This window comes from Ruditapes philippinarum, unplaced genomic scaffold, assembly GCF_026571515.1.
Source record: "Ruditapes philippinarum isolate M1 unplaced genomic scaffold, ASM2657151v2 ctg828_1_1_1_1, whole genome shotgun sequence".
NCBI lineage: Eukaryota > Metazoa > Mollusca > Bivalvia > Venerida > Veneridae > Ruditapes > Ruditapes philippinarum.
Genome location: NW_026852744.1, coordinates 23,965 through 168,143, shown reverse-complemented (window position 1 = coordinate 168,143; position 144,179 = coordinate 23,965). Strand labels below are relative to the sequence as shown.

Genomic DNA, 144,179 nt, shown 5'->3' with positions numbered 1-144,179 from the left:
GAACAGCATAAATCCTGATCAGACTGCGCGGATGCGCAGACTCATCTGGATTCATGCTGGTCGCAAACCCATTATGTTGGTTTTGTTATGGCGCGGCTCATATGGATGTTGTTGACAAGTGTGAGATAACACGTATGTTTTAGCAGATAATGAATTGTTCTAAACAAAATATTACTTTTCATCATATCACTTGAAGCTTAATCTACATTTATCTTTAAGTAATATTTTCTAAGGATATCCGAATGATACATTTCATTTCTATGACTTTTATTGGTATACTTATTCGAACTGTACTAATTATTGAAACCAATTCACTTCATGTGTTTTACATTGACTTTATTTTGAATCAACAGAAAGGCGGATTTATGATTTCCTTTTTTCATTTTAAAATTAACATTATTTTTATCAACACATTGTCAACTTTGTTCTACAGAAATAGCTTCTTAAACATTTAAAAATACAATGTTATCAAAACAGATGACAAAAAAGATATATAATTTGGTTTCAAATAGATTTTGCATTGACGGTGAATAAATATGGTATGGTGGGATGGTATTTGATATGTTCATGTTACATTTGCCTAGAATGAGTTATTCCAAAACATGTGCATAATCAAAACAAGTTAATTACTATTTCTTGATATTTTGAGCGAGGTGTTTATAGTTTATGACATTTTCATCATCTTTTTTAAAAGCATAAACAAATTACTTTGATAAACTGACTTTGATAGACTTCGTTGAAATTACGATATTTTATTTATGCAAATGTAAGCGTGAGATATACATGTGCCATACATGACTATAAAGATCCTACAAATCTAAAATATTACATTTACATACAGTTATACAAACAAGTAGAGGTTAAAGATGTTTTCAAATGTATAAACAAATGTTGGATGTTGTAAGGAACCCCTTCTTTAGAAATTTGGCTGTATTGTTCAATACTATTGTTTGGCTCTCTCTTACAAACTGTCAATCTTACTGTTAAAGAAGGCCATAATTGAACAATAAACCTTTTCCTATTTCATATATACTTTGTCCTATTCAATATAAATATTTATGTCAATTTTGCTCTGATCAATATAAATTAATATCAACTTTGAAAACATTCTTGCAATGCAGTTCAATATTAAACCGATTTTTTAAAGTTGTGTCTTAAGACAATAACTTTAAAACAAAATAAACGGCTACAATGCAATGACCAAAAAAACATCAATAATCAAATGCACTTTGAATAAATTTGGATCATGTGAATCTTTTTCTCACTATAAAACGCATTCACACTATACGAGGGTTGTCCCAAAAGTCCGTGACAAATTTTATAGCCGGTTCATTTTTTACGCCAATAGAAAATAATTCACACATATAACCGTTAAGTTTATTATTTAACATTACAACAAATCATTTACAAAAAAATTACCCAAGTTACTTAGAAATTTTCAGTATTAGCGACATTGGTTTGAGTTGCCGGCGCACGTCAAATAATTTACATTTTGTTATGAATAGACTGAAATTAATTACGTATATTTCAAATATCTGATGATGTGTCTGCACAATATCACGTTGACTTCCTCTGCTGCTAAGTTTAAATCATCTCTGAAAATTTTAGTTAAATAACTTAAAAAACGAAAAAGATACGAATAAATGAAAATATCTCATATAAAATAGGTAAGTTAAAATGGCGACGTTCGAAGAATTTGCGGCGCAGTGAACATGTCACTCAGGTTTCATGACTATTTCGAGATGACACATGTAACGATTTTCAACAAATATACCAAATATAACAGTTTAGCAACATATTCTGACCTTTGTGTACAAAAGGCATGAACGGAACCAGAGTTTTGCGCTACAAAAAGCGAAAATAAGGAAAACACGGATAGGAAGACCGATCTTCGTCGCCTATTTCCTACAGCTAAAAACAGGAGTAACAAGACCGGAAGTTCGCGTATAGCAAAAATTAATGTATGCCATCCAAACATTCAACAGACATTAACAACCACATGATTTAAGTCAGAAATTGACGATTTATGGGTACCATTATTGCGTTGAAAGCCATTGAGAGTATTTAAGAAAGGCGCCCTATATAGAAATAACGCCGTTTTTGACGTTGGATGTGAGCCGCGATTCAGTTAGTTGCCATGGTGTTTATGGCATATTTTTGTTGTTTGTTAATATTTATCTTTAAAAATTTGTGAAAATGTTTAAATTATATGGGTTTATAACATATTAAAATATCAAATTCGTACCTGTTTTATTTAGCTTTTAATCAATCTTGTCACAGAATATTGGGACAACCCTCATATACTAAACATTCATTATAACTTATTAACTTTCCTTATGAAAATGCCAATGTTACATTTTCAAAGGACCATAACTCAAAAGTTCACAACAAGTATGGTGGCATAAGTATTTGTTGACATAAGTCGCAATCATGATGGACGGCCGAACGGAAGAACTCCATTTTAATACAACCTTCCGATTTCCGTGACCGAAATTTACAAATCCTTGATACAAATATTTCTTAAATTATTTTGTACTACGATATTCAAATTTCTTTATTACATTTCATATGAAACTGTTATGTAAGATCAATCCGATGTCTAATTAAGCCATAGTCTAAGTAATTATTTTTTACCCCCTAGGTACCACCAACAAATATCTGTATATATTTATAATCAAAACTATGCCTTTAAGAGGTGCTCATTAGTTTGGGGTTCGAATTTAGTAAACCAATCTAGAAATTAGATAATATGATGACGTCAAATTAAATGGTAGGAGAAATCTCTGGTAAAATATGAGAACGCAAATCAACCGCAGAAAGGAGCCCCCGACACAGGGCCGCCATAAAGGTACTAAGTAGGTCACCGAACTAAAAGTAGGAATGACCACAAAGGGTGTGGTATGAAGAGAGGGTGTAATGATAAACAATACTAATTAACAAAGTTATAAAGGAAAACAGACGAAATTAAAAACAAACTAAATAAAGAAACCCTAAGGATCTTGAAAAGAGATAACGATTGGTAAATTTCAACAATAATTACTGAAATTTTAAACTTTCTAAATCTGAAAATTATTTATATCAAATCTAATCAACTATTTGATTTCTAAGTTACAAACGATGTGACCTGATTAGCAACTGACGCTTAGATATTTTCACGTTATTGTAAAGTATGCATTTACGTTTACATGTTTCATAAACGAACGGCACTAATTAAATATTTAGTAGAACTATTGAATACTACGGACAATATTACATAAGCTTTCAGCATAATGCGCTCATGTTAAGAAATAAATTATTTAATAAAAACGTAAACAATTATTTGGTTTATTGAATTTCTTTGCAAAATTTAAATCAATATCGTTTCATGAATAAAAATGTTACAATGTGTACCTTAATATATTGTCCTTTTTTATTACAGTAGAAAAATGATAATAATTTTTTATGATAATAAGCTTAACTAATAAGAATCATATTTATATTGGTAAACTAAAACTATGGAACATTATTCAAAACACGGCAGTTTTGATTCTTGATAATTATATAAACACATCTGCGGATGTTTCTAAATTAAATATTTTACTATTTTCGTGTTTAAATGTTGAATTCTGCCTAAGCCGATGGTGGGGACTGTAATATGCACTTTACGGTCAATCAACATGTTCAATCAAATTACAAGTGCAATATTTGCAATTTTGTTGTTCTGTGTGTACTTAGAGATTCCTCTTTTCCCTATTTTGATCTAGTTGTCATCTATTCAGATTTTGATTTTGAAGACCCGCTCTTTGATTGTGTAAGAGCTATGTTTTAGACGAAAATCTATTTTTGGGAATAAAATTAATGTGGGTAGGTCTATAATGGGTACATTTTTAATGTATTTCAAATATTGTTAACAATATAGAAATGTATCATTTGGATATTCTTAAAAAATGCTGATAAAGTCCAAACCAAACTGACTTAGAATGAACATTCATATGATGAATTATAACATACAATTTGTTTTTGAGCACTTTCTTACCTGCCAATTAAGTATATGTAATATCGGATGATGAATCTCACACAAACCGACAACTTCAATGTGTTATTCTTCCGCGGTTTGCTGTTATGTCTAAAACTAGATATTATCGACGTAACTGCTTATTGTATTACATACCTTCCATGATAATAGGCCAATTCATTATAAAGATAATTAAAAACAGAAACAGTCAAATTAGCCTCATTATTCCTATAGAGATATAAGGCTTTAAAACATAAATCGCGGTGCAGGAGTGTAATGAAGCCATTTAATACAAACGGTTTTACGTTATTGTAATGGCAATATAACGTGACGTCATTTTCGTTATATACAAACATAGCGTTAAAGCGTGCTAATGTTAGAGTTTCACTAAATGCACGTCAATGAAAAAGGCTGGTCACTTGCAAATAACTTGGTATAACTGGTAAGTTCTTTAGGAAAATTAGTGGATCGGCCGCCGGCATATCAACACAATTTGTTTATATCGGAGAAAAAACAAATACACAAAAAATATTTAAAAAATTAACACCGGATGACTGTGTTCAAGACGGGCGTCAATATCTTTAAGGCCCATTATACCTCGGAATTACTATCTATTTTTATTTCTTAAAAACGTTTTTTTTTTGTTTTTGCATCTTGTTATAGTTTTCAAGGAATACTAATTTTCTATATACACAAACTATACTTCGCTGCTTTTGTTGTTTTCGCAATTGGTATAGTTATAGTGAATTAGTACTTTGTATGGAAGTTAAAATACTACTTTGTTTACATTGTGCTACTTTTACAACACATAACTACATGCTCAGTGCTACCTCATCAGCTGTTTAACATCTAACATGCCCTTAATCAAATATTAAAACATTATCTAACACATGCTTGAAAAAAATATATAAAAATAATATGGATTTCTGAGGCACTGTAAAACCTTTAACCGGCTGAAGTTTTGACAGATACTGATTTTAACCTCGATTCTGCAGATATCTCCGATACATACTTACACGTTTGCTTGCAAGTGTTAATCAATTCTAGAAACAAAAATAATTACGAATAACAAAACATAAAAAACATTGTTTTACGATGAGTGTAAAAAGCTGTTCGCAAACAGCAAACCTTACTTGAAAATGTAATTCAGTTGATAATTAAACAAATTAAAGTTGTAAACATAACACGGGTTCGGCAACACATCCTTAAAGTATACCGACAGATAACAATATAAAACGGTAATGAAGATCAAATTGTGACAGTACTGCCATTGCTTAATTTTCCTTTTCACTAATTAACATGTTTAACACATCAATTTAAATTAGGACTGCATCCGTTCTTCTTTTTTCCTAACGAGAATTTAATTACATTTAAAACATGTTTTAACTCATAAAAAGAAACAAAACAAAAAAAAAACAGATTTACATACAATGTAAATGCATCCCTAAACAACTTTTTAATAAAATGTGAAGATAAAAGTAAATCCCGGAGATACAAAGGCGACATAATTTTTTACAGAAAAAAAGGATATTACAATAATATACTGGAGATTTATCAGTGTTTTTATTACCCCTCACTTTTTTCGTAATGTTAATTTCCCTTAGGCCTCTGGGAGTTATTCTTATTGTTAATGCAAGTGTACCATGTGACTAATAATTTTATACTGTTACATAGGTAACAGCATTTTTTAACAGTATAAAATCTGGTCACGTGGTTTATTTTCTAAATAAAATGAAATAAAATGGCCGCCAATTTTCTCTCGTATCATTCTTATTTTCGACGATATGGCAACACCAAAGTAACTATGACTCTCATAAAATTTAGTTCTTTGCTCCCCCCCCACCCGAGTTCTTTTCGCGTATAAGACATCTTTTTGCTGAATAGTCAAAAAGTAAACAACCGTTTTCAACGGAAGTAATTGTAATGTGAATAATTTTGTGTCAAACTGGAACATGCAGACACAAAGGATTATTTAAAAATTATTTTAAAAAATTAACCAGTAAAACGTTACAAATAGAGCTGGTGGACAGACATATCATCGTTTTTTGTAAATGCGAAGAATATTCTGGATACAGTATGATCAGATTTCACAGATCATAACCTTATAAATGGGTTTGTGCTTTGTTTTCTAAATAAAACACAGCTTATCGTATGTTTATGATTGAGAGATATCATCACTCGCTTAAAGAATAAAAGAATAACAGCTTCTCAGGTAGGCCTACAGTACACGTAAAACTTGCTAGGTAAGGACAGTTTAGTTATTGCTACTCTTGGTTTATTTCTGTTACAGTTGACAAATTCAGATCATCACTGTATTTGTTCGGGGTAATAAAACAAATAACACATGGGTTTGTGTGTAACAGTAAAAATATCATCCCTCGTAAAAATACTGTCACCCTCGGCTACGCCTCGGGTAACAGTATTTTCCTCGGGATGATACTTTTACTGTTACCCATAAACCAATGTGTTATTTATATAATATCTTTACTCTGCCTACCCCGGTGTCTTTATAAAAGAGAAAAAAAAATGTAACAAATTCATGGACAATTTATTCAGACTAAAATATCATATCCTATCAATTGTGAAGTAACAAACATCATAACAATGTGTAACATCAGCAGCTGTTATTCTTCAGAGGTTTCTAAATTTAAAAAAAATCACCATTTTCGTGTTGAAATGTTGAATTCTGCTTAAGCCGGTGTAGGGGACTAAACGGTAACTTGCATGTTTTCATTAATTCTTTTATTGGAATCTGTTGCACAAGCCTATGAAATTTACAAGTGGGTTATTGAACCTATTGAAAAAGCAGGCATGGTAAAGACAAATATCTTTCTGATATACAATCTTTTTTTTTTTCATTTTTATTTTTTTACAACAAACAAACAAAAACATGTAAAATATTTCATTTCAGAGGAGATAAATAGGTCTGTCTACACACTCAGAAAGGTTGTTTGCTATATTTAAACACGATTTAAAACTTTAAGATAAATGTGTTGTGGGTTTTTTACTTATAAAGCTTTTTTTTGACAAGTCTATAAGAGATAAGTTGCATACACAATTTTAAATAATTATTTAAAAAATCCCAACTGTATTGTCTTTTTTAACTTTCAAGTACAAGAGTCAAATTGAATTCAAAGCACATGACGATTCATATTGTTATCATAATACAGTTACAATAATTGATTTCCTTTCTAGTAGGAATTGAGAATATTACAGGCTCGGTTTGATTGACCCTGTTCATGGAAGGTACTGTCAAGTACAAACTACCGTCCTCGCCCCCTACAACCGGCTTAAGCAGAATAAACATTTAAACATGGAAATGGTGAAATTTTGAATTTGAAACATCAGATGTCGCAAATGTTGCAAAGGGATTTTATGTTCTTTAAAACTAAATCAAATGAAAGTTTTACTGACAAATATTTCTTTTTGGAATACCATGATCTTGTCCTTGCTTCTGATAATTTTGTTTGTCTCGTTGACGTCCAAAACAAGACAATGTCGAGTTTATCTGCTATAGTATATAAAGTTACGAAACAAATGTTATGTTCTTCAAAAATGAAAAGTATCAAAGTGTTAATCAGGTTTACCGATATCTAATAATCTTAGGTCATGACATTTTAAAATCTAAATCAGTCAAATTATTTTGGTAGGAATATGAAAAAATAAATGCTTTAGCTACAGAATCCCCACATTCCCAATCAGTAGATATAACCTTACCAAAAATGACTTCTAACCGTAATTAATTTATTTTATAACATTTGAATGCAAATCACATAATTTATGGACAAAATATGATAAACAAGATCAAGAAGGAAAGACGGCGTTCAATGAACGCATCCCCTACACGACCCAGCCACAATAACCAGCGGCAAGGTGCCCAGGCGGACCCCAAACAAAATAGGACAGAGCACAACACAAAGCACGGACAGGTTAATCACTAAAATGATTAATAATTTGTAAATGATAAGGAATTCAAAGAAAACAAATAAATGATTGAATAGTAGGAAATAATTTGTAACTAATAAGGAATTTAAAGAAAACAAATAAATGATTGAATAATAGGCCCATAAAGTAAAAGGGCACAGGGAAAGGTACAGGAGATCCGGGGAAGGGTGGTAAAATAAAAGAAATAAAAACAAGGGGAAAAGGTGAAGATACTTACCGTAGACGAGAAAACAACAGGGGACACAAGTAAAAGTGTCACAAAAAAGTATGAAACAACATAGACATACGTCTGAGAAACACTGAGGGGCGCCGCCTTGGAACGCTGTATTTAACAAACTTTATTATATCATCCCTTGTCGTAATAAATCTCCATGATCATGTTTTTTTTTCTTAAATGTAGAATCGGACACACTTGAGTTACACATTATTTACTTACAACAGAAGACCATGCTCCATTTTGTATAATACATTTAATTTTATTTATTTTTATTTTTTTTGCTTTTAACGGATTTTCAGTAACATGCAGGCTACATAGCATTTGATCTGCATTAAAAATCTATTTTCTTTAGTTTTATCCATTTCCTTTTTCGTTTAGAAAATACGAAAAGATTTTTTGAGAACCATACGCTGCGTGTCACATTGACGATTCAATGATTACTGTATAATGCTACATATATGGATGTTTCTAAATTTTACTTTTTCATGTAAAATCCTGCTAAACCAGTGCTTTGGAGTGTTGACGACGCTCGCACTTCCCAGTACCGTCCATGTACAGGTCCAATTAAATCAAGCCTGCAACAATTTTGCTGTTTTCAACGATCTTTAAGGATTCCTTTTTATTTGTTTTATATAAGCCCAGGGTTTAATAGTCCAAACTGTGTGAAGTCATCCAACATTTTGGCAAAAATCCGCGAATAGCTTGTTTTTCTAGCTACTCATGTGGTCATTTATAGTTTCAAATGACTTTTTTCAAATTTGTGACTCATCGGTGTAATCTTAATTATTGCGACAAGACGCTTATTACCCTTTATGATGTCGGCTCACTCAATTTTTGCCCTATATATTTGAACAGTAAACGAGTTGCATTTGATGATCATTTCCTGATTACAAATTCCCTGTTGGCGAATGTACTGGCTTGAACAACAACAAAAAAACAACACCAAAAACTACAACAAAAACGCCAAAGACATATACACAAACCATGACAAATAAGAAATACCCGAAACATCTCGTTGCTTCAGAAATTATTTAATTCTTTGTGCCAGCGTTGTAAAAATTGTCCAGTTTAAAATATACTGCCTTCTGATGCAGAACAGAAAATTAATTATTTGTACAAACTTTCACGGACGGTTCAAATGATGGTTACAATGTTGATGCAGTCATCGGTTGAAATCAATTTACATCTAAAAATAGATAACCTGATAATGCAGCTTTCTTTACTATTGATTTTACCGCATAAATTTTATACAAATGTGATTTTTCTTATGTTTAGATTCACTTTCCGTTTGTTATCTATTACAAAAGCCTTGATGATTAGTATGTTATGCAATAATAGATGTAAAATGACCAAAATTTAGAAACTACTTTTGCGATTTAATGATGTTTCAAAACCGTAGTCATTACTTTACAAATTTAGCGTACAACATACATTATTCATTTTTATACACTTATAATAAGTATTCATACTAGAGCATAGCACGTGAACATTTATAAGCTTATGTAAATAACAATGTTGTGTTGTTTTCTTTTCAGGAAAAGGACTATTTTATATATAAATAGGGATAAGTGAAAGACAATTTACGAAATCTGTTTGATTTATCGTATAAATAATGGGTCGTAGTATTAAAAAACGAGTTTGTAAAACTAATTTTGATTTTCGCGAAAAAGCAGCGAATCGATTTAAAAGTCTTCTATAAAAAAACTAATATTGACCTTTATGTCTTCTTAAAATAATTATATTTTTCTGGTCGTTTGACATCACAAATTTATGTTATCATAACTTTTTGTAAGTATGACAAATTAACAGACACAATCAAACCGACTCTTTAAGTTTGGTTTTACAAAAATAATTATTTTTTAATTGCTTTCGGCGGATCTTCCCTTTTTTCATTTATTTTACGCAGTGGTCGAAAACATTTTCCTTTTCTCAAAATGACAACTTCCCACTAAAATTGATAATTACCAGAGCATTATTAGTACATGTATTCGTTTTACCCACTTTCAGTCAATCCGTCGACTGATCATGTACGTCCTTTTAGAGCTAATATTCTAATTTCATCAATTATGAATACTAATTGGAAATTTCCTAAATGAAAATAAATGGCACAAGAGTTTATTTAAAACGCTTCAGTTCATGTGATGATAATCATATACCATTTATTGTTGTTGGTGTCTTGAGATTTGCTGACTTACTAAAATTCGTTTAAATGCGACACTGTTTGTTTAGTGTGTTTTTTTTCTTTTAGAAACACCTACATGTATTTGTAGTTTTTCATTAACGAATGTTTCGTAATTGTGTATTGGCATTTACAATTTTCTTATACGTCGAATTCGTTAACACAAATCAACTTAATATATAAATGCAAAAGATAGTAAAGTGACTATAAAAATCATTGTTTGTGAAAAATAATGAGGCGACAATTTTTGAGGCGACAATAAAAGGCGTAGACAAATCAAATGTCAAAGTAAAGAAAGTTAACAAACATAATTTCAATAGTTTTAAAAAATCTCTGGACAAAACGAATACCTTCAAAGCAAGACAACCAAATATAAAAGTAGTTGCTAAATTATTATTACATAATTGATAATGAATTTGAAATATACCAAATATATTATGTATTTAGAAGTATCAAAACTGGCATAAAATACTCAAACAATTTGCTTTTGTTTAAATCGTAAAATCAACTTGAAATATTAAATATACATTTTAAAAGGTCGCGCAATGTTATAATAATCGTTATTTAATGTTGCATTTTAATGTTGGTTTGAAACATGGAAAAAAACCATTAATATTAAAGGCTGCTTTTTATAATTTTTATAATACGATATTAGAGACAAAAAGCGAAACAATGAAACATATCTTATTAATAAAGGAATTACACAGTATCAGTGTCTCAAAGAATAAAGCATATATTACAACGAATACTTTATTTTAGGCATTCAATTGTTGAAAGAAAACAAAAGGAACTGAAACCTTAACCGTTGATAATGATCCCTAGTACCGAAGATTATTGAACAAGTCTATTATTATATTTTTTAGTGTAAAGCAGAATGTACTTCAAAAAGATACAAAAATTTAGTTGAACTGTTGAGGTGTTGATGAGGTATACCATAAATTTTTGGTCATATCTCATTGTCTTGGTATTGATCATGATTGATATATCATTTCCATCTCAATGAAGGATAGTATGTCTGCAAAATAATTTACATTGTTAATTTGCAATGTGGTGAAGTCTAAATTAAATGATACAATGTTCCAATGTTTGGCTTGTTATGACGCAGGTTCTATTGTCGAAATGAAACGGTGTTCTGATCGTTAATGTGTCCTATCAATATGAATGAATTATATAATGGTATGTGTCATAACAAGATATATTCATAAGTTCGTACGAATACTTCTCTATGATTGTTCATTCACGTTTTTACAATATGCTGTACAGGTTAATTTAAACTGGTTTGTGCCGATCCACTTCAAATTATATAATATATATGCATCGAACGTTTAATATAACAAAATAGCAAAAGCCTGGAATGCAGTAATGTAAAGGCATAAACATTGTGTAAAAGGAAACATACATTTATATATTGAAAATTGGTTAAGTGCTTTGTCGTCGAGATATGAAAAAAGAATTATTTATTAATTATATAGCTAAGCAGAATCCTTACATTCCGTTCATAACTCTAACTATTCAAGCAAGTATATACTTTCTTATATAACTCATCGCAATAACTAAAGGAAACATTATTATAAACAGATTGATGATAACCATCTATTGGATTGCGGATTCCCCTTTGAGTACTTGAATGATGAATCAATTATATTTTTGATGCATGCTTTATAGATTTTATTAATAATTTTAGTGCAATTATACTATTGATTAAATAATGATGCTTTCATATGTTTGTTTGTTAAGAAATTTATATTAGGTTTGCCACATTTATCATTGTGACACGTTATTATCAAACTTGCTTTACTTAAAATCAATGTCTAAATGGTAACACACCATAACTTTGATTAGAAAATAGAAGAATTTAACAGGCCATCGGCAGTGGGTGTAAAAGTCTATCGTGGGTTTAACCTCATATCTCCTTTCCAAAATTCCATTTTACATCGTTCTTCACTTTGTTTTCTCGTTTAGAGCACCCACAGTTTTTAATTGAGAGAATCATCAATATTTCACCGATACTGAGTTCAACATTTATGTTAACATTATGTGACTAAAATCATTATTTTCAAAGTGAATTGTTGACCGAAAATAAAAGAAAAAAAATCCAAATGACAAAATTGAAAATGTGGCATCCGTTCATGCATGGAACGGGATAGTGCATGAAACCGTCCTTCGCCAAATAGCACTGGCTCATTTAAACATAAAAAGGTAAAATTTTGAATTAAGAAACATCTGCAGATGTGTTTTTATATCAAGAATCAAAACTGTCGTGTTTTGAATAATGTCCTATAGCTCTGGTTACAAATATAATTATGATTCTTACAAGTTTAGCTTATTGTAATAAGAGTGATTATCATTGTTCTCTCGTTACAATATAAAGAAAAAAGGACAATATATAGAGGTACACATTGTAACATTGTTTTCCATGCCAAAAATAAAAAAAATAAAAAAATTGTTTACATTTGTTTATCAAATTACTTAAATCTTAACATAGTTGCATTTTGTTGAGAACAATAATGTAAAACTGTTTATATTTTTGATATTACGTTAGTGTCGATTGTTTACGAAACATGAAAACGTAAATGCATACTTTACAATAGCGTAAAAAATGTTAAAGCGTCAATTTCTTTGTGATACAGGATAATCAGGTCACATTGTTTGTGACTAAGGAATCACAAATTTTGATTTGATTTGATGTATAATGATTTTCAGGTTAAGAAAGTTTAAAATTTTAGTTATTGTTGGTGAAATTTACCATTTGAAGATCCTTAGGTAGGGATAATTTATTTAGTTTTCTTTTACTTTCGTCTGTTTCCTTTATAACTTTGTCAATTAGTAACGTTTATTGTTACGTCCTCTCCGTGCCACACCCTTTGTGTCTATTCCTTCTTTTAGTTCGATGACCTACTTATTACATTTGCGCGGTGCTGGGTCTAGAGGCTGCTCTCTGCGGTTGATTAGTGTTCTCATATTTTACCAGAGCTTCTCTCCTACTATTTAAATTGACGTCATTATATTATCAAATTTCGAGATTAGTTTACTAAATTCGAACCTAAAACTAATTATAATAAATATACAGATAGTTGTTGGTGGTACCTAGGAGGTAAAAAATGCTCACTAAAAATAGACATCGGATTGATCTTACATAACATTTTCATATGAAATGTTATAAAGAAATTTGAATATCGTAGTACAAAATATTTCAACAAATACAAGTATTAAGGATTTATAATATTCAGAAGGATGTATTTAGATGGACTTGAACGTCTGTTCGTTCGTCCGTCCGTCCGTCAATATTTCAGTAATTCAATTAACATGATTGCATCTTATAGACAAAAATAATTCTCATCAGATACTAAAGCCACAAGAGTAATGACCCTTTAAAAATCTAACTTGGCCAATGTATCTATAGCAAATAACAATATAATGCCACTGTTGTGGAGACAAAAATCTGGACGTAATTTTATAAAAAAAATTCATACAATATGGCAGAGTTGTTCAATATTGTATAATAGTACAAAACTGAATTCTAATAGACCAGTTCACAGCTATCAAACCTATATTGGACGAGGCGCTAGCCGGTACCATGAGAACCACCTGTAATCACATCTATAGACATTTCTAATTTAAATTATTTACTTTTTTATTCTTGAATGTTGAATTCTGCTTTAGTCGGTAATAGGAGGTGAGAAAAAAAATCGGCATTTACTCATACAAACATTTCAATTAAGGAATTTCTATTTGAAATTTGCCTTCTGGGCCTTTATATAAATATCATCTTTTCTAAAAAAAAATCAAAAACATGTGTATATAAAAAGTAGTAAAAGTCAATATTCCTTCCTAAATCATCATTCCTATTGAAGACCCGATTTCTTATAAGTTAGAATGAAATAAAGATGTTAAATTGATTAGATACTTGTTTAGAGTCTGGCTAGTCTGCATATTCGTGCAATCGTCGACAGCTCAATTTTTGAAGTTCGATACTGAAATTCCTTAAACTTTGTATGAATTGTTTCAAAATTCTGAAAACAAATTCGGCGGGTTAATTATTAAATAATGTCCAAAGGTCAATATAATATAAGTTTATTCCCAAGCCAACCACTTTTAAGCGATTTTAATTTCCTAGCTGCTTGGTTTTCATAACGATGATTTCCGATAAAAGGAATGACGTTAATATTAACTGAGAGACATAATGTGAAATTTTAAGCGCATTTCCATGACCAAAATAACGTTGTTTTATGATAAATAACTAAGAAAATGTCAAGATTCTTATTACAAAAACTGGAAAGAAACCGTGACATACGTTTAATGTAAAGTTGATTCATAAGTGTATCAAAACTATACTAATAATGGTTATACACAAGCAATTTATTAAAGTGGATTGGACTACAATGGGTACATTTTCTTACGATTTCAAATACTGATACAAACAAGTGAAATGTATCATCTGATTATTCTTATAAAATACTGCTTGGAAAATCATGTTGATAAAGTCCTAAGTGATTCAGTACACATTGATCATTTATATGACGAAAATTCACAAGTCAAAATTAATATATATATTCATAAAACAATAATATAATGGTCTATTGTATAAATAATATTTTGCTCTAGAATATTTCATTATCTGCTTTTAAATATATATAAATATCGATTTGTTTTTTGGTGTACCATTTACCAGTTTAAACTCCCCAGCAGTACTTATGCTGCTGACCGTTCCAAGGCAGCGCCCCTCTGTGTTCCTCAGATGTCTTTGTTGTTTCATACTGTTTTCGTGACACTTTTGTTTGTGTCCCATGATGTTTCTCGTCTACGGTAAGTATCTTCCTTTTTTCCTCTGGTTTTATTTCCTTTCAAATTTGCCCCTCCCGTTCCGCGTACTTCAAGTCCCCTTCCACTGTGCCCTATTATTAATCCATCAATTGTATTTGATTTCCCTATCGGTTACTATTATTTCCTTTCGTGTATTATTAAGTGATTATTCTGTCCGTGCTATGCCTTGAGCCCTGTCATGTTTATGTTTGTATCTTTCTGGGCTCCTTGCCACTGGTTCTTGTTGTTGGGTCGTGTGTGGGTTGCATTCATTTGACTCCATCTCTCCTTGTTGATCTTGTTTTCCATATTTTTGTATTTCGCACTTGCCAAACGTATCCATATACACAATGTTCGTGGTTTGATTTTATGTCTGATACTAAATATTATCAAAATAATTATAAATTGTACTCAAGACCTTCCATTACAGATCAATTCAATTGAACATTGTCTTTTGATTTTTTCTTATATTCATGTTTTCAATCATTTGTTTTCTTTGAATTCCTTATCAGTTACAAATTATTTATCATTTTAGTGATTAACCTGTTCGTGCTCTGTCTCGTGCTCTGTCCTGTTTTTTTTGGGGGGCCGCCTTTCCTTGTTGATCATGTTTATCATGTTTCAAAAGAATGATATCTAATATATATATATACCGATTATTATGGAAGCCTTGGAGGGTCAATTTTGAGTTTCGACTTATAGATTTATTTTACTATTTTCTTATGACTTTTGATTTGTGACTTTTGATTTATGACTTTTGATTTTTGACTTATGGATTTTGTTATTGTCCCACGTGCTTGCCTCATAATTTCCAAGGAAAATATGGCAGAATATGACAACGATTCAGACGAGGTAAGTTCATGTACCTAAGTTTCCTGGAGACTTATTTAAAAAACAAAATATGTGGGCTCATATGTTATTCTTATATAAGCCTTTTTAATTGATTAGGAAAAGAAAATACTTTGCATTGCATTGGGTATCCATTTTTATTTTTATTTCCGGAACAGGCATATATAATCTCAAATTGACATACAGCGTATGAATCAAATGCTTTATTTATTTATTTATATGGTTTCCAGTTTTAAATCCAAATAAGTCTCGTGTTGTTGTTTGCTGCAGTTTCAATCGGTTTTCACCCGTAGTTCATTCTTCGTCCATCTTATATTGAATATAGACCAAATTATAGGCCTTATTTTGACAAAGAAATTTATAGTTAAGAAGTTTCATGAAAAATGGTATTTCAAAAACAATAAATCATACAGCTTTGAAACTTCACACACTTGTTTAGAACACGCTCTAAGTTAGAAATCTCTGAATTTCATTGTTATCAAATTATGCCTCTTTTTCGACTTTGAATTTATGGTTTAGAATTTTCATGAAAAATGGTTTCTCAAAAACTATTTTAGCGATTCCTTTGAAACTTAAAACACATATTAAGTGTTGACATCTAAGGTCAATGACCAAGTCTCGTATGAGTGGCTCACAATTAAACATACTTATGCCCATTTTTTTTGTATTTCATCTTGTATATATATGTATTTCATACTAATTAAGATAACACATACTTTTAATGTTTTCAATTTTAATTCTAGTAAAGCTACCTGTAGGAATTAAGGACGTGCTGTCGAATGGTTTCATCTACAAAGCAGTTGCAAGAGCATCAGCAATACATATTTGTCAAGTTTTCGGAGCCAGTTTAGAAGACTAAGAGGTTTCATTGCAAAACAGCGTTCGTTCCGAGTGGAAAGTAGTACAGTTTAGCAAATGCAAAATGTCCAAACACTGGTGATTTGGTTAATATTCAGACATTTTACGAGTATTACTTTTTCACACTTGTTTCAGACGCTCGATAATTTTCAAGTTTTAACCCCACCACTTATTGTGGACGCTTTATTGGAAACACGCAATGTCACGTCCCGCCACGTTTATTCCCTGCGGTCTGGAGACCGCGAGTACTGGTACGCGTTTAACTTTTGAGGCATGGAGGAGCACGTGACCTGTTTTCGGTACATGGAGGAGCACGTGATCTGTAAACCTTACATGATTGGTTAATTGATCCTTTCGAAAACCTGGCTAAATACCGTTACATGACGGATTTACCTCTAGGGAATTAGGCAGAATTACATCTTATTAGAACAAAATAATATTACGTGATATTTCTAATTTTCTATAAATATTTTACTGTTTAAGGTTGAAAAACTTGAATGATGTGTTTGAAAATTATCAATGTTTCTTTAATATCTATCTCAAATTTTACAGACAATAAATTGCTATACTGAAAATCTACAAAATTGAAATATTCGATCGAAGTGGCATCTGCCATAATAAATAGAGATATTTTCTGCGTAGACTTGTGTGTTTACTTTATTTTTTTTGCTCGAAATTATTCATAAAATGGTAGGCCTATTTAATCATTTTCTTAGAAAGAAATAATTGTTTTTTGTTCGACCTTCTCCGGTCATCAACGGTCACCAGTTTCCAAAGACCTTCTTCTATATATATTGATCGACTATATGTTGTTCCCCCAAACCATGTTGAAAATAGTAAAATGAAATATCTTATATCATTATAAATGTTCCCCGCAGGAAACCATTTTACTTGTTTTATCCTGTCCATATCTCCAATATGGTATAAGACAGGTCATGGTGAGACAGAGAAAAGTGTGAAAAATCATGAATTCATAATTCTGGCTTTCATAATTTTCAGTATTTGGCCATTGTAAATTTTAAAACTTATATGAAAGGTACCGAAATCAAACTTTGCATGTTCATATAGCTTGGCGAGGCAGAAAGAAACATACTTCTTGCTATCATAGCTGTCATACATTTTAGAACATTTTAGAAACTTCCCTTTTGTTGTGATTTTTTTTTTTCATACTTAGATTTTGTTAAACTCATAATTATCTCAAAAACTGTTGAAGGCATCAACTTGAATTTACTGGCAGATATGTCTCGGCGAGACAGAGTGCACTGTGTTGTTAACAAAACTTTTGATTATAACATTTAACCGAAAAAACTTTTGTTTATAACATTTAACCGTTCTCCTAAGTTAAACATTCCCTTTTTCGACATGCTGTGGGTTATTACGAAAGACTATGAGATTTCCATTACATATAAAGTCGGTCATTCTTCAAAAAAAAAAAAAAAACAACTTGTGGACGTTATTTAATATATACATTATACAATGTATACAGTTTCTTAACGTTAACTAGGAAATTTTTAGCTAGAGGCTGTGTTTGTTTTTTTCTTTTTCTCTCTTTTAAACATTTAGAAATGAAGAAATAACGCTCTGACAATGATTTTAAAAATCTTGATTTCAATAATAATACAGACACTCTAGCGTTGCTAGTTTACCTAATTTATCTTATGTTTTCAAAAGCTTCGTTAGAACACTCTTAGTTTTTCATCAATAACGTATCAACAATGTGTTGTTTTGTAGAAATATTGCATGTATATATGTCTTCAGTGACGTAAATACTTGAAGTTTTTGTTGATGGCAGTGTTTATTTTTAGCTAATCCTTAGTGTTAACTTTTAAGTAAGGCATATGTGCTATTTTAGAAACAAAATGCTTACCTCTGTATTTCTTATCTCTTTTTTAAAATAAATATAATGAAGTTCAAATGCAGTTGTTTTTGCATATCTAATACATTTGTTTTCTTATAAGACAACAATTTTGTTAAACAAAATAAAGCACGTTTGTAGAATAAACAATGTTTGTTGTTATCTGTTTAAACGCATTTATTCCAAAAAAATATTGATAGCTCTGCCAACCTGTCACGGTCTAGACCGTGAGGTAAAAACCTTTGGTAGTGTGGTCTCTCGGTAGAGGTATATTTAGGTAGTCTGTTGAGGGAGTTGGCTGGTTCCACACAGTTTACTTCTATAGTGATTGCTATTCTATTTCTACTTTGCTCATTTCAACCTCTTACTTATAATTTTAATGGAACACTATCTCTACATAGATAAAAAAATTCTCTGTAACATTTATATACTGTTTATTCCGGTGGTAAATTACAAGTTTATTTTGGTTATAACAAAGTTACAATAACACAATAATAAATTGTCAACAAATGAGGATTCTAATGCAAAATTGAGGCTGGTGGCTAAATATACTTGTAAACATTATATGATTTCAACACCACTCTCGGCTGATGTGCTCCCTTGCGTTTGTTGATTGTATCGCAAATTTGCTTATTTTGCATTAATTTAAAATCAAGTTAAACTAATGTTTTTACCAAGGCAAAGAGTAGAAGGAAATGGCAAAAGTTATAAGTCAAAAGTCAAAAGATAAAAGTCATAAGTAAAAAGTGATAAATTATAAGTGAAAAGTCACAGGGCAAAACCTAAAAAAAACACGAAAAAATAAGTCAGCATTTATAACAAAGATCAATTATCATTTTTGAAATAACAATCATATATATTCCTTTTAAATACCATAATACATCCTATTAAGTATGGTTGCTATTTGTTGCGAATGAATAAGACGTTTGAATCTAATTACACATACTTGAAATTACACGTATAACTTATGTCACGGTACGAATCTATTCAATAGATGATGTGCAATCTCGGTCGGGACAGAACTAGCCCTGTAAGGGGGTCCGGGTTCGAATCCCGGTATGGCTGCATATCTTTCTCTCCCTGTGACATTTGACATAGTGGAAAGTGTCCTGCCAGTCACGCGGGAGACCGAGGTTCTATTCCTAGTCGGGCAGCTTTTTTGTAACCAGGGCTTGTTAGAAGAGATACGACCAGAAGTCCGATTCATATAGTGCAGTTAATCTCGTTATACGTATGTCAAAAACAAAAAGAAATACAGCATGCATTTTAAGTAAAAAGTCACAAAATTGCACATACATTGTGATGTAAAAACTTTACAAATTAATATTTACAGGCTGCTGAGTTGGAAATCTTTAAAAGGACCATTAACTTGTACAATAAATGTGTTTAGATTTGATTTTTTAAATAACTTTAGGAAGATTCCCACTACACGTATGCTTTTCGTGAAAAATTACATGCAAAGACTGTTTAAGAAATGACCCGTTAAGGTATGACCATTCTAATGCACTACCTCCATTTCAAGAGTATTTACATTAGTTGCATGAAATCAGATGGTTGTGGGTTCGAATCCCATAGGAGCCAACTTTTTTTCTTCATTTTTTTTCTTCAGTATTTTTGTATTTTTCTAGCTATATTTAGATGGAAAAATATGCTCGTTTTCTATTATTATCTTTTTTTACAGATATTCATTGCCTAATTAATGCTAAATCTAAGAGCAAATACGACATATAACATTTTCAATGCTTTATATATTACAAACTAGCCGGTAAAAGCCTTCCATATTTCACAGAATGAATCAGTATACTTCTAGAAAGATTTTAGCAAACTTTGATACAAGCCCTTTGACTAAATGTAATTTTAGTGATTTTTTAAATTTAGAATGATATGATAGAAAATGTTCAAATGGGTGGGGTAGAGAAACATTTCCATGCATATTTCTATCGTGTCGAGAATAGTCATGCATTTAACATGCATAGTTCATTACTAGAATGTCATTATTTGCATCTAAACAAACAACACTTGCAAAACATGATATTACGTTATATATTGGATATATACTTTTATATTAGACATAATATATAATATAGATATATTATCAAAACATGATAATGATTAGATGTAAATGGATATATTTTTTTTAAGACTTTCAATACATGTATTTCTTTTAAAAAGCCTTTTTAATGTATATGTTCTGACTCATAATAATGCCTACAACTCCAAATCCGTACGGTAAATTTTACTTAAATTTTGCATACAGGTGGCCTTTGGGTATACCACTCAACAATGTTGTCAATTTTACAATGCCTTATGCAAATTAGAGTGGTTATTACTTAAATGACAATTTACAAATATATTGTAATTTGCTCAATATTTACAAACCAATATCTTAAAACAACCATATAATGAAGTGAAATCGTAGACTATCGTCTTTATGATTTTAAAACATCATTTTTTGAAACTTAGCCTATGGTAATCTAGTATATATCAATAATACGAAAAAAAATCAGTATAAGTCGTTTCAAAGCGTATTTATATTAAATCTATTCTCAAAATTAAATCGTTCAACTCGGTACACAGTTGTATTGCTAAATCAGGGTCCAATGGCATCAATAGATCTGGCTAATTCTACGAAGTCTACCACAAATAACAGAAGAATTGGTTTGTTGCCTTATTTCATGTCCAATCCGGTCTAACTCGGTTTGTGTGAGGTCCATGAAGCAAAATTTATTTTAAGTTCTCACATTGTATCGGGTCCAGATCATTAAATACACATGTATCGCGTTAGTCTTTGAAAAAAAAAATCCACCAATGGATTCCATTTTGTCGTAATGTACACCACCACTTCTCAATGCGTTGGTTAGATGTGTTTTTTCCAGCAATTCTTCTAGTACCAGCAATCGGATCTGTAGAATCGTGTCTGAAGTATTGCTGCAATAGTAAAGCTATGCAGTTTTCCGTACCAACATCACAACGTAGTATTGGGTGAGGGGACTTGATAATGTTCAGTAAAGGTGTCTAAAAGTATCTTGCAATAAGGTGTGGGTCGTTATTTGAGTCCGAAACCTCTAACCATATTATTTTTCTACTATACCCATTCACAGCACCATGGATACAAAATCCTTATGGTTTAAGTTAAACCGTCCATATGTAATATAAAACTGGTCCTTTGGCGTAGTATACGCGTCGGCATAAGCGCTGAGCTTTCCGCATCTCACAAGCGATCTCATTATTTCCATGACGTCGTCCCCCTAGACGTACATGTGGTAATCCAGCATAAACCTACGCCATATTGTACGGTATCCTATGCATTGCCCACTCTATTTATAACATCAGACACAGTCTCAAAAGGAGTATATATTCCATTACGCCGTTTTAAATTTAAGCGTTTAAAAAGTCTATTGACTGTACTAAATGACGTCGTAATGCCATGCCGTACCAGAAAGTACTCTATTATCGGCAGAGTTTTGTTTGTTATAGATGTCGAGGGTAGGTATCTTGGCACGGTAGCTTTGGTAATGCCGAGCAGTATAATGCTGAAGACACAAATCAACTTCAAGGTTTTCATCCTCGTTACCTTTTGTCCACTAGTTGTGTCTGAAATAAGAGTTTATCTTTTATCTAAATCTTTATACATTCATAATAAATAAAATGGGTAAATCTCTTAGCCCCGTCTTTTAAAGATTGATAGGTGCGAAAAAATATAACATTTAAAATGCTAGTAGGATATTTTGTTCAAACTGGTGCTATATCTATGTTTGCTTTTAAGTGTTCTTTTCTCAATTGTTAAAATATACAACAAAATAAGACATTGATGCTAAATGCAAATGGTGCTCGATCACAATTATAAGTTAACTTTGTACTTGTGTGTATAAACATAGCACTTGCCGTTTTTTATGAAATTGGTCAACACTATCTAAGTACTTTAGAGAAATACCGAGTCTATGTTAGCTCAATAAAATGCTGAATTGCGATACATGTTTAATACTGTGCACCATGCCATTTTAAGACGTATTCCCTGTCTACTTGTAAAAATGTGTTTGTTACTCATGGACAGATTTTTTGATGAGGACAAACAATGTATAAGCACTAATATAATGAACATATTTAGAACACAGCACATTGCACAAGTCACACAGTCACACTTGTGGAATTAAAGTCTGTGATATATTACCACTATGGGATTATATCAAATAACATTAAATTCCCTCCTTAACACATCCTCTCCTCCATGACAAATCTCAATGAAATTATTTAAAACGTTTAAAAAACATACCTGAAACCAAAGTTGCTGCTTTCAGCTTCTAAAGCACGTGTAAAATGGGTTACCCAAAAGTCATAAGACGTAAGTCACAAATCAAAAGTCGAAAGTCAAAAGTAAAACATCCGTAAGTCCAAACTCAAAAGTGACCCTCCAAGGCTTCCATAGATTATTGACTTATACAGCAATTTCATCAGATTTATTGCTTCACAGATAAAATGTTATTTCAACTGCCCTGTATGTATTATGACTGACAGATATTTCCGTTTACAGCGGAAATGTGGACCTCAACACTTAAAATGTCATGCATATTCAATATTTAGAATACAGGTATTTTCCTGGCATTTTAAATACGGTAGGACGAATACTTTACTGTTTTTCAGTATGTTATGTTGGTGACAGTTATAATACAATGCACTTTATTTACTTTCCATACGATTTCATTTTTCGTAATAAATCATTATTCCTAATGCAGTTTTGTGACATAACACAATGTATCTATTTACTTTAAACTTATTTTTAAACGGTTCAATTTTAGCTTAATTAAAAGATTTACTATAATAATAATAATAATAGTCATGACCACCAGTTGATAATAAATGTGTTCATGATTAACTGTATTAACAAAATTGTGTTAACCTAATTAGTTTTATAGAAATTTCGAAAAAAATATGTACTTTATAATCTTTAAATAAATTATGTCTTTGCGATCAGCTTAGCAGCAAAGTAAGGAATGAGACAGGTAATACAAAGTACATTGTCATGCAGGAATGCCTTTTGTTTATATCAATAAAAGACGTTATGCATTATTATCGCATATTGGATTTTATATTTCTGACTTATTATGTTCTTAACATTAAAATTTGTTGATAAAATAAATTTAAATTTTTTCCATTGTTAATTTGCTCAAAGCAAAGGTCATTTGTTTAAACATGTATACAATTAAAAATTAATCTTTAAAATATTGCCTGTAAAAGAAGTAGTTGGTTGAATAACGAGATCTGCATGATGAAGATGTATATACATTTTATTATTTGAACCAAAACGAGTTCTTTTGTTTTATTGAGAAGTTAACTCAGTTTTTGCCTTATTTGTCCAATAAAAGTGCCTTAATTTGAAACACTTTGGCAGCCTTTGCGTAAAATTTCATCAAAAGCTTTATTCAAATATTGCTTCAATCACGATAACCACACTACGCTTACCTTTGAAAAATAGGTCAATTTTAGTTAGTTAGACACAAAGAGCAAAGAAATTAACGTTTAAAACAGGTACAATCGATGCTACGTCGTTCTTTTTGTGCTGTTTACCTTGTTTAATTATTTTTATTACGACCATGACATTGGCATTGTTGTAAAATATTGATCAGAGAAAAGTTTAATTAGTTGTTTGAGAATAAACGTCTTAAGCAAACACTTTTCTCCAAGTATTTTATCTCAAATTTTGTATTTAAATTATAGAGTAACAAATTCCATGATAAAACAGCTAGTGTTTTGCAGAAACAACCAAACGTTGATCAAATATTACTTTCATGAAGGGATTTCTCTCCTTTAAAACATTTTATGTTTGCATCTCATTACAACTATTACCTTTATTCTCAATTGTTTTGTTTATTCATATAACAAAGCATCCACCAACAAAAGCACATATCAGTGCAATTATACACTTATACATGTATCACTATTGGTTATGTGCCCGTTCGTGTCAGCGGAGCTTATGTCGTTTCCCACTCTATTACAACTGGAATGTCGCCAACTGGCCTTTACAGTGTTGGTTCTGTGTAAAACAAAACAGAGTATGATAAAATGGGACACAGGTGAATATAATTTATGTTTTGATATCATAAAAAGTACGTGTAATGTGTGCAATGCAAAGGAAGGATATCACATAACTAACATTTTAAAATTTAATATGATAATATAATTAAGAAGCAGAGAAATACAGGACAAATATATAAATCTATGAACAATTAGAATAATCAAACATATAACAATAAATGAATTCTAATATTAGTTGCAACAAATGTGTTTTACCGACCAGGCTGCTTTTAAAACAATCGTTCAGTTTATTAGTAAAGGAAAAACAGCCTAAAAGTGCTTTACTCATGTAGGTAGGACCGCGTTTTAATTCCTACAATTAGCTAATTGAGAAAATGACCGACCCTAAACGTGACATTCAATTTCGAGATAAATTACCTACAGACCATGATTATTACTTTCCTAAATTCTTGTTAAAGTAATATGCCTAAGTACCCGCAATAATTATGGTCGAGGTAGCTTACTAGATGATAACAGCTAGTTACTGTCACTTGGTTTAAGGTGACAGTGTCTAATGGACTGCGTATTTTTGCCGAGATTAAAGAAATGCATTTTTAAAACCAGTAGTTAATGACGCTTTATGTTTCCGTAAATGTTTTTGCAGTAGGTACTTTAAAGTCAGTCATTTACGGAACCTTGTTATATTTTTCCATTATGCTTATTATGCTGATTATATTATATATTTGTATAAAACGCCTTTACAGATTTTTGTTTATCAACGTCTAAAAATCATGATTGTTTACGATACAATACAGTGAATGAAAAATACTTTTCCAGTAAAGAAGATAAAAGTGGCAAAATTGAAAGTCGTTTGTGCATGTTCCTATACTGGGGATGTACGTGCAAACCTCCTGCCATCGCGTTTAGCAGACGGAATCTAACATCTGTTTATATTTTGAATAAAGAAAATTCTGCAGATATATTCATAAAGCACTTTACATTAGTCAGTACGCTACCTTTTAGATACGTTCAATTTTGTTTAAACTTCTTAAATGCCTTCATTGACTTTCCAATGTTGAATAAATTGAATTTTCAATTATAACGCCCTTCCTTGCTACGTTCTTGTACCCTTTCCTGTTTAGTTTTGTACTCCATTATAGTACAATTCTAAGAGAGCCAAATGGAAAAGTAAGATAAAATAGATATTGTATATCAAGACAGTAATATGAAAATGTATTTATTGTCTTTATTTTCAAACAAGATATTCAAACATAGCGTAATTGGTAATTGGAATATCACCAGCTTCATCATTGAATGCTGCCTTTGCTTGTTTATCTTTGTTTTCCTATTCAACGTTGAATTACGAGGTGCGTTTCACTTGTGAGCAAAGTAATTTGTTTTGTGTTTTGCTTACAATATATCTCTTGAATTTTGTTAAAGTCTCGTTTAAGACAAAACCTTATCCATAATGACTTTAAATCGTCTCAATTTGCAGATGGGTCCATCTAGGTAATCGTTACAGCCAACAACTCCTATATCGTTAAGTTAATAATGTTATAATGCTCACTTCTCTTCTATGAACCTTTGTTTGTCTAGAGGCAATTTTTCCTCACAAATGAATAGTTTTTCTTTCTGTAGTAAGGGCAAACATGTGCTTTATAAAGTTGTCAAAATGTTCTTGTATTATTTTAATGAAAAAAGCGCTGAAAATGAAATAGTATGTAATACAGGTAGCAAAAGAGTAGTATAAATGTAGCCAAAAATAAGTGGTAAAAATCAGTATTTAATTTGATAGAAATTTTAACAATACCACACTTGTTTTGTTGTTGTATTTCCATTCGCATTCATACACGAAATTTTTATAATTATTATGTCAACAATATCACTATCAAATAGACACTATTCACTCTGTTTTAACTATGATTCAACCTAAATCTAAAGCAAATGTTATTTACAGCATCCTTCAGTAAACCGAAAATAAAATTGATGTAAATGGTAGTACCGGTGTATTGGTCAATTATATCACTTCCTTTCTTAACTCATATTTTAGGTCCGAAGTCTCCAGTTAAGATACGTATTTAATAGGTAATGTAAGTAGCTTTTAACAGAAACTGAAGAGACTTTTGAAATATTTAGCGTGCTAAGTTAATGCTATAAATTAAAAGAAGAAAGACAAACATAGCAAGAAGTAACTTTACAGATCGGAGATATTGCACATAATCGTATAGCAGACTCGTTAAATTAATTCACATAGCACATTTTATTGACAAATATTTTGGAAATTGCAAACAGTGCATATTTACATTTACAGAGAAGACGTATAACTGTAGAAAACGTCAATATCTCTAAAAGTGTAAATGAGTGAATTTCCTTTAACTATGTATTCGTTAAAGTAATAAAGTGCATTTTTATATGTACATTTACATTGATTTTATTATTTATTTAAAATAAATGAAATATTTCATTCCTGAATCATACAAATGATTTTGAGCAACAAACGCAAAATCATCGTACGATATGAAAACAAACATATAAATCTAACACAAAACGTATAATACAGTTCAAAATAGATATACTAATATCGTGATAAGTTTCTATTAGACTATACCTACTTTATGTGCATACAGAAAAACAAAATCATTGATGACACCAGCAGGCTGTAAACAGTTCAGTTCACCTGCAAATTCTGAAATTGTTATTATGCAAAATCTAAATGTTATCTTTCTTTAAGCGTATTTATCAGATTTAACACATTTATTTTACTGCAAATGTAAAAGTACGTATGAACCGCATTTTATTGACTGACGACTTTCGTGGAACATTGCATTAAACACAATTATTTCCATTTTATTTTATTAATCACTTAACATTTGAATTCTTCGCATGTTATATTTTCTAATATAATATATTATGTTATATATTTAGAATAACAAATCCTGAAAGTTTTCTTTTTTCTTCGAAATATATCCAAATAAATTGAATATTCGACATATATCATGTAAAAATATCCTCTGTCATCGAAAGTAGGTTGGTTTAATTATGTGAATGATTTTAACTTTTTTTCGTCTATTATATATATGTTTTTCAAAATATATATAATATATCATTTAGATATATCATTTAGTTAATTAACAACAAGCATGAATTACACCACCGTAAGCTGATTCAATAAACTTTTTCTAATCTACACCGAATATAGCTTGATTACCTTATCCTAGTAAACAACGTACCGAACAAGTGTTACTTCACAACAGCAGGTGTCAAGTGCTTTGTGTCAGCTGTAAAAAATTGCCCCGTACTTCACTTCAGTGTTGTTATATTTTTCTGGTCCTTCGGGATCATTGATGCCAGCACTATTAAGTGTTGAGAATTGAATACCGCTCAAGCCGGTGCTAGGGGGCGTGAGGGATGTTGCACTTATTCATTATTCCTCATGTACAGACTCAATCAAACCGAGTCTGCAATTGTTATGTAGTTTTGTTGTGATTTATGCTTCCGAGGGATCACTTTGTTTCCAGATTTTTTTTCCAAGGAAGCGATTGAATTTTATTTAAAGCAATGGTTTACGGCCAATAAAATCACATATATTACAGTATTGAAATTTTAAACTCTCATATTCAACATATGTGCAATCTCATCAAGGTATGGTTTAATGTCCTGTTCATTTAAAACTATACACTTTATCTATCATCTAATAAAATATAATGCGCATTTGGCAGTCTAATTTATAGACAGAACATCGAAACACAAGGCTATCTGATTTGAACGAGGGTGGGTAGCAAATAAAAAGTATTTTCCATAAACTATGATATTTAACGCTTTTTGTCACTACAAATGCATTTTTTCACATTTACCGCTAATTATGTGATTTCATGTAAGAAATTATAAAACGCGGTTTTGATTCTCATTATGAACAGTTGCTTAAGATACATATCCGGCGGATACTATTAGATCAACACATCGACCAACTTCACCACTTTTTGCGGTAGGCCGCTTTAGTTATAACAACTTCTGGAGAGACTGGTCACATTTTGAGCAAAAACAGCCAAATTACTAAGTCTCATTTGCTGCTACTTATTCGCCTAACTTTAAAGTGATGTTTCAGAATCGTATACGTATGAGTTGACCTTTGTGATATTCCAGCGATATGAGCTGTCTGGATAAGTGAACATTTGGCATCCTTGTCAATGAGAAGCTTGACTTTATGACTGTTTTTTTTTTCAGTTACTATTGAGCGTTGTTTACCAAACCTAAAGGTATCTTTAATTGACTCCATTTTTGAATTTATGTTTTCGCCTCGAAAAGGTTGCATAAGATATTTCATTGTTACCATAAATATTTCAAATATCATTCGAAACATTTAAAGCAGATTTTCCTAGTTTTCATCGTGCTTTTATGAAATCCCGTATCTCAGCACTTTTTACTGAGCGTTTAACAGCTTTATATCATAAGAAGTTACTCGTGTTAGGTATTTTCGAATGTGAATAAAATAATCGGCTGACTACACACATACAATGTATATTGGTATCATTTGAAAACACTTGCAATGCATCACCAATGTGTATTTAATGTATTTAGCAGTGTAATGTTATGGCAATGTTTGCTATTTTATTCCACTTTTCTAGTGCATTTAATTATGAAGCTTTACAATAGTTATACCTTAAGATTTTTAAAAATGTTCTTTTCTTAAAAAACTGTACATTGAACATGTACAACAAAGATGAGACATAAGGACATTTTCGGATACATATGAAATATATTTATATATTATATCAAAGTATATATCATTTACAAATTTACAAACGTTTTAAACTTGTATGACGTATTTCATCAACCTATTCGATTCTATGACTGTATTTAAGATATTTAAAAAGTTAACGTAAATTTATATTATACTATAATTTATAGTGTACATGACGAAGAAGCATTGAATATTAATATCAAGTGATTGGCTATCCCCGCATGTTATTAACAATGTTTGTGCGGTTATAAAAATGATGATATACTAATGAGAAACTATAATTTAACATAAAATACACATGCAAGATAATTATATTGAATTATTTCTTGATTTCCACGCTATTATAAATTAAAATCCTTTTAAAATGGATTCTAACTGTTTGAAATGCTCAATGATTTATCTCAAGTTCGTAAAGCACAGAGATGACTAAACATAAAGTTATTGTTTTCTGAACTCGAGGTTGTGATTTATTATTAATAGTTTGTCTTTTTGATTCGTGCTACTTTCCTGATATCGTTGTACTTACATAAAGTCGGTACTTCCGAGTTATTAACTCCAAATAATTGTTTTGTCCTTAGAAGTTTAAAGTTATGACGTAGAAATTGTCACTATAACACACTTTACATATAAATTCATAGATTATAATGTAATTTGTTTATACAAAGTCGTTATATTAAATAATAGAATTGTAAAAAAACCCAGAAATATCAGCAATAAACCATTAACGGAATGTTAACTTTTTGTCAAATGATACTCCAAATACATAAATAAAGCATGTCCTCAAGACACTGAAATACTTAAATTCAGTGGCGTTTATCTTATGTTTGTCTATAATGAAGGAAACACCAAAATTGTATTCTCCGACCTAAATCTGTCTTTTAGAAACATTCCACGGACATAATGTTATATCATGAATTTATCAACATTCGCAGGTTGTTCATTTACCGATGGTTATGGAACAGTAAACATGACACTTTGACCATTCAATAAAAGCGGCGAATAGTCCCAAAAATGTTTATGTTCCTCAAGCGATAAAAATAATATCATACTTTATAACATTTTTGCTTTGCATAATAACCGGCTTCATTATGCTGCTTTAATTCGCTCTTTATCATTTCTCGTCGCCATGTGCATGTTACATTGTACGTGATACTTAAAAATACATGTTGGTTAATTGTTTTCCTTCTTGGTTTAAGATTTAGTTTTCTTACTTTTATTAAATGTAAGTAACAAAAGCACCACAGCCTCTCGAAAATGTTATTCCATTGAAACTTAAATACATTAAGGGTGTTAACACTCGGAATAAGATATAAAGGTAAACCACAAGCAATACAAAATTAAAAGTAAATTAAAATTTATGAGTTTAATATTACCATTACTTGTATTTACAATTGTTTAATGTGTGTTACATATCATTGTAAAAGTGTACCCTTTTCTTTTTTCTAAAGAAACTTTATTAGACTTAAAACACGTTGAAACTCACTAGGATAGGCGTATCACTTTCCTGTAAGTATAAATGCGTCAAGACCCAACATTCAAACCAATTAAAATACATGTATGTTAAGATCGTATGAAAGTACAAACAAATAAAAAATAATGCTTTTTGCATTCCTTATCTATCTTACGAAAATCAAGAGCAATAACGTAATGCAGATCCAAAATATGTTTTATACTGTTAAAGTATTTTGATAAAATATACAAAATCATACGACAAAAGACAAACACGGTCAATTTATGGTATAAACAATATCATTACGCACTCGATGATATTCTGTAGCTTTTTACCAGTGCAAGGTTATTATATTAACTTATTGTAATTTAAAACTAATCTGAAAGAAAGGGGAACTTATTGACTTGTATAAATTACTGGTTATGTATATTTTGTGTACAAAAAGACCCTTAAAGTATATCTTAAATGTATATATTACTATGAAAAAGTTACAATGATAGGGAGAGCTTTTTGCTGTTTATTATTAAATAATTATAATGATGAAAAACATCTGAATCTTTTAAAGAAAAAACATCAGAAAAAAGGTGCCTTGATCTTTAAATTATGTTTTTCTTGATTATATAGTAGCTTTAGTTACTCCCTTGAAAATAGATGATTGTTTGACGAACACGTACCAGGAGCAAAGACACATACTCGGTAGAAGCACATCAAACCTAACCACCACGTACACAGTGATACCACGTTCGTTAATTATCATAAGTGTTTAACAGTTTATTATATAAATACTTCCCAATATAACTGTCTATCAAAAAAAAGATAAATTAAATGAATAAAAAGAATTTAAATAAACAAACAGATACACTTCTTTTCTAACAAAAGAATTGGTATGTTAAATGGCTGTTGTTATTGTTTCTTTTTCACCTGGGTTTTTGTTGGTTAAAATACAGAAAATGATATCGCAAAATAATTATATCGTAAACCTTTGTTGTATTTTTACATACAAACAAAATGTGAACAGAATCGAGCCTTATATATATTTTAAAGATGGCATACATGTATTACTTTTAAATCAAATCAAATGTGTTTGAAAGTATACCCATGAATGTATTACTTTTTTTGGGTTTAAAGGGAGTTATTTTTAAAAAGACGGGAGGTTTTTAGTTAAATTTGATTCCATTCTTGTTTAACCCAAAAGATTTAAAGTGTTTCACTTAATTTCAATTTAAAGGGATTTAATTTAAATTTTTAAAATTTGCTTTCAAACTTTACATGACCGTTTTTTTATTTTGGGGAAAATGATTTAAAAATGAATTAAAACCATTGTGAGCTGCTTCAATTAAAGGGGACTGGGTTTATAAGACACCGTTTGTTTAAAGTATAACCCCCGCTTTTATTCAAGGGGGTAAAATTATTAAAAATTATTGAAAAAAAAAAATGATTTATTTTTTAAGACAAAAACCCTAAGTGAGCCCCGTATGACAAACAAAATAATTTGGGTTTGCGACCCGCATGGAAACCAGCTGGGCAAAAACCCCTTAGGTTTGGGTTTTGGGCTGACACCCGGCTCAATTAATGAGATTTATAACACTCATATATAGTATTCTAGTATAAGTGCAATGTCCTCGAAATGTGCTTTCCGTGTTAGAATATATAAAACCCCAGCAACAAAGTTTTCTAAGCAATAACCTACAATTTGAATTAGAAATGACGTGTTCTTTGCAATCTATACCGCCGAGTCGGGACCAAAATTGTGTTAAAATCTGCGCAAAAAAAGAATAAAATAACTACGTCTAAAAAGTCATTGAGAGAATTAAAAGTTGAAAGTTCCGAAGCTATGCAACATTTATAAAATACACCAAGAAATTGAACAGATAATTATATACGAATTACATGTTTTCAAATTATTTAAATGACTTTGTTTTGTAATTCCCGTTAGTAATAAAATTTAGAAATAAAACCCTGACATTGGCAGTTAGTTGGTTGCACGCTCTAGAATCTAGAAGAAGAAAAAATAATGTTACTTTAATGTTACCAAACATCTGATTTAGTATACATTGTAGTCTGTATTCCAAACAAATCCCAGCATATACATTACTTATATTTGGATAGGGTTCATCTGCCTGGACGTTTATATCCGTTTTACTATTGTACACACTATGGAGAAGATGAAGAAATATTGAATATAGTTCTCATCGAAAGTATTTGGTTACGTAATAGAGTATTTGATACAAGAATATCACAATTATTTAAATGTATGCCATCAAATACAAGCACACAGACAAGGAATTTTTTTGAGAATAACCCGCTCTGATGAAATCCTGTGGTGATTAACGGACTTTTGAAGTATGTAAGACTGTGTTAAGTGGTCATAGTTCCACCAAGAATGTAAACAGTTTCTTTGTTTTTGTTTTTATTTTACAAATAAGTCATTGTTTCGCAAAATGAGCAACCCGTTTTTTGACTGTTATTTAAAATATACTTGAAATGTTTGTTGTTTTTTTTTTGTTTTTTTTTTTTTTTTTTTTTGAAGTTATCATATATGTCATTTTAATATAAATTAGGTTAAATGTATACAATCTATAGTTTTGAAGAAATTACGACTTGAACCGCTGATCAAGGGACATAATTACCGGGAATTCAACGAGTCGAACTGAGTTTAGAGATCAGCAGCTTTTTCTATAGTAAATTCAAATGGTCTTCTTTGTGAAAATCGGGGAAAATAGTGCATTCGAGAACAATGAAACAGAAGAAAAACTGAGAATTGAAGAATATATCAGATTGAGTCTGTTTTTTAGAAATAATGAATGGTACAACACTTCCGGCAAAGCGGTATTCAATCCACAATACTTATAGAATAGTGAAATCAATGGTCCATAAGAACAAGAACATAATAAGGACACAGATTTTGTGTTAGGATTTGAATAAAATATTAAATACAATCTGAGCCTGTTCGTAAGTTGCGTAATTAAAATAATAGTATTGTTATAGAAGTTAAGTGTTTTAATACTCAACAATAGAGACACAATGTTAGTTTGTTGTAACTTAAACAAAAACTTCATTTATTTATTTATCTAACGTTCAAATACCGAACTATCACCAAAGTACGATCTGTATAGGTTACAGCACACTACGAATTCATACGAAAAATTTAAAAAAGGTAAAATTAAGTGTTAAAATGTCAAGTTTAATTTGTCAAAAACAGTTGAATATATCTTCCTTAATCTGCTTTTGAAGTAATCAACGTTTGAAGTAAAAAAATTGTTAAGAGGCAGACTCGGTGGATGTAATATTTTGCACATATGTTAAGACCTTCTAGAAAATATGTTTTCCAAAATGTTTACAGGCATGGTAATAATGAACTATTATCACTAGACAATAGTTATTGTCAAGACTTGTTACATACATTTATCAAGGGTCCTTGCATTCAGAGATTTTTATTTATGTTCAGAATAAGATCTAGCTAATTGCGATATATAAGGGTTAAAGATCCTGTATGTTTTGTGATTGATATTGTTACTGTGTGTATACCACACTTGCAAAAAATTATATATGTATATAATTATGCAAATAAAACAATTTCCAAACATCGAAGAATATGTAAATTGTATAGTGTAAATATGTGTGCACATTATATTTAATCAATAAATTACATGCATTCATTTCTTATAAGAAAATTTGACTTAGAATTTATAGAAAATAAATTTCTAATTACCTCCCTTTATTTACATGAAATGTTAAATTGTGTAATATCTTTATAAATTATGCTTATTGGAATTTACAATATTGACAAATCTTAATTTAGGCATCATATTTATGAAATAAAACCATGAAAAAAATGTCTTAAAGGATCTTTAATGCTGATTTGATCAATTGTATGAAATTGAATTAAAGTAGATAGGTCTACAATGGAAACATTTTTATGGCACGTTATTATAAAAGCTTTTAATATTACAAATGTTTTTCTTAAAAATTATAGGAAAAAAAGATGTTCTTTTCAGAAATAACTGGGAATCATAAAAGTCAAGACGTTGATGAAAATGTTTTTTATTTCATTTTATTTCATTTATTTACCGTTCTAGTAAAATAAATATATATTTGACATTCAAGAACATAATATCAAATATTCTTTTAAAGTTTTCTGAATAGTTTTCTAAACTTTATTTTTGATGTTATTGTCTTTACATTAATATCGAAATTGACATTAATTTTTTCAGATATTTTTTCTCCCAAGATTTATACTTGACATTAGATGATTGAAAAGAGAGTTATTTGATTTCAGATTTATATTTACTAGACTAAACCAGTCATTATTATTAATATTTAATCACTTTGGGGTGTGTTTTCATGCGATCATAAGTTTCATTTATTCACTCCTGAGTTTATTACTCATTAATAACTATTACTGTCCCTGCAAAATTGCTAAAGAAGATATAGACGCGTTGAACACAATGGAAATAATTTGCAGTATCTTATCGTACTATGGCTTTCGATTTTTATATCTTATTTGCCTTTTTTTTTTTAAAGATATGTTCTAAAAGCCACAACTTGTGTTGAACAATACACCAACGCTTTCAGGCGTTTCTTGTACATACTTTTCGAAGCGCAAAAATATTCCTGTGAAACATATAGGTTTGCAATAGGTCCAGTATAAAATGCGCCAAAAATAATATTGACGAAGCGGAAAGAAAGTTTCAAAAATCGTTTGAATACTTGTAGGGGACTATCATTAATTCCCATAACTCCGATATAACATGATTCTTGTTTTATATATTAACTGAATAATGATTACATTTCTGTTATCTCTTGAACGACGTTTGTTGATTGGTTTGTATCGTTTGAATTTGTATTGTTTCATCATTACATATATACGGAATGATTAAAAAAAGGGCAAAAAAAAACAATTTTTTCCATGAAAAAAGCTTTTTCATGCCCATCATGGGTATTAACAGTGAGTTGAATATCACAAAATATAAGTTTTCATTTTGCCGAAATTCCTTTTAATTAATAATTTACTCACCATAAACAACAAATATATGCCCAGATCCATAAAATTTCTGTACATATCTAGTACAATTTTCCTTGAACGCTCAGTTATTAAAAAAAGTGCCGCGCAGTCTTTGTTATATTTTGGCAGTATTATAATTTTATCCTGACGTTTTCCAATATGAACTGTTGACGTCAAACATCATTTTTAACAAATAGCAATTTTTTGAACATATCAATGTCATTCAGCTCAACTTGAAAGTGAAAATATGAGCATAATGTCACTTTAAAGAGCAACACCATAAATAAACTCGTGAAAAAATAATTTAGATAAAGGATTATGAGGCATGTTCTAAGCAGGAAAAATGACCTGACAGTACATATACAACTTAGCATGTTGCCAATATGATATAAAGGAGCCAAAAATATAAAATGTTAACTGTTTTGTATACGACGTGAAAATTATCATTATTGTCTTGATTCTTGCTTTGGCGACAAAATTTCTTTCACTATAGCTAGTTATGCAAAAACTCTTGATTGTTTCAACAAATTAAAATCATTTTGTTGAGACATATATTCTTCGATGACATAATAATAACATAAATTCACGCTTTGATAAAAACCATTCTCCTACTAATTACATTATAATCAATGTAAAGCAAAAATTTGACCAACATAATTAATAACAAAACTTTCGACTTATTTTATTTTTTACACAAAGAATAAAGGACGGGGTCCATCCGTTTTGTTTCATGCCTTATTTACTTGAAAAATTTCTTTTCCACTGAAATAGACAAATTTAGATTGCAGAAAAGACGACCGATCAAACTATTAACTTCTCATTGAGTGATGCTTATACATGTATTTTGAAATTCATTATTTCTTAATTTCTTTGTATTGTCAGGTCAAACACAATTTATTTGAAGACAATAAAGGTGATCTTGTAGTACATGATGGTATAAGTCCAGAATGTTTCCTTAAGGTACGACCAATATATTACTCATTATTCGAAAAATGAAGAAATTAGACGTGTTATTTATAGAATTGCTTGTTCAATGATTTACTGTGTTACAAGCCAAAAACACTTTTCTATTTAAGTTTAACACCTTTTTATTCTCTTAAACAAGAAATCGTCTCTGCATTTAATTGCGTTGATTTATTTTCAATTTTAAATCTTGTTTGAATTTATTGCCTTTTATACACGTTAAGTTGAAGAGATGTGTTCGTTTTATTTTCAAATTTATTTCGAGAGAACACAGTTTATATACTATTATTTATATCTTTGTTATGAACAGATCATGTATATTTTGTTTGTTTTTTTTGTTGGGATTTACATAGCCCACTAACAACATTAATTTCATAAACATGTGCCTTTTTTAAAAACAATTTATAACCAATTGACGGAAATAGAAGACAATTTTTCATCAAGTCATTAATGAGAGCAATATAACTTCAGTGCATTTCAAGATAAATTTTAGATATTCCGCTCAGACAGTAAGCAAATTTTGAAAACTTAACCTTACCATAAACTTCGTTCATAAATACCGCCTTTCCCTACCTATGTTTTTTTCGATGTCGTTCCACTTATTTTGTCTTTCTTTAAAACATGTGATTTTATCAATTCATATGAAAATGCTTAAAAATTATTTTACTCTTACTGCACTTATATATGTTCTTAATATCGCATCATTTGTATTGTTGAGTGCCTCTATATGCAGACATGCAGATTATATATTATTTGTATAAAATAGGAAAATGGGGAAATGTAATTTGTCTTGATATTTTAGAATTTTTAAAATAGAACAACTAAAACTGTTACATCGTGAATTTTTTTATTCCAAAATATTTCATGGTAAATACGTTTTGGTGGTTTGTCCCGTTTTTGTATTGAGTATGTCGTGTGTGTATTTGTCTCAGTAATTAGTGGCATGTATTGCCTATGTTTGCAAAGTATATTTTCTTGACGAAAAATAAAACAACTTTTTGATAAGTATAAATGAGGCAATAAGCCACATGGTGAAATTAGTCGTTGTTTTTTGTACAACCAACATATATAATTTAAAGGACGATCATTACGTCCTAAAGTTTTTCAGCATAATATTGTTATTTTATTAAGTAGTCATTAGATGCATTTTGTCATAATGTCATTTCGATTACAGTTAAGGTTTCATAAATATTACAATCCACAGAAAGTAGTATGTGTAAATCAAGTTAGGTACAACAAATTGTCCCGTGACTGTTGAAGTTAAAGATAATAATAGAATCAAAAATACATTACAATCCATTCTAATCATTATGAGGGGGAAATTTGGCAAAAATTGCCAATGTTATTCGTTCCCGGGGTTTTATTTGTTTATTTATTTACTGTCTTTACACCGTACATATAATCGCAAAATATATCCGTACGCCCCAAAAGTTAATTGCATACAGAAATGCTTTTATGTTTGTTAACCAACAATAATTAACTCATCTGAGCGATAAATTTCTATCGGCATAATGTTTATCATAAAAATGGGAAGTCTGAGACATTTTATCATGCGTTCTCTAAAGATAAAAAAATGATACCAAATGCGTGTTATATACAAAAGGTGTCTAATAAAAAATTTCGAAACTTTTTTGAAGATTCATGTTCCAGTACAGGTTAATAAATAAGTTCAAAACTGTTATTAATCATTGCACCCTATGGTCAAAATTGCTCCCTGAGAGGTTATTAAGTATCATAATGGTAATTAACAATAGGTTTCATGCAAGTGTCTCTTCCCCTATTTTTGGATGTTTCTAATTTATTGATTTAAAAAATAACAGATTGTAAACGAATGTATTGAGAATGTTAGTTGAAGGTAAAAAGATTATCTATAAAACTCGTCTTCGTAACAGAATGTTAAGCAATATGCTAAATGTCCATTTAATGCACTTTTATCTTATAAAAGAGAACCATGTCGAAGAAATTATCATATTTTTAAAGGCTTTCAAAATTAGAAATGCGTCTCAAATGGATGAACGGATGCTATATGACTTCTTGTAATTTCCAATGAAATTGGCAGGAAAGGAATTGTCTATCTGTGCTTTATAATATATCTTTTAGAGAATGATTTCCCTAAATTTAAAAATACTCTCTGCAGACACATCCATCTTGATAACTGTTATGTTCAATAGAAATAAATGATAATAGATAAATATCAATCAATTTTACATTCAGAATTAAGAATAAATTATTATTTATATCGTGATTGAATTTAAAAAGAAATATACTGAGGCACAATTCAGAAGGAGACAAGCCATGCATGGAGAGCCATCTTCAGTACCTTAATTTCCGATAGTTAGGTTTCTGCACAGACATTCACACAAAAATTTGCCGTCCACTCTGCCCGATCTGACATTGGATCCTTGTGGTAATTACAATTAAAAACAAGCATTTCGTGTGTGTCTTTGTTCGTTTTGCCTATAAGTATAAGCGTGAGTTTTGTTTTCTACTCGAGCTGGTTTTACAATCACGTTTTGGTTCTTTCTCATTTTGTTTAGAAATATTCCATTTTATCTGACGCCTTAAATGCTCATTGTAACATAGACACTGTTTTCATAGCCTCAAAGTACAATTTTAGAACCTTAAAACTTAAACATGTAACAGTTTCGGTCCTGTCATTGTGCTCGATTTTAAAGCGATCCCGCCTAGTTCGCTCTACAAATAACTCACCATTTTAGTCAGAGATGATAATACCTTTCTTGGCGGTAGGCACCGCCTCTATCCATTTTCCAAACATTCTAAATTTTCATTAGTTACTGTATCCAGTCCTGACTTGCTTACTGCCTAAAGTTGTTGCTTGCAACTTGGGCCTATCCACCTTAAAACTTTAACATCACGTTCTATGTTGCCGAATGATTTCCTGAATTGAAAAAATACTCACTGACAGACACATACATCCTGATAACTGTAATGTTACACAAAGCTTAATTAAAATAAATATTCGTAATATGAATCGATTTTACATCCAGGATTAAGAATAAATTATGATTCTGTCCTGATGGATTAAAGGAAATTGAAACATGTAAAGTGCTTAACCCTTTTGAACACGTGGTTACCAGTTAGATTGTAATATTACTCATAACCTGAGAATAGATTGGTATTTTATATGTCTTTTTGAAAAGCGAAAAATTATTTTTAATTAACACATTGAAAATTGGAAGAAACCGTTAAATCAAGCTTATAAGCATAGTGCCACTTAAAAATATACAAAACACTGCATAAGCTATTTATTGTCGCATTTACATTGAAACTCAATTTCTTTTAGGAAGGCTTATTTGTGGATTATATCACATCAATTGAAATATTAAAAACAATTTTAATCTTAACACTCAGCAGTTTTTACGAAAAGATACTATAAATTGCTTAAAATTATATCAGTTTATATAGCATATATATCATTAAATGTACATAAGCTAACATCGTGAAGCTGGCTAAAATTAAAAACAATTGGTGACAATTAGATTTTCATCTTTGCCAGGTCAATTTATTTCAATGAAATTATTTGAATTAAGAGAAAAAGTGTCTGCAGTACGAAATTCTTCTGAAAACATTAATTTCAGAGAGCCAGAACACATAATATCTGACCGAATTTTATTCTGCTTAAAACATTTAAGGGTAAGACACAGTCTTCTGTATTAATTTATGTACCAGTAATTTATATGTCCTCAAAGGATTGGCTTAAATAATGGTGATTGACCCAATAATTGATAATAACCATAAATACGAGTATATATTGACAGCAAAGAAATAATTCAACACAATGTCTCTTTAACACCAATATAATTTAGGCAAAATTTTGCATGAAAAATATCTACCAAAAATTGAATATGGGTTTTGTTATTATAACAGGCGAAAGTGATGTGTGCTTGTAAAATCTATTTCATTTAGTATAAATAGTGCAATATCTCACAAAATTGCAAATTATAATAGCGTACTTTACATCAGGAAAAGGACGTGATAACATTTTTAATGAAGCAGGATACCAAGGCCTGTAACCCCCGATATCAAGTGGGCTTACATGTCCGTTGAACGTTAAGCACAAACCCGTATAAGATAACAGTTGATTGATACATGTGATTTTATTTTCGAGCTTCATTTTTGTTTAGCGATCAGACTGAATTTTCCATTTGATAAAATATATGTCTGGGAATACATGTTTGTGTGCTGTGTTAACGAGAGAACATTTTGCCTTACAAATTGTTAAAATTGGTCTCCGTCTTAGTGAAAAAATTCTTCGTTTAACTTCTTACTTAATTTATCCGTTCACAGCGTGTTCTGAGACTCAGTTAAAATTATACTTAAGCAATTTAGGTTGGAAATAACTCAGACTTTCCTCTAAAATCCTATTTCATGAATTACAATTTATGTCAACTTTAAACAAAACATTGCTAAATAAAATGTCTTGCTGAAAATCCAATTCTACAAAAAACAATGTTATTGTCTTAGAATAGGTTGCCTGGCGCTTATTTTCTAAAATTTAATTTCTAAAGTTTGGTATACTTTAGTACACAGTCATAACACAGTTACTTAATATATATGATTGATCAATTCAATTTCGGTCAACTAGTAGTGGTACATACTTTTATGTATAATAATCTTTGTCTATTTATTCATTTTGCCATATAACTATGTAAAGAAATTTAAAAAAACAAGTTACTCGACTAAAAATAGTTAAAATTTGAAAACAGGAGAAAATGACAACTGTGCACTATATTTTATGAATAGAAGCATATTTTTAAATCACACTTTACTTGCAGAGCATGTTTAATGACCCGGGACGTTAGGTATTTGTTAAATGTGGAAGAGGAAATGAAAAACAAAAAGATTGTTTTTGAAAAAAGATGTAGATTCCAACGATATAATTTGAAATAAAAAAAAATCTTATTTAAAAAAAAGAAAATGGAGTAATTATGTCCCTTATATGTATTATATTACATTTTATATTTCTATACTACTAAGTTAAAATTGCCCTGTGCATGTTTTGCTAATTCGCACTTTGTGTAAGTGAAACATTTATTTTATGCTTTTACGCTTTCTTTTTCATGAATATTTAAATGGAAATATCTTAGTATATCCATACTAGTTTCGAAAGAAAACGTACAAAAATCATTTCTTTCATTAATTGTAAAAGAAAAAGATATAAGCTTTACTACCAAGATCTGCCAGCTTTGCTCATAAGGAAGAGATTCGGATCAGTAATCTAGGGGTTGCTAGTTCGATCCTCGGACGGAGCTTTATATCTCCGTGACAACTGATCTCAGACATCGAGCCTTTCTTTACCTTTTGTTCTGACTTTTGAGGAACACTTTTGTTTGCTTCATTTTTTTCAATGCTATAGCTTGCGATAAAATGTTTTATTAACTTCTTCTGTTTTTTTTTGTCTACCACGTTTGGTCTTTAAAGATGTAATAGATTTGATTAATTTTGGCACTAGGTCAATGTTTGTTTCACATAGCATCTTCATAACACCAACATCAATTTGTCTATGAAACTTACATAATCAGTTTACCATTATTGACGTACGCATATTATTTAATATCCATATACATTATAAATATCCTAAAAAAGAAAAGTTGACGTCTGCTTTATTTTTATAAGTTGTAGTATTTGTGATAGTTTTCAGTATTTTTAAGATATCCTTTGGGATTTAAAGATAAAATTTGATAACGTAAATCCGACACTTCATTGATTCTACGCAAGAACTACATATTATAGGAAACCAAAATAGGCTATGAAGAAGCAGCAGATTATTACAAAGGAATATGAGTTGTTTCAAAGGGAGGTGAACGTATAGTAGCATTATTAATAAGGTTTTCTTTACAAGTAAAGAGTTAAAATATAGCTAAATAAAAAAAGAGCATGGAATTTAGTTTCTTTTAAAACCTCTTAACATTATTCACGTACACAAATGTATTTTCAACATAAGAATACCCCCGCAAACAAATTTTTAGTTTAAACAATATTTTATTTATAATCCATACATTAACATAATAAAGTACATAAAAATAAAATTCATGGATTGAGTCGGAAGCTTGTAAAGTATTTTGAAAAGTCTCTCCGTAAAAAAAAATTAAGGAGGTATACTGACGTCATACATCAGTCAATAAATAAAAAACTCTTCATGTAGAAACAAGCGTAGAGCAAGTACTATTAAGTATATAGGAGATAATTCACTGTGTAAAAATTTAAATCGAATACTTCAGTAATTTTCCAGTTAACATTCATTTTTTAAATTTTGTAGTAGAATATTAAATGATGTAGAGGGAAGGAAAACGTTCACAATTCATACTCCTACAATATTCATTAGTAACGGAAACAAATAATACATAGTGGTCGGTGTGATTAGAACTACAGAAATGGAAGAGTTTACGGCTCATGGACCGCTGTTCATCTGTCATAAAAGGTTTTGTATTTTTCTGGGGACGTTTTAATCATTTACCTTCAATACAGTTCAAGTCATCTTCTGGAAAAGAATGTAAAAGACGAAAACTATTGAGAAAAACCAATATTTTACGGTTTAAGAAACGTTTTTTCTTTGGATTTTTCTTTAACATTTTCCTACATAAAACTATGCAGAAATATTGCTATCTAAACCGTTGGGGATTGTTTGTGGTTTTCTTTTGCAACTTTGATTATGATGGTAATACAGCTCATAAACCATAAAATGGTTGCCCGGACGGACCAAGCAGCGGCAATATCGTTACTTAAGTGCAGAGACGGGTTAACAGTTCAAAAGGAGTTAATTCATTACTGTTCTAAGGTGTCACTTCAGGGAGCCAAAAAATCAAACTTAATAGAAATAAGTACAAATTCATTAAACGCACAGCTAAACCAGATAAAACATAAAAATATCTTAAATGCGAAAAAAATATTTTGAAAACAAAAACATAATCAAACACGTTGTGTCTTCTGATTACTTTACCTTAATTGAATTAAATTGCTTGATAATTTTGATTTTAGATTGATATATAAAATAATGACATCAATAATTAAAATGAATCAGATAAATGCAGATGACATTCAAAGAAAACGTGGTGTTTAAATATGTTATATGGGGGGGTAAAAAAGGACAAGAGGCCGCTTTTAAATTTGGGTTTTTTTCCGATCAGACAGTATTGCTTTCATAAAAAGGGGAAAAAGACACCACAATTTTTCATCTTTTTAGAAAAAAAACTTTGGGGAAAATTTCTAAGGTTTAAAAAACTGGGTTAAGGTTAAGTAATTATGAGAAAATATAAGGGGGTTATTTTCAAGTATAACCAAATAGCATATTTAAAAAACATCAAAAGAAAATATAAATTGGAACAAAAATAAGACACTGAACACAAACAACGTGACTGCTTTACAAGAGACAATTATTCCTTTTCTCTTTTTACAATTCTCATAGGCATCACAACTGGTAAACCTATAAAGAATAATTTAATAGGAATAACATACCAAAATAAGCAATTTAGCAAGGCTATGTTGGTGTATTTGTGAAAAACATGCTCATTTTAAACCGACTTTAAGTATATAAAGTTCATTTGAACATTTGCTGAATATGCGATCACATTATTGCCAAATGTTACGTGTTCATTTAACACATTCAATAATGATGAACTATCTCTCTTTTTTGCAATAAAATAGAAAGACAGAATAACGAAATTCTGTAAGAACACTCAAAACAGCAAAAACGAAATTGTTGTAGGATCGGCTTTGATTGAGCATGTTCATGGACGGAAGTGGTAATTGCAAGCTACTGTCAACAACAGTAAGTGACATAAAACATGTTTCGTTAATATCCGGCTCATTTTGTTATAATGTTAATATGAATTGTCTTTCAATTCTTATTGATTACCTCGTACTTTACCCATTTTTAGGATTGATAATCTCATGTTAACAATTATAAAGTTCGAAGCAGTATCGTTAGTAACGTTTCGATATGCCTTTAAACCTAAACAAACAAAAAACATCTAAAATTTGTTTTTTTTTTGTTTTTCATTCAGCTTCTCTTTTCAATAAAAATAGACACCAATTAAGCTTAAAAAATATTCTTGCTATGGAGAAATATTTATAAACATTTACAAATGTAAATGCACTATGGACAAGTACAAGTAAGGAAAACACAGAAGTTTTTTTATTCATTTTCATAATTTTATACCGTAAGTACCCTGCATATTACATCGACACACAAATTGTTACAAAATATTATAAATAATAGAATTACAGCATATTAACAATTTGATAAATTAGTATACAGTATCATCAACTACTAAGATTTTCGACGTCTCATGTCGCAAATTTAACGTCAATGTTACTGTTGAATTGATGACACGGATCACTTTCATTTTCTCTGTCAGCGGCTCTGTCACTCAACTAGCGCACACTTTATTGTATGTCCGAGAACGACGTTGAAGTTCAAACTATGATATCATATTTTACGTCTGTACAAATTTTGGCGCGTTTTTGAAAACTGTCGAAATAAAGTGTGGCATTATTGAGGTCTATGTTTTTTATGGTATTGATTTTTAAAATACCCATGTCTACAGTACCTTTTAAAACCCCTGCTTTACTAGGGCGTGTATTTGGCATGAAATTCTGTTATTTTTAGGAGTCGCTGGCTCGATCCTCGAGGCGGGTTCCTGATTTCTCCATGGCAATTGGATCTTGGACAGTTAGTGACATAGTCATTTGTATCTCACCTATGATTTAGAAATCATGCATAATTAGTAGACGGCCACACATGGAGAAATTGGTTATAACTGGTTAGTTATTCATTAAAGTCGTTAAGGTTGATTATAATTGGTAACTTGAAAACAAAAACAAATAATAAAAAAACCTCTCTCTCAAAAATATATGATGGAGATTTAAATTGACATATTATTTACCGTTTAAGATAGAGGCTTGCTTTTTATGATACTCATGATGATTTCTTCATGTTCTTAGCAACAATTCTTTGCTTTTTATTAAGTAAGAGACAATTTACACAAAAGGTCAGACTAAAGTTGTAAATGCATTGATTTGTCATCCTAAAATAGTATGTTCGTGAAAGGAGAAAATTAAATCAACTTAATAGTCTGGGTATAAAGTAGCATTAGGACCAAAGAAGCTTTAAATTATCAAGCAGAATTCAAAGTTGTCCAGTAAGATTTCCTTGAAATTTAAATTGCCTGAATTAATTTTCAAGTCAGTTATAAATATAAACATCGAAACAAAAAATAAGCACGATTCCTCCCCCCTTAATACTGACAAAAATATGTTAATTTCAAACTTGAGAGAATTCTATCTGTGACAGACATTCATTTTATTTGGAAACGGCTGACTCAAGACTGAAAATGTGATTAAATATACAAATATCTAAATCGATTTTGAAATAGTTGAAATATCACGAGTTATGTTGAATTATTGATACGAATATCATCCTTGATCAGTTTAATATTAAAGAGTAAAGTATCTTTATCGTTAATAAATAACCAAATTATGCCTAATTGCTTTAAGATCGCATTTGTTCTCAAATATATGTTGTTGTTTCGAGGTATTTATGTTAGTTTGTATTTTTTTTCTTCAAAAATTCTATATCTATATCTTTTACACATTGTATATAAAATCATTTGAAAAACAGATCATTGCTTTCCGTTTTTGGATTTAATGTCTTTAACGATCCGAACATCACTTATTTCACAAGTCATTGGATTTTCTTTATACCGTAACATCCGTCAGGTGCGATATTTCATCGGAACACATGCACTTGCTTTTCAGATGTATTTACATATAACACTTACAATTTTATACATGCCTTATTTCAGCCAGGAATTCTTTACGGCAATCACACTGACAAATGTTTAATTGTTAATGTCAATTTGTTGATAAATTGATGTCTGGGAGACGCAAAAGAGACCAGAGTTCATTTTATTTTAGTGACACGTGCTTTTGACAAACATTAAATAAGAATAAGTCTGAACGCGTTTTGTTGTCGTTACTTCTTCAATTAAAGGCAAACATATTAATTGAATAGAATTTTTACTAAAGCAACACAGCTAGATGATATACGACATACTGCTAGGATTAGTGAATTTTAAATGTGCCTTCTGTGATACATTTTGCGAATATAGATTATAAAACCTATTTGAAAAGACAAGAAGGAAAGGAGCACCTGAAATATTTGAATGGACATAAACTGATGAAATATATTTCAATGAAGTATATACACAATGCTTAAATTGGTGGTTAAAACAAAAAGGTTCACATGAAAAGGGAAGAATAAATCAGCAAACATTGCTGATAAAAATCTGGAAAATGGGTGTTCGTTTTTTTTTCCAAACAAAAATTAACATACTTGATGTGTAATTTTCCCATTAAATCTATATACATTTACATAGTAACAATGTATGTTTCTTGCACTTTCTTCTGAATCGACTAACATATAATTTAGTTGCTGATTTTTCATTGCACGTTAAATATTTTATCACCAATTAAATATGTGCTTTTATACATGACATATATTCATAAAAATGAGATTTCTATATGTCATGTTTACAAAGACTCGATGCTCTGTTTACAAAGGAACGATGCTCTTTTTTTAGTCTGCTAAAAATATTGGAATATTCTTGTAAAGAAGCGTGATGCATTTTTTTTCGAAAAGAATCACTTTCAGAAATTTCGCCTTCAGTTCCATCAAAACCATTTTATCGATTACTTAAGGGAAAATAAAATATTGTATTCTAAGAGTGGACAGACTCATTTAAAAAACTTGTACTGACTATATTAGGCCTAATACTTTTGGTGTTTGGCGCGTTATGATCGGTAAGTCGTGGTGTGGTTTTGATTATATAATTATATGATACTTTAGCACCTCGTTATTCGGGCAATTATGCCTGCAAAATAGTTTATTGGAAATGATGACGCAATCAAATATTCTAAGAGACGGTATGTTACAACGCAAATGCTTTTGATTGAGCTGTGGTTGAAATATGACGCTTGATTTATAAAACATATCATAACAATGGGATTGTACAAATTTATGATATGCCATTGGGAGGAAAACAAGCGACTTCTTTGTAAAAGTCCGATATAAATTTCTTGTTCTTAAATTTGTTGGATGCTATTCACATCCGACAATGTGGTATGCATAAACATATCTGTATCAAAATGACAATTCCGAAAGAAGTTTGCTATTTGCTTACATGGTGTTAAGGGAAAGATATCTTAATAAAATAAAAAAATCGGTAAGTGCTTTGCCGTCAGTAATTTACGTTTTAAACGTTTACTTTAATGTAAGTTTTAACAGAGTACTTTCAATTGCGTACATGACCCAAATAAGAAAAAGAAGAATACCTTATAAAGCAAGCGTTTGTCTCGTAAGTGAACTTGTCGCATTAAAAAGATATAACAACTTCATGTCTAAAATACAACAACTTAGCGAAAATTTTCTTCAAATGCTTCTTTAACTAAAGAAACTTTGAAAATGATTTTTATTTACTGATAAAAGATGTCTTCAATAGATTAAAGCATGCATATAATAAATGAAAATCAATATCTTGAGTTCAAATAATATCATTGACACGGGAAACATGTTTTAAATGTGAATAAATATTTTTTTGTATAAGTACATAAACTGTGCATAAAAGTAATTGTTGCTTTTCTTTCTTTCTTTATCTCATTTTTCTTGATTCAATCCGACTGCTTCAATTTTGTTAAAAGTTCACAGCAAAGATAACTCTTGTTTGCGCAGCGTTGGAATGAAAACAGTCCACATAATTATTCTGTTTTATTTATCCTTATTAGCCGTTACATTTTGTTTTTTTAGGTTTTAGGTTGATCATATAATAAAACAATTATTGACTAATGATCCATTGAATATCATATGATATCCACCGTAAAAATGTCATGCTGAGGTCAATTGACATTTTGCCGGTGAAAATCACATCATATCCAATGGCCTACTAGTCAATAATTTTATGATACAAACCTCTAAATTATAAAATATTTTTTTATCGTTGCCAACGTCTAGAAAGGTAAAGAGGTAAACAATTTGAAATACAGGAAAACAAATTATCAAATAGTATAGGATAACTCCAAATATTATTTCCTTTGCTGAAAGTGTATGTAGCACTTGAATTAATTGAAAGCCTTATTTATATCAATTATTATTTAGAGGGCTCCACTTAGGTCCAAAATTCGGTAAACAAAAATCAGAATTATTTCATAGATCAACTTTGGTGATTATGCAAAAGATACAATGCAGATATTCTCAGAATAAAACTGGAGATCGGTATTTTTATGAATATATGGCAAGTTGAAGCTGATAGCATTTATCAATAAACACCTCTTTGTATACTATTTTTATATACTGATAATTCTTGTAGTAAAATGAGCGAGTAATTTGAGACTTTGCAAAAAAAGTTATTCAAACATCAGGTGGTAAATAGATCAGTCCTGTCATATCAAATAACCTCAGTAAAATAGTTAACTGGGTTTCATTCTTTGCGTTATGAGCTGACGTATGCTGCAGCAAGCTTAACATTTAAAATTAATTTACTTTTGAAGTATTTGGCATAAACCATTGTGGCGTGTAATTAGCAAATTTGTTCTCTAAATATCCATTTCCGAATGCTATAAACACCGCAGCTTTGATATATCGTATAGATTACAAAAATAAAACATTAAACAGGCAATCATGTGATGGTGCAATATTCATTATAGTTTTTAATCATTTAGACAAAAAACACATTCAAATTGAGTTGTCTTGATGCAACCTAAATTTTTCTATGGTGTAGCATCAACATTTGAATGTATGAAAAGATAAGTTACCATAGTGATAAATAACAATTTTCTTATTATTTTACCTATATGAAACTAATTTTATTCTACCTTTTGATTTATACAACTTATATATTACCAATTGTCTGATGACGTTTTTAAAAAATGACAAGGTTTTGCTTTTTTGTTTCTTTCTAGTTGGGTGGTTCCAGTATTCCTACTTGAATATTATGAGCTCATCCTTAGGTTAATTTGCCTCTTCTAAAATTGGTTTGGACAGAATTTCTGTGATATGCAGGTTAGATATCATTTAATGTCCTTTAAAATCCAAAATCCACTTCATTTAGTTTTAATCCTTTTTGCTCTCGTTTAGTACACACTAATTGTTTAAAAAATACGCTGCGTGTCACATTGAAGTTTCAAGGATAACTGTCTTATGATACATATATGGATGTTTCTAAATTTCACTACTTCATGTTAAATTCTGTTAAAACCAGTATATCATATATCTTAATAGTAAACAAGTTGCATTTTACGATTAATTCCTGATTACAATTTAAATTCCCTGTTGACAAAAGAACTGGCTTGAACAACAACAACAAAATCAACAACAAAAACCCAAAGCAACAACAAACTCAACAACAAAAACCCAAAGACTTCTACAGATCTAAGACAAACAAATAATGCCCGAAACATCATCTTAAATCAATAAACATAACCTGATACTGCATCTTTCTTTACCATAGATTTCACGGTATAATTGTAAAAAATTTGATTTTTCTTTTGTTCAGATTCACTTTTCGTTGAGTTATTTATTTAAAAGCCATTAATAAGTTATGCATTAAAAACACATTAATATTTTGATGAATATTTTAATTCAGAAACTTCAGCTGCGATTAAATGATGTTTAAAAACTATGTTTTGGCGTACAACATACATTATTCATCAGTATTAGAGCATAACGCGTGACCATTTTAAAGCTTATCTACCTAACAATTCGTCATTTTGCCAAGATGACAACTTTCCACTATTCAAATTGATTATTAACATAGCATTATTATAATTCGTTTCACCTACTTTCAGTCAATCCGGTGACTGATCATGTGTGTCCTATTAAGAGCTAATATTCTTATTTCATCAATTATGAATATTAATTGGAAATTTCCTGAATGAAAATAAATGTCGCAAGAATTCATTTTAAACGCTTCAGTTGATTGGATTATAATAATAGTACCATAAATTGTTGTTGGTGTCTTGAGATTTGAGATTTAATATAATCCGTTTTAATGCAACACTTTTTGTTTAGCATGCATTCTTTTAGAAATACTTATTTGTGGTTGTTCATGATCGAGTGTTTCGTAATTGAGTATTGGTATTTACAATTTTCTTAGACGTTGACTGTCTTCGTTAACACAAATCAACTTAAGTTCCCAAATTTTTATGAATAATTGGTAATGAATTTGAAATATATTAAATATATGACGTATTCAGAAGTGTCAAATCTTGCATACAATACTCAAACATTTTCCTTTTTTAAATCGTATTATCAACTTGTAATATGAAATATAAATTTTAAAAAAGTCGCGATATGTTATAAACGTATATTTAATGTTACATTTTCGTGTCGTTTTTAAAACAAGAATAACATTAAGAACTGTCTTTTATAATACGGTATTAGAGACAAAAGCAAAACAATGAAAATATTTATTAATCAAAATTTTTAATGAAGAAATTAGACAGTATCAGTGCATATTCAATACAACGAATGCTTTACTTTAGGTATTAAATTGTTGAAGCTGATAACCTTAACCGTTGATAATAATACCCCGATATCCATAGTGACGAAAATTAAGGAACAATACTATGATTCTATTTATTTTAAGTTTAAAGTATTATGGTCTTCAAAAAGTCAATACTGTTCAGGCATTGTTTAGGTTTACCATACATTTTTAATTATATCTCATGGGGTTGATTTTGATCATGATATTTCATTTTCACCTCACTATTTAGAATAGATTGTCTGCAAAATTATTTACATTGTTAATTTGCAATGTGAAGTATAAATTGAATAATACACTGTTCCAATGTTGGGTTTGTTATGACGCAAGTTCTATTGATTGATGCTGGGTTGAAATGAAACGGTGTTCTGTTCACAAATGTGTCTTATCAATATGAATGAATTATATAATGGTATGTGTCATAGCTAGATATATTTATAACTTTGATATAAATACTTCTCTATGATTATTCATTCACGTTTTTACAACATGCTTTGCAGGTTTATTTAAACTGGTTTGTGCTGATTCAGGTCCAATAATAAAATATTTATGCATCGAACGTTTATAACAAAAAAGCAAAAGCCTGTAATTCAGTTATGTAAATGCATAGACATGGTGTTTCAGAAAACATACATTTTTATATTAAACATTAAAAATGTGCTTTGGTGTCGAGATTTGAAAAATCCATTTGTTTATGAATTACAAGCAAATATATACATGAACTTTCTTATATAATTTATCGCAATGACTAAAAGAAACATTATTATAAACACAAGATAATAATAAATTGGATCGCGGATCCCTTTTGATTGTATCAATATTTTTAAATTGCTGATAAGTGCTAGCTTGAATTTTGCATTGAAGTGGATAACAGACAATTGTCACTAGTGTGCAAAAAGTAGGGAGTATACAGGATATCTTTTCAAGATGAAGTACTATTAGACTAGTATAAATACTTGAGATATGTTCTATCCGATCGAAGAATGCATATTTAGTTCTTGAAACAATTATATTTTTGATCCATGCTTTATTGATTTCATTACTAATTTAAGTGCAATTATACTATTGATTAAATTATGATGCTTTCAGATCAGAAGTTGTAATTCGTTAGAAATTTAAATTAGGTTTGCGACATTTATCATTGTGACGCGTAATTATCAAACTTGCTTTGCTAAATATCAATTTGTAAAAGCTTTACGCACCATAACTTTAATACAAAATAGAAGTAGTTAACAGGTTATCGTCAGTGGGTGTAAATTTAATCGTGTTTTTAACCTCAGACCCCCTTTCAAAATTCCATTTTATTTCGTTCCGCCCTTTGTTTTCTCGTTTTTAATTGGGGACCATACGCCGCTTTTATGGAATAGCACTAATATGTCTCATTGAAGGTTCCATAATAACCGCCGTATGGACACATCTGCGTATGTTTCCTTATTCAAAATTGTACCGTTACCATTATAAAATATTGAATTTGGCTAAAGCCGGTTAAAGGGGTGCGTGGACGATATCTTACCATTACCTACATTACCTCCATGGACAGGCTGAATTAAACCGACCTTGCAACATTTCAATTTTGTAGTTTGTAGGCGTTCTTTAAGGATACCGTTTTTCTCTATTTTAAATCAGTCATAAAAAATAATTGGAGATAATCAAAGGTACATCAAAATTTCATATCTCCGGCCATTATATTTTATTTATGGTATAGGAAATCAGCGTCATCATAAAATAACATATACTGTTATAAGAAAAACAAAAACAAAAAATACCAAGGATTGATATACGTTCGAGATATATGACATTTATTGCTTAAAAACAAAAAGTCAGCGAAAGCCTATAAAACGTGGTCATCTTCTGAACTTTTGGATTAGTATTTATCTACCAAGGTTCACTCTGTAGAAACGCTAGCAACTTCTCCCATTCGATAAGACTGTACAATTTTATTAAAACGTATAATATTACATTCCAGTTAAAAGATTATTTTGTGACCTGCTGTATTGAAATATTAAACTGTAAAAAGATATATTGATAGCATATATTTATATAAGTTAGTTTCCTTTAAACTAACCATTAGAATTTTGATTACTGCCTGAGAATTACTCGATTATAACTCAGACTATTGAAAACCTGTGCAACAACATAACATTCAACATCTAAAAAGAACTTCTTGATCTGGTTTTAGAAAATGATGATGGTGATATCACTAGAGACAGTGATAAATATCATAAGTGTGTTCAACCAAAGCATATAGCTTTTCCATTTTCTTTTTTTTTCTTCTTGCCTTTGTTTGATAATAATTTGACGTACCTAGTTTCCAAACATCACTAAATTACAAAAGGAAAAGCAATTTTGCCGATGGACGGATCAAAGTAATCAATAATTTTTCTCCTATTTCTAATGTTTAAGAATTATATAAAAAGTAGTTATTTACATCTGATAACCAATCAATTAAGCATCAGTTCAAAAATTGGCATCACCACAATTGTCAAGGTGTTACTAATTGCACCCATATTCAAAGTTATACAATCATTTTTTATTTCTTCTGTTACAGATCGTGTGGCTGAAATATATTTTGCAATTTGCAGTTCGTAAAAATACAGTGATTAAAAGTTATTTGTATGAAAAACAAATATATTTTATTACATGTTGTTCACATTCAACGCTTACTTGTTCGATGCACATGTAAATTTTGTAATATGTTCTAAATAAGTTTCTTGAATATGATAAAACACACGTTTGCTTTTTCTTTACAGGAAACAATCGTATTAAATTCAAAGGCTTAATATGCTTTCAGGTTTAACGAAATTCAAACTAAAATACATTAAAATTCATTTACAAATAAGTAAATGTAAAATATGTAAAACAATCAAGCCAGCTAAATGGTATAACCATATTTGTTTCCTGTCAGATTAAATCATTATTCTGTTATTGATCTCATTCTAACTTCTCTTTTCCTTTTAAAACGCATTGTTGCTTTTTACTATTGTAATATATATAGTGTTTGTTATATACTTGAACGTTTCAAATGAAAATAAATATCATTTATTTACTGATGGAGTTATTTTGTATCTTATTTGAAATTTAATTTGATAGCTTACAGAAAAAGTTAATCCAAACCTATCAAATAAATGATATTACATTGTTCTTAGAAATTAGAGAAAAATATACAATCATGTATGTTAAACCGTTTTGTCAGTATAATTAATGTACTCGTTATATTTTTGTGTGTACGCTCATGTCTTGCTTTGTTTAGAATAATTTATAACCATCACACACCATACGTTATGCAACTTTATTAATTTTCAAAAGCCTTTTTTTATTATTCATCATTTTTTTGTTTTTCTTCAAAAATTTGCAATTTCATCATTATCGAAATAATATCAAAGCATTTATTCAAATTATACGCTCTTTCCTAGGATATATGTACAATTGTAACAAAAACATAATTTATGTGAGTTGTCAAAAACTAATCTTACGAACAATTCTGAGATATTAATCGTTGTCAAATTTTGCATAATCATCTCAGTCACTTGCAAAAAATCGTCGAAATCAATGATCCAGATGGACAAAAAATATAATGACTTTAGATTAAAGAACAGCAGTGCTGCAAGAAATGATAATTTTAGCTTCAAAAAATAAAACACTATAAAATATATTTGCACGTCTGAGTAAAAACATTTATTTGCCAAATGAAATCAAAAGACATGAACCTATTTGGTGATGAATTTTGCTTGAAATTTATCATTGATGAAGCACAAGAACTTTTTTCTCTTTGTTTACAATTGTGCAACAATAAAGTCATGATAAAAGTGTCCTAATTTATTTCCAACGTTATATAGGCGACGTGAGTATCTTGATATCTTAAAAGTTCGATTTTGCATTGAAATGATGTTAAATTAATTGCCAATTAACTGATAACTAATAAACAGCTGATTACTAATAAAGATTCCTATCAACAACAACAATATTAAAAGTTGGAATTGACTTAAATTACCGAAGAAACACTAAATTTTCTGTGAGAATAAACAATCTGAAATTAATTGTTCAGGAAGATAGAAAAAGTAAACAAACTATTTATTTTATCTTTAACCTTACGTTAACAAAGAACATTAATGTAAGAAACAGCTTCCATATTACTTTAGTTTTATACAAAATAAAGAATATTTTCATCGCGCTGCGGGAAGGGATTCTTATCATACAAGTTTGGTAAAACCCTCAATAGGAAAATGGCTACAATACGCCTACTAAGCAGTGGCTTTTTCACATTTTGGTGTTCTGTTTAAATGAGAGCTGTTTAAATGTGAGCCATCGACACTTCCGTTGTAACGCCACCGACCAAAACAAAACGGAAAAAAAAGTAAACGCAGTTTATAAAAATATCCGATTTTAAAAAATATGCTTTTTTTCAAAAATCGAAGAATGCTATGCGATGTAGAACATTTTCCTCATCAGTTTGGATGCAATTTCGATACGAAATACTCTAAAATGACGTTGCCATATATCAACTCGTGTGTTTTCTTTCGCGAGAAGACACGTCTTGATTGATTTCTCTACCATAAAGTTAATGTTGACCCACATTTTCTTACATGTAACATTTTGCTTACGTCACCTTTGACTCAACACAAAAAATATTTCAAAAAGCTCGGTTAAAATAAAATATTTACATTTATTCAAATGTGATTGAGCCATCGACAAGATGCTCGCGCCATCGGTAATGTTAAAGAGCTCTAGCAAATGTGATGAAGCCAATACCAGCATTCAATTAGTGTTTATATTTTAGAATATTGGCGATTAATATTTACAAATAGACAAAATTGTATGATTGTTGATAAAGACATACATTCATGAAATGTTTCGGTTTGGCGTTTAGCACGAAGAAAATTTAGCCAAAGCATTTAAACGTCTGAGTTCATAATCACTCTTTTATAAAACACATGTCTGTCACACATGTCTGCCCTTACTACAGATAACACTATGTAAAAGTTATTTTCAAAACAATGAACATTCAAGAATGAATTCAAGAATGAATCTACGACGCACCACACTGGCAAAAACCAATGAAAGAATGCGTATCCAAGTGTCAAGTTGCTTTAAACACATCAAATAATTTTGATCAAAGACACTATTTTTGCAAATTGGATATTCTATACACCTAGGTAAAACATTAAAAAGAACATTGCAATTTTTGCACATGAAAGTTATCCAATCAGTGATGAAGAAGTAATTGAAAACGACACCTTTTATACTTTTAAAGATATATACTGGCGAATTGGTTACTGAAGAAACTATGCTATCCTCAATCACGGATCACGGATTTATATTATCGATCCGTGTTATTAAGATATGTGCCTCAATGAAAAAGCAAAACAAATTAAAATGATCAGGGGCCGTTTTCATAAAAAATCTTAAGTTTTGAGGGAAGAAAATTCTTAAGTCCAGTAATTTTCCTAAGGTATAAATTTCCTTAAACAGTTTTCTTAAATATCACCTAAGGTGATTTCTAGGCAAGACAAATCTTAAGGGAAAAATAATTTGCTGAATCTTACTATGTGCTATATTGTATTTTATATTTCACGAGTTTGGGGTTATTCTCATTATTAGTATTATACAAAATTTTAAAAAGATCCGCTTTTTATGGCTAAAATATGCTCGTGCATGTCGACCTCTGTGTCAGTTGCCTAACCTCAGTGAGTCAAGCCTGTTTGAAGGATCTGATTTTTTATTTTGGCAGCAATACCTTTTTTCCATGATGCATATAATGGCCTACCGTGCATCAATATAATATCATCACAAAAATTGAAGTGCGTATAGATATTTAGTATCATTCAGTGAATTTACTGAATTCAGAATTCATTGGTCACCTTTTGGTAGATAATAAGAGGCATGTCAGGGTCCGTACTCTCAGCGCCTGAAAGGAGGGATTAACCCTCCTTAGGCCTAGAATATATACATACATGAAAAATTTATCTCACTCTATTTGGAGATTCTCGAGTCTGTCCATGAATATAAATTGGAATAATTCTACAAATATCGGCACTTAATGAATGACTTATATTGGCTCAGTCGCATTTGCTGGGGCTCTTTCACATTGCCGATGGCGCAAGCACCTTGTTGATGGCTCGATCACATTTGAACACATGCTAATTTTGTCTATTTAATCAAGTCCTTTGAATTATGTTTTGTGTTGAGCCAAAGGGTATGTTATGTTAGTATCAAGTTCCATGCACAATAAATTAGGCAGGCATTTACTCTACGGTATAGAAATCACTTAAGATGTGTCTCAACGTAATAGAAAACACACGAGTTAATACTTGGTAAAAGTTCTAGCAACGTCATTTTGGGGTATTTCGTATCGAAACTGCATGCAAACTGATGAGAAAACTGTTCTAGGTGGCGATTTTTGAAAAGAAGCACATTATACAGATATTAAACAGATATTTTTTATAAACTGTGTTGCTTTGTGTTTGGTCGATGGCTCTATAACGGAAGTGTCGATGACTCTCATTTAAACAGATCACCAAAATGTGAAAGAGCCACTGGTTAGTAGGCGTGTACAATAAATCAATGTTTTTCTCATCTTTTTGTTATATTATCGATAGTTTCTTGATAAATATACAACTGTTATATTTGCTCTATAAGAACGTGTCAAAATATGTGTAGATATTGCCTTACATAATCCTTGAAAATAGGCAATGTGCCGTGGCCGATTTTCTTTTTAATTCAACGTTGGCAACGGTTAATCCTTAGATATCGAAATAATTTTTATAAATGAAATAAGGCAAACTAAACATATTTGTATTGATGCATTTATTGTCCGTGTGGGCGCACTGAAAATGATATTAACTCACAAGTTGAGATGCACTTTTAAATGATATCTTTCAGATGATCATGATAGTATTTGAAACTATGAAATAAAGTTATAATAGTTGGCTTATTCTTAAAGACACGAAGTTAAACAGTACAATATTGCATGCTCATTATTATTATTTCATTCGTTGTACTTCCTAACTATTCAATTTAATAATACATGTCGATTTATGTGTCATGTGAAAGATTGTAAATGTAAGCCGAACGGGAATTAGCTTCAAATTATAGAATTCACACAACTATGATCCATGAATGATTTGACTTTCGTTACGACTTGCTTAAGTTTTCGCAATTCAATATTTCGACACAACCATTTGAATTTTTATCTATGTAAATTCATTAAACAGAAAAATGTAGGGAAAATATTGAAGAAATACTGTTTCAGAGAGTTATAGAAATTATATATTTTTGTTTTGGCATGATTCCTGTTGTTTTTGGTTAGTCACACACTCATCTTGTAACATCGGCCGGCTCCAGTTTTCCTAAAGAGGCGACTAAATGTTTTTGTATAACTGGAGTCTATGCATCTCTTAGCTTCAGCAGGTGAGGTGGTTTTGACCCCCGGTGTTGCTTTGAAGTTCTTAACCCCCGACGCTAGCCAAAATGATCTTTCCTGTTTCTTCGCCAAATGACCTTAACTGTGTTGGTGCCCCGTAAAACCAAACATAAAACAGATTTTCACATTCTTGTTATTATCAACTGCATTATTATATATATTATTTTGCATTTTTAGAAATGTTTGATTTTGAAAAATTGTAATAATATTGAGACTAATTTAAAGATATTATTAAGATATATAAAACGTGTGTGTTGGTTATTAGATAACTTATTTTTCATATATGTATCTGTATCACTAGATAAATGTTCTGTCACTTGATTACGTGAAATTTTTTGAGCATATGACATATCGTTACAAGTTTGTTTTTTTACATTTAAGTGGTAATTGCAAATACTTTAAGCTACAGATGATCAAAGGTGTATGTACGATTTTACCAAACGTTTAACTTATAATATCTGATCCCTTCTAAAAATTCTACGTTATTTAGTTTTGCTCATTTCTTCTTATTTTTAACGCACATGCATTTTTATATTTGGGGACCATATATTACTTTTCATAGAATGGCACTTAAGGGTCACATTGAATGTTCCATGATAACCGCCATATTAACACATCTTCAAATGTTTAAAATGTTGAATTCTGCTTTAGCCCGTTGCTAGTGGTGCTCAGTTAACACTGAGCCTGCAACATTTTCAATTTTGGTGACTGTCTTCAGGGATTTTTTTCCTCATTTTTTAATAAACATAATGTTCTGCTTCTAAGTTACAGAAATTAGAATGCCAACTGATGGTTTTAAATCATTTCTTTTTTTATAATAAGAACGGTTCAGATGTGTAGATATAGCATTTTCTTCAACAGAAAGAGAGAATTTTCGAAAGAATTTTCGCATAGAATGTCTTTTTGATATTTCACACATAACTATTGTACCAAAACAGATTTGTTGTTCGGATACTATTTTAAGTATGGATTTAATCAGAGAGATGTTATATTTCCAATTGTTGAAAATCGTTCAGCACGACCTTAGGTCAGTGTTGTTTTTAGAATTTAAGTTTCTTCTATTTGTTTCTTTTTTGTTGGATGGTTCAAGTATTCCTTCTTGATTATTGCGTAATCACCCTTGAGATATATAGTCTGTTTTGTTTTAATTTGTTTTTTGATTTGCCTTTCGTCAGCTTGTATCTGTCATATCTCTTGCCACATCTCTAAAATGCATTTCTCATTCACGTGCTTGTACGCTTAAAAATAATCCTGTCTTCTATAAAACATAAATATTTTTGTATAAACTTTTTCTAACAAACTGCATAGTCCAATGTTGTCCGAAATGTTGAAGCAAATATTAATATTCTTTTGGTCAATGTATTAGTTAAGGAAGAGTGAATAAAAATGTATAGTTCTATTAAAATTATGCTTTTATCTTACTATACCCATTGCTTAAATGTATATTAAGTGTTTTTATGATTATTTAAGCTAAGTGTTTTACAATTAAATTAAAATTATAATTGTTATGATTATACATAAAGGCAAGAGAGTTTTTTTTCTACATGCTTTGTGATTCATATACATCATTTACCGCATTCGTATATTTGTATCAGCTTATGTAACCAAGAGCTTGGTACTTTAGTTTAATACTTAAAATTGAACACTTGTTTTAATGAACTAAATTTGTAACATGGGCTTCATTGCAAAGATGAGAAGCAAAGCACATGGGTTAATGATTGGATTATCTACTGACTGATGTATATTATGGTTCATGAATTCTATAATTCATTGGATAACTTGAATGGTTTTTAAAAAATGTGTCATAAAGGACGAAACGCAACAATAATTTTCCTCGCAAGTTTCAAGTTTATAAACACATAATCAGAGATACATTTTTAAATGGCATATTCGTTGACGAGACAATATTCTGGATATTTAGGAACAATGTTAATTAACTATAGCAAGACACTGATATTCACTTCAATGACAAAAACTCTGCTTTATACTTCTTCTTTATTTGCGACCATTCTATGACACAGTGTAATGTGCGTGAAATGTAAAAATACAGAATACAATTTAATGAAATACGTGATCTTTCCAAATAAATGACAAGTGAAACTAAGCTTAACGTCTCTTATGTAAAGTAATCAAATAAGTTATATAGTAAATTGAATTTTCTTCAGTTACATTTAAATTACATTTTTTTTATTTTTCACTAATCAAGTTACCTGTTTATGTAAAATTAAAACATTATGTTTTAAATATAAAAGTTAACATTTTTTATGCATCAAATTTTATAATACAGTGTATATTTATACACTGGTTTTAACTTCATAAGATATCCAAACGTATTAATGAGTGAAAAGGACCTAAAACTCTATATAAAAATAAAACACAAGTGGTTCAATTTATTAGGATATTCTAAACCTGAAGTGATTTTTATTTTATATTTATATATTAGTAGACATGCACGAGAGCAAAACATGTACATATATAAAATACATTTATAGAACTTTGTAATACAAATGATAGTAAAATTATAATTCCTCGAGATGATTTTTTATTAAGACATGACAAAAAGCATTCGATATTCGTTTGTTTTAAAGTCTATAATCTGATTAATCATCATGACGATATCGATATTAGTTTTTTTTATATATTCAATAACATATTTATTTTTAAAAAGCAAAGAAAAAAATTTAAAAAAAAATTTCCTTTTCAATCCAACGAAATAATTGTTATACAACATTTTGTAAATAAGTATTAGTCTGCATTCCCTTAACAAATAATTTATGAGGAGCATGGAACAAAAAGCTGATATGTTTTAATATATCGTGTCTTTTGTAAATAATGTCAATATGACAAAGAGAAATTATGACGATTTTAATGAATAGAGTGGAAAAAATACAACATTAGTCACGATCCTTCCATTTCCATTTACGGTTGTTTTTTTATTCCATTTGATGCTATGCATGTTCAGTTGGTTCATAAAAACAAAAGAAATTCCATTATGCCATCAATGTGTAAACCTTCATGATAAGAAAATTTAAGTGCCAATGTCTTTTACACATGTTTTTTATTTATCTTCTAAGTCGTCCTGAAAAAGATAGAAATAAACAAAATGTTAAACAAGAAATAAAATTATGCTCTCTTGAAATAAAGAATTTTTTTTTTTTTGCATACATAAAATATAGACTTCATAGATTATGACAGATTACCAAAGTAAAAGAAATTACCCAGTTGAACCAAATTTGGGAACTATTGGCGAAACTTTTTTTATAATTGACAGTTACAACTCTGATAAAGAAGTTTACTCACAACGCTGAAAAGACATACAACATACTTTAGAAATTTTGAATGGCTACTGGTCGGCAATCGTGAAAACATGTTACCGACACTTGATTTGGGAATCATTTCACCAAAAGTGAACCGCGTTGATAAAACATAGTTATAGTAAAATTAAAAACATGCATATTTGTAGTAACTGACATACACTGAAGAGAGAAGAATAATTCATGCAAAGTGATAAAGTAATACCATTCATTATCTACTCTAAAGGAAACTCTAAAGGAAAGAAAGAAATTTTATCGAAAAAGTTCAGTGCACGAGTTTTTATCTTACATTATGCTTCACGACTATCATCTTCTGATTATACATTAGACAAAAGTTTATTCAGTTAAGTGCAATTTAATTAAACAGAAACGCCTGAGTAAGATTTACAAATTATCCATCGAAATGAAATGAATAGAAAGCTGTTAGGTTTTCAGTATCGTTATACATGCATTATAGCCAAGATTAAGATTGATATAAATCAACTGATCAGATTATCAACATAAAACAAATTTTACTCTTCCAAATGTAACAATTACTTCACAGGTCTTCGAACTTATTAAATGTATTACTATATTCATTCACTTCTTCATCCGACCATCACTTTATTTATTTATTAAATAATTAATTAATAAATTTATTCATATATTTATTTATTTATTTATTTATTTATTTATTCCTTCCTTCATTTATTTCATTCATTTGTTGATTAATTAATTCATCATTCATTTGTATCATTTGTGGACCTTTAAATAGCTATTGAATAAGTATTATCTGAAAATACATTATAAAATAAGTGTTTGGGGGTTAGACACACAAAGCCATTATATATACTGTCAGGACACTATGTCAAAGTAAATGGTTTTCGTTGAAGTGGAATATTTTTAAAGTTTTGATTTCCATGTCAAATTGCTACTTTAAATAATGGTAAATCTTTTCTTAAAACTTGTAGTAAAAAATATGTCAAAGTATATGGGAGTAAACTGTAGATATTCATATATCTCTCATATACATTTGTATATATGAAAGACAATCTATGACCATTTTTGTACTAGAGAATATAAGAAACAAAATGTTTGTCTTTTTTTAAAGATACATAGTTGGCAATATTGTATCATTTATTAATATTTTTGTTCACAGTCTTTATATAAAGATATCTTTAGAACGTATCAAAACAATTTTGCGTTACAATCACATTTGAGATAATAAAACATATATATTAGAAATTACATATAACTCTTCGAAGGGATCCTTGAGAATATTTATTGAAATACATAAGGCGTTCAAATTATACTTAAAACAACTCATTATCCTGTAAACGACTGTAAATTGTAAAGGAAATTCAATATTTTCAAACACTTTTTGTTTTGGTACTAAATTTAATTTTATTTGATAGCTTCAGGTTAATGATTAATTATGTTTCTTTAGTCATTACTTTATCGATTGTGTGCATTAAGATTTACTTATGCCTAAATTTCAACGGAAATTCGACAACAAAAAGAGGACTGAACAATGAAGTTGATATTTTACAAGATATAATTTATGAGAATGTATGAATGCATGATACTATATTGTGTATTTTAGAGTTGTATGCAAAACGATTTAACTATCGCCTTATACTACAGAGCAGACTATACTATAAACCAAAGATTATATCATGATAAGGCAAAAGATATATCGCAGCATACGATGATTGATTATGTATATCTATTCTAAGATTAAGTTTACACTGAGTAGAAAAAGAAAAGTAAGGAAATAGAATATCAGGTATTAGATGTATAAATGAGATATGAACTGTAATGAGATAGCGTTTGCATTCCATATCGGTTTTATAGATAGTGTCGACTCACCAACACTTTTCATTTCCACCATAAATGTGATGATCCTGTCGGTACAAAAACTACAGTTGAAACGATGAATTTGAAGCAATTCAAGAATAATAATTCTTAAATCAAATGAATAAAACGCACTTAAAGTGATAAAATATGTAGAATAAACAGTTACATATCTATTAACCATTGTTTAATTTTATTTGTTCTCGTTATACATAGTTCAGATAGTTTAAAATCATAAAAGGAAGTTGTATGTTAAATCAATAGCAAACTTTACAATGCTGTTCACCATACTTTTAACTCAAGCATAAAGGGAATTTGTAATTTTGTGAAAATAATAACAAAAGTAACCGATAGTTTCAACTTACTTTGAAGTTAAGCATGGAAATTATTTATTAGTTTGCAAAAAGTCACTTCGAGTTTTACCTTTCATTTAACTCAAGCACTCCAACATAATAAAGGAAATTGAATAGCTTGATCAATAAAACAACCAAGGCACTAAAGTGTGTCTCACACTTTACTCATGTACATGTTGAGCAGTAATTGTCTCATTTGTAAAATAAGGAAAAATGTTTGTCTACTAATAAACATTACTATTTTGATGCCGGCAAATAAAATTATTTTGATCACACCTTTTGTTAACTCGTAAGAAATACATTTCTTTAGAGAATTTATTTGTTCTGTTGTTTTTTTTTTTAATTTAAATTGATGTGAACACATTTATTGACGACATCATAAAAATGTTTTCAGCTTTAATTACTGGTTATTAAGGATTACAACATATTTTTATGCCGAAAATATTTCAATTTTTTAGATAAGAATAGGAATTCTATCTGATTTTAAGATAAGCAAAACGTTGTTTGCGGAAAGATTCACATGTGAATGCTCCTTTACAAGTCATTGACAGTACATTGTTAATAAGATAGTGAGTGTCCAAACAAATCAAATAAATGTATTGAAGGTGTTTGAAATACAAATAAAATTACGATGCCATGTCTACGAAACGATAACGTTTCAAAAGAGTGAATATTTATATTCCAAAACAAAATAAAACTATTTGAATAACCAAATCAAATAATACAAACAATAAACCTTTCACAGTAATATTTCATCATACACAGCTAATTCCTTGAATGCAACTGTAAGTAAGTTACGAGCAATTAAAGAAAACAAACATTTACCAGAATGTATTGAAATAATGAAATGTGCTTCGATTGACAAAACATGCGAAATGCACTTAATGAAAATGTAAAACAGTATGAAACATATTCCAACATCTAAAATATTTCAAATAAGTGGGATTTGTTTAAGTGTAGAAAATGTTCTATCTAGGGAACTCTGTCTTACCCTTATGCTGCAAAAAAGTTGAAACATGCAATGTTTTTATAATGTTTCTTATGTATACGATTCATGCTTTACAAAGAATATCTATTATACTAATGCTTTAAATATTCCTAATTTTGTCCCGCATATAATTACATAAAGCAGATTTTATACTCTTAAATCTTAAATGCAGCTAGTACATTACAATACGATTTTTTTTCGTGTCTCCATGAAATGCATGAGTAATGTATAGATAGTTATACACATAGAGATAAATGCATTCAAACATTCCTCAGAAGTTAATGAAACGTTTCAAGTAAAATTCAAACCAATGATTTCCAATCATAATTATTTGCTTTCAAAAACAAGTTTGTTTGTTTGGGGTTTAAGTCACACCGACACTGTCATATGCCGACGTTCCAGCATTACTATTGGAGGTAGACCTCAGGTGACCTTCCTTGCATTATTTCAGGCACGAACGGCCACCTGAGTAGAATCATATACGTTCCGTCAGCTATTTAGATAATTTCCTCACATGAAAGAATCCATAGTCCCTGTCGGAATTTGAGCCCATAGCGGTGATGAAGTCAACGACCTTAACCACTCGGCCACGGACGCCCCAAAAAACAAGCTTTTCATGAAACAGATAAAACCAATCGACACTTCCTTTAATTAGGATAAAATAGTATCCAATGTCAATCTACTGAACAGCAAATCGATTGAACATTGAAATAAGCATATTTAGGAGAGACATTGAGACATATCAAAACCTTCGTTACCTTCTCGTCTCCAGCATGGTCTCGGGATATAAGAACCAGATGGTGAAACGCGTAAACATATTCCAAGATGGCGACCTCTTTTCTCTGTTTTGTTTTCAATCATTGTGTCTTCTGATTCCAAAAGGACATTCGGATTCACTTTTCCCTCAGCAATGAGCTGAAAATAATCCAGAATTTAGTTATCAATACATATCATTGTCGTACTATTTAATCATAAAAGATTGCAGTAATTACTTCTAAACATTTTAATTGGTTCATAATTGTGTTCCTGTAATAACATTAATTTAGGTTACAAATAACGTCATATGTCTGCAATCTTACGAACATTGCCTGGTAACAGTCGCAGTTTGTTTGAAGACATTTGAGAAAATTTTAAGTACATACAAACCATCTTTTGTAACAGTTTTCAAATTTACCGAAGCCACATCTGAAACATGTTTTGAATTTGCAATTAAGGTTTCCTAAAATATATCCTTTCCTTGCGCTTCTTCAGACATCAATCGATTATCCTCAAAACATTTTCTCTATCTAATATTAAGGGTGCTTTAATAACCTAAAATCGTTTAAATCTTCTAAGGAAATCGCTTATTTTGTCCCAAAATGGTTTTTTTAACAAGTTCTTTAGATGTAAAGCTACCTCAAAGCAACAAATCAGTAGTCGGAGCTGGATATAAAGAAATTGTAGTTTTCCAGCGTTGAATATATTACCTAAACATAATAGCAAAAATATTATAAAAATAAATTTTAATTGCTTATGCTCATTACATTAGCCTTACAATAATTTCTTCTTTGGTTTAATAATCTTGCTGACACGAAGCTCCTTTTTGAAAAAAATAGAAATAACTACGTTTTACTGAAGTAAGGATATAATTAAAATTGCGAATGGCATTATCGATGTGTACGAAATATGATAATCATAACAAGCAAGCTATCTAAACGATATTAATACGATATTAATTGATACGATATTAATTAAAACAACAATACTTTGATTAGCACTGAGATGAAAATTGCTCAGTTTCAAGTTAATGTTCAAGATACATGAAATTTTTTAGAATTGTTTCTTTTACAGGAAAGTACAATGTACTACTTTTTGTATAATCTTCATTTGAAGTATTTTTTAAATGTAGCTTAAAAGAGTGGCAAGATCATTAAATTTTTGTAGTTGATTTATGTTAATATAATCAGTCTAAATAGACATGGGCGGCCGTTATCAAACTCCACTTATAAAATTGATAGCAAAAAAATAAAATTGATATCAAAATAATATAGATACAAACAGAATCCCTTAAGAAAGCCCAACACGGCAAAGTTGAAAATGTTGCAGGCTCGGTTTGATTGAGCCTGTCCATGAACGGTACTGGAAAGTGCAAGCTACCGTCAAAGCCCCCTAGCACCGGCTCAATCAGAAGTCAACATTAAAATATGTTAGCATTTAATTATGTTATTCTCTTTCAATATTATGAATGTTTAAATTTCAAAACTTTTCGCTTGAACCTTAATAATGACTCAGTCAACCCGACATGCTGTGAATTTTGTTAGTCTATGTTTACTTTACAATACTACAGACGGATCGATTTTTCAATTGTCATCCAACAGCAACTAGGTGCGTTGCTGTTGTTATTTTTTTCGAAAAGGTCATCAATTCAATGTCTTATAAGCTAACCTTCAGTCACTTTATTCACTTTAAATTAATCTAGTGACTCGTATTATTCTCAATTACTCGACTTAAAAGCTGACAATCTCATTTTATCAATTATAAATATTAATTGGAAATTTCCTTACTGACGCTATATTGCGTAAAAATTTCTTTTAAAGGATCAGGTAAATTTGATATTCCTCATATGCCACTCATTGTTGGTGGTGTCATGGGATTTGCAGATTTAATTGGTTCATCTTCACGCAACTTGTCTTGACCAATTAACCTAATGAATTTATTTATGAGAAGAGCGCGAAAATATTGCAAAAAAATCGTTTAAATATGGTACATGTGCTGCCAGTTCTGTTCATGCAATAAACCGACATTGCTATAACATTCCTCATAAATAGTTTCCATTCTCTCATGCACAGATGATATAAACACAAATCTTAGATTTATGCCAAGTAAAGCTTTAGAGGCGTGGAAGGTTGCTTTCGAATAGCACTACCGTCTATAAACAGCCTAAATAAACAAGAATCGGTTGAACCGGGTGTTGCTCCCCGAGAAGGTTTTAGACACAGGAAAGTATAAAAAATGACGAAAAGGCAAAAACTTCAAAATTAGGCAAGGCAGATTATGTTTTTTTGCACTGCAGTTCTATTCAACGAGATCTATCTATCTTTAAAGATTCGTGATGATATCTCTTACAGTTTCAGAGTTATGTCCCAGGTAAAATTCAAAGTGTAAAAATGAACAAAAGACAATAACTCCAAAATGAGACAAGGCTGTGTTTATGTGCTTTAGCATTGCAGTTCTATCCAACGTGATTTATCTACCTGTTATGCCCCGGACAAAAGTCAAAACTTAAAATAAACAAAGGACAATAACTTCAAAATAAGGCAATGTAGAGTTATGATTCTTTAGCACTGCACTTCTACCTAATGAAACCTATCTACCTACACAGTTTCATGTTGATATCTCTTATAATTTTAGAGTAATGTCCCGGACAAAGTTCAAAATGTCAAAATGAACAAAGGGCAATAACTCCAAAATTAGGGAAGAACGAGTTACGGTTCTTGTGCACTGCAAACTTACTCAATGAGATTTATCTATCTGCAAAGTTTCATGTTGATTACTCTTGTTGTGTCAAAATTATGTCCCGGACAAGAAAACCGGACAGACGGACAAGGCGGCGACTATATGCTCCCCCAAAATTTTTCAGGGAGCATAAGAACCGAGCCTGCAACATTTTCTATTTTACCGTTTTGTGTGCTCCGAAGGGTGTCGTTTTTCTTTTTTGTTACATTTTGCCTGTTAATTTCTTTTACATAATAACCTTTCTTTAAAGATTTAAACTAAAAGATCATTTAGTTAGTAGTCTATGGCCTTTGACATTTTGATTTCTTGTCTTCAAATAATTGTAAAGCAGTGGATTAGTATAGATTTAAAACACAAGAAGAAAATGGATAAAGTAAACAAGGTATGCGAGAAATATGCATTTACTTATAGACTGCTAAATGAGACGGTATAATTGTGGAGGTGTCCCCATGGAAAACATTTGCTTAATTTGGCTGAGCAGAATGATCGTGGAGGGAGGTAATGGTATGGTATGATAAAGAGCAAAATGATACTTCGTTAATTGGTACGCACTACAAAAACGTGAGCGGCATTTACCAATAACAACCTTGATATGAACTTATATAATTTATGTTACCAAGGAAGCACTTGTCTACAGTTTTTGGAATTTGACAGAGTACAAACAAAATATCAATACAATGCCAACAAAAACATTTGGTAATTCATATGACATTTAAACACAATCTCTTTAAAAATGTAACAGTTAAATATAGATATTTAAATTTATTTTGGTATCACAGTACATACAATGGTAACAAACATGCCGTATTTATACAAAAACAGAATACTTCAATAAAATACAAACATGAGAATTGACCAAGTTATGCAACGAAGTACCTAGGATAACACAAGAAAGCAATGGAACCCTTTTTTTAGCATTCTGATCCTTATAACTAGCGGCATGATATATACATGATCACTCATAGATATTTACAGATTCAAACAAGCACTAGAAAAAACTGATAATACTAAATCATACTTATCAAACAAAATCAAAATGAGAGAAGGTTAGTGACACAATGGCATCTAAATGTATTTAATAGAAATAATGCATCAATGTGTACATACCTCCTCCAACGCATACATCAACATATCCTTGAGGTCTCTTGTTTCCATGTATTTCGGTCTTTTATCCGCTGATAATGATGTCTACAATGACGAAAGTAAAATAAATGAAAAGTCCAAAGATCTATTAACAAGTTTCATAAAGCATCATTATGAACAATAACAACTATAAAGGCTTCAACACTAAGCCTCTCATTGATGGTATTTATAAATGCAAGCTACCGTTCACGACAACTCACTATAATTAGATGGTGTTTAATGTAGATTAAAACACGTGCAGACGTGTTCTTATGCGATAATATATCAAAGCGGGCATCATATCATAAGGGGAATGACATAGTATTCAATCAGGAATAAAGAGTAATCAAACCAATGAGAAATGTTAAAATTGATAGATTTTAAGATTCACATACATGAAAAATGAAGTGCCGAATCATCTGCAAGGACAGAAAACAATTCATATGTATTACCATATGTTTACGCGATGAGGCAAATTGTAGAAGATAAAATTAATGTATACGACAAAGTTTACGTGGGAATAAAAATGATTTCCTTTTTCTCTACCTTATGATATTAATTTTAAATATTTTATTGTACTTACCCCGTCATCTGCCGAAGATATCGGTATTGCTAAAGATTGTGTCACCACCATACATGCTACAAACACTGCCACCATTGTTGAAGTTTGAAGTTCCATTATCTAAAATAAAATGCAAATAAAAGATAATTTTTGATTTCGTTTCTCTCTATTTTCACATAAGTGCCAACTTGTAATAGAAAACTGATATCAGACCTTTATGTTTTGTCACATCTCATGATGTTGATTTTGATTGTCAATAACAACTTCTAAGGCACATCATACGCAAGATATTATATCAGCAAAATTATTTACGATCCCAATTTGGGATGTGATTGTGGGTAAATTGAATTATTAAATATGTTGAGGTTGGATTGGTTACGACGAAAACTGTATACTGTATTGATTGATGTTAGGTAGAAACATGACGCTTGATTGTTCGGAAAATGTCATCATAATAGGCAGAATAACTATATGTGTCATTACGCGAGATAATGCACCTTTTTTACTTTTTTGTTGTCGTTTTCTAAATAAAACACATTTGTTAATAAAAAAAAACGAAACAAAAGAAATAAAAGACAGTTTGTGCAGTATGTAGAAAGATTTTTTTTCGGATTATCTGTCACATTTAGAAGCTTTGTGACCACTAATATGAAAGAAATAACTAGAATAGAGAAAAATAAGAATCTTAAGAACATTCAAAAAGTTTTCAAGCTTGGTTTGATTATTTATTGTTAATCCTATTTGCTTCTTATTTGTTTGTTTTAAGGACTTGTCTGATTATGCAACTGTTTTTTCAAAACAAATGTAGTTACTTTTTTTCCAACACCTGCCTAAAAGTAACAATTTGTTACGAAATGTTAAATTATAGGATAAGCGGACATTTCTTTTTAACTGATTTTGCTTGTTTTTAATTTTCATTATTTTTTCTAAAAAGAACATAGAATCAGTTTGCCTTTTGCTTTTTTGAATATGGAAACAATACATTGTTTAAAATGATGTATACACAGTTACGTTGCCGTTTTATTTTGTGATTCATAGATCACATTTGAGTACTTACATCACACAACACAAGGAAATTGATGATATTTTGTTACAACATTTAATAAGGCAATTGTAGTTTACTCAATATCTAATTGCTTGTTCATTAGCAGTAAGAGTTGAGAACAATTATTATAAAAGAAAGTAATAAGTAATTCAGACATGCACATCCATTTATCATAATTTAAATAACAAATGAAAGCTTTAAATGCAAGCGGATACAAAAAAGATGATGAATTGATTCGAGTCAATGAGAAAATTTGCATGCGACCATATTATTAAAAAAATAGCAACGTCAAACATTACGTTTGGACAGATAATATTTGAAAGAAATTAATAAGCTATCACTATTTTAATAAATTGCTGTTAGATTTTTATTAAATGTGCTACATTGCTTTTGGGTTTATGATGTTAAGAGCTATTAAGAAGAACCTGAATTGTATTCATGAACATTTCTTTTACATTAAATATCAGATTTTGGTTTTTTATGGTCATTGGCAAAACTGACATTTTTTTTTTCAAGATTATTTTTGACCAGCGCAAAATTTCATGCTTTGGAAAATAAATTCAAATTGCTTCGCTAAGAATAAACATAGTGTTTATTCCTCGTATAGTAATTGATATTGATATACGTTTTAAAGTGAAATTTGTCAAATATATCTAAAATTATATTCCTTATTTGGTAATTCTCAACTTGTGTGAAGCATCTGGCTTAACGAATAACGACGCCAAAACCACTTTAGTCTATTTGTATAAATAAGCGGCATATTGTTGTTTGTACCTTAATGTTAGAAAATTGAAGGGATGTGTGTTGTCTTCTTTAAAGAGAGAACTTTGCATTTTACCATTTATCAGAATTCCCATGTCTGTCAGCACAGAGAATTGAATTCTTAAATTCTGTCTGAAGGATATTATAGCCAGTTGATGGAAGTTAAGAAAATATATATCAGATGTTGATTTTGAATTTGAATTGAATTGAGTTGCAAGGTTTTCATGTTGTTGTTTTTTGTTGTTTGTTTTTTTGTTGTTTTTTTGTTGTTTTTGTTGTTGTTGTTGTTGTTGTTTTGTGGGGGAGTTTGGGCATGGGCTTTATAAAGCTAGTATATTAAGTAGAATATTATATTCCTTTTAGTTTCACTATAATCATATTGATTGGCAACACATATAGTCGTTTTCAGACAGAAAACGTAAAAATTAAAATGTGTCCTGGGGAATAAAAGAAAACCTAAAAATTTTAAAATTGTATCCTGTGGTAAAAGTTAGAAAATGTGTCATGCGGAACAATAAAAAGGACACATGTTCTTTTCCTTGTCATGTTTTCAAAACACAAAGACATACAACCGTCCATTTAGATACAAAGAATAAGATTTAGGCAAAACAATTTATTGAGGTCATGATAAAGCGTAACATCTTTCTAAAGGATGGAGGGGAGTATGCAATGCTAAAAATTTTAATTCATGTTTTTAGAATATTACCATGTAATAAAAAAATATTTAAAAAAATCAAAGTAAATCAAAAGAATTATATCTGTTGTTTTTTTCTCATTTTACAAATAAAATACCATTAATGACGTTCACAAAGTCAGAAAAAATGATATAGATTGTGATTTTTGCCTCTGTAAAAGTCATATAACAAACATGTTTCTTTTGAAATGAATTTCTTCGTAACACTCACACTCATCATAATAATTACATTGGCCATACAAATCCTATACACAATATGCAGACATACAATATGTTTGCAATAAATTAGCCATTTTACGTCCAAGATAACATATTTGATACATTGTGAACTTATTTATTTATGCTGTTATAGCGTTCTAAAACCTTCAGACTATATGATAAAATTGGTTAAATGTCGACAACCAGACTAACCACAATAATTTAGGAAAAACTTTTACGATGTGGTTTGTGACTGAAATATACATCATATGATAAGCATAAGTTTGCGGTTAACGTTAGCCTTTGCCATCCGTGCATCTTTTGAAACACTTGTAAATAACCAATCGATTGCTCCCCCACCCCCGCCTAAATCTTCCTAAAATCAAACTTTACGATTTATTTGTGGTTAGAAATCGTTTGGCTTATACCAACATTTATCCAATTTCTTTATTTCAAGACATTTGATGGGCATCTTTTACTCGTACAAGTCAGTACGACACAGATAAACATGTGGAAAAAAGATGATCCCTCGGACGCACCTATCACAACAAAATAGAATAAAATTTCAAACTCGGTTTGATTGATTCTGTACATGAAGGACAATAAAAATGTGCAACAGCCCTCATGGATCCTAACAAAAAAAAAATGTTGTTCCTACTAACTTTCATTGTTCTTGTAGAAATTAATGAAGTTTTGCTAATCATACGTTTATAAAAGAACATAGTTCCAACGTATGTATAATGTCTTATTTGTTCAGCGTTCAATCACGGAGGAGGATTATATCTAATCAGTTTTATAGTGAAAGAAAGAAAAAATCTAGTGACATCAAATTAAGCAACATAAATCGCCGGTGTACAGTTAAACATGGACAATAACAAGTTAGTATTGGATACAAGTCAGTGATGTGATCATTGTTGACAATTTTTTTGATACATTAAGCTGTTTGATATGCTAATTAAACATCGTATAGAATGCTTGCTTAAACAAATAATGATGAGAGATTTGAAAGGAATTTTCAATCGGTGACATTTATACTTAACTTTATATTATTTAGTAAATAAGTATTAAGTAAATATTACAATGTAATAAACATTTATAGATATTTTACGGTATGAAGGGTCTGACCACGACTCTCTCATACATATTACGGGGCGAATAACCCAAGTATAATCCCAAAAAACAACAAAAACAAACACACAACAACAACAAGAAAAGTATTTGTATTACTAATGTATACAATCAAGTCGTTAATGGGTAAATAAACGTATGTTATTATTTGTCTTACATCTTAAAAACTAAGTTTAGAAAATGTTTCATTGTTTTCATGTCATTATACGTTTTGATCCGTTCTGCACCATCACACATATTACATATGCAAGAATCTGTCAATCAATTAAACGTGTTGTTAAACTACCCCTCTGCTAAAATATCGTTTGATTCGAAAACTAACTTTAGCTAAAGAAATAGGTGCATGAGGGCACCTGCTAGAAGGCCCGTTGCCTGTGGGCATAAGAGATGCAACTAGCAAGTTTAATCTAATCAACATTATAAGATAACAATGTAAATTGTAAAATAAAATGTAAAATATAATTCCTGAAATAAACCTTTTTGAAATATAGTAATATATAAAAACATTTTTCCTAGCATTTAGTCACTATAATTGGCATTGACTTATCATTCTTTTAAGCAAGGACTTTATTAATCAATTTATCATCCGCAAAAATTTCCCATTGTGTATTAAAATGTTGTCCGTGTAATTTACATCTAATGCTTTCCATGCATATGTATTTCCTGTTAGATAAGACAAACAATACAAAAATGCTTGCACAATAAACAGGTTTATAACAACAACTAAACAAATTGTTAATAGCTCTTAAAATAGGCTTCCTGTATTATATTGAGAATCATCCAATAAATAACTCTATGTATTGACACTTACAAAGCATCTTCCAATTAACAAACGTGGTCTTTTTATACCATTTAAATACAGAACTTTGACATATAGAACTTATTTTAAGGTAATGTCGATATGTGCATTGATAGTCAGACAGCAAAGAAAACATGTTGAATACATATATCAACGGTGTAAGAATTATACAAAGCATTTAGATATTATTGCATTATTTTGACAACGCATTATGCAATATCCTTTTCAGATATATGGCCAAATACATCCTGCGGTTTTTATATAATCTAAAAATGAAAAATGTTGTAAGGATTGGTTGATATTGATTAATTGATTGATTGACTGATTGATCGACTGATTGATAGATCGATAATTGATTTATTAATTGATTATAGCAAGGTATCATGGTATGATGGTACATCATAAAACTTCACAAATCGAAACAAGATGTAGGAATAAATAATTAAATAGCCATCAAACAACATCTTATGTAAAGGATAACATAATTTATGAAACTATATAAATGTATGTTCAATTTATGGCTTACAAATCATTTGAAACAACATTTTCACAGTGACACTTTCAAGCGAAGAATTTTTTTTATTTTATACATGTAGAATGTCAGAAGAATAATAAACAGCCGAGGACAATAGGATGAAAACAAAATCTCCTTCGTACCGACCTTTACATGATTCTTTTTGGTTGAAACACACAAATGCCATTAGAAACTTATATAAAGAAAGAAACCCTTTACAAGGACATGAATCAATGCATAAAATTCTGTTATATCAAGATGTCCCGGTTAGCATAATTGGAGAGTTTGGAAGCGATGATATTGAAATGTACGATTTCAATAGATAACTTTAGTAATGATGTCTTGTCTTACTAATAGCCTGATTCATGACAATAAGATCAAAGTCAATATAATGACGACTTGATCAATATTCTCTTTATGTAATGAAAAGACAAAAAACAACAATGCTGGATTAATGTATAATGTATTCCTCGTAAGTTTCGTGGAAATCATCTAGTAAGAAATATAAAAAATATATAATTTTTTTTTAAGAAATCAAACAAGATAAACATAATGCTAACCTCTGAATAAAACCAAGTGTTTGATCTTTAACTTTTTTTCTTTGGCTTCGTTATTTGTGCGATGTACAAGCGAATAATTTGTCTGTTACTACAAATTCTGATAGCAAGTTCTCATCATTTGGGGATCTTTGTGAGCAGAATATCTAAAGTTGTAAATGAATAGATACATTCTTGAAACGCACAGTCAGATCTTGTTCATTTTGAGAAAAGACCTCTCCTTTTATCTTGTTATTTACAAGTATTCTCATGTCAGTCGGCACGATAATTCTCAATAAGTTTATTTCAGAAATACATAATAGATGGTTGATGACAGTTTAGATGGATCAAACTTTGAATTGGCGAATTATATGAGCATGACGTCTAGCCATGTTCTTATTTTACTGTGTAAAATTCGTTTCCTGTAGAAGCGAAATTTGGCTGATATTTTCGGAAATAAGGAAGTGCCATACAATTTACCGTCTTAGATAAAATGAAATATTCAACTATATACACGAATGACACTATATATCCTAAATGTATAGTAATTTTGTTATTTTGACCATTCTATATACTCAACCCAAGTGAATATTACATAAACAAACGTAAGTTGACTGGCAAAAAAAAATGACTTTACATTAAAAAAGAAGTATACGTTTCTTTTTGCATACCATACGCTTGTGATTATATCTTTCGAAAGAAGTTTTATAAAAGAGTCACATTTATAACAGAAACGAGACTTTGTGATTATTGTATGTAAACGTACCCTAACAAAACAATCCATTCCTGTTTAAACTGAGCTTAAGCGGTATTTCGCACATTATGAATTCGCTTTTAAAAAACACCTTTTGTATGACATTTTTTAATTAAGGAGCTATAAAGAGGAGAATACATAAAATGCCGAACAAAAAATCTTCATTGCCGTTCATCATAATGATACAAAGCTGGAATACAATATTTTTAATAGTCACTTAAATCGCCGTTTTCAAAAATATATTCCGAAAAAAAAATAAGTTGATAAATAATAAATCGCATTCTTCTTATTTTAAAGGTGAGTCTAAAAGGTGCCAAATATTGAAACTTTCTGACACTGACATTCCAGAAAAATGCAGGAATACTTAGATACAATTATTCATGGGACACCGAATCATACTTTTTAATATGTACGTTGTTTGCAATGTTTTTGTATGTACTAAAGCATCAAGAAATAAATTAAATCTAAGTAGTTTGGAAATCTGGTTCCCACCGTCTAAATATCTTTCGAATTATATCTTACAAATTATTAATACGACTTATACTTACTCTGATGAAATTGAAAGTGATTAGCTTTTGATGCCAATTTTGAGTGAGGCCAACCTGCACATTTATTAATACGACTTACATGTGTACAAACTCTGCTGAAATTGAAAACGATCATCCTATGATGCCAATTTTGAGTGAGACCAACCTGCACGTTATTGCAGTCTTACAAGGCTGCTCAAATTTTGTTTTCAATAAAGTTTCGAATGAGCTGTTCTAAATTCAAAGCAGGGTAACTTAATTACACGAATTAAGTTAGTTAAGAGATAAGTCAATTTCAATTACATGTCACCCATCCTATCGCACAAAATACATTGTGATTGGTGTGTTATCATGCGGAAATAACTGATATCTAGAATGACAAATGACAATTAAAATGGTTTCTATAACGATTAAATTATTAATTGCTTAAGAAAGCGATGTCACGTCAAATTGAATAAATAAGTTGAAACTCAATGACAGTTAAGGTGTTTTATGTTTAATGTGTTTGTAATTGACGGGGTGTTGTTGGGTTTGAAAAACTATGCTATAATTTAATAATCTTACAAAAATATAAATAAATAAATAAATAAATGAATAAATAAAATAATACGCATCTCAATATCTCAAACTTGTTCTTTGCGTCGAAATGTGATTCGGTTTCGCCAGTAAAGTTATTTCTTCTACATTTCATTTAATATTTCAACTAAAACAATCAATTTTTAAGCTTTAAAGAAAACTGCAACTGATCGGGAATATGTCTCCGCGTCCACGTGATTTAAACTCGTGCGTGAGACACTTTACACTTTTCCAGTAATTGCATTGCAAAATGGCGGCAAAATAATAAAAATAATGTGCAGACTTAAGAAACTGCTGCAATAAACTTGCCATTTTACGGCACAAGATAACTGTAGTTTTCCGACAGTGTGAGCATCAAATAGGTATTAAAGAATTGTAAAACATTTATATCATATCCTGGAAATTAGAAAAATGTCAAATTCCCGACGTGTAAAGTTATTTTAGAACAAAATGGTAAGGAAAAGGTAATTGATGTAAACAATTGTCTTGGCTCGTATATCTATAAATTTAAAGTAAAATGCCTCTTTCCCAGAAAACCTCTTACTTCCTGGTTCAGTTTCACTAGTTTCTGGAATGTCGCATTTTAAATTCTGTTAGAATAGTAACAGTTAGGTCAATACAGCTCTATAATGTTTCGGGTTAAGCATTTGATGCCTTTTTTCATATCTTATGATTATTTTCAAAAGTTCATTGAATTGTTTGAGACCTCAATTGATGGAGTTGAGATGGCTTTACAACCAAAAGTTGTCTGAAAACAGGACAGCAAATTACTTAAAGATAGATACATTTATATGTACTATGTAAATTTCATGTATCAATAATATTTTGTATTAACAAAATATTTTTTTTCTTTCTATTTTTTGAGTTGCTTGTTTATAATTAGTTGAAAATGTGCATATAGCGTACTTTGTATCAAACGCAATAAACTTCCTTTTCTTAAAAACTGTTACATTTATTTATTTTTTAAAAGCATTTTGTACTTGATTATATTATAAATTCAAAGTTGTCTCATCACATGTTTATTTAGTTCAAAGAATTCTAACGCAAATTCAGCCGTTAAAATATTAATAATTATGTATCTTTTTTAGATGCAAGGTAAAAACCTATTCAATCATGTCATTTAAGGAGTACAAAGCCAATCATGTCATTTGAAGGAGTACAAATTCAATTTATGTATTTGAAGCAATGCAAAGTCAATTGTTTCAGGTTAAGGTGTACAATGTTAATTGTGTCCTTTAAAGGAGTACAAAATCAATAATGTCATTTGAAGAAATAAAAAATCAATCGTGTAATTTTAAGCGTACAAAGTCAATCCTGTCCTTTTAAGGAATACAAAGCAAACATGTTTAAATTAATTTTATATTGATGGAATTTGACCTTGCTAGTCTATCTAGATCTAGTTTCATACAATTAATTAAATTTTTACTTAAATATATGAATAAAATATGTCAGACACTAGTTTGTAAGAACAAGGTTAACACTGACCGCTCCTATAGCATCATTTCCGATTAATATATCTTTGGGAGAATTATATAAATGCATAAAATAAAAGAAGACCCTGCTAATTTCAAGAAATATGATATTTCTGTACAAATAGAGAGACTGGATAAGGTGGGATTGGTTACTTGTCGAAAACGGTACAACTTCATTAACTTTTAATAAATAAAAACAAATATGGAAAGAGAAAATGCATTTGTTAATATTTAGATCTGAAAATATTTAATAAACATAGGCAGGATGTCGCTGAGATGTTAATATCCTCAAAACTGACGAGCAAAAAATACAAAACTGTTTTAGTTTTAAATTAGTTGAACACTATTTTGAGAAGAAAATAATTTCCTCTTAAGGAATCATCTTTTTAGGGTACAAATAATAGACATATGAAGCAATTTTACTTTTAACTGTACAGACAAGGAAAAAGATGTATTATGTATTCAAGGTAATTATTATAGACATATGAAAGGTATTATCATGATAAAAGGGTTACAACAATTTTTATAAAATTCATTTAAAGTAATAGTACATTTTTCATAATCTTATGAGCGATTCTCAAAAGTGTTATAAGGATTCATTATCACACATTAATAGTGTATGTAAACAGATTAAAATCTCCTGAAACAAAGTATTATTGTTGCTATTTTAAGAAGGGTTTTAACAGTGTAGCAGCATTTTCCTGTGTGCATCATTCGCTTTTAATAAAATACACTAACATTTTGGAAGTATTCTTTTTCAAAATTCAAACAATATTTGTTTTAATTCATATATAGCTTTAAACATTTTCAACTGTACAGGCAAGTGGTACTGAAGACAATGTTTATGTATGTAAGGTTCAAAATACAAAGTGACGTCTCGTAACCGAAATGTCCGTTAACTTGTCAAATAAACTGTGCAGGCAAGTTGTACTGGAGGAATTGCACGTGCAAGACACAAAACAAGACATATCAATTTAAGTGCGAGAAGTACCCAACGAAGTTTAACCACTGGCACTTTTATTGAAGAGCAACAAAGAAAAAACAAAAACAATATGGACAATTTTGAGAAGGTGGCATAAAACATTTGTTACTGGAAGGACAATTTTTGTCCCCATTAAATGCTCGTTTTTTTTATTTTAAATGATGCTTCACACTACCTTAATATTCAGGAAATTTAATTGGCAAATTAATTTTACTAGGCCGTGTTGATGGCGTGATATCATCGAAAATTAAATAATTAAATATTCACTGGTTGGATAAGTTATGACGCATTCGTTATTAATTGTTGTTTAGTTGAAATATGTCATTTAAATGATTCTATTCCATAATTATTGTCTAAATAATTTGATTTGAATGCATCAAACTGTTGTTTTTGTCATATGAGTGATGATTTGATGACGTATTTATAAGTCCTGTGTGATTTCATTTCTACGGTGTGATTTACTAAGGTGTTTTTTTTTGTTTTTTTTTTAAAAAACCTGCGTCGTTAGTGTGGTCATTTTATTCGTATATATACTGGTCAATTTATTTCTAACACTAAGGTATACATATGTAAATCTGTGTCATTAAAGTGGTTTCATTCAATTGTCCACGCTTGATATATGTCATGGATTGACCATTCTTTAAATTTGAAAATGTCCATTGTCAATACAAGAACTTTAGATGTCGATAAGACACCATCATGATTTAGGGAAAACTCGGGCTGTTTTCTACATTCTAGGGGCATATAACTGTTGAAATTACCAACTCTGTTCGTCAGTTTTCAATTTTCAATAATGCATTAGCAGCATTTTATCTCAGTTAATGCATGCTTCACTCTGTATCATTTCTTTATTATGGTTGTGTTGTTATATTCCCATGGGAAAATAAAGAATTAATCATGATTTTTTACAGAAGGTTCACAGACTCTGATTTCTTCTGGCATGATATGGCTTTCCAAATAAAGGAAGCATTTCAAGCAATACGGTGTCAATTTGTAAATTATCTCTTTCAAATAAAATCAAATTAGAAATATCCTTTTTTAAGATCTGAAAATTTAATGATCCAAAACGTCGACGCATATCGACGCCACTTCCTCTGCAAGTCTTTCCGTCCGTCTGTCTGTCACAAAATTGTCTGTATTATTACCCAGCAATTACTCACTGAAATTAATCAGTCTTTAGTTTATTGGTTTATTATCTGTCTGACATTCACCACAGAAATCATATTGTCATATTACTCAGTTATGAAATTTATCTAAATTAAAATAGGTAGTATCATTTTTCAAAATTGTCTTTATGAATATTTCGAATAATTCTTTACATGTGAAGGTTTGAGATATATACATGATATGTGTAACAACATCGCATAATTCTATACTCTATGTGGCTATTCTTTAAACAATCTTGTTATTCATAGTAAAATACTATCCAAATAACTCTTGAAACAAAATAAATATTTAGTCATACAGGGAACTTGAAAATCTATTAGCGATTGAAAGAATTAATGCGCGGACATTGACCATTGTATTTGACACTTTGTCTGAATGTGTGTGTAATAAGGCGATATCGAGTGTTTCCATGTACGATTATATTTTTGCAATATAAAACACGATAATCGTATTATGGTATACAAACATTTTTGCTGTATTGACAGTGTTGTTTTACCATAAAGAAATGACCAGTACACACAATTAGAAAGAAAACATAAAGTGAGTTAATGGTACTGACGAGTTATACTTATAAATAATCAAACGGTATCTGACGAAGCGATACGATCATTTGTCTCTCATCGCTTGATTCAGAGATCATGTGGGATTAGTTAACGGTAAAATTAGTTATTACTGGGTAATTACTGGTTAATTATCCAGGAAAGTCATGAAAATGGATCGACGACCGCCGAGATATGGCCAAAACTATTTTTGTTTAAACCAACGTTAAACATGACAAAGAAGTTATGCATTATTTAAGCTTTTGAATAGAAAGTGTAAAAACAAAACTCTTGAAACTCCAGGAACTTTTTTTTTATTAAATTGGATTTAATGTGAGCTTGATTGTCAAGCATTTGTATAATTTAAGATGTGTGTTCACTTCTGGAAATTTTCATTCCCAAGAGAAAACAATTAAACTGTTCACACATTGAAAAATGATTTAGATGATGCCACAAAACTATATGTTGTCAGATAATGTTATTTTACACAAAAATCAAATCTGACGACGCTTAGTAAATCGATCATTTTGTGTTTGAACTTCATACTCTTCCGAAGAATAATGATTGTTCATGATCAACAGAAGAAAAACGACACCCCCCACCAAGAATACGAAAAGCAGCCTTTATTGCTGACAAAATTTACACACTATAAGTCGCAAAAAGATATGCGACCATAACTTGCCTCAAAAGTAAATAAAAAAAACACAACAACAAGTTAATAACGGTAAGAGTTACTCAAATCAGTTCATTTTTTTAATATATGAAAATCAGAATGGAAAATAGGGTTGTGCTTGTAAATTTGATGTTATGAAAGTATTTGCATCGAATAAAGTATACGCACTACGGACAACAGACGATTCGTATAAACAAAATGTATATTATGCCTCAGAAATTAATGCTGGTTTTCTTTTTGTAATGATAGTTACAATGACTGTAATGATTGTAGGTTTAGAACACAAGAGAAGCTGGACACTCTAAGGAAACAGAGCATGAATGTGATGTAAATAAATGTTCTTTGCCCCTTAAAAACGACAAACACAGCCTAAGTATACGATATTACGAAAAATGGAGGGAGAAGTACGGGAACAAGCTATTTTTTTAATAGGAGTATGAACGCTCCGAAAACAATGTGCGTTATCTAGACTTCATGTCACTGTTTCGAATTCTGATTTTTATTTCATGAAAAACTTTCCTATTTCGTGTATTTTTAAGAATAAAATTATTAATTCGTTATTCCAATACACATAAGTGATAAATGAAGCTGCTGCGCACACAATCCTTTTTTAAAACTATTATAGACAAATACATTACTAGTTATAGGACGGTCGCCATTTGTAAATTTTTGTTTGTCCCTAATAAACCGCTTCAAAACTCGTGAATGTCTATACACTTCTGAACGATTCTGATCTTTTTCAACCATCAACTTTCCATATATATACTTCCTGTTAAAAAGAAATACCCATGTCTGTCGGCCAGATAATTTTCAATAAGATTCTTTCCCTTAGATGTATACAAAAGAATGCTGATGAATGTAAAGACGGATTAAATGTTGAATAGGCAAGTAAAAATCATGTTAACTTGACGTCTAGCCATGTTTGTATGTTGCTTTATAATACAATTGTAGTGGAAGGGGGAAATTAATCTTGTGTTGTAGGAAATTAGGAAAAGTGAGACCGTTTTCAGATGTGAATAGATTATTTAGAATTCGTTTTACACTGATTGTACTTGATACCCCTAGCAAACCTTTCATAATCTGACTAAAATTTATTTACAGTTTTGCTGCTGCTGTTGTTGTTGTTGTTGTTGTCTTTTTACTTTTAGACAAAAATCCATAAAATGCAATGTAAAAGAATATCTATACTCAGGCATCTGTATCTAAAAGAATAAACAAAATAAAACCACATTTATTTTGTAGGTACCTCTGTACATTTTTATCGTTTTTGTATCTATATGTGCTATATTTCTCTACAACATATATTCATAAAGACAACAAAGAATTGTTTTTATCTTGATTAAATAAACTTGTAAACGTAATACACTTGTATTAAGATCTTTAGAATAAACTCCAATATTAAATGAAATGAACATATGAATATACAGAAGACCAAAAATACTATGAAAACAAAATATTACATTTGTAACAAGTGTGCATTTGCAAGTATAGTAATGGAAATAATCAAACAGAAACGTGTGCCCTTAACATGCATCTGTTAAAACACATGGTGTAATGTTTTAACTTTTGTATCCAGTTATCTTTGTGCGTAGAAAAATCATTAATCAATTAAATATGACAAGAGAAATTTCACACGGCTTATTCCATTGCCCAAAAGATAATTTTGAATTTTATGAATAAATAATTGATACAAATAGAATTGAAAAATGTCATTTTATCTGGTCTCTATCGTGAAAATAATTACTGACTGAAAGCAGAACTGCTGTAAGATTAAATTAAATTAAGGACGTATGGAACACATGAAATTCTGGAGAGATGGTTTAGCAATAAGCTTAAAAGAGATGATCATTATTTCATTACAATTTTCAAGTACAATTTGTAATTTGGCAAAAGTGTGCATTTAAAACTGTTGTAAATAAATACATAAAAAAATATCTTCATCATTTTTTTCTATAAAAACAAGTATTGTACAACACTAACTTTATGATAGTTTTGTTGACTTTCCCTTAAGGAAGGAAAAGTAATAAAAGCAAGAATGAGATGTTTGTTCACACCATCGCCGATGTTAAAGAACTGGAACACCTGTGTCCTAGGTATGAATTATTTGGTGAGACAGTTTTACAGTAATTGTTTCCTCTAATCAAGAAGACAAAGTTATATACAGACAACACCTACGTTTTGTAATAAACCAACTAGTTCACACTTTTGACAATATTTGTTAAAAAATTGTAAAACATTCATACAATGTAATTAGAACAAACAGGTTGTCAACATCTGCAATTGTGGTAATATCTCAATACTAAATTTATCCATGTATTGGTAGAAATAACTAAGAAAACTTTGGTATCATAACTCATTCATTTAATGCTTAATTTCAGTTAACTTAACACTACATTTCAATCATTTTTGCAACCTACCACATTCAAAATATTATACGCTTAAGCATTTGGGTTGTTTTTTGCCCACCTGGAGTTACAATGTCAAAACACTTATCCTATATTGAATATACAGACTGAATTAGTATTTGTTTCTAGTTGACATACCTCCATATCCTCAACGGTGAACATAAGTTTAGCTCTCTTCACTTAATTAACCTTTATTAGGACGAGTTCACAGTTAAAACGCAGTAATATCAGACCCTTTTTTTCACGGCAGGTTTTAAGTAATTGTAAAATATATTAACGCATACTGTATGGAAATAGAGCAAATTTTTATTAAGAATTGTATACCCTACAGATTATAATGATAAAGTTAAAAACGCAATTTCTAAACAATCGATTTTATAGCTGCATGCTTTTTTATTATATAAGTGCTGATAAAGTAATACTGAAATATGACAAAACAAAACAAAACAAACTCATATTTGTTTCACAACACAATATGGACTGATTATCCCATGCGAATACTATGTGTTAGAAACACAGTTGGACATGCCTTAAATAAAGGAATGAAGTCAAAGAAAATTTAGAGTTATTTAGAATGAAAAGTATTTTCAATGAATGAATATTAAAATTCAGTGCATTGTAGTTACTGTTCCGAATATAACATGAGTATTGCTCTTTAGGCACTCAACGAATATTATGATTTATTGATGCCAAATGTTCATTGTTGTTACATCGAAATAGGAATACTACAAAATATATTTTTGTTGAGGCTGAAACTACGGAATACAATACACGCCGCTATTGCCGGCACCCCGGTCTTCTGCTATCCTATACCATAATACTACACATTATAGTAACATACGAAACATAATTTCTTATCACATAATTCGTGTAAAATATAAAATATTATAATATGCAAAACATTAACAAAATGGTAACAAAGAAAATACATTTTCATTTTTCAAACTACTTTTGCAAATGTTTTTCTGATAAAATTTAGAAGTTACTTAATAAATACAAAATTACAAAACTACGTGACTGAAAAAAGGATTAATTTTAAGACTTTAATTTAAAATTACTATGGCAACTATTCATGAGTTATCTTGAAATATAAATCAAAATCCTGATCGTGAACTTTATCCTTTAAACATTACATTTGTGAACATTGGAAAAGACAAGTTTTATGACAGATGCACAAAAGAACAACTTGTAATGATACAGAAAAACACGATGTTTCTAAATAGATTCCATCGAGTAGGATTGACTGTTTGTCCAAAACGGCACATTTTCATCAACAATTAATGAATGAAACAATAATAGAGCTGGGAAACCCATTTGTCAATATTCTGTTCTGAAAATAGCTTTGAGACCGGTGGGACATAAATGCAATATCAATGTTCTCATAACAGGGTGATAAAGACAAAGGTATTCAGTTTAAAACCATTTCAATGCAATTTAAACCCACAGGCATAGTTCTTGATGGAAAACAGACAAAAACTGTTAATATATTGTGATAAAGAAGAATTAATTTCAAAACCAATAAGATAATAAGTATAGTAAATGACACATAATGAAACGAATATCAAACGGAGCTGTTACTATTTTTCAAAGTGTATAAGTGTTCATCTTTACTATTAATTTCAGTCATTTCATTTTGCCTATCTGCAGAACTAACTTACCTGAATCAATTATAGATTACAAAAGTATCATATTGTAGAAAATTATACTGAGAATTATAACAAGAAAGATACATGTAGTATATTACAGTTGGTCATAACTTTCCTTTCCTTTATCAAATATTTTATATGTACGTACATGAGTATATGTTTTGATATTACTCAAACTCTCTCTCTCCCTCTGTCCTTCAATTACGGGATTAATTTGTTTTTACCTTTGATGTACATGTAAGTAATATAAAAGTCGTTTTCTTCGGCAAATAAATGAAGATTTTCTTTATCACACCACCATCTACAAAATGACAAATATCTATCTCAAGCATCACATGTATGACGCCTTGCTCAGTCAGCTTTTAATCAAGGAGGGATTATTTGTAATCCATTTTGCAGAAGAGGAGCATAGAATAAGATACAACAAATTAAGCACGAGATAAGCAAGGAACTTCATGTAGAAGAATTAGTAGATACGGACAAAATAATTGACTTTTCTGTTAAATGTGTGTGATATTTGACTTTGTTGCCAACGTATTCATTAACACATTTGTCTTGTTAATTTTGTTATCATAATCATCATCATCCCCTTCTATGTGCGTGATATCTTGAAACGATTTTGTTATTTTATCGTGATAATACATTTAGCCGAATATTCGTTAGCAAGTTTTGCCCTTTGTGCTGTATGTATTAAATGACACAATATTGAATTTGATAGGGATGCTTTCAGACAAAGCTAAACTAATTTATGACACACATGTTCTTATTCTGGAGATGAGTAATAGATTTTGCAGGAACTTAAGTTTTTCATCGGCCTTTTGTACAATGTTCACATTGTATATCATTCTGTTTTGTTAAAAAATCAATGTCAAAACATTCAACAGTATTTTTAAATAAAATGTTGACACTAATTTATAAAACTTGTAGAAATTGCCTGACATTTTATTACTTATTTTACTTAAACTTCCATATAAACGTATTGTTTGATCAATTTTTACGGCCCTTTATTGCTATGTAGCCAAATATAGGTCAATAAATAATAATAGGAAACTATTCCTCTCAATTGTTGTCGGCATTAGCACCAATGAATGTCATAGTCTGTCTTGTAGGCTGTCAATGTTATTAAATAATTTTAACACTTGTCTGTCAGCTCTGTCTGTACGTAAAAGTTTCCTGCAGTTAAGCGGAAACTTATACTTGTCTATTAAATAATGTAAGCACCATTTTGTCAGCGGTCTAGATATTGTTTCAAAATATGTAACTACTTAAGCAACTCGGTCAGTTGCAATACAATTCATCAAAAGAGGCAATAGGAATTCGAGAGAATATGTGACAAAATTGTTAAAGATCATGTCAGTCTGAAATTGGTTCATTAGAAGTTGGCTGTTTGCAACTTTGATCAAATTCGCATCTAGCACTAAATTATGATATGTGATAATGATAATTAATTTTATCTCGATACTGATATATCTATTAAGTTCTTTTTGATATTCCAATTATGTTCTAATCGGTTTTTGGCTTATTAAGTGACATTAATGTGGAAAACTAAATTGAATGTAGTATTTCTTTCTGCAAGAACGCTAGATCTATGTTATCCCTCAATAATACTTGCTTGTTATTGCAGTTCCATACAGAAATAACATCTTTTCGACACAGTTTCAATCATCTGTATTTTAATTAAACGTAAAATAATGATCAAGCAAATCTAAATAAAAATCTTATTTGTTGCCTCATGGCCGAGTAATTAACGCGTCGGAATAGCACTTCTAGAATCGCTAGCCACGTTGGTTCAGCAAGCCGTTATTTCCTAATGCAAGAACCTTGCTCATTACAATTGGATCCACGAGAATGTCTGTACTGCTATAGCTTAGTACACATTCGACCTAAGATTTATTCTGTATAAACTAAACAGAAATGTTTTCTAGCACTACTTGTTCTATTATATCAATTTAAATTTTTTTTTAGATTGAAGTGCTATGGAAAAAAGAAAAATATAAACAATGTTAAAACATTTTGCAATAAAAATAGAATATTTTAGCTAGAAACACTTATTGTAGGTGTCATCTAAAACCAGCAAAATAACCAGACTAGTTACGCATCTAGTGATTCAAAGCTAGAAATAAAATCCCACGGTACAGGGAGGAAGAAATATACATTAAATGCTTGATTCATTCCTATTCATCAAAATGGAGGTCAGCTTTTAATTTCCTGATGTAAACAGCAATGTAAATATTAAAACTTGTCATAGCAAATAAATCCCTTTCATGATTTTTACTAGCACAGTTTGATTGAAACGCGACACAAAATATCCTGTTACGCATGTTTGAATAAACGTTGAATATTGGGTTGATATCAAACATGTTATAAAGTCTAGGCTGTAAATCGGTCGGTTAATATTTATCTGATAGACAAGCGCCGAACTATGAATAGACAATTATTTTCCTGGAAGAGACAAATCTAATGAAAGAGATCAATCATATATATCAATTGTAATTTCTAATAAAGAGTGAGATGTCGGCTGACACAAAAGATAAGAAACATAATTCCTCTTGTATGACAATATCATTAAAACGGTCACATAAGCGGCTGCTATGTCCTACAAAATAATATAAAACGAAGTTTCCAAAAGAACACTCCAACGGCAGAATTGAAAATGATGCTTATTCGATTTAATTGTGCATGTGCATAGTAGTAAATGCAGACTTTTATCCTCCCCTAACCGCTAGAAATGACTTAAGCAATATTCAAAATTTATACAAGCCAATGGTGTCATTTTGAATTCAGAAACATTTGTAGATCCCTCTTATCTTAAATTAAAGCATCCTATCCTGATACGACGATAATCAAGAAAATTACATTAAACGAACAAATGGTATATTTGTTTCATTCAATATTTTCTGGCAATTTATTTTATTTAGAGATCTCCTTATACTTTCTTGTCATTCGCGTTCATTGATTTTAATATCTAAATTTGTTGAAGGTTGAATACTGATAAATCCAATGCTGGGAGCGTGAGCGATTTTGCATTTTCACTTTTATATCATGAATGGACTCATTTAAACCGAGTCTGCAATTTTCACTTTCAAAGTTTGTATTATTGCTTTGGGAGGATTTTCCTCATTGTGTATACAACTGTCTAAGAACATATGGCATGCGTTTACTCAAACTCATTTACCCAGTCATGTCGGTGTAGTTATATTTTACTGATCCTATAGGATCATTGATTCCAATAGTTTAATGTGTTGAACATTCAATACTGTTTAGGTGGAAAAGGGGGATGTGAGAGATTTTGTACTGCCAATACCTTTTATGAACACTGAGTAAAACCAAGTTGCATTTAAACTTTTTAGCTTTGTTCTAATTGGTCTCAAAGTATCCTCCTTTTACAGATTTTGAAAAACTGCAATCTACTGTCAAAGGCCCATGCACCCCAACTCCAACCCCAGCAACCACTTAGGCCGAACTAAACCTTCAAATATGATTAGGAATAAAGAGAAGTTTAAGGTGGTTTATTATGGAACATTTTTTGAAACACTTTTAACCCATCCCATGAATGGTGGCATATGATCCCGAATATAAAGTTTTTGTGCTTTAAATGAGAAAATAATTTGGAACAAAACGTTATTTTCTACACTTCTTTTAACAGTTGACTAGTTGTCGTCTAGACATTTTACGTCGAAACTCGTCTTTATCAATGACAAATATTGCGAATAAAAACAATTTACTACTTACACAGACATTATTTAATGTGAACAGGCATTTTTATTATTTTCCTTTTCAAGTTACATTAACTCCTGTCATAAGCTTTAGATCCTGCAACGCCTTTTTTAAAGATAACTTGCCCCCTAATGAGCATGTAAGGAAATAACATTTTGGAATTTTCAAATCATGATGATACACTGAGCAATCATAACAATATAAAGTTTATATTTGTTGGATTAAAGTCACACCTACATTGTAAAAGTCATATGGCGTCTTCCCAGCTTTAGTGATTTACGATGCCCACAGATACTCGTTTTTACATAAGTTTTGGCATAAGCGGACAATTTTGAGAAACACCTGCCGTCCTACGCTAGCAGGATAGCTTCCTCACATGAAAGAATATAAAGTTACTAACTATACATCCCACAATTAATTCATATAACCCGATTCCTTTGAGATCGTAATCTTTAAATTAAAAATTGGACTTGACATTTCCGCCTAATTAGACGACAAGATCATCTAAGAAGAAGCCATCTTACGACAAATTGGTTAGCATCCGAAACATGATTACTTTGATTACCGATCTTTTCAAAGGTTTCCATTCTCACATAACTCAGGTCAATATAGATGATCAGTATTTAGAGAAATAAAACTACGCGAAATAATTTATGGAAGCCTAAAAAGTTATAAGAACTTATTAGATTTTATTTCAGATATATAAACTTATATGCATTGTTATTCATAATGTCTTTTTATTGTAATCTTCTTATCGCCATGTTGTTATTGACTGTCCCTAACGTTGAACAAAATATAAAAAAATTCAAAATCAACAAAGTAGAACGGTGTAAGTTGTAGGGGAAGGGGACTTCAATATACGGGAGCGGGTGAGCAATAATAAAGATAAATGAAATTACAACAAAACTAGAGACAAAAGGAAGATATTTACGATATATTTAAAAGAAGGGACGGAAAAGTGTCAGTATAAAAGTGTGAAACAACAAACAAGACGTACATCTAAGGTCCACAGACGGGCGCCGCCTTGGAACGGTCAGCAGCATAAGCTCTTCTAGGGATTTTAACCGGTTAACGGTGCACCAAAGTTCTTTATAAAAATTCAGCAGATTAAAAATAAACTTCTTTTTGAAAATACCAATTTTGTATTAGAGGAAAGAAAAACTGAAATGATTAGATATTAAGTACACAGTCAAATTTCTGTAAGCATGGTTAGATCATTAAAACTGTAACTACAAAAAATGTATGCTTTTTTCGTGTTTTTTAAACGTTCGTCATTTTTATTATCATAATTCTTTATATAATTCATTAAATGATTCAATCAAATTAAATTTAAACAAGAAAATCTCATTTTCCAAATCCATGAGTAAGTTTTGTCTTTTGGCTGCTGTCTGTGGTGCACACGCTTTTCAAAACTTACATTTCAATCTAACAGAGCTTGCAGTTTTTTCCATGTTGAGGTTATTTTGTAGTTTTCTAAGCTTTCATGTTCATTTACATAACAGTTTAGGTAAATGAATGCATTTTCAGGTCTTGTTCGTTCATTCAACTATGATTGTCAAGTAGCAAATCAATACTTGCTGAAAATGTTTTTGAGAATTTGTAGAAAAAGCATAATATGAAGAAAAAAAACACAACAGAAAATCAGGCTTTGAAGCAATTTGATGGCCTGTAAACATTTTTTCATGAAGGGTATTCAAATTGGCATTATATTGTATTAATGTAACTGTCATCATATTTGTAATGGGAAAAGGGATATCGAGATACTGTTGCTGAACAAAAACGGCTTGACATTTCTTTTACTGCTGAATGATTTATTATCAACGATAAATCAGAAACATGAGCGTTTGTCTTTTAAACTCATGAAAATAAGATGCGACAATTAAACAAATGGTACAAACAATACGACTTAATCTGTTTTGATAGAATAGTGCACTACTTCAAACAAAACTCATAGACCTTCTAATTCGCATAGCTTCTTATTCTCTCATAAATACTTAATGACCTGACTCTAAACTCGTAAAATATAATTATAAAATATCACATATACTGATTAAAGCCATGAAGGTGCCAATTTTCAACTGATTAGGTGGTATATAGTCTTTCAGCCAATGTGTACGTTATTGCAGGGATTAGCATACGTTAGTTGTGGTATTCATCTTCTAGACGCCCTCGCAAGATGTACAAAATAATGTTATTTATCATTACAATTAACAGTTTTCACGCATTGTTTATGAACTTGACAAATTTTGGGATTTTTTGTTTTAATGGAAAATAAATATTCTTGTCGTTTTATTCGATCGACAATAAAACTTTATGGCAATTAAGATTTTGTAACGTGCATACTATTAGTGAATACTTATGATAGTATTCATATTAATATGTTGAATAAATATCCTTTTGACAAGATAAGTTATCTAGAAAATTATAATAGTAATTATTTAAAAATATATTGCCAGTTTTCAGCCTATGGTAAACGTAATTTTAAACCGTTTACTATTTAGTTTCATTATTTATTCATTAACAAAATCCAGGTTAAGGAAAAGGTTTCTCATTATTAAATGATATATTCAAAAACATTTGTTTTTGCATCTGTATAAGAATTTACTTCCTGTTTGGATTGTTCTATTTCTAACCTAATTGAAAAGATAGCTTTGACACTTAAATTCAGCGTTGTTATCAAATGTGTCTCATAGGCGACGTGGCATAGACTCTTCAAGTGTATTTGTATAATTGTTTTGTTGATGTAATGCGCACTGTTCTCCTATGATTGCTTTATTACTCACTTACTTTCTATAGGCAATTTTCACCACATTGAGAAATATTGCTTAAAATAAGACTTACTTGTCGTGCTTTTTCGAGATTCAGAACAAAATCAAAACCAAAAAATTTAAAAAAAAAAAAAAATTTAAAAACTAGATTAGTGGCGGCTTGGCCAAGTAGTTACCGCGTCGGAATAGCAATTTAGGGATTGCTTTCCATATGGGTTCATAATAACATGTCAGGGACGAGCCATTGTTTCCTTGAGCAAGAAATTTTACACTCATTGAACAGTACTGGCTAGTTCCAGGTACGGTTTCGAGAGCTTGTCTATAAGCTTCCTGGAAAATCGAATTTTAGTAAGTTTTGTATAAACCAAATCATTGAATGGGGAAGAACATGTGTATGATAAATATGAAAATTTCAAAGAATCTGTTACAAGCTATACAATAAACCCAATCTCATCACAAAATACAAAAATATATCTCAAGTATCAATAAGAAAGTTTTAGTAATAGTTGCATTTTGGATAAAAATTATAGTTTTTTTATCAAAAAGTAAAAAAAGGTTTTTTAATGTCATTGTTGAATTGTTCAGTCAACATCATATTCTTATATCTGCAAGAAGTATGCAACAAAATGTTCCCGATTGATTTAACATCCATTTATAATTTCACACATAACAGGGGACAAGTTAATGAGAAAGTATAAGAAATAAGTGTGAACCATTTTCTCCATCAACAAAGTGAATTACAAATTAAGGTAAACTTGAAATTTCCCGACGGACATTTTGTCATAAGCTAAGCTTTTTGTTGAAATTATGCAATTTTATTTGCACGCTGTGGAGGAGTTTTTGATGATGTTGGAACGCGTAGCGACATTTACGATATTGCAGATTGTTCCAATACGAAAGATAAAGGCAGCTGATTCACGTAAATTGTCACGATAGCTTCTAATCTTAATTTAAGTTTTCCACAACGAAAATAACAATAATATCTATCGCTCTAGAGCAGTTCCATTCCTGATACTAATAAATGCTAAATTTTACCAGTTTCAAACCGTAAATAAAAGTAAATATGCATATCATAGTTAAGATCATGCTTGCTTAAGCTACGCATATGGATTTTACAAAAGTAGACCCTAATCATTTGGTTTAGAAAGTCCATATTTCGGTCACTCTAAAAGTGGGTCCAGGGGATCCTTCAGTCTTGAAGTGTGTGTGTGTGTGTGAAGGGGGGGGGGGGGCTTTAACTCCGCATATGGTAGTCTATAATTTAGCGCTATGGATAAAACCGCTCTCTCATGTACCAATTAAATTCTGGGCATCCGCAGCTCACTGAATACGCTCACGTGAACGGTAGTGGAACAATCGACCGATGCGCAGGTGAGTAGGTAAATTAAAGCAATGCAGTAATTGTAACTTTCTTGCTTCATGATACTAACAGTGTCATATTACCAGTATATCTCCCTTTGCTCTTACAATTGACGGTTCTACTGCAAATCAGAACAAAAACATTTCACAGTCACCACACAAAGTATATTAAACTCAATATAAGAGTCAGAATTGTTAACGTATAACTGTAAGTTTCATTGCTTCCGAGGGATCACCCTTTTCCAAGTTTTTTTTTTTTAATTACACTTCTGTATAATTTAATTAAAGTAACATCATGTCCATCAAGGAGTAAAGCAGGGTTAAATTTAAAATAACTTCACATTAGTCATCTGTGTTTTCTATCTATAATTCACGTCAGTTGAGTAACCAATAACCCTCGTGACCTAAATCGGTAACATTCAATTCATAAAAACTTGGGCATTTTTTAAATATATCAGGCAGTTTTAATATTTTTATCCTAACTGTAAGCCATTTTCAATTATTTGTTAATGACCATTATAAAAGTCGATCTTTTGACATACATTATTATACATGTATTTTAGCTTAACTTTACAATTGCCACGTTTTAATTGAAATTGATAATCATGCTTATTATATGATCTTATCTGGAAAACAATTCTGAGTCATGTAATATCGGAAATCGATATTCTTAATTATGCGTGTCCCGTGTTTCTATTACATTTAATAATTAATAATATGCGATGTTCACCATTTAATGGCATGTTTAGTAGTATATTCATTTATTTATTCAGCAAGAAGTTAAAATAAATTGTGTAATATGATCGGATTCTATTGGTATCATATATTTCAATAGTGTCATACTTTCGTATGCATAATATGAGCCGCGTCACGACAAAACCAACATACTGCGTTTGCGACCAGCATGGATCCAGACCAGCATGCGCATCCGCGCAGTCTGATCAGGATCCATGCTGTTCGCTTACATACTCTATAACAAGTAGAGAAACTGATAGCGAACAGCATGGATCCTGATCAGACTGCGCGGATGCGCAGGCTGGTCTGGATTCATGCTGTTCGCAAACGCATTACGTTGGTTTTGTCGTGACGCGGCTCATATAATATTCAATTTGAATTCAAGTTCCCTTTCCATTGTAAATAACACTTCTAGAATATTACGTTTCGCAGAAAAATCAAACAATATTCTTTCATTTATTAAAATACTTGCATATGGAATTGCATATACATGATGGATATGCCCCCTGGTGATTTTCACAGTCTATATTTTCAATATTGCTTAAAGGTTTTCAAATTGGTTTGTTCTCATTTGCACCAATCGCTATGTTCTTCAATCAATAATGTTCTTTACTTCTCGCAAATTCTGCTGTTGTTTTCAAATTGACTCATAACACTTTAACGCTTATCTCACTAATCTGATGAAAACAAAGTAAATGAGTTAAATGAACTTAGATATTTAATTTACTTAATCAAAATTAATATCAATGAGAAAAAAGCTTAGGTTAATGAGTGTATTTGTGAAAACCATCAATCAATTATTTCATTCTCTGAAGGTTATCAGAAGCTGATTGGGATAGGCTGTTCGTTGGACTCAAAAGAGACAAAGATTTGTGAATTATATTTAAAATGGCTTCACATTCACCTTTAATCAACTATTCGACATTTGGAAACATATGCAATGTGTTTGTGACTATAAACGATTTTTTTAGAAAAGCAAATCAAAGGCTCGAGCTTGATTGATGTAATGACTAATGGACAACATAAATAACCTTTTTAATTACATATACATGTACTTTTATTATAAAAGGACCAGTGTTGTGGTTTTGTCTTTTACATATTTTTGCAACATTGGCTATTTTATCAATAGTAATGATTTGAAGAAAAATCTGTGATACATTTGAACGAATATGGTCAATCAAAACTTTTAGTCTTAATGGAACAAATGAAATGAAATATCATTTTCGTGACATAATTTTTTATCATCACACAATTTTTTAACGTACAAACCATCAGAGTTAATTTCTGTGAAAAGATCACACACTTATTACCCAAGCATAAAATGATAATGATGTTCAATCAATTTTCTTTGACATGTCAATATACAAATGTAACACTTCTTTATTTTGATAAAATCATTTAAAGTAATATATATTAGAATTGAATGTTATCCCATATGCCGTAATATTTGCTACATGTATTAGAATTATTGACAGTGGGTAACTTTTTGAAAGATTTCTTCAGTTGAACGTCTTCCTTTTCGAGCAGGACTTTTCCGTTGCCATTACGGCCTATGACAAGCAATTTAATTTATTTGATAAATACGTTATAATTTCAAACACATCAAAATGCCATAAGTGATAAATGAACGCTACAGAATTTGATTTAAAAGCGAGATTGAATTGATAAACACAAACAAAGACGCTGATTGCAAAATATCGATAAAAGTATTTGATATTTACAATAACTGATAAATACTTGAAAGAATAATGACATGCCATATCATGATAGCTATGAAAACAAGCAGCATCAGCAATTAATAAATGAATTTAAACCTTAAGCATATCTAAAACAAAGCTTTGAAATAAATGAAAATGCTACGTGTAAAGTGATTAAGTGTTTATTCAGAGTAAAAAAAGACCAGACAGTAATCATTCTCAAAATAGATATAACTTCATATCGTGAAAAAATAACTTATTCATCTAATAAAAAGTATTAAAAGGTGATTGTTCCTTTAGTTTGTTTGTTTGCTCTTCCGCTTTTTCACCGATTATTTGGTTTAAATCGGGGTCGGTCTACCTTACCGTTTTTTTCTGAATAACTAACCAGTAAATACTAATTTGACCGTCAGCGACTTTACTTATCCTACATCATTTCTGATTTCAGCAGTGTTGAGTTAAAAACAAAATATAAAAAATCGCAGTCTGGTTTTTACCTAGAATGTTTATGAGAGCTATAGGATGTGCAACATCCCTTATGTCCCATAGAAACGCTTTTGTTACTTAAAAAATCACGTTAATATGCTGTGTACAAATCGTATTAATTTTAATATCAAGAAAATATTAAGACCTGTATATATATAACAGTAATGAAAGAAATGGAGTTGTGTGTTGCTGCTGCATTTTAAGATTCCGTAAATCGAAACAAATGACGAAACTTCACATTTGAAAGATCATTTCTAAAGATAAAATAATAATTATTATAATTGGCATTGTAGTAAAATCAAGAGTGTCTCATTTATTTTTCATATTTACTTAATTAAATTACTTACAAAGTAATGTTTCTTCGTTTGTTTTTAAAAGGTCATTATTGTTTTCCGTGTCAAAAATTAGTGAAAAAGAAGATAATATTTGATAGCAGCTATATCAAAAACTCTCTGAAAGTGTGAACACATTTGCAATACAGAAGATCTAACTGAATAACGAATAAGCTAATCTTTGAATTTCCCAAAAGATCTGTTTGTGTACAAAATAAATATTTGTATTCTCATTTTGTTTTGTTTTTGTTTGTAGCGGTAGTTTGGTTGATTAACTTTGAAGAAGTAAGTGCTACTGAGTGCACCAAAAGAAATCAATAGTTTGTAAGAGTTGGAATCAAAAACTGCTATATACTTAAACTGTATAACAATATGACTATCATGGAATTTGAAATTAAAAATACTTAAATTGAATTGAATGATTTGTTACAATGTTTTTCATTCAGTGCCCTACACTATCATTATATTTAAGCAATTTTGTTACACTTATTGCAAGTTTTTTTGTCATTTTTGCTTTGTCCGGCATCAATAGAAATCTCAAGAAAGGGTGATCCCTAGGAAAAATTAAAGTTACATACCGACTCGGTTTGATTGAGCCTGTATATGAGGGATAACAATAAAATGCAACATCCCTTACGACCCCTAGCACCAGCTTGAGCGGTTCTCAATTTTCAACACTTTAATGTGCTAAAATCAACGATCCAAAAGGACCAGTAACATATAACAACGCTTAAGTGAAGACTTGGGCATTTTTTACAGCTCCGACACGGTACCTGACACCTACTGTTTTGATGTATAAAGATATGAAATGATCCAACATCCCTCAATAATATTCGGACATTTATTTATGATTGAATATATTTACTTATCTGTTGTTCTCCCTATCATGCTAAGCGGGGGGCCATTTTCAACTACTTCCATTTTCTAGATTGGCAATTGCTGTTTCTCGTACCGGACCATCTTTGAATAATTCTGGTCAAATTCTTTTTATAATTTTTTTTTCAACGTCAAAAGCATGTTTGGCATTATTTACCATTCAAAACTAATAACATGTTAGGCGTAAATAATTAAGTTGTTTACAGGTATGCCATTATAACCACTGGAAATTTAAGAATGTAAGGCGTGTTAATCCTGCAAAGTTAATAGCATAGAACGATCATGTTAAATAAAGACAATTGAAATGAATGCTCAAAATCGATTGATATTTTAGAAGTGTTCAATGGTTTGTTACACTTTATTTTCAACGTAATAATTCAAAATTAATTCAGCTATACAATGCTATACAATAATAAAATATGTCCTTTTTGTGTGCTTTGAAATAGTTCAATGAAATAGCCATGAACATATCAGGCTGCGATTTTATTGATAACAAGTGCTTTGAAAAACCGAACCTTTGAAATCGTATGAAATTACAAAAGAATATCAGCTATCCGAAACTGTATTATATAACAATATTCGATTTAGTAGAAGTTGACATTTTAAATAGTTTATTTAGTATGAAAAATGGGACTTCTCATTTCCACGTAATGGAGCAATACCTGCATCGATCTAAACATGGAATATTTTAAATCCGCTTGACTGGGTAAGTTAGCGCAGTCAAGAGAATGTTGTATTTGAATTCCGTTAAAGAAACGATGAATACATGAAAGTAATCATCCCAAGATAAATATCGAGGCTCCTATCAGTTTGAAAAAAGAATATTTAATTTGCAAGTAAAAAAAAACTTAACGTTAATCATCGAGATGGTAAACATCATACTCTAAAATAGCGATTCAATTTTTTACAAACGTTTCTTCCTTATATTTGTTTTATGAATCTTAGGAACACTTAACAAATTTAAGTCTGAATATCTATTATTCTCATTAATTTTAATGGAATCATGTCTGTTCATCCCTTTAACCTGTTGAATGTCTCAAAGGCCCGTTATGCCTCAGAAATGCTGTTAGTTTTATTTCTCAAAAGCTTTATGATATAATAATTGATCTACTTTTATAGTATCCAAAAAGTTACTCAATGGCCCATTACCTTAACAACCTTTGTCACCTGTTGCTTTTGGAAATAAGTTTAACTACTTTGTTTACATTTTGCTACTTTTATGACATATTATTTCACACTTATTGCTACTTTTTATGAATAAAAAAGAAATTTTATCATTCTCTAGCATCATTATTTAAACATTATAAAATTTATGTTAGCCCTTTCCAAAGAAGTAAATTTGTATTTTTTTCTGAGACATAATGTGCCTCTAAATGACTTGTCCAGCTTATATTGTTTTGATTTTCGATTATCAATGTTTTGGATATCAGGATGGAAAAAGGTCAACCAACAGTATAGAGCCTGGTCAGACTGCACGGGCGTACAGACTAGTCTGGCTATATACAGGTGGCAAAGGCTTAACTATTTCTGTTCCAACAAGTCAATGGCTAAGTGCTTTTTGATACGATATAAGTGTGATAAAATCAAATGTCAAGTTTTAGAACTTGGTAGAAAAACACATTAAATCGATGCACATTACTACATGCAGTTCAATTTATATTATATATATATTATCAAGAAATACGAGTCATGAATTATCTATTACTAGTAAGTTATGATAACATTTTTTTAGCAGCATTATATTTGATGAATTAAATTAAGAATTGAACATATATTGTCTACAAAAACAATATCTTACATGAAAAATAGAACTTGGGAATCCGTAACGAACGCACAAAATGAATGTCAAAGATTTGATAACGTAAGACACATTCTGTTAAATACAATTTCAAATTTTATAGCTCCTTCGTTAGAAGTCATCTTATTCGGGATGGAATCCAAATCATTTGAAGCATATGAGATCATATGTTCTGCAGTTCATAAATATATCAAACTAAGTAAGATGATTGAAACTTGATTTACTGAAACATCATTTATTCAATACCACAGTCGTTTTACACATAAAATTTGTATTTTCCGAAACCAGCCAAAGCAAAACAGTCCTTTAATTAAGAAATAATATATCCCAAACTGTGATTTTATCGCTCAATAACATCACTGTTTGGAGTTCGGATGCGAGGAATTATATCACGAGGGCGTAGCCCGAGTGATATAATGATGCGCATCCGAACGACAAACAGTGATGTTATCCAGCGATAAAATCACCGATTTGGATATATTATTTCGATTCTAACACGACTTAAACAAATAAATGCTGCCGTTCCTGCTATTAAGCAAAATTACGCCTGATTTGTTTCCGTACTTATTGTCAGCGCGTCGGATTTTATAGTGGTTACGTCACATGTATAATGATTACGTCACATGTCTAAATATAGAACGTCAAACAGTGACTCTATTGCATAATAACACACACTTTCGGTTCTTCTATGTTCAATAGGGAAAAATGCGGGTCGTGTTAGAATGTACTACTTTCATATACTTTAATAACGTTAAAATAAGGTTTTTCCACATATTATATGAATTTATACACATTGTCTCAGTAGATTGATGCCATCATTTTGTTGAAAATTTAAGAGTCGGAGAAGAACTTTATATGAGTTTATATGTTTTGTTCAAATCCATTTCAACATTATATATATTGTATGTATGAATATTATGTACCGTGTATGATTAAGAATAAAATATGTGTAAACTAACGCACAAAACGGCAAAAATGAGTAGTCTGTTCATAGACGATACTGGAAAGTGAAAGTTACCAACCACCCTCTCTAGAACCGGCTTAAGCAGAATTTAAGACTTAGCATGATTTGGTACAATTTTGAAAGTAAAAGCATCCGTAAGTGTGTTCATACGATGGCCTATAGAACTTTCAATGTGAAAACTTTCTCTTAATGCAAAACATTACTGCATAGGATCAATTCCTTGTGTTAACTGGTTGAAATAAACACATAATCAATAATGAAATAATTATAGGTTTTATTTTAATTCGTCGTCCAAAATAGAGTGATACTGAAAATACAAACCATGGTCGCAAAGGGGTATTTAAATTGTTTCATATAACGTGTAGATTGCTTTGTTTATTTTTGGCATCTAATTTGAATAACCTGTCATTAAAATAATCGAAAGATAATTATGAAATATTACAGTTTGAGAGATAGAAAGGTGTAGGTGTTATACTTAATAGACGGCTAGTTAGACTGACAAAAATACAATATTAAAATTTGTTATTTAAGGACTCGCGAATATTGTTACGGTATTTGATAACCAAACACAGGCAAATTAAGGACTTACGGTATTTGATAACCCAACAAAGGCGAATTAAGGACTTATGGTATTTGATAACCCAGCAAATGCAAATAAAGGACTGACGGTTTTGATATCCCAGCAAAGACAAATTAAAGACTTATGGTATTTGATAACCCAGAAAAGACAAATTAAAAACTTAGGTTATTTGATAACCCAGCAAAGGCAAATTAAGGACTGACGGTTTTGATATCCCAGCAAAGACAAATTAAAGGTTTATAGTATTTGATAACCCAGCAAAGGCAAATTAAATACTTATGGTATTTGATAACCCAGCAAAGGCAAATTAAGGACCAAGATGCAATTATGTCAACAAACGGCTCCATTCTTCTCCCGTTTAGTTATACCATTCATTTATTTAAATTTCACAAAGAACATCTGGACAATTGTCACCTTGTCTAAAATAACTTAAAGGTTTACAACTTGTATAAACTGAAAACGCAAATGAGGCAATCAACGCTATGAGTGTGAACACATTTGTATTCTCTCCAACATGTAACTGAATAACGCATATGGCTAGCTTCCCAATGGAAATATCCATGGACAAAACATTGCTTAAACTTGTTGATGTTTGCTTAGTTCTTTTTATGGCTGTGTTATATTTGGACCTCATTTACAGTCGAATGTATGACTATAAACTTTTTAGCAGTTGAACAACATTGCTGTATAAGGTTTAAGTTTAACATTTGTTCCAACTTGACATTTGAATCACGTCATTATACATTGTACATTGTACACATTTTACAAAACAAACACGAACGTTTTAGTAGTATAAGCTTCCTCTGTAATATCATACTAAGCGCGAATTACGTCCATGCTTAAGAACAATTGAAATATTCATAATGATCGAATTCAAACGAAATTTCATTCCATGAAAGGATTTGTCATGAAACGTAATGAGAATCTAAGCAAGCATTATAGGATCGATATATTTCACAGTGATAAGATTTTCCACTTTTCTGTGGAATTTAATCATCAGATAAATGGCTGAGCATACGATATGCAACTTTTGTAATACGATTCACGAGAAAAAATATTCTAAGATGACTTAATTGCCAATTCTATTTGTTATTTAAAGCAAATTATGAAAAACTATTTTTAAAAGTGATGTTCTATAAAAGCATTTAATATTTCATTTTATTATGTGTTCTATGTTTCTATGTAAAGAAAGTCATTAAATACCCATTATAGAAATCATTTATTTTTATTTCTCAAAGACGTTTTATATCTAGTGTCATGTTACAGTTTTAAATTTTAAAAAAGTTACTCACTGGCCAATTACCTGAACTATATTTTGCATTCGTTACTTTCTGCGTATTAGCACAGTTAAAAAGATGGAAGTCAAAATACTACTTTGTTTATATTTTGCTACTTTCATGACAAATATTTTCACATTAAGTGGTATTTTTCTTTAGGTAATAAACATCTTACATGCTCTAAAATTATTTTTTAAACATTTTGAAACTAATATTTGCCTTTCTAATATTCGTTTCTGAGGCAAAATGTGCCTTTACAATATAATCTGTTTAATCCATAAGCGGTCTGTATATAATTACAGATTTATATTCAATAAACACTGATATCCCTTTGACTGACATGAGTCATGTAGCTGGCCAAGGTACATGTACTTACTTTGTTTGATACTTAAAAAGAATTGTTAAAACGAAATTCCATTGAAATTTCAAAGAATTGTCAAATTGATGAAAGATGTAGTGAATGTAATAGATATGTACAATGTATATAAGAATTAAAGGCACACTCTGTCTCAGAAATGATTAATGTTTATGTCTGTGGAAAGGGCAAATGTGTGTGTTTTATGATGTAGTAATAATGGATTAAGGACACATGAGATGCGTATCATCAGAATATAACTGTGTTGAATGTGGAATAATTGGTGATAAAGGTAGCACATGTTATAACTTCAATACAAAATATTTATTATATAACTACACAAAGTGTAGAAGAAGTAAAACATGACTCAAATTGTCAATGAGTATTTTTATTATTTCATTTATTTATTTTTGAAAAAGGTCGTTAAATATTAAAAGCTATTGTAAAATTAAAATGATAGCATGTCCAGGCTTAATGGGCCTTTCAATCATACATGTCATACAATGAATGTAATATTGTAATACCTACTCAGAAACACATCTTGTATATAGCAACTGATAAATTTAATCGAACATATTAAACAAAAAATCAAAATCATGATTATTTGTGATAAAGGCACGTAAAACAAGTCATCAACAAACACTGAATTTTTAACATCAGTAGCATGAATTATAAGTAAGGCAATGTTAAAAAGTTTCAAAATGGAACGTTTTCAGATCCATCTAAAGGAATAATTTATAAGGACGACTTGGCAACCCCCAATGGGAGCATTTATGGATACGTGTTTTGATTACAATACAGTTCTTGAATTATGTAACTCATCCCACTCAATTTAGAATATGTAACATATTCATTATAATATTATCATATTGACATATTATCAAAACTTGATCATTCAACTTTATTAACATATACCCGACAATTAAAGTGTTCACAGTTCTAATAATATCAATTCCTTTGAAATATTTATCGAAGCTCACATTCCGTTAACACTATATACATTTTAAATGTATTATTATCATCAAATGAATCGTATAATTATCAAATGAAAACAATATCTAATGAAAACTTAATTTAGATCTGTAATTTGAATTTTATCTTTAGGAAAATAATATATTGACATATTCCTTATGCTACTGCAGTTTCAAAGTCGGAGACCAAGTGCAAACAGTTTTAGTGTCAGAGAAAATGATAGAAATAAAGAATTCCTTAATAACGCTCAAAATGACACAATTGAATATGTTGCAGGTTACTTTGATTGAGCCTCTTCATAGATGGTACTAGAAAGATCCCCTCGCACCGACTAAAGCAGTATTCAAAGTTGATTTTCAGCCTTACCTTACGAAGTATCATTACAAAAAAATAAACTGCTGCAATTGTGTAATGAATTTGGCTTTTTAAGTCCATTTTTATGTTAAAGGGATTTCAATATCAAAAACTTAGAAATTGGCCTACCATTAGTTAGAGCGAGCTTGGTATGATTGTACGGAAGTAAAAACTGGTCTGGCTCTATATATATGGAAAAGGCTGATCATTTCCTGTTGCAGCAAGGTATGGGATGTAAGAGTACTAATACATGTACTCTCGCTAAGCATTCAGTACTTAGATAATACTTGTAGGTTTGTTTTTTTGTTTTTTTTTGGTTTGTTTGTTTTTTGTTTTTTATTTTGTTTTACATCACACCGACACAGTATAGGTCATTCGGCGACGTTCCAGCTTTACTGGTGGAGAAAGACCTCGTGTGCATTATTTCAGGCACGAACGGGCACCTGAGTAAAACCACCGACGTTCCGTAAGCTAGCTGGATAGCTTCCTCACATGAAAGAATCCAAAGTCCCTGTCGGGATTCGAACCCACAGCAGTGATTGGCAAGTGGTTTGAAATCATCGACCTTAACCACTCGGCCACGGACGCCCCATATAGTTGTAGGACTTGTCATTTAAGTATCAATGATTTTTATAGTTGCGTCACATTACTCTGAAAGCAATGATATATTTTAGTACACCGCCATTTCAAGATTTGTTATTATGTTCACAAAACTATACGAATTAACTACATCACATCTTTAGCAGATAACTTGTGCACGCAGGCGCTTGAACGAAATATCCTCTTAATATTATACACTTATAAATGAAATATTGATGAAATAAAATGCTATTTTCTTTTTCCGTATTTTCAGTTTTAAATAATATTTTTCACTCGAGTGAAACATATTTTCCTTATTTCAATGGTGCCTTGCCGGACAACTTTCTTCTAAATTCAGCCAAGGAAAGTCTCTCAAATAACAATGTCCAAAAACAAAAAAGTGTATATAATGAAAAGAAAATTCAATTTTTTTTCTATAAATACGGGATTCATTTTCATCTTGCGGTATGAATATTATCATATTTCACTCGTAATTTCACACCACTCGATGATATTAAATCGTGCATTCATAGAAATCGTGTATTCATAGAAAAAACTTAATATTCTCTATATATTAGTCTGCCGATAATCCTCTAGGATTAAGGTTCTTTTTATTTTGATAAATTACAATTTATTATACGAAATACATGTACAAACTACCACGAAGGAAATTGTTATTTTCTCTTTCATGTCCTTAATTTCCATATCTAATATTATATTTTTCCGATAATGACATTATATAGAATTTCCATTTTAATTTTATTTTTTTCATTTAAAGATTCAGTTCACCATGCCTTTTATATTCTTTACAATTCTTCATGATAAATATAAAAAAACAATGCACACGACCTTCCACATTAAAGGTGCGACTTCAGAACAAAATAGACAGATTTGATGATACGCTAAGACCTTGAGATCGCACGTGTATATAGATATGTATTTAATTACTGCTGATATCGCTAAAATTGCCGAGGGTGATGCAGTAATAAATGAAATTCACCAATCAATTATTTCTTTCTCTATGGAATATCAGCTAGATGCAAGATGTTAGCAGCAATTCCCAGAAGACCGACGTTAAGTTAAGAGAATAAGTTTACTATTTATTCGTGGCATTGTCTTTGTCTTTAGAATTGGCATGATTTTCGTCACTGTTTTGGTGGAAATCCGGCCCCATCACACTACGCTTGATTATCGACGCACAATTTTGGATAAAGGAATCAAGAAAAAATTATAGCATTGATGTAGAAGTTAATTGCAAGATCAATTGTTCTTTGATAACACAAGTCTATTCCGAATACAATAAAATTCATAGAAATGCATGTTGATGTTTCACAAAGCAGAAAATGGTTACGAGATAAAAAAATATAGATAAGAATATAGAAATAATATACTAAAAGCCATAGCAATTTATATGTGCCATTTCAATGCAAAACAAAAAATAAAAAGGAGTTTTCATGGACAAATCCTTCTAATATCATAACATTTATTGATTAAAACATATCAATTCACATGAAAATCTATTTAAGTTTATTGATTATTTTTGAAACTATCCATTATCATTGGGGATTTCACGGTAAAATAATTGAGCTTGTCAACCGACCGTACAGAACCTGGTTAAACTGCAAGGATGTCCAGATTAACCCGACTCTATAGCTGTGGAAAATGCTAATATTAACCGTTTCCAGCCGGGTCAGTGATAAGGATGATTTGCTCTAATGTGCATGTATGGGAGCCGCCATATTGGAATTTTCCCGAATAATGACGTCATAGTGCGTGTCATGTATTAAAAATAGGTATACGAGGGGGTGCCAGCGGGTTGGATTAGACAATGGCCGACAAAATCAATATTTACTGGTCCATTAATGCTCGTAATCCTTAATTCAACAAGCATTGATTACAGAAAAAAATTTCTTCCCGCTCAGCTTTAAAGCAACCACTTTTAGATATAAATAAAATACACACTGTGTGTGTTCGTTATTCCCATCAATAAAACGCTTCCAAGAATAATAGAAAATGTTAGTAATATGTGTTGCTTTTCCCTCAATTTCTTTATCTGACATATCTTATTGAAATATTATCGGTTATGAAGAGCATATTCACGTGAAATTGTTATCTAAAACAAACAGATATTATTAAAATCAATGTCCATGAAGAGCATTATAAAAATAAATTAATGGATTGAATCGTTTGTTATAGTGCAACCTATGATATACGGCGAACAATGCATTAAAGTTTCAAAATTGTCATGATTTATGACGGACTCCGCATAAAAACATTCGTCATTGTTGCATTGGTTGCCAATGCCATGGTCAAGTTTTTGCGTGCTATCAAAAAATGACTAACTATAAATGACTAACATGTACTATCATATGGGTTATTTAATAGGCCCGTATCATTTTTAACGTTGATATATTGTTAAAATTTCCAAACAAATATACTCATTTGCTATATACATGATCTTTAGTTCTGTTGGCAATTGGTATTATAACAGTGAATTATTATTTTGTATGGAAGTCCTATTACTTTTTTGTTTACATTTTGCTTGTTTTACGACACAAAACTGCATGTTCAGCACTACGTTTATAGTTGCAAAAAAAATCTAACATGTTCTTAATCCATTAGTTAAACATTATTAAACACATGTTTCATTTAGATTTGACATTTAAAATTGTCATTTTTTTCCTTATGATGTAACTTATTTTTGTCTTTAAGACGATTGAATACAAACACTCATTCATTTGTTATAGCTTCTGAGCAAGAAACGACTACCTTTAATATGATCTTAAGCACCGGTAGTTTCACCGTTTTATCATCATTTTCTAAAAACGGCAATATAGGCGGCCGTTAAGTCCCTAAAGACCGCTCCATACCTTATACAATTATCTTTATAGAAAACACGGTTAACCTTGGAGGAAAACTTGAGAAGGTAATCGTTTGACTTTAATTCCCAAAAGAAATGCAAATAATGAAGAACAAATTGTAACGTTTCATACTATAATTTCTTAGACAATAGTGACAAAATGCTCACGAAAACTCCCGTGCGTTTGTATTATCAAAGGAGCATTCCAACTCATATTTTCTAAAATTAAATAAATAAGATAGTCATGTTTCCATTAAAATTAGAAAATTAAGTTTATATTGAGGCTGTATGGTATAGACGATATGTGATATATATGGCGATGGGGATTAAAATTTTGGAGTTGAAAATGCATAAAACAAATTGTTATGACTATATGAAAATGACAAATCGTCCGCTTATTTGGTTTACAATACATTTGTTGTCATTAAATTCTTAGATATTTATTCAAAACAATGATTCCCTTGGATCACTGGATTCTACTTTTTAATATCTAAATCACACGTCTCTTCGAATAATAATGAATAACACATTAGTTTAGTATATACGAATTTGTTTTAGTTAATTTGTCTTGGAAACAAAAGCTGATTGAAACACTGTCTAATCTGTTCCCAAAACAACCAGTATTAAGCAATTAGTGTAAAATTTCTTGCCCATGGAAACAATGTTTACGATGCCAAGATTTGAACCCACGCGGCTATTAATCTTAGATAATTTGTCTGAGGCGTAGTAACCCTTTGGCCACTCCGCCACGCCGCATCAACATATTGAAATAAGTGTTTATTTGTTTGAGTGCTTTGCTGTTTGTAAACAAATTTCATTTTTATCTGTAAACAAATCTATTTTTGTTGACACAAGAATAAAAAAAGGACGTCGTATGTTTGCTGTGCATTATATGAAAACATTCTGACTGAAGCGAGCATCAGAAGAGGAAATATTAACTAAAGAGAGCATTTCTTTTGAGAATTAATTTGCTAAAGCGTTCATAATATGATAATGTATTTGCTTAAGCGAGCATTTCATGAAAAAATATTTGCTTAAGTAGACATTATATGAGAATATATTTTGCTTAAGCGAGAATTATATGAGAATATATTTGCTTAAGCGTTAATTATATGAGAATATATTTGCTTAAGCGGGAATTATATGAGAATATATTTGTTTAATCTGGAATTATATGAGAATATATTTGTTTAAGCGGACATAATATGAGAATTTATTTGAACGGAATAATGAGATATGCTTAAGCGGGATTATATGAATATTTCTTAAGTATTTTATGAGAATATTTGCTAGCAGATTATATTGCAGAGTTATACGTATAACATGTATGCGATATAAATGTACATTGAAGAGGTATTTGACTGAAGCGAGCAATAATATCATGATAATTTATATTGCTTGATTGAAGTGAACATTGTATGAGATTACATTGAGTGAAGCGAGCATTATATGAGAACACATAGACTGAAACAAATCATCATATGATAATATATTTATTTCACCGAGGCGAGAAGTAAGTATTGACTAAAAACATCTATAAAATATATAAGCCACTGTACCCATTAAATAAAAAAGATTACGTCTTAAGAAAGGAATTAAAGATAACTCGTTGACGTAAAGTAATTTTGTCTTAAAAGATTAAATACATCAAAAGCATTGAACGAAAAAAGTATACCACCGGGCTTTGTATTGGTTCATGTCTAATATTTGTTATCCGAAAGAATCAAACATTTTACTGTCTATGAACTTCATTTATTTGACAACGGGGACCACTATAAGACTTAATGATACATTAGCCGATTGGCTTGAATTGTGGTATTCACTCTTGTTGGAATAAAGTTTATTTTAAAACGCATGACTGTATGGAATATTATATAGTTTGTCAAACAATCTTGAGGTAAACAGTGTTTCAGAATTTCTTTAAAATTAAACCCATATCTAAAACACTTAAATGTCTTTAGTGGTGAAATTTTATGTCCTTTTTATATCGATATGATACCATTAACACTGAGGTTGACCCAAATGAAAAACAAATTATTTCAAAAGGTTATATAGTCCCGTCATTTAGTATGTAATTATGAGTAATAGAAAGAGCATCGAAAAATGGAGGTGACAAAAAAAACTACGCCAATGAACATGATGAGAACACTTTTAAGTAGAAAAATATTCTTTTTGTTACAAAAATAAATGTAATTAAGGCTAAGCTAAACCGAATAAAACCAAACTTATACATAAACAAAACATAATTCCAGACAAAACGTTTGCAATAATAGATAGCAAGGATCCTACTTTTACTTTACTAAAAGTCACATTCTGTTACGTACAAGGCCGATAGTATCCGCATATATTTTTTAATCTTTTATAATTCAATTTAAGCTATCGACTAGCGAAAAGTTATCATTCAATAACATACACGAGAAAATATATCATAATAATAAAAAATATTTTGTATTACATTTTATCCAAATTTTAATGGCAGTGGTTCTGTGTAGCGAAGCAAAAGGGGACCACTACGTTTAAAGGGATGCTCAGGCAAATTAATGAAAGACATATTAAAATGATCTCATGGTTGGTTTAAACATATTTATTTAAGCTCGATTGCGAAACAAGTTCTTGCAACTTATATTAATCACTTTCGAGTCCGCTTCCTGGAACCAACCAGTACTGGTGTCATGTGGAGAAACATGGTCGTGACCCGAGTAGGGCTCGAACCCATGATCTCTGGGTTGAGAGGCAGACACCTTAACCACTAGGCCACCGCTCCCCTGAATTTCAGTATTTAATTTTATATATTTTGGGATTTAAGCGTAAATATATATTTATATATGTTGAACGAAATTTAGAAGCCGACAGAATCACCGAGTAGTTTTAAAACAAGTTTTGTGACTTGAACAAACCCTCGAAGATACATTAACAGATACTGTGAATATTGTATGATTGAAACAAGTCTATGTCATTCATTTGACATGTACTTTAACGTTTCCAAAGTTTACTATGACAACTAAAGTGAAATCTTAACGCTCTAATCTGACCCACGTGGGTCAGGTTAGAAAACCATCCTTTAATACTTTATAATGAGAGAAGATTTACTCCTAGGACTGCCTAGTATATTCATTTTGCAGAATAATGAATGAAAAACTCAAAACTAAAAAATGAAAATTTGACAGTGTCTCCCTTTGAAGCAAATATCAAATTTTGTACATATGTTATGTAAAAATATAGAAATATCGACTTTATACTTAGCTAATTAAAAATTACTGCTAAAACGCTTTTTTGTATCCAACAGAGATATATGTTTATCAAAATCAGTCGCCCGGAGTCTATAAAACAATTAAATATTTATGCTTTCCGCCAATCAGCGTAAAATAAAATAAAATTGTCCATAATTAATATAAACTATTAATTCACTATTGATTATCTTACAACAGATAGTGGCCCTATCAGTGCTCATATAACTTATAGAAATACTAAAATCAATTGTGCCAAGTCTAGAAAGAACGCTTCACGACGTATATTAAGCCATCAAGCAGTAAATGCTGATTCAAAATGATGGACTTATTCAGTATTCATTTTCTAAGTCTGTTTCGTTTCAGGGGCCCTCGACAATACATTCATGGTAACGGCGGTTAGAGACACAAATGTACGTAGGGCAAAGAAATCAACAAGGCACAAATGTATCTAAAACTGGATATCAATTACTTTAAGTAAAAACGTAACAAGTTGGGGCATGTATGTAACCTAAAGCGTATGTGTAGTTTGAGGTCCTATCGGGAGGGGCGCTGTATTTAATGTTATTGTAATTGTTGTTGTAGTTATTGTTTTTTCAGGGGGTCGTTTTTTGTGGGTTTTTTTCAACAGTATTATTCTTTTCAAAAGTAAAATTTGCGCTATACTTTACCTCTGTAGAGCAACACCTCTAAGCAACGACCAAAATATTTGTCTTCCACAAGGCGTTGCTCTGCAGAGGTGATGCTGCATTGCTCTTAGATAAATCTGCAAATTTCCATGGTATGAAATAGATATACGGGCATTTCATTCCTTTCCATTCTGCTATACACGATGATCACATAAAATTCAATCATGTATAGTATCTGAAAATGTGCTATAAATTTGACGTCAACCAAATTAATGGTGTTGGAATCACCAATTAAATAAAATTGAAAAACAAATTAATTAAATTTTAATTAAAAGAGATCCCTTGAGCGCAATAATAACAGTATCAATTTCTTAAATGTAATATTCATGTATTCTGTTTTATTGAGTATAAACTATCATGACTAAAATAAAATGTGCAACGTTTATCATGCCTGTGCTGTAGTATGGGCTGTGCATTTTTCAGAAGTAAAATTATTGCATTTTTTTTTCTTTTGTGTGCAAAAAAAAGAGAGCCATAATAACACTGATTTAAAGTAATTCCACACTGAGATTCAAATGCCATGTAGATCAGATTGGACACTTAAAGCAGGAAGATATAAAAAAAGATACTTAAGAAAAATAAACTCAGAAATAAATTGAAAATCGTTTATTAATTTCCTATTATTAGTCCGACTGGAGTTAGAATCGCTGCACACAAAAAAGTCCCTTAAATGTACTGGCGACTTTTTCTAAAAAAACAAACGGCAAAAAGTATTAACCAATTTTTTGATCTTCATGACTGATTTACTCCCCGATATAAGAATGTGAAAAACAAATTTGCTCATTTGTCTGACACGAGGCTACGGAAAAAATTTACGAAATTTGATATTTTCAAGTAGCACTTTTTTTTCTTATAGTAGTGTATACATCATAACAGAAAAATGACGTCATCCTATGAATGTAATTCATTCATAAAAGGCGCGCGGGAATGACGTCATTTAAAGTACGCGTCCTGTCTTGTTTTTGTAAGACAGGATTTTCTAACACCGGTGTATACATAACAATTCACAATAAATAAGATATTTCAGTCTATTAATTGGATATGTAATGAATTTTAGCGGTATGAGATGCAATATGACATCTTAAAATACTTTGAAATATATACATTAAACAAGCAAACGTAAGTTCGCAAAAAAACATATCATTCGCGTATGAACATTTCCAAATAAGGCATTATCCATTTTACTTATGCAGATGTGAAATTTGAGTGAAAAGTGAAATTTGTGTATTCTCTACTCTCGTGAGGGAGGCAAATTACTCGATGTATTAACACTCAAAATAGTTCCTCACGTTCCGCTTGTTCCCAGTACCTTAAGTGCTTTGATTTTAGATAGTGACGCCACCAGAAGGACATATAACATTTAGTACGTAAAGTTCAAATACATCTTATTCGTGTAAAGTGTATTAGGTATTTTGTCTTCATTTCCGGTAGATTATTTTACATAATTAAGGGGAAGTTGTAAATTTGATTGCACTTTTAGTCTGGTGTCACATCTTAACAAAGTAATAGCATCTAACAGCTTAGTTCATTTGATAGTTCACTTTTTGTACGGATATATTGCAGAGTTATTCATTTATTTTGGAGGAAGATTCGTTCGCTTGACCAGGTACCTTCATTATATAAGACTTGGGTAATGCCACATTTCAGATCATTTGTTTATATACTTACGTCGAAAGCAGACGAAAAGATTCGATATACATTAAAGGCACATTATGTCTCAAAAACTTATAAATTACAGTTGCATAAATGCAGTTGAATAAATAAAATTGTATGCATGATACAACTAAATGTGAGTAGTAGACCAATAAATGGGAAATGCACTATGATCATCACTTGTTAAAAATCTGGACTAGGGATGATCCCTCTAGTGCAGTATAGAATGCAAAAAGTTGACCATAGCTGATACAGTGACACGGTGTTATTGAGTCTGTACAGGAGAGATACTGTAAGCAATATGCAATCAGTTATGTAACGCCCCCTAGAAAAAAATCAGCACGATTTTTTTAAGTTGGAAAGCTATTCAAATTTACAAATTGAGTGCTTAACCTAGTTGCTTTCTATGATTGTTAACTACTTGCAACATGCTTAAACTGCAAAAGACGACCCGATACTTTAGTAAGTAAATAGTAAGTAATAATGATATAGTAAACTATAACATATTATTTTGCATAAAGCATGTGTGAATATAAGTTAACACTTTTTACACAATTGATATAATTTTCATAGGTTTTGTAGTTTGAAATTTGTTGCTGTTTATTCATCTTTTTTTTCCAATTGGATGCTTGCGGCTTCAACTGTATTTCTATCATTAATAATTTTAAATTCATTAAACACCTTGTTTTTATTCTATTGTTCCTTGTAAAACAAATAGTAAAAGCCTTCTGAAACTGATATCAACAATGAAATATGTTATAACACATGCATATCTGTATCCTAGTTTAACACTCCTGTTTTTTGTTCTTGTCGATCTAATGACGTAATGAATTGTTATAAAGTATAAATTATTCATATCAGAAATATCATATTTGCGCATTGTTTGCAATAATTTTACATTTGCCAGTTTTGTCGTGTTGATGAGAGATGATTTGATCATGATACGCAAAACTGTTCTTCTTTGAATTGTTTATAAAACAGGCATTATCATGATTTTTGGAAGGCAATAATATGGGGTTATTATAAATTCTTGAATACAATACTGGCGGTTATTGGAGGAGTACGCTAGCTGAGACTTATAAAGGTTTGGTGGCTGTCTACGAAACCGATAGAATCAGTTTTGTTCGAAACAATATAATGAATATTTTGAAATCTGCAAGACCTTCTATACAGTTCTTAATGTGAAATAGTGCCTCGTTTTGTTTGTTAGTTGTGTATATTTTATACTATTTAAAGGCCCAGTATCCCCCAAAAAATGCTTTTATTTATTTTTTAAAATCATTATATCTTTTTTTTTTGTCATGCAATAGTATCCAAAAAGTTACTCATTGGCCAATAACCTGAAGCATCTTTTGCTTCTGTTACCCTTTGGCAATTAGGTTAGTTATATGGTGATTTAGTACTTTGTATGGAAGTCAAATTACTACTTTGTTTACATTTTGCTACGATATTACACACGATTTTACACCCAGCACTATAGACTTACTTCAGGTGATAAGCATACAACATTTTGTTAAACAATTATTCTAACAATATAAAAGTTATGTTTAATCTTCTAAAGAAGATTTTTATGCATAATGTGTCTTTAACATCAAATTGCTTATAACAAACATGTCAGAACCAATTTCATGCCCATATGGCGAGCTTCTGATTCAAAAATACAATTCTTACAACGTGAAAGGTTTAACATTTTACACCCTTTTTACATGTATATTTGTGATTATCAGGATCCTTAATAGACTGTTGAATTCAACCCCAAATAAAATGTTATAATTGTATATTTTTGTCATAAAATTATTATCAGATTACTAGAAGGGAATACATAATTGATGTCAATAAAAATTCACGCAGACACATAAATTCCTAATTGATAATTCGGTCATGCTTCTGTTAGAATGTGAGGAGAGTGCACACTTGGCTTTCCATAATTGATTGGAATATACCGCATTACCTTACGCGGAATACTAAACATATGGGGATGATATTTGACATTTTAGGTCAGTTTTATCATATGTATCATATCATTGGCGTATAGCACAAAAATCGAATTATATATTGTATGTTCACATATATATTATGATCTGTATAAAAGAATTGATATAATAGTTCATCTGAAGTATGATCGAAAATCGAGTAATTTAAGTAGAATAATTCATTCAGTTTGGCGAAGTATGTTTTTAAGTATTAAAGCAGCACGCCTACATTTGTTTTTCTTTCTTTTTTATATTTTTAATAAAATTAAAAACAAAGTTGTCATGAGATCAATTATAGCAAAATGCATGATTTAAGCGATTGAAACAAACCTAACTTAATTTTCATAATACACAAGTGTTAATATTTTATTTATATAATACTCCAAACATGCAAACATAACCTTTACTTTGAACTCGTTTGTAACGGAAAAGGAAAATTGGAAATGAAAATACTTGATTCTATCATCACAAGTGAATTGATTTTGAAGTTCGAGCGATCATTGGCATGTGTGTGACATAAACAAGATGTAAGATGTTTTTCTATGATCTTTCAGTACCTCCTTCAGATATAATTATAATTCTGTAATTTGCAAAAATGTGGGGTTTTTCAGGTCGAATAACATGTTTAAAGCAAGGATTTTACTTTTGTCGACAATTTGTAACATAAAAATAAAGTAAAAGTATAAACCTCGTATTATTACGTTGAAATAAATGTTTACTCGAATATGTAATGTACATTCGAATAAATAAATTAAATGTTCATTCGAATATAAAATGTCCACTCGAATATAAAATGCATTCGATAAGATAGATAACATTTAACACACACCAAAACTGATTTAGTATTTTGTATAGACACCAAATACTAAATGTTATTAAACTCGTGTTTGCTTTTTATCATGGAGTAAAAATACTTTATTTTCTGAGGCATAATGTTCCTTTAAATTAAATTAGATTGCTTGATTGCAATACGATAGTTAAATAAAATATAACTTATAAAACCCTATTACTGATGTGCAGTTATAAATAAAAGATTACAATTTCAAAAATCATGCTGGGAGAATCGTACCATTTAACACAATGTGCTCATGATAATTGAAAGTGGTCTAGTAGATAAGAATTTTTTTTTCCAGTCACTGAATATTTTGAATGTGGCATTCCATTTGCATTGCTTGTATAACATTTGATGAACAATAAGAAAAAGGGAAGAGCCGTATGATAACTTTTTGCGACATTACGTATCATTTCATTTTCGGTCGTTTAATTGTCGTAAAATGATTAATTTCCAATAAATATTTAAAGCGAAAAAAAAATGATAAAAATAAACATACCTTAGAATTGTTTTTCTTTACAAAACTTTATTTTAATTTTGACATTTTATTTATTTATTTTGAAATTATTGAAAATGTTTCCTTATTGTAATGTTTAAATGTCATAAACTGTAAACAATATTATAAAAACCTTAAAAAAATCATCGTAAAGCTATTAAAGTGACATTATGCCCATCCAAAAGTATATAGTGGGTGGATAGGAAAAGGTCCAAAAAAATAATATTAAGAGGATATTTTTTCGTTTGAGTGAAATAATGAAATATATTTTCACGAAACACGATAAAATGCCACATATTTTCACGAGCCGGTACGGCGAGTGAAAATATGTAGCATTTTATCATGTTGAGTGAAAATATATACCATATTTCACGAAAAACTAAAAAATAACCTTTTTATTTAATTTCATTATCAAAGAAAATGGTAACAAAACCCCTTGCTTGCTACCAACTGCAATTGTACAGCGCGCAGTAATTAATGCGTAAGCACGCGCTGTTTGGCGCTACATTGTGACGTCATTTAAACAATTCTTTAAACGTCTGTACAGCGTTAATTACTGAATTAAAGATATTGGTGTTCGATTGATTTTCTTAGTTAGACCATTTTCTATCATTCTAGATAGTTTTCAAAACAAAATTCAAGAAAAAGTTGTTTTGTATTTATCAGATTTTTCAAACAAAATGGCGAAAGAAGTCCCTTGAAATAAATATGAGTTTTGACTCCGCCCACTTTCATATTTATAACTCATATTTATTTTTAAAAAATATGAAATATATTTGACTGATGTAGCACCATATTTCATGGGTAAAATTAAATAATTTGCCATATTTCTTTTCAATTTTATAATTTACTTCGTAGGAACGATAAATAAATGACGTGACCCAAGATAAGTTCTTTCAAGAACCATCGGAATTTTATATTTTTGACACATTTATGTTTTATCTTAAACATTTTCTGATATCAACTGTTGGTCAATCACTATTGACATATGATACATGCTGTTCGCTTACCAACCCTATTACAAGTGGAGAAACTGATAGCGAACAGCATGGATCCTGATCAGACTGCGCGGATGCGTAGGCTGGTCTTGATCCATGCTGGTGGCAAACGCACAATGTTGGTTTTGTCGTGACGCGACTCATATATAGTCCATTTAACTAATTTAGACAAAGAAAACATGAGCATAATGTCACTTTAATAGAAATAAAAGATATACTGAAGACTTTGGTGAAAATAAAATAGTAATGTCTTAAAATAAGTTAAATCTGTAAAACTATTTTTCCAGACATAATTGTTCGTGCTATTACTTTTTATATTATCGAATATATTTATGGATTTACATTACAAAGAATTATTACATTAATGGACTATAATATCAAATCTATTTATGAACTGTTATATTACATATATCTATGGATTGTTATATCAAGTAAACAAAAAGGTTTTAGGATTGTAATTTTTAGCAAATTTTTAACGATTTAGATAAAAAAGAAATCCAATATTCGGAAATATAAAAATATTTTCACATAATAAAAGTACTGGAAATAGTACATAATAACAATTCACTTCAATCGTGATATAAGACTTATTTTCAAATATTTATTATTTAAAAAGTATTTATAAATAAAATATTGTTTGATATATGATATAAAATTAATGTTTTAAGTCAAAACAAAATATGTGAAATAAAATAGAAGAAGTAGTATTAAAACTTGAAACAAATAACATAATCTATTTGAAATTTACCTTGTATAGTATAAGTTCCTTCCCTCGGTAGACCCTTTTCTGGTTGTGATCGTTTCCTTCAGTCGACTGTCACACTTGCTTGTTGAACTAGTAAAGTTTTCCCGACTTGTTTCACGTAAAGTTTTGCCGCGTTTTCCGCTTTGCAGACGACTTTATAGTCGACGAAAGCCTGAGCGCGCGCATTCATAATTTATTTCAGATATCACCAAGTCGGCTCTGTCAACAAAGCATTCAATATCGACAAACACTGCCGTTACTTTTTTCTCTGTATGTTATATTAACTATACAATTATATTTGATTTTTAACGGTTACTTAGTGGTAAATCGAAAGTTAAAACAGTTAGTGTTTCATTTTATTTGAGTAAAAGTATTATTTTTTATAATTATATCGAAGGTAGCAAAAAATCAATTACTATCGGAAATCTACGGTGTCCTTATCGTGCCATTTAGAATGTCGTCCGTCGCGTCTAAGGGTAGACACACGACAATGCGAAGTGACATCGCGACAATGCGAAGCGACGCTCGACAACGCGAAGCGATATGCGACCAATGCGAAGCGACGCTCGACAGTGTCAAACGATATGTCGCACTGTCGCCTAGAAATTGTCGCGGTAAAAAAGGGCGACATTTAAGAAATGTCGCTTCGCGTTGTCGAGTGTCCGCTTCGCATTGTCGAGCGTCGCTTCGCGTTGTCGCGATGTCACTTCGCGTTGTCGCGATGTCACTTTCGCGTTGTCGCATTGTCACTTCGCATTGTCGAGTGTCGAGGTTGGTAGAAGTGCATACCACGACACTCGACAATGCGAAACGACAACGCGACCAATGCGATACGACGCTCGACAATGCGAAGTGACACTCGACATCGCGAAGCGACATTTTTTTTTAAAATGTCGAGTAAATGTCGCGTTATTTTTTATGATTTTTACACCGCGGACGCTCAACATTGCGAAGCGACACCTCGACAATGCGAAGCGACACTCGACAACGCGAAGCGATACTTCGACAACGCGAAGCGACACTCGACAATGCGAAGCGACATTTTGGAATAATATCGTATCGCATTGTCGTGCGTCTTACCGGTGCTTTGGTCAGAAATTTACTAACTCACCGACAAAACGGTGCGATCATGGAAGGGGGTCGCACTAAACTGCTGACGAATTAGCTGACGATATAGAATATATAGGAAAACTGCTGACCAAGTTAAACAAAGAAGGATTATCGAAAACTGCTGAACCAGTTAGATAAAGAAGGGAAAACAATGAAGGTGTCAAATTGCCGTGGTGATATTAAGCAGGCGAGTTCGAGAAATACTTGATAAAATGTTTTTTTTCAAGATGTCAATATTACAAATGATACATATTAATTATAAAAAATTCAATTGATATATACTGTATATTTCTCAATTTATTTTGATATAATATTTTATTTTAAGTACCTTAATGAATTTTCTTCTATGTGTTATATATTGGTTAAAATTTTAAAAATGTAGTCAAAATATGATGTACGAAAAATCATAATTTGTTTCAAGTATGTATAAAACTATGCATCATAGGTTAAAAATATATACATGTACATATACGTAATGTATATTTTAACAAAATATAATTATTATGTCGTATTTAGTGCAAATATGAAACAAAGTGATTTCTGTTTCCTTATTTTGTTGTTCGTATAATTATAAGTAATATTGAACAAAAATTAATAATGTGCTAATTGTTATAGTTAATAAGCTTTTATTACATTATAAACAAACATGTTTCCACAGATATCCATTAAACTGATAATTTATCGAGATCGATTATGCCCCAAGGTTCATATTAAAATCGATTTTCACACGCGAAACGTGTCATTCTTGATTTATTCTATGACAAAATACAATAAAACAGTCAAAAAATATGTTATTAAAATGCTGACCATATTGTAGAATCTGCTGAAAAGTTAGATATATAGAGAAAAATATATTTAAATGCTAGCGAAATTGTTACTCATTATGCAAATTTAATATATTTTATAAAATAATGTCGACATTTAATTAAGTAAAAACACTGCTGACCAATAATGTTAATTCAAATTGATTTTAAGCCGTAAAACTCTCTTATTCTATATGGTCAGCAAATTTAACGCTCTTTACATTCAGGCAGAAAAAATGCTGACCAGTTAAACAATAGAAGAATCTGCTGGACCAGTTAGATATATAGGGAAACTGCTGACCAGTTAAGATATATATAGAAAAATATATTTTGCCGTGAAATTGTAATTCATTTTATAATGTATGCAAATTCAATATATTTTATAAAATTATGTCGACATTTAATTAAGTAAAAACACTGCTGACCAATTTAATATTATTTCAAATTGATTTAAGCCGTAAAAGTCTTCTTATTCTATATGGTCAGCAAAAATTTAAAAACGCTCTTTTACATTTCAGGCGAGAAAAATGGCTGACCAGTTAAACATACAGTAGAATCTGCTGACCAGTTAGATATATAGGGAAACTGCTGACCAGTTAGATATAATAGAGAAAAAAAAATATATTTTGTCGTGAAATTTTAATTCATTTTATAATGTACGAAATTCAATATATTGTATAAAAATTGTGTCGACATTTAATTAAGTTAAAACACTGCTGACTTATTTAATATTAATTCAAATTGATTTAAGCCGTAAAACTCTCTATTCTATATGGTCAGCAATTTAACGCTCTTTACATTCAGGCGAGAAAATGCTGACCAGTTAAACATATATAGTAGAATCTGGCCTGACCAGTTAGATATATAGGGGAAACTGCTGACCAAGTTAGATATATAGAGAAAATATATATTTTGCCGTGAAATTGTAATTCATTTTTATTATGTATGCAAATTCAATTTATTTTATAAAATTATGTCGACATTTTAATTAAGTAAAAACACTGCTGACCAATTTAATGTTATTTCAAATTGATTTAAGCCGTAAAACTCTTCTTATTCTATATGGTTAGCAAATTTAAACGCTCTTTACATTCAGGCGAGAAAATGCTGACCAGTTAAACATATACACATGTAGTAGAATCTGCTGACCAGTTAGATATATACAGATATAGGGAAACTGCTGACCAGTTAGAAATATAGAAAAAAATATATTTTGTCTTGAAATTTTAATTCATTTTTATAATGTACGAAATTCAATATATTGTATAAAATTTTGTCGACATTTAATTAAGTTAAAACACTGCTGACTTATTTAATATTAATTCAAATTGCAATTATTGCTTTTGAAAATACATTTTTTTTCCGTTACAAGATTTTTCTATTGAAATATCACTAACAAGAGATTTTGATAAAACTCATAACATCATTATTCTTTATAAAAACATTAATTCAAATTTTTGCATATCTTTAGAGGTATAAAAAGCTGTTAAATATATCCTTTTAAAATCACGGAATTTATATTACATGTAGTAATGTAAATCCGTGTTAAAATGTATGATATTATGGTACTTTAAATGTATATATTAATTTAGTTTATAAACATAGTCCATATAAATGCAAAAATTAAAAAATATAATTAAAAGAATAAAAGTAATTTCCCATCTTTTTATTACCCCCTACGGCGTGTTTATATAACTTCACACCTTCAATGTTTCCCTTCTTTGTGTAACTGGTCAGCATTTTCCGATAATCCTTCTTTATTTAACTGATCAGCAGTTTCCTATATATCTATATCGTCAGCTAATTCGTCAGCAGTTTAGTGCGACCCCTTCCATGATCGCACCGTTTGTCGGTTGAGTTAGTAAATTCTGACCAGCACCGGTAGACGCACGACAATGCGATACGATATTATTCCAAATGTCGCTTCGCATTGTCGAGTGTCGCTTCGCGTTGTCGAGTATCGCTTCGCGTTGTCGAGTGTCGCTTCGCATTGTCGAGTGTCGCTTCGCAATGTTGAGCGTCGCGGTGGTAAAAATCATAAAAATAACGCGACATTTACTCGACATTTTAAAAATGTCGCTTCGCGATGTCGAGTGTCACTTCGCATTGTCGAGCGTCGTATCGCACTGTCGCGTTGTCGTTTCGCATTGTCGAGTGTCGTGGTATGCACTTCTACCAACCTCGACACTCGACAATGCGAAGTGACAATGCGACAACGCGAAGTGACATCGCGACAACGCGAAGTGACATCGCGACAACGCGAAGCGACGCTCGACAATGCGAAGCGACACTCGACAACGCGAAGCGACATTTCTTAAATGTCGCCCTTTTTTACCGCGACATTTCTAGGCGACAGTGCAACATATCGTTTGACACTGTCGAGCGTCGCTTCGCATTGTCGCATATCGCTTCGCGTTGTCGAGCGTCGCTTCGCATTGTCGCGATGTCACTTCGCATTGTCGTGTGTCTACCCTTAGACGCGACGGACGACATTCTAAATGGCACGATAAGGACACCGTAGAAATCAAAGTGAACACAACTTTTGATTGCATAATCTGGTGTGATGCTCACGTGACTTTTGTTTATGGTAATATGGTCACTTGTAATGACACTGCCAAAAGTATTTGCTACTTTCTTCGATAAATATAATAAATTAATATAAAATAAAGAAGGAATCAGTCGTGGACGACAGATTCAGATTTAGTTGAACTTCGTTATTAACGAAAATTCGTTATCAGCGACTTCGTTATAAGTTGAGTCGGCTGTATATGTTAAAGGCCCATTATGCGCCAGAAATGTTTTTTTTTATTTCTAGGAACTAGTATAGTTATAGAGATTCAATGTTTTGTATGAAAAACAAAATACTACTTTTTTACATTTTGCTATTTTTATGACAAATATTTCACATGCAGCGCTTCGTTCCTCTGGTTACATGCTCTACAACCAATAATAAAACTTAAGTTTGCCCTTTTCAGAGACGGAACATTTTATTATTTTCTTGAAGCATGATGTGCATTTAATGTCATTCATTAATTCATTTATATAGACCCTGTTCCGGGAAAATAATTTTCGATTTCATTGGTACATGGTAACTTCCAAATGTTGCTTTCACTTCTGGAATGTATGGGAAGACATGCATTTTACAATCTAACTCAAATTGCGATCGTGATACTTGTTTTTAAGAATTGTCTTTTTATTAACTTTCGTTGATGTGAGTTTTTTTTTTTTTTTTTTTTTGGGGGGGGGGGGGGGTTGGGGGGGTGGGGAGAGGGGGTTAATACAAGAAAAAAACATAGCTTTCCTAAGTGAGATTTATTAAACGCCAAGACAGTCAAGTTCTGAGCCGCCAAAAAATAAAATATAAGAATTTGTAAAACATGTATGCCCCCTCTCGGCAGCTAATTAGTCATGTGGCCAGGTTATTGTGACTGACTTTTGACCTAGTGACAAACAACCAATGGTAACTAGTCACTAAAACGTCAATATGACCTTGGTCTTTGACCCCTTGATCCAAAAACTAATAGAGGTCATTTACAGGATAACACCAATGCACCTGTGAAGTTTGAAGGCCCAAAGCACATAAGTTGTTGAGTTATTAATTGGAAACTATTTTGACATAAGGCCTAAGCGTTCTTTGGTTATTGATCGGAAACCATTTGGTCTACTAACCGACGGACCAACCGACGTACTGACCGACAGACAAATGCAAAACAATATATCCCCACTTCTTTGAAAGGGGGATTATAATTTTTAAAAACCCACTGATAATGATAATAATGAGAAATGAATATACATGTTTCAGATACATACCTTGTACACGTATGTAATTCATTTTATAGTATAGAATATATACATGTATATATGTAAAAACACAAAAATTTGGCTTGAATATTATCAACACGGTGCCGATATGGAATTGTAAATAGCGCGGGAATGTTATCATTTAATATATATGTTGAAAAATAGTCCGTGCACATGATATCCAAATTAAAAACGGAGAAACAAAATATTCGATTTTAAAGGGTATAAAGCAAAAAGAAATGAAAGATTATCAACTTTCAACTTTATGAATTCGGGATTACAATATACATGATATAATGAATTCAGGGAAACACGAGATAGATAGATAGATATTTATTCAGGTTAAAACACACATATACATAATACAAACACTTAAGCATTTTATATAAAACTGATGACACAATTGTAATAAAATATTTCGGAAGTTTGTCAAACATAAATATCACAGACGGCTCATTAGATAATAAAATATAATAACTAAAAACAAAATCTAAAACTCTTTCTTTCCTATGACTAGATATCAATTTACTAGTTTAATAAAATGTGACGACGAAAGTGGAAGCATGTATAGAGTAGTGTGTAATAACCTCGGATTGCCCATGAAAGCCCGAAGGCTTATTTCCAATGGGGTCCTTGGATATATACTTACTATAATATACAATATAAAAAACAAAAACATTGAAAAATACAAAACTTTGGAAACTGGAAGATGTCATTTACGTAAAATATCAAACTTTAGTATTTCCATTAACTTTGCTAAAAGAAAAACAATAAAAATGAGATCAATATCTAGTCATACTAGTGAATTTAATTATGATTTCCTAACTGTTCTAGTAAATGGGCCTTCACTGAGCTTTTGAAATCTCCTATCTTACTAATTTTTTTTATGCATGACGACTTCAACTTTAAAGAATTCACGACTTTAACTTCATTACTGTTAACGATTCCACCTTCACAAATTTAACACTTTAAACTTCATTTATTCACGAGTTCGGCTTCATGAATTCAGCTTTCGAACTTTGAACTTCACAAATTCAACTTCATAGATTCACGATTTCAACGAATTTTATATATTGAAGTTGAATTCGCCTTTTTATCATACTGAAAACGTGTATTCATGGGTTGAAATCTTGAATTCGCATAATTCACGGAGTTAAAATTGTGAATTCATACTGTGGAAACTGTGATGTTGAACTCGTCAGTTTATGTAGAATTGTCATCACCGGTCTTTTCTACAATAAGTATGAGTGATCTGTTAAGTGCCTTTGCCTAGGTTTTGTGTGGGGATGGCATTCTGTAAAAAATCGCTCTGCCTTGTTAATCTTTATTCTCATACTACATGATTGTACATATGAGCCGTGTCACGACAAAACCAACATAATGGGTTTGCGACCAGCATGGATCCAGACCAGCATGCGCATCCGCGCAGTCTGATCAGGATCCATGCTGTTCGCTATCAGTTTCTTAACTTGTTATAGGGTTTGTTAGCGAACAATTAAGACAAAGGTATTTAGGTGTATGAATTTTTAAGACAAAAGGAAGTGACTAGCTTTCTTATCTTTTATTGTAGGCGACATTTACTTCACTTAAAGAGACAATTTTTTCTTATTTGGCTGATAACAAGGTTCAAATATAATGACATAAATCTCCTGTTTCAGTCTTAAAATCGTATATAAACATGAGATAACATTATGGTTATATAGTTCTTCGTTAACAACCTAAACGTTGTGTACTAATGTTGAAGATGAGACTTGGTAAGTTTGTATTGTAATTCATTATTTTAGGATATTGAACTTTGATCACATTATGAAACATAGGAATGAATTAATGTCTTCGTTTTCGATTTTGCGGTTAAAAGCTCATGCCTTCAGATAAATTAGCCAAAAGATGTAAATTATAATGACTTATTTTTCAGTATTTATTACTATACGTCTACTGCGTGACTAACGCATTAAAGGCTATTCTTTGTATATTCCGACTTTTTTTCCAATCTACGTGGATTGTAAGTGCCGTTAACGTGCAATGTGTAAATTACTGTTTCTTCACTTCACAATATTTAACTTTTAAAAACGTTTTTAAAATTTTCATGTAAATTAGCATGGAACTGGAAGCAAAAATACTGCTAATTTATTTATGTAATTATAAACATTATCACACACAAGAATGCCGATACATATAAACTGATAATTACGCAAAAAAATAAGTTAATTAAATGAGCAATACTATTAATTTTTAAACAGTTGAAAGAGTTCTTTGTGATAAATCAAAATGTTCCATGTAACGTTTATATACATACAATGTGCACATGTATGTTCTTGTGTACGCGATTATTCTGTTAAATGATTAAAATTAATCTCAAACGTACGGCTACAAACTTATTAAGAAATCATTTCAAGTTCAAACATGTCTTTTTGGTATAAATGAAACCGGTATAAGAAGGAATTGCTGGTGGTCATGTTTTGCTGGTTTTGTTTTGGGGTGCGTTCATTGAATGTCGTCCTTCCTTGTTGATCTTTGTTCCGATTTGACTATACTTTTAAAAGATTACCTGCTTTAATGGAAAAATGTTAAGGATAAAATGCAAATCTGCCTAAAATATGAAAAGACTGCCCAACTCTTTTTCTAAATTCAACGTTACAGGTTAATTCTGATGAATATTGATAGAAATTGTTTTCTTTTGCCATGTGAGTAATTTATCGTCCATGCGAGGAAAGGTATAAAAATGAAAGGAAATACGCAAAATGTAATCTTATTTTGACTTTTAACTGTCCACTCACTATATAATACCTTAGGTGGGCATAATGTGGTATTATTACTGTTTTTTTTTCACTAAAATTACATTACATAAGATTGTGTACTTATCTTTTTAACCAACCGGGAATGATGGGGGTTAAGTATGAATAATTTTCTGTCTGTTCTTGCACACACTGCCGGGTCGATATGATTGTTTTGCTTCGTGCAAAAAACTGGCCGTGATTAATCTCGTATTTAACGTGGATAATAACATTTCACTGTTCTAATAAGCAGGACCTCACCGGCGATTTTGAAAAGCAAAAGTCCCCCGCTTTACCGAATGGATGGGGCGTGATTACAAGTAACTGCTGCATCATATTAGTACCTAAAAACATAAGAGTACTTGTCCAGACGTGGACATTTTGATTGGGGCGATGACCTAGAATTATTGGTAGTTCATTAAATACAGTGCTTATCATTTCAGGTTTTGTTCTGATATGGCTTCTAGTCAATGTTAAACACACATGTGAGTTAAAGTATTTTTTATCTTTGCTTCTTGTATCAATTTGTATTTATTTGTATCTTAATATTAAGTAAAAGCAACAATTCCTAGTGCCCAGTCTTTCAGCATTTCCATCAATTTGCCAGATTTTTAACTTTCTTTTAAATACACAAAGCTAACTATAAATATAGAACACTGATGGTTATGCTAGTTTTGACAACATTAAACTCATTTTCTTTTAAAGACACGCTGGACTGTTTAAGCTGTACAAGCACTAATACAAATGCAAGCTGTAGCACAACTGTTACATGTAATGCACAGCAGGTAAATCTTTTTGTTGATACAAACAGTTTTATGTTAATATTACTGTAGCACAACTGTTACATGTAATGCAGAGCACAGCAATTATGATATTTTCTTGTGCAAACACACTTTAACCGTTTTAGCTTCACGGTGCACTAAGCCTGAAGTTCAGTGAAAGTAATCATCTAATTTGTTTGAAAATATCCGTTACAATGCGGAAATATACCGCTTCTTATAGTCATGATTGATGTACGGATGATCCGAAGGCGGAGTTTCTCATGCAAACAGAAATTGTACATCCCATTTCGCCACAATGAGGTTACCCTTTTTTATGCTAATTTTGGTTGTCTGGACACCAACATAAGACCTTGAGTCGATATAAAACCCAATTTATTAATGAAATGTCGCTATTTAGTTTTTTTATGAAATTTATTAAATGTAGCTTTAAGTCACTACAGATAATGCTTGTCATTTAAATGGTTGAATGTTAGCAGATAACTTGATAAATTATACAGATTAGTGAAACATAAATGTACATTTAGAAAATTGCATTTAGACATTGCGGATGTCTCATGTAACACCCTTTTTTCTATTTGATTTGACGGCGCATCAACACAATTTAGGTCATATGGCGCCGAAACAGTAAAGATAATTTTGGCAAACCAGGGGTGTTACAAACTTAAATCAACGCCGGGGGTCAACCACCTCGCATGCTGGAACTTAGAGATGCATCCCGAACCCATTTAGTCGTCTCTTATGAACACGCAGGGCTAAACGGTGGCTGCAATTCTGATGCTTCAACACGTAAAGGCAATCCCTTAGCCACAAGGGGACCTTTAATACTTAGAGGTGGTTCATTTAATGCCCAACGGACAAAATAATAATAAGCGTACAGTTTGATATGAACGTAACAGATAACTAATAGTACAATAAAATTAGATTCATAAAACGACATTCATTTTGTTTACAGATGCTGGCTGTAACACTACGGTATTTTATAAAGCACAGCATTTTAATAAATAATGTTAATATTAGAATTTTTCTGTAATAATAATTGATAAGGTAAATTGAATTTGATCCAAATTTGTTCATAAAGTAAATTTGATACAGCAGTATGTCAAATTTTGTTCTATAAACATAACTTTGAGTTTCACAATAAAATGCAAAACACTATTTAAAATATGTTTTCATATAATATCGAGCTTTATAACGGATTTCTGGGGATGTTCCAAATATCGATATTTTCATGTTTAATTGTTTAATTCTGCTTAGATCGGTGTAAGGGTGGCGTGGACTGTAAATTGCGTTTTTTTTTTCGTTTTGGGCGTTCTTTAGAGATTCCGTTTTTCACTATCAAATGCATGTACAATATTTTTTCGTTGACAGGCAGGTGGGTGGTGAGATACTCACTGTCACCCATAGTGGTATTTAAATCATTCACAATACATTTTTATTCATAAATTCTTGTATTTTTTCAGTCTTGTTTTAAGGACGTATCTGCTCACGTGACAGTACATGGATGTATAGATAATACGGTATGTTTTTCTTATTTTATACAAATATACAGTTTGTCGCCATGAGCGTTTTCACAGTCTCTCACCGACAGACTCATCCCGAGTCTTCAATTTTTTATGTACCTCTTTTATATCATTGTCTCAGATAGATTGGTAGTGGTACTGGTACTTTCCACTCTCGATCACGGCAGTTAGCCACATTGAATTTACCAGAATATGGTTCAGCCACTGTATCGTTCTTGGGCAAGCTGTCAAGCCGTTTACCAGTACTAGTTACCTTCACTTTCGCAAGAACTGATAAATGTTTACATGCCAGAAGTGATGTACAGTGCAAATGACCGTAGAAAAGAGTTCATTATCAGTCGCAACAAAATTGACCTGCACCGCCTGGGTCACCCAATTCACTTTTGTTGTTTTTCGTTGCTTCCGAGAGATCATCCCTTTTCAAGATTTTTACTATACAACAACCAGGTGTCAAGTGCCGCTGGAAAAGTTGCTTCGCACTTCACTTCATTGTTGTTACATTTTTTTCTCATCATTTCCTTTGGACACACTCAAACATATCGAGTCTGCAATTTGTATCATTTTCATGTTTAAATGTTGAAATACTTAGGTCGGTGCTAGGGAGCCTTGACGGCATTTTTGCATTTTCCGTACATGAACAGACTCATTCTGACCGAGCCTGTAACATTTCCATTTTTCTAAGTAAGATTATTTAAGTGTTTGTGTATCAAATAGAGAATTTAACTAATCAAATACTATACCTGTATCAAATAATACCTGTTCCAGAAATGTGATTTATCCGCCGGATCGAATATTATAGGAAGATCCGTGGAAGATGTTCCGGCAAATTGCCACGAATGTTGCTCTACAGACAGATGTAATGAAAACTTGTGTTCACATCCGGCACGTGAGTTTCTAAGTTTAACTTCCGTTTTCGTATTTTAAATCATTAATTTATTTTGTAAGAAAATAAATATCCAATTCTTGTACAAGAGAAAATACATCATTTAACATCATGGACCGTTGTTAAGATATATTTACCTATTATAAATAAACCTGTAATCTATGAAAATCTTTGAAAATTCACATATATTTCACGTGTGATGTGATTTAAAATACTAAGGGCGATAATCATGATAAAGAAATACCTTATGTCTGTCACGAGTTGTCTTTCTTTACCTGTTTCTTTGTATGTATATGGCGAAATTTCGTTGTGACTTAACAGTTAATCACATAGTGTTTTAGTGATTATTATATGTGATTTCTGAGGTTAATAAGTTTTAAGCTCTTGCTTTCTATTCAACCATGTGAATATTTATGCTAACTTTACATTGCGGTTTCAATTATAATTTAAAATCTTTATTTCAAAATTCTCTGGTTTTTGTATAATATAACACAATAATTGTAAAATAAGTTAATGACATTTTTAGACAGTATTAATTGGTGCTTTGAATATGTAATTATAATTATGTAATTTTAAAAAGGTCTGAACTGTAATAATAAAAAGGAAAAGTGATTTAAAGAACCATATTTTTGAGAGACATTTCAATGCAACCACTTTTAAAGAAAAACAACTATGTTCCCGACTGTGGCCGTAATGCGATAGAATGGTTATATTTTTAATACCATTGTGGCCATAACATGTGGTTTAATCAGTCTTTTTTATTTATTTATCTATAATAATGTATTTTTCTATTTATTTTTTTTTTCGATAGCTTAAAATGGCGTTAAAAGTAAACGGCATGAAGTCTAGTAAATAAGTTATAGTTAAAGGCACATATTGCACTAATATTCTTTTATTCCCTTTCTTAGAAAGGGAAAATATTGAATACATATTACTTTTACATATTTGCTAAAGTGCTCCTTAAGTCAATAAATGTAGCAAATTGTATATAAAGTATGATTTTTACTTCCATTCATGATACTTAATCTCTATAACGGTACTTATTGCAAAACAAGGGATGGTTCAGGTCTTGGCAGTAGCCAGTAGGTATTATTTTGAGAATTATAACACGACACGAAAACTATAGAGCTCTTGAAAAATGACGACAAGAGCATTTCTGGGACAAAACAGGCCTTTAACCTTATGCGCCGATATTGTTTTCTTTCAGCTGCAGTGTGTGCAAACGACGAGTCGGTCGATTGTTCTCAGTTAAATTCATTGTTTGGCGTCTGTAAAGACAAACATCACGCGAAAACTGTGTGCGCTAAATTCTGTGGACTATGCAATCTTGGTAATTTATTTTCTTTCATAAGTAATCCATAGATAGTCTGACAAAGGTATACTTATATTTCAAAGACTAAACATAAAAACGTAGTTTTCGACATTCCGATTTAATGCTCATCAAGTAATAGATGTTTCTTTCGAAGAAAACATCATATATGTATATCTAACTTATGTATGAAATAACAATCCTTAACCATTCAAATTACTACAAGTAATCATTTAAACGCTTACATTTTTTGACAGTTGATGGCAATTGGGCGGCGTGGTCCGCTTGGTCAAGTTGTGACGTCACGTGCGGAAATGGCGTCATATCCCGTACTCGCACCTGCACCAATCCGGCGCCACGTGATGGTGGATATGACTGTGTAGGAAAAAGTTCTGAGACCATGACATGTAGAAGTGGTATATGTCCTGGTACGTTTTAGCATATTCTTGCATACTGTGCTGAACGAAAATTTTATTTTAGACTAAATATATATTAAATATTACGTCAAAAAGAACAGATTTTAAAAAGTCTTCCAAAAAAAAAATGGTAATCATCATATTGCGTTTCTTGTTTCCCGTGTCATGTAACCATGTTGATTTTATGAACCAACTATTATGATCCTTCCTTCTGGACCCTTTAAATTACACAGGATATTAATATGACGTACACAGGTACATGCTAAAATGTCATGGCATGATTTGTTTGTTTTGTTAAAGAATATTAAGTCGTATTTTTGCTATAATACATCTAGTATTTTATTAAAATCGTCTAAGTAAGTGTCGTGAACTCACTACAGGGTAAATATTATGCCCACTCGTGTCGATTTCTTTACTAATCAAACCATACGTCTGAATCTCGGCCTCGCATGGCCGATTTTTCGAGCGTCCTTTCCGGTCAAGACACTCTTCCTTTCGTGTATGTTGTATTCATAGGGGATAGTGCCCTTCCTTTCAGACACTGACCGTTATAAATCAAATGTGACCGACAGTTAAGGTAGCTTTAAGTTATATTCTATAAGTTCAATTTTATGACTAAAAGGGTTGAATTTATTACTAAAATGCCATATTTGTTTCGTCCGTAGTTAACGGAGGATGGAGTGGATGGGGTATTTGGGAATCGTGCTCCGTCACGTGCGGTGTTGGAATTCAAAAACGACACCGAAGCTGTTCAAACCCTTTCCCGAGTGCCCTAGGTCTTCACTGTTTTGGTGAAGCTATTGATGTACAAATATGCCAACCAGGTTCTTGTGCAGGTATATTTCACGTTGAATGTTGATACGTGTGCATATAATTGAATGTATCAACCTATTATTAAATCGTCTTTATTAATGTTCATAAATTATTTCGTTTTGTTGATTTGTTCGAAAATGAAATTCATTTGTATATGTATTTTTTTAATCTTAGTTAAAGATACCACAGTACATATGGTACAGCCTTAACAGTTACATCATACTTTTTGCGATTTACTTAATGACAATGACAAAAACAAGATATTTTTCATAGCAATTACTCTTTCAATCAAAGCAAGCACCGAACGTTCTGTTTGCGGTAAGCCATAACGAATTTGAAAACATGTAAGTATCATGTGATATCCATTCAATAATTAAGTTATAGCCAGTTACAGCAAAAAAAAAATTGACCTTCAAGTTGGTGTTTTTATTCATGTTCAACCAGGTTAAAAACAAATGTTGAATGTCCATGAGATTGAGGCAAATTAAGAATTGAATTATTCATGTTTAAGACGCATAGTAACAATATACTTGCACAATTTTCACCGATATCAAAGAGATAATACAGCTACCCTTATTGGTACAACTGACTCAGCGAGAGGCCTTAATAATAATTCATGTCATAAAATAATGTATACAAATGTATTCATGCGCGATACTTCTGAACTCACAATTCTCCCTTCTTGACGACAAAAGCTTGATAAACATTTGTAAAATAAAAATACATTGCATAGAAATAATTGACATATATTTATTTGTAAAGAATATATAACATTTGCTTGCACTTTTTACGATGTAACAACACGTTACTGCGAAAACACGCTTGTTCACGGAATTCAAAGAAGTAATATCGAGCGTAATTATACACGCACATGTTACTATTTTCAACAATGTTTATTCTCACGATCATATTTGAGTAAGCAAAATCACCAAAATTACTTTTGATATAATGGCCCAGCACATGAAAAATCTTCGAATCATTGGTGATTGTTTGTTCTATATTGAGACCGTGTATTATTCAGAAGCAAATCAGAGTTGGTACTTTTGCCTTTTTCGCTCAAGATGACCAGTCTCTCGAGAATCTGCTCAAACGAAATCTGTTTACCATAAAAATATAAAACAAATGATTATTCAAACTGCACCATCGAAATATGTGAATTTCTTTTATTGCCCACATCTGTGTACAAGAGACTTTTGATTCATTTATGTGGAGAAGTTTTCTAGCTACCTTGCGGAACGTCGGTGGTTCTACTCATGTGCCCATTTTTTCCAAAAATAATTCAAGGAGAAGCGCCTGAGGTCATCCTCCATCAGTAAAGCTGGAAAGACCCATATGGCTTTTAAAATGTTGGTGCAACGTAAACCCCAACCAAAAAATATTTCATGTAAATTGAAGCAATAACTATTATCACATCCGCTTATTGATATTGTTAAGTTCTAATAATATTAATTACGTTTATTATTTTCAGAAAGTTTTAGATTTGTTGTTTGTCCTCAGTCCAATACTTCGTAAGCGGATAGTTTGTTTACGTTTTTATAGATGGAGGCTGGACGAATTGGAATTCATGGACAAAATGTAGTGCATCATGTGGGGGAGGGTTCGAGTCTCGGAAAAGGACATGTACAAATCCTGCTCCATCTGCCCTCGGACGATACTGCCAGGGCGACTCGACGCAGATATCATCTTGTAACACAGACGCTTGCGGTGAGCTAAATTTATTACCCCTCACTTTTTTGTATTGTTAATTTCCCATCGGCCACAGGGAGTTATTCATACTGTAAGTGTACCACGTGACAAAGAAATTTATTCTGTTACAAAGTAACAGTACTTTTTAAGAGTATAGAATTTGGTCACGTAGTTTATTTTCATAAAATAATAAAATGGCCGCCTTTTTCTCGTTTTAGCCTCTAATTTTATTCGATATTCACTTCGAAGGTGCATTAAAGGTCAAAGTGACTACGAAAATTCTACAACTCTAAAAATTACTTCTTTAGTGCTTTTTGTGTCATAAATATCTTTTGATGTAAAAATCCGTTTTCTTCGGAAGTAATTGCAGGTCAGACTACTGTATGAATTTTCCCATAGACTTACATTATAAGAAATGACCACTAAATTAACCTTAAAATTGAGTAATCAAGCTAAAGATGCATGTCTAGACTCTAGAAGAATGACATGTCTGACACATTAGATTGATGTTGTATTATAGGGTTGACCAGCCAAATTTTCCCAAAAAGATTATTACCACCCCCATTTTCACTGAATTTTTCTGCGGATCACAAAACTGACATATACTTTTGTAAAATGCAAATATCCAAATGAAAAATTATCCGAGACACTTATGAAACAGCTCATTTGTTCATTTTCTTAAGAAAACAATGCAGTTTCTAAAATAATTTTCCAACTTCTTAACATTACATTTTCTTCCAATCGCCTGATGTCCCATTGAATCTTATTGGTTTCCCCTGCACTTTTTGCAACCAATTGCAGGCCATGTTACAATAGAGTAATGTGACCTAAATGGGATTAATAATGTGTCAAAATGGAACAACCTTACAATCAAAGCAAAGGATAATTAAATTTTAACAAATTTAATCAGTGAAACCTGACGGGTATGGTAGACAGAATAGGATAGCGTCGTAATTTCGTAAATGCACTTTGTCGAATTTGAAGAATATTCTGGATACAGTAGGTACAGATTTCACAGATCATTACCGTATAAATGGGTTTGTGTTTTGATTTCTAAATGAAACACAGCTTATTGTATGTTTATGACTGGTAGATTTCATCATTTGCTTAAAGAATAGAAGAAAGATAACTTATCAATTACACTTACAAGGTAAGAAGAGTTGAGTTATTTTTACTCCTGGTTCAATTTTGTTACAGTTAGATTTTGTTGACCATTTCAGATCATCACAATCTTTGTTAGGGGTAATGAAATAAATAACACAGGGGTATGTGGGTTAATGTACAAATATCATCCCTGTGGTAAATATATTGTTACCATTAGTTTAAACATATTTTATTGCATTAAATACATGTTTACAAACATATCATACAAATAATTAGTATATATCAAAATGCAAATGGGTTGGGCAACAAGTTCTTACAACATTAGATTAAGCCCTTCCCAGTATTGTTACCATTGGTACACGCCTCGGGTAACAGTTTTTTCCTCGGGATAATAGTTTTACTGTTACCCACAAACCAATAAGTTATTTATATAATAACGCTTTACTTAGAATTGATTATTTGTCGAGTTATTGTTTTTGCCTTGTTTGTTACCTTTTCAATGCAGCATGAACTTTATGTCGGCAAAATACTTCAGTAGGTAAAAGATATCATTTAGACTTTATCGGACTAGGAATCATTTCTTTAACTAAGTAATGTAGGCATAATTCATATTTTCCTACATTCTACTTATACTTGGATAATTTGCATAAAAGTTGGCATTTCAAATACTCCGCGGAAAGTGCATTTCTTGTTTACGATGTTTCCGAATAAATATAATGACGTAATTCAATAGGTAACAAAATACGGGAAGTGATGAATCCACCCCTTAAAGAAACGCGAGGGTGGCGTGGATGCATAGGCAGCATAGCTATTGTCGCTGCCTTTATTCAGGAGTTTGGCTATCTTCTATCGCATGGAATGGGCCTGATGAACTTTTTCATAATAAGTACTGCAGTTTTGCCATGTCACATGAAGTATACTTCAATTATATTGCAGCCTCGACGAGTGGTCAAGCTATTGCTTTTCAAAGTAAAGACTCGGTCAATGAAACGGTTACTTCAAACCAAACAATTATCTTTGGTAAAACGTCATTAAATGAAGGTAGTGGTTATGATAACACGACTGGAATATTTACAGCTCCGAAAGACGGCACCTATCTCTTCACCACGCAGATGTGTGTATATGGTAAGAATATACAAAACACGAAACGATCGTGAAAGAAGCGAAATTATTTTTTTGTTTGAGCATTATTCGTTTGGCTCTTTTAGACTTATACAGTATCAATATGGTTTTATGGCTCCAGTTTAGTGTTCTCCTTATAAACATCTTTTTGTTATACGGTATTTTACTTGGTTGTGTTGGTGATTGACACCCTTCTTGATCGTGTGGGGGTTGCGTTCATTGAACGTCGCCTTTCTTTGTTGATCTTGTTTATCATATTTTTTGTTTTCATAATTTATATATCCTATTGTTGTGTACACGTCTTGAAAGGACCTTTCCCGTGTTTACAGTTTAATGCAAATTAGCTGAATGACTATCGTACTGCTACACTGTAATAAGACATACATGTATTCACAGGATAACTTGGTTAACACAAAAGGACATATGGGGTTGTGTTTTTTATACCTTTTTAAAGCAATTGTCCTAGCATGTATAATAATTGCGGTATGTTAGTGATACTGTTTGTCAGCATTCGACCTGGCATTGGTAAATAAGGCGGTACTATTTTTGTTTCGCCTTGAAAAAGGCGACGTATAGGGTTTACTTTTGTCGACGGCGTCGGCGTCATTGTCGGCGTCGGCATCGTTGTCGGCGTCCCCTTAAGCTTGTCCGGAGCATAAGTCAGTCATTATAAGTCGGATTGACTTCAAACTTGGTATGCATGCTTCTTATAATGACCCGAAGTGCAGTGCACAAGAACCGGTACTCTGCACTTCTTAATTTTTGAGTAATTGCCCGTTGTTAATTTTCATGCTTTTTTTTTGTCCGGGCCATTTCTCCTAATATATATAAAACTGAAACTTGATCGATATTATTAAGCAAAAGTGCAGTGCACAAGAACCGGTGCTCTGCACTTCTTATTTTTTGAGTTATTGCCCTTTGTTAATTTACATATTTCATTGTCCTGGCCATTTCTCCCAAACTATATTGTTTACAAGGCGACACATCCGACTCGCGGAGTTCTAGTTTCATTGCTTAACCAGGTTAAGTCCATTCCAACGCGTGTACTGTTTAAATCATGAAAGGGCATAGTTACGTATTTAAGCTTTCTTTGATAATAGTTGTAATATCAATGCCGTTTAAGTTGTATAAGCGAGGAAACTAAACTAAAATCCATTGCATTAAAACGCCACGAATCGCATTGTAACACTAGCGCTTGACAGTTTGTAAAAACACTATCTTTTTTACCTCACAGCACACTCAGTATATCTGTATTATGTACAAAATTTAGAAAATAGAATCCCTAAAGAAAATCCAAAACGGGAAAATTGAAAATGTTGCAGACTCGGTTTCAAATTGATTGTGCCTGTTCATGAACGGTACTGTTATGTGCAATCTCTCGTCCACGCCCCTATCACCAAGGTATTAGTTTTTGTTTTTATTCATATAAAAGGTCACAAGTTTGATTTTAATAAAGTTTTATTTGAATGATGTAATAACTAACTAATGTTATTTTTTAAACATTTACCTTGCTTGAACCCGACGTGAATGTCTAGAACTGTTGGTAGTTAGTGTTTTTCTTTAAATTTGGTGCAAATTCAGATTCAAATTCAAAGCTCAACGAATTGGGTAGGTTTATGGTATAAAATATTTTTTACTATCACACAGGAAATAACTATCTGCATTGGGCAATATTGGCTAACGACGTTGCATTGAAAAAGGGATATTTTGGGGATGGTACTTACAACAAATGTTATACAGCGGACGCAGTGGCGCTATTAAAGACCGGGGACCATGTCTTAATACAATGTACATCCGGATCAGCGAAACTATTACAAGATGGTGACAAATGGAACACATTTACAGGCGTTCTTTTGAATTGATAATTATTTTTGTAATGTATGATTTGAAATAAAAATAAGTCATTTATTTTCAGAAATTTATATAATTTTAAATATTTAAACGTGAGGTATTTATGAATCCTTCATAAACTGGGTGATTGTGACAAAATAACCAAGCTTTTGATATTTTACCTGTGTGTATGAATGGTGTAATAGTTAGGAAATACTGAGAGAAAAGAAGGGAAAAGGTTTGAAAATTTTCAATATAACTATACAACCTCATACTAACATACAAAATTCAGTCAATATTTGATTTTAAATGTATAATCGGAAAAACACTTGTGAGGGGGTGTCACGCTTTAGCGCGTGACCATCAATGAACAGGCTCAATTAAACGGAGCATCTCACAGACTTAATCCGGAATTAAAATATTTTGTTGTTGTTTTTTCCCAACTAATCCGTAGGTACAATCAAACTTTTACAGTTACAGCTCGGAAAATAAGCCCAACAGGTTTACTTATCTATTTTGACGGGTAATGCATAATGAAGCTTTAACAGTAAAATATGGGTCAAAGACAGAAAAGGCCGGGTTGCATATGTATACAAAAATATCATAAGACTGTGAATTGTTACTTACATTTTCTACCACTGACCATTGATGTTGAAAATTAAACTAAGTCAGTAAACCGGAAGTAGATGAGCAACAGACCTGAAATGGAATCCCACAATATGGGACCACATGTCAATGCTGTGAACCACATATCAAGAGGCTGTGGTAAGTAGTTGCTGAGAAAACTGTTACGAAAATTTCCTACTATTGATCATTAATTATGTCAAAAATTTAACTAAGTCGGCAAACAGGAAGTGGATGAGCTACAGACATGAAATCAAATCCCACGGTATGGGACCATGTGTTAATGCTGTATACCAAATATCAGAAGGCTGTGATAAGTAGTTGCTGAGTAAACTGTTACGAAAAATTTCCTACCATTGACCATTAATGTTGAAAATTTAACTAAGTTGGCAAACAGGAAGTGGATGAGCGACAGACCTGAAATCAAATCCAACGGTATGGGACCATGTGTTGATGCTGTATACCAAATATCAAAAAGCTGTGAATTGTTACTTAAATGTTCTACCATTGGCCATAATTGTCGAAAATTTAACAAAGTCGGTAAACAGGAAGTGGATGAGCGACAGACCTGAAATCAAATCCAACCGTATGGGACCATGTGTTGATGCTGTATACCAAATATCATAAGGCTGTGAATTGTTACTTAAGTTTTCTACCATTGGCCATAATTGTCGAAAATTTAACTAAGTCGGCAAACAGGAAGTGGATGAGCGACAGACCTGAAATCAAATCCAACCGTATGGGACCATGTGTTGATGCTGTATACCAAATATCATAAGGCTGTGAATTGTTACTTAAGTTTTCGACCATTGGCCATTAATACTAAGTCTAAATAAACTTATTTGACTCCTTTATTAACGACACGAAGTATGAAAATCGACTGGCAGATTATTTAAGAAAAGATATCCCAAACAGTGATTTTATCGCTCAATGAAATTTCTGTTTGGAGTTCGGATGCGAGGAATCAATAATTATCATGACAGCGTAGCCCGGATGATATTAATAATCAAATCATAAAAAGGAATATATACAAAATATATCACTATTACCGAAACGTAATAGAACCTTTTTTCTACTGTCTTATTTTAGTGAGTAAAGAAATTATTTGCATACTTCTGCAAACAATGACTTAAATTCTTCATTTTACGTAGTCTCATCCGTAAATATAAAACATAGAAAAATAAACAACGTGAACAATGTAAAGCCATATAAGACACGTCATATCCCAATTCTTTTATTTTCGCCGGCTTTAGATAACGAGTTGGCGAATTTTATGTGCATTAAAATGAAATAACTTAAATATTTCGAATGAAAATTGAAAGAGAAGAGTTGAGGGAAAAAATGTGAAAGACAATAATTATTTTCCTTAACAATAACATTTCGCGTTTGGAAATATATTTAAGGGACCCAAAAGACCCCGGGTACTGAACTTAAGCTGTAAATACGACAACTTATTATCACACTAAAATATTTAAGCTGTTGTGTTTGTATTATCGTCATACAGATCAGTTTTTAACATATTTTCCTTGATTTTTATCGTGTTAAGTTAGGGTGAAACAAACGAAAATTTACAAACAAACTTGTTAAAAAGGAAATAAAATACATCTTGGTTACAATAGAGACACCTGGTTATGTTTTGTTTTTCTAATAGTAAATAAATTTGAAGTATTTAAGACAGTGTACACGCTACACTTCGTTCAATTTCTCTTACATTAAATACAAATACCCGATATATTTTCATTTTAGATACTTTCAGCTTGGGATAAACACAACTCTAGCACAATTAAATGACATTTTATCGCTTAGATATCTCTGGGAACCCTTCGGCGAAAGACCTGAACTCGGCATATACTCAAAATAAGCCATGGTACGCAACTGTCTGATTCTATTTTGAAAGAATATTTTGAATGCTTTATGTACATTGTAAATTGAAACATGTATATAATTAGAAATAATATATGTTTAAACTAAACTTCAAAGCTGCCTTTGCAAAATTTATGTTTTGATTTCTTTTACTTTGCTTTGCCAATTTATAAAATCCATTGAAGTTTTTGACATAAAACGAAAAACATAATCTAATAGATATGAAGGTTCTTGTTAACCATGTGATAATATTACATAAATAAGCCTATTTAAGCATATTAATGAACAAGAGTGTTTGTTTTTACTTTGTGTCTTTGAAGGTTTCTGTAAAGTTATCATTCCGTCCGCCTGCTGTTATAAATTATTATATTAACACTATAACAAAATAGTTTATGCAAGGCATGTCCTATTTAATGTAAAGGACATTGTAAGTTGTCATTAGATAAAAACGAGAGAAAAACAAAATAATCAGGCTTGAAAGGGGTGTCCAATAATAAATATACTAATACAAAGTATATACCATGTATTTCACCATGAAACTTTTCAGATCCAAGAATGTAGCACTGTTAACAGGGTTTAAAGTACCAATATAATCAATAAATGGCAAATTACTTGACCTTCACACGCCCACATCAAAAATCATTTACGTTATCTGACAGAAATAAAAAAGGCAGTCTAATAAATATGATTAGCTGCTTAAACAAAAAAGAGAAAATAAGATTCAATAAAAAAAGACCAAGACGGCAAATTGAAAATGTTGCAGGCTCGGTTTGATTCAGCCTATTCATAGACGGTACTGGAAAGTGCAAGCTACCGTACACGCCCTCTAGCACCGGCTTAACCAGAGTTCAACATTTAAACGTGAAATGGTAAAAGATAAAATTTTGAATTTAGAAACATCCGAATGTGTTCGTACGGCGGTTATCATGGAACAACCTTTATTGTGACACAGTAGTGTCATTCCATTAAAAGCGGCGTATGGCCCCAAAGTAAAAGAATGCGGGGGCCCTAAACGAGAAAACAATGGGCGAAACTAAATAAAATGAAATTTTGTGTCGTGCATATCACAGACAAGACGTCGAAAGACAAATTCAAAAAGCAGGAAGCATATCCTAAGAGTGATTCAACATTATTCAAGTAGGACTATTGGAACCATCATAAACGAAAAAGTCAAATAGTTGAAACTAAAATACCACAAACACAACAATATTCTCGTGTTGAACGGTCTTTAATGAACAGAAATATAACATCTCTGATTGAATGTACAGGGCGACTGTTAACAGCATCCATACAACAAAAACAACGCTGATATGGTGATAAAATTGAAAAAATAAGAATCCCGAAAGAAAGTCCAAAACTGGACTCAGAGCATTTAAGCAGATAATAACAACAAATTTAAGATCTAGATAGCTGTTGACTTTAATATCAGTGGTTTTAATAATGGGGTCAAATAATGAATAAAACAAAAAATTGGGACTGAATATTGTGGTCTTAAAAGTGGATTAGTAGGGCGGTCCATATCGTGCTTCATGTAGCCATTGACATAAGGGTCTTATTATTTTTTTGAAATTGTCGTAATAACGGGGTGGTCTTAAGTAGTGATTCTATTGTATGTTTTATGAAAACAAAGTAACGAAAGATCTCGGAATTGTGTTTTCTTCATTGTAGCAAAAGTTTTCTAATAAGTATAAAATGATTCGTAAATCTTAAGGAATGAGAAGTAATAACTTGCGAAACAACCCTTTGTCAAGTTATTTCATTACGAGTGTCCTATAAAGTCTCTCGCATTTGAATATCACAATTGTTTCTTCGGCAGAGGCAAAATATAAACATGTTTCAAAGTTCAGTTGCCTTACTGTTTATCACTGCAGTGCTGTCAGAACCAGAATGTTCAAGATTTCACTATGAGGAACAAACTTTAAACAAAATGATTCGGCAGGAAATAGCCATGGAAAAACTGCAGACGGATATGGCGGCAACTCAGCAGCAAGTGATTGATGCTCTAGAAAAGTTAACAGAAACAACCCAGCAGCTAAGTGACGACTGGAATAATGAAAAGATAAAATTGGAACGTGAAAGAAATGACTTCATGGAGGAAACCAATAAAAGCATTCATAATGAAATGGCAAAGATGAAACGTGAAATCAATAAATTGACAAAGGAAACAAATAGAAATATTAGAAACTTTGCTGCTGATTTGGAAAAACTGAAAGGTAAAACTACTTAAAATTATACTTTACTTAGAATTAGCATAATTTGTTAGCTGCCGTTTAATGAGATAGTGATTGTTTCAATATTGTATTCAACATGTATACCTTCAATTTTAATAAAATGCTTTTCAATTAGGATATTTAAAAATATTTACTTGTGCTTGTCAGGATGCTAGTCACATGTAGATTCAGTTGTTAGAAAGTATTTTATTATAATGATCTATGAAGATAAAAGCTGGATACAAAATTTGTTTAATCTAGTATTGATAAAATATAT

General features: G+C 30.8%; 3 protein-coding genes across 5 annotated transcripts in view; 2 read left to right on the top strand and 1 right to left on the bottom strand.

The window, feature by feature from the left end:
• Positions 1-60,822: 60,822 nt before the first annotated feature.
• On the bottom strand, positions 60,823-119,414 carry LOC132723132 (uncharacterized). Of its 3 annotated transcripts, XM_060707808.1 has the most exons (6): positions 119,256-119,414; positions 70,535-70,633; positions 69,937-70,017; positions 66,093-66,249; positions 64,009-64,043; positions 60,823-61,925 (listed from the first exon to the last, which is right to left on the bottom strand). In XM_060707808.1, the coding sequence occupies exons 2-5, from the start codon at positions 70,628-70,630 to the stop codon at positions 64,018-64,020; spliced, it is 360 nt and encodes a 119-aa protein (XP_060563791.1). In that variant the 5' UTR covers positions 70,631-70,633; positions 119,256-119,414; the 3' UTR covers positions 60,823-61,925; positions 64,009-64,017. The 3 variants fall into 3 exon arrangements, with proteins under 3 accessions (XP_060563791.1, XP_060563798.1, XP_060563806.1); XM_060707815.1 differs by lacking the exon at positions 64,009-64,043; XM_060707823.1 differs by lacking the exons at positions 60,823-61,925; positions 64,009-64,043 and adding an exon at positions 64,637-65,344.
• A 7,200-nt stretch (positions 119,415-126,614) lies between these two features.
• Positions 126,615-139,283, top strand: LOC132723123 (coadhesin-like). Its single transcript, XM_060707798.1, has 11 exons — positions 126,615-126,720; positions 128,184-128,225; positions 128,446-128,525; positions 129,983-130,039; positions 130,808-130,928; positions 132,133-132,255; positions 132,492-132,662; positions 133,316-133,486; positions 135,003-135,167; positions 137,190-137,378; positions 139,023-139,283. Exons 1-11 carry the CDS (start codon positions 126,702-126,704, stop codon positions 139,235-139,237), a joined length of 1,353 nt encoding a protein of 450 aa, XP_060563781.1. The 5' UTR covers positions 126,615-126,701; the 3' UTR covers positions 139,238-139,283.
• Positions 139,284-143,523: 4,240 nt separating this feature from the next.
• Positions 143,524-144,179, top strand: part of LOC132723179 (uncharacterized) — a 1,111-nt gene continuing 455 nt past the window's right edge. The window contains exon 1 of the mRNA XM_060707859.1: positions 143,524-143,905. Coding sequence (XP_060563842.1) covers positions 143,524-143,905 — 382 coding nt within the window. The remainder of the gene's footprint in view (positions 143,906-144,179) is intronic.

Bases quoted from the DNA above. Each gene is read 5' to 3' on its own strand.
- LOC132723132 (XM_060707808.1), bottom strand. From the start codon at position 70,630: ATGGAACTTCAAACTTCAACAATGGTGGCAGTGTTTGTAGCATGTATG. The intron at 70,018-70,534 runs GTAAGTACAATA...TCGTCATTGTAG, and splicing joins TATCTTCGGCAGATGACGGG to ACATCATTATCAGCGGATAA. The intron at 64,044-66,092 runs GTAACGAAGGTT...TTGTACCGACAG, and splicing joins ACCATGCTGGAGACGAGAAG to GATCATCACATTTATGGTGG.
- LOC132723123 (XM_060707798.1), top strand. The intron at 135,168-137,189 runs GTGAGCTAAATT...ATTATATTGCAG, and splicing joins TTGTAACACAGACGCTTGCG to CCTCGACGAGTGGTCAAGCT. The intron at 137,379-139,022 runs GTAAGAATATAC...ACTATCACACAG, and splicing joins CACGCAGATGTGTGTATATG to GAAATAACTATCTGCATTGG.